At 39.2% G+C, this 144,179-nt stretch overlaps 2 protein-coding genes across 2 annotated transcripts; one reads left to right on the top strand and one right to left on the bottom strand.

The window, feature by feature from the left end:
• The first annotated feature begins 35,383 nt into the window (after positions 1-35,383).
• SNRK (SNF related kinase) lies at positions 35,384-60,329 on the top strand. Its single transcript, XM_054384745.1, has 6 exons — positions 35,384-35,413; positions 36,733-37,423; positions 50,538-50,679; positions 53,263-53,475; positions 54,822-54,956; positions 58,507-60,329. Exons 2-6 carry the CDS (start codon positions 36,835-36,837, stop codon positions 59,723-59,725), a joined length of 2,298 nt encoding a protein of 765 aa, XP_054240720.1. The 5' UTR covers positions 35,384-35,413; positions 36,733-36,834; the 3' UTR covers positions 59,726-60,329.
• Positions 60,330-66,332: 6,003 nt separating this feature from the next.
• On the bottom strand, positions 66,333-139,072 carry ANO10 (anoctamin 10). The gene is made up of 12 exons (XM_054384811.1): positions 138,931-139,072; positions 138,432-138,614; positions 136,423-136,557; positions 134,723-134,842; positions 132,656-133,225; positions 129,820-129,875; positions 128,232-128,306; positions 127,146-127,328; positions 125,070-125,261; positions 122,525-122,653; positions 90,273-90,389; positions 66,333-66,611 (listed from the first exon to the last, which is right to left on the bottom strand). The coding sequence occupies exons 1-12, from the start codon at positions 139,067-139,069 to the stop codon at positions 66,576-66,578; spliced, it is 1,935 nt and encodes a 644-aa protein (XP_054240786.1). The 5' UTR covers positions 139,070-139,072; the 3' UTR covers positions 66,333-66,575.
• Between the last annotated feature and the right edge of the window lie 5,107 nt (positions 139,073-144,179).

Here is a 144,179-nt window from a genome sequence, read left to right as displayed (position 1 = left end):
ACTGAGAGGAGGCACAGCAGTGAGATTTGCCCAGGGCTTTCCTGCAAACCTGCACTGCGAACGCATGGATTACTCAGCCCTGGGCTCCAGCCAGTCAGCTCAAACTACCTCCAGTGCTCATCACTGGAAACCACTGACAAAAGCATAAGTGCATCAGCACTGGGTCAAGCCAGGATCCTGTTTCCCCATGTGTATTATCTCTGGCAAAGGGTGTGCACTGGCTGAAAAACTATGCCAATCAACAGGGCTGGTATGGAACATCACCATACTAGTATGCCTTGAAACACAAGTAATTTCTTTCTATCTCCATCACCTCTCATAATTATTAAAGCATTGAATCATACTTTTTGGCTTGCACAGCTTGCATTGTGCAGGTCTGTTTGAACGGAAGAAAGGAAACACTTTGATGATCTTAATCAGAACTTCCCTCTAAAGACACATTTCCGTCCCTGCCACGGCTGGAGCAAACACAGAATTCTGCTACCTGAGAATTCATGTCCAAAATGCACTTCCAACCCCAAAGGTCACCAGAAACAGAGGAAAAAATATAACCCTGCTCTCAAAACGTTAGCCAGACTAAATAACAGATTCCTCTCCATTTCCAGGAGCAAGGTCTCTGGTAGGTGGTAGAGCATCAATAGGAGATCAATGAATTTCAGCACGGTTCCAAAGCCCCTGAGGTCATGAGGAGCTTTTCTGTGAGGCCCAGATCAGGTCCTCAGGGACCACAGCAAGCTCAGCCATGTGGATCCAAGATCAAAACCATGTCACAAGAACATATGTCAATGCTTCGAGCAGGCACTGAAGAGAGAATTATTCACCATATCCTATTGATCCTCCTTTCCATTTTGTGAAGATGTTTTATGCACCTTGCATCAGAGGTAAAATTTACCTAAGGAATGTAATAAACACTATTGCCACAGAGACAGAACACAAACTTTATACCACTGGCAGATTGAGAAGTCATCTGCTCTCTAGAGATTTCCTCCTGCACGTACCAAAGTAGTCCAAGTGTGAATAAATTTAACACAGATGATTCTAATTTTTTGCTTCTGGAAAATATTGTCCTGGCACATCTGAGAGTCAAGCTATACATCTGTCACTCCCTCCAGTTAAGACCTTGGGAATTTATATTTATAGTCCTAGGCTTTGTACGGTTAAAGCCTGTGCCAAAGCTTGCTTTAGTGAATGGAAATCTTGGGGGGAAAAAAAAGCATTAAAAAAGGCTTAGAAATATAAAAAAAGAGTTTTGAATAGAGTACATCAAAATGTTAGAATATTTTGGAAAAAGAAGTGAGTTAAAAAAAAATAAAGAACTTTTTGAAGAAAACCATGTCTAGCCATAGGCTTTATAAGAATAAATTCTGAAATCAGCTGTGGATGTGTTCTCCAAAAATGGTCAGAGCAGTGAGATTACCTGGGCAAAATATATCACCTGCCATGCACAGCATCCTGCAACCCTCTAGCATTTCAGCCTCTGAGCTGGGTCAGAGGGGGTTTTGCATAGCTGATTCAGGTGAACTCTGATCCTACTTTAGCTCACCTTTCTGTTAAACAAATGCCATTCTGCAACCTCACTATATGCTGTTATTGAGGAACAGGGTGAGTACATTAATTGAAGCAGGGAGATTTTTTTTCTTCCTTTTTGTACCAAACACCATTATTTCCTGAAATAGTTTTTGGATGAACGCGTTGTCTGCAAAATACACCAGGATTCCACAAGCACTGCCCAGCCAGCTCTGCTAGGAACCCAGGTGGCTACCTCTGAGCAACACAGTTTGCCTGGTGCTGCATAGCTAAGGACACTGGGGCCAGAGGTCCAAAATTAGGGACTCCTCTGCCCAGGGCATCTGTTAAGCCCCATTTAGAAAGTGTTCTCCCCATGCATGTATCAAATTCATTCCCTTGCTCAAAAACATTAAATACATAGAACAATACAACTCTCACTCTGCTTCTCCACCCCTTTTACAATAAGAAGCTTCATCCGTAACTTGGGAATCCCAGGCATAATTTCCTCTTCTGAGAGAGTAATATGTGTGTCCTAGATACATGCTGTAACTAACAACTCTCAGCTTTTATCCCAAGGAGGTGCTTCATGCCCAAATTAAAGCAGGGGCACTTGGCAAGAGACACAATATTTGATGGGAGAACCATAAACTGTCAAAGGAAGTTATGCTGCAACAGCTGTGAAGAGCAGGAGAGTGTAGGGTGATGGAGGCTATGGAGCAAGGCCACTGCTAGCTTCATCAGTCAAGGTCAGAGTCCAAAGTCTTAGCTTCCCATCTCACCTGAATACTGGATTGTTAGAAATTTCCTTATAATTTTTATGTTAACATCTCTTCCTCTTCATGAGGCTGATGTGTACCTGCTCCTTTTACATGCCATGATGCTATAAGATCTGTTTAATGCATTTCACAGAGTCTGATGCTAGCAAGTGGCTTTTATATGCTTCATACAGTCATCTTGCTACAGGCTTGGGCAGACTCATGCCCCAGGACTCCAGGAATGCCTGTTTCCAGCACATACCTGTTGGGTTTTATAACACAAAAATGTTTGTTCACTGTTTTGGTAACTTCATGAAGTTATGAACCAGTGAAATTGAAAGCAAATAGCTTTACACTGCACAAATCCAAAGCGTGCTTCCAATGTGTGTAAATCAGTGTAGCTCCACTGACTCAGGTGGAGTTGGGTCTGTTTATGCTGGGTGAGGAGCTGGTGTAACTGGAGGCATAACCCCAAAATGGCCTGTAATAAGACACCATCCTGTTTTTTCTCTTTGCAAGTGTACTAGCATTGCATCTTTGCAGATGATTGCATGTTTTGTTGTGTGCTGGAACTCTACACGTAGCAACTAGTACTGATGTTCACCAAAAGCATTGTGTGAGGCCAGCAGGAGAAAACCATGGCAATGACAACAAGAATTTGTCACTTTGGTCCCATGTGAGCTCTGTTTTGGCACTGGGGATGTTCCAGAGGCTGTGACTGGCCACTCTCTGCAAGCAGCCATTGATTCCTGGGTGGCAGGAATGGCTCTGGCCCTTTCCTGAGGCTTTAAGACACAAGTGTATTGTAAGTGCCTGGCTGCAGTTCTTCATACCTTGTACTGTGGGCTCTTAGAGCAGCTGCATCCTTATCCCCAGCCACTGAAAACCACTTGCATTGCTGAAGTGGCAGATTTCACAACTGGCATTTCCCCACAACCATAGGCATTTAAAATATTTAGCAAAATAAGATGGCATGCCGGAGTGGTTCTTACAGGTTCCATGTAGTGCTTAGACAGGAGACAAAAAAAACCCCCACCAGACTGGCTTTGTGCCACATGAGCAGTTGATGCAGTTCCTTCCTTCTCTCAGGCAGGATGCAGCCACTACACTCACAAATCCATGATTCTTCCTTAAGCATTGTTCTTGAAACTTTTCCTGTCCTTATGCACGAAACAGTGCAAGACTCATCACCTACTTAAGGCTGGTAATGCAAAGAGGGAAATAATCGTCCCCAGGAAGTGGGTGGCTGCTGAAAGTTCCACTGGTGTGAATAACCAGCAGGATTACAGGGACAGGCAGCCGTCTTCAATGAGCTGGTAATGGGACACTGAGCTTTCAACTGTTAGATCAAAGTGTGAATGTGTCCCAGAGCAGCGCTGACTCACGTTATTTGATGTCCTACAGGAAACATGTTGGTTAGGTTTATCCTAGCTCCCTAACTCATCAGAACCATTGAAGCTGAGCGAGCTGGAGCCTCTGACACACTGAGAATTGGATCTACACCTTTGGAAACTTGACCTTGCTTGCCTCCACCACAAGAGCCACCACTGCCACTCATGAAGGCTGTCTCAGTTTTTGACCAAGGAGAGAAACAGCCTTAAAGTGAGGATTTTGTATTAGCACTCATGTCAAATTTTTATTCATGAATGCTGATTTATTCATCAAGATGTCTGCCTTCAGCTGTGATTTAACAGCTTTGCTAAACATGAGTTTCATTTAAGTAACAAGGAACTTCACTCTGGTCCTTCATCTATCTAATAAGGACCAGCAGGGGTCCTTATTAAATAAAGACTGCAAATGGACTGATCTGAATTCGGGCTTTAACAGGCAATATTAATAGCAAAGATTAATTTCCTCCATTGCAGGAATGAGCATTAGGATGAGCATTATGAGGAAGTCAGGCTAAATGATTGTCATCTCTAAGCCTTAATATCTCTTTAGCTAGTTATTTTACAATAATAAAGAATTTGATCTGTACAAAAGGCAGCTAACACACAGCAAAAGTGAATGCTCTGTGGACCTTTCTGTCACTGGTTGCCCAAGACTGTGTGGAACTAGTGACAAAGAGCTCAAGCGGCCTTCCCACTTCGATATTTGTACTGAACATAAAGTAATTTATTCAGTGGCCAGAGAAATCTATTACAGGTGTCTCCAATTTAGATGAAAATTAAAAGCCTTTCTGCAGTCAGCCAACCATGACACAGTGATAGCCACATGCTGGAGAGAACTTGATACAGCAAGTCTGAATTGAGATAGGAATTCTTAGTCTGAGCAAATTCACTCTGTAAGATGAGAAGTTTCTATACAAAGTTGCCCTTTTACATCTGACAGGGTCACACTGTAATCCTGGATATTTAATAAAAATGGAGTAGGCTGGGGTCAATGTACCTAGAAAGTGGCTAAAGACCCCAAACCACATACTACTCTATTTTCTTCCCTTTGGATGTTGTTTACTAATTAATCTTTCAGTAATCTGGGGGAATGACACTGGGTTGAAACATAGTATGTATTGGCAATGAGTATGCACCATGGTTTGCTATATGCTTTGCCAGTTTTGTTTTTTTTTTTTATACCAGTGGTTTTCTTCTTATTTTCATTTTTTTCCTTTTTTTTTTTTTTTCTCAAAGCCTGGCATGTTACCATGACAGCTTTACAGTGAGACACCAGTCCAACATGCTGACATCAAGTGAAAAGGCACAGCAACCACTCAGCCCTTTCACTTGCTTTACAAGTATGGTGTGTTAGTGTTAAGCAGTGTTAGAAGAAATACTAGGCAAAATAGCTCCCAGAAAGACCTGGATTCTACTTTATGCAGGCAAAAAAATGTATGACAGAGAGATAAATCCTAATGACATTGCTCATCTAGTCAGACTGTGAGATTGAAGTGTAAGAAACGGCCCATGAAAGAGTGTCCTCTCTACTCTTTTCAGTTCATTTGCTCTACTTCTATGCTGGCAAGACATGTTTGGTAACAGTAAGTAGCCTAATAGGGTAAGAGATTTGCTTATTTGGCATCCAGTGAAGATAGAGAAGAAAAAGCTGTGCCAATAATGACTTGCTACAAAGGGCTGAGGTGGACAGTAAACTCTGCTGGAGCCACACTGAAGTCCAAAAGCAATGGCATGTTTGCAATATCAAAGGTCTGCACATCTCACAAAGAAAATGGTGCTTAATCTGTGTTCAACTTGGTCTCTACTGCCATACAGTCCTTCCTCACTACTTTACAATGTCCAATATGCAATTCACTCAGCTTCCCCCTGTCTGCCCCCATCCCCTGCCTTGCCTTCTTCAGAGATGGAAATATTCTGCTGGCTTGTCTGCTGTAGCAGCTGCTCCTCTTGACATTTCACCACAGGCAGGGACAGAGACCCTGAGCATAAGTTCTAATGAAATAGCTAATATAACTCTTCCTCTTCTTTCCCAATATTTCATGTGAAATAGATATTCTAATTTAGGCAATCATTCCTCTGAGAAGTCTTCCACGTTTAGTGGACATTCAAAACCGCTTCGAAATAGCAACAAACAAATCAAGAGTGCTTCAGCCTTTCCCCCCCACCCCCCCCCAACAATTTATACTGCTTATTAGAAGAAGGTAAATGTGTTTGTTTTTTTTTACCAGGTATCCTGCAAAGAACTTCAATCTATTAGTTATTTATATATTAGTGATGCCACTCTTGATAGGTGGCCAGGTAAATAGAGAAAGATACAGAAAGCTGAATTCTGGTGCTGTGAGTAGGGCTGTGTCTATGTAAGACAAATCACAACTACAGAGCATGGTTTGGGCCCACTGAATGCATTTGTAACTCAAAAAGTCCCAGGGAAAAAGTGTCTTTACAGAAATTATTAATACTGCTTTTCTATGATAGAACATCCAAGCTGAGGCTTCAGATATCTGTTGGAAGGAGAACTAAAGAGCTGTTTTCTGGCTAGGTAAATTAACAGAGTGATTGCAACACGAAAAAGTGACTCACTCTTGGCAGGACACTTCTCTGAGCTGCTCATTGGGAGTGTTTGAATCGCAACCAGTGACCACTGAAAGCTCTGTGAGGGCATCCTCCACCAGTTCCCACCACCCTGCAAATACACAACGCTTGCACACATTTGGGTCTTTTCAACCTCCACTGAGACCACAGGCTAGCAAAACTACCATCATCACACTAGGCAAATTCAACAAAATAAAAAGAAAGCTGAGTGTTAAGCAATGAGACCTTGGAACAGAGATTTCCATCTCCAACTATAATTTTTGTGCTTCTGTCCATCACCTGAAGAAATGTGGGAAATACAGGAAGCAGGAATTGCAAATGCAGTCAGCTACCCTCTCACCTGTGACAGATCAAATCTGAGTCCTGGTTGCATCGCTCAATAATTTCTTTAGGGAATGGTATGTCACAGTAAGAGTTAATTGAAAAAAGGGAGTTAATTGACACACACACACTCCATTTCAGACACTAGGAAATGTTTGTTCCCATCACTGGAAAGAGACAACAGTATCCTCATCCCAGGTCATTTTACAGCTCTATTTAATTACCTGGATTTTCTCCAATAGAAAGCATACCTCCTGCATCTGCTTTGTCTCATGCTTGCATACAGTTTCATACCCTGGTTCTGGCATAGCCTCCAGGAAACTCCATCAGTGCAAGCAAGTTACATCATGCAGTTCACAGAGGCACAAACCAACACTGCTTGGCCAGCTCAATTAATATCATCATGCAGCATGCTGATACTGCTTTTTATGCATGCTTGTTTGTCATATTGCAGGAACAGCTTTACCATCGTTAGCTAACTACACAGAATATGGATGGGATGCAAGATTTAACTCATCAGTTTAATCATCTGCTTAGCCAAATCCTGTGAGAGAGCTGAGGTGGAGGAGTATGATCAGAATTCAGCATACATGGAGGGAAGAGAGGTGCATATCTGCCTTATTCTGAACGTCTCTACTATCCCACTGCAGAGGATGGAGCCATGGAGATACCATTATGATTATGGGCTAAAGTTGAGAGATCAATTCTAACAGCAGCAGGGTATGTCATGACCATGTAGTCACACTGACCATGAAGTCACTAGCTCACCTGAACAATTTTGTTGTCCTCTTTAAATGTCAGGTTTCGTTTTGTTGTACACTAAACATTATATGATCCACAAGTTAGTCACATTTTGGAATACCAAACATATGGTACAATGCTGCATCAGGGGAAGTTCAGATTGCTCACTAGGAAAATGTCCTTCACTGAAAGGGTCAATGGAACAGGCTCTCCAGGGAAGTCATAGTACCAAGTCAGAGTTTAAGGAGTGTCTGGACAAATGCTCACATGGTTTTATTTTAGTTAGTTAGGTGAGGAGCAGGGAGTTGGACTCAATAATTCTTATGGTTCCCTTCCAACTTGAGATATTCTATGATTCTATATCAGACAGTCAACAACTATGGTCTTGCCAGCAGTTTTAGAGGTGGAAGAAACTTAAAAAATTGGAAGAGGGTAAATGAAGTCATGAAACATAATATCTATTTCTGTCATATCAGATTTGGTGTTTGTGAGACTTCCCATGAAAGCAAAGACATGAAGGTTACATGTTAGTAAAATCTTGTAATCTAAGAAAGTTGTTGGGTTTTTGTTTTTGCTTTTTTTTAATAAATGGAAAATAAAGATGTTTTGTGCTTTGAGAATCTGGAAATATAATATTCTATGAACCAACTACAGAATATGAACATAATTTGTAATCATATTCTTTCCATAAATGTGTTTGTCCATCCTATTTCAACTCTGTCTGTGAAGGATTTTTTTCTTGTTGTTGTTCATAGTAATCAAAACATTGTGCTTATATGTTAGCAGAACACTTCTTGATTTTACAATGAATTTTCAATAGTTTGGACAAAAGTCTGAATTTGTAACTGCTGGTAGTGAGTGCCTGATTTTGACACATATCTCTTTCTTAGTCAGCAAATCAATCATCATGGAATGAGAAATTCATTGTAGAACAAGGTATTGTACACTGTGACTAACAAAGGATAATTTGTTTAATCTGATTATGTTTTTTCCCCTCTAAGTGACTTTTCATTTCTTCTTTTAGATTCAGGAATGGACATTTTATTGGAGTGCATATCTCCTGTGTGTACCACCTGAAATTGTATAGACACTTGTCTGTGGAGACCAAAACCAAAGGTCAGTTTGCCTAACAGTGGAATATGTGCCAGGTCTTGTCTATGCTTTTCTCTCTCTCCTGATATTATTCTCATGTTGGTGCCAGGAATTAGGATATTCATCTGCTGTAGGCAAACATCAGTTTATAAAAAAGAAAATGTAATTGCACAGATGAAGCTATGATATGTCTTGGGAGTAGGGAATGCCTCTTAATTGAGCTTTAGTGAAAGCGGCAGTTGTGGCATTATTTTTATTCACCTTGTGGAAAATTATTTGACTATATTTCACATAATTAGGAACAAGAGTGGATTTGGCATCACTTCCAGCAAATGCTCCTGAACACTAATCTGCTTTACTTGGCATCATTGCTGAAGCTTCTCTTGTGAAGGGTACAATGACAACAATTAACTTGGCATTACAGAACAGAAATGGGAAATTGTCTTGGCTTTCATATACATACAGTGAGAAGTGTGACCTTAGTTAGCAACAAAGCAGCAGTATCTTAAATTTATTGGTTTTCCATCTTGAGGTGTCCTAACTAATCTATTATTTTCCCATGTATCTCAAAACTCCACTCTTTTTTTTCATGCTGTCTAAGAAGACCTCAACAAAGAGGCACAGGGACTCTATTTAAAGCATTTGTAGCTAAATATATTGGATTTAACTGGACATTGTTGAATAACAAAAAAGATCCTTTCCCTTTCCAGAACTAGACCAATATTGACTTTCAACAGGTGTCAGTTCAGAATCAAGAGGGGCAAGGTCTTTAGGTTACTGCACTAGGAAGTACATTTCTTTTTATTTCCAGTAATTTCCTATGATCCATACAAACTCTAGTTTCTGGGTTCTGTTAATTCTTTTTCACTGAGTGTTCTGGAAACACACCAAAATCCCTTCCCACTACCTTTATCCACTTGTTAGAAATGCAGCACTCACAATGCATTTTAAGATTGCTAGGCCAGGTGCAGTGACAATTCATCCATCTGTAGCTTTCTTGGATCTAGTCATCAAGCTAGGTGGTGGTGTAGTGAGAGTTGGGAAAACCAGTCCTGCAAGGAAGACATCTGAAAGAGGAGACTTCTACTAGAAGCAGAAAGAGATTAAGTATTAACCTGGGATCTTAAATACTGCAGACCTTTAGAGTCCTGGAGAGATTTACAGAGATGTGAGGGAACTTGACAGGGAAGAGTAAGAGCAGAGAGATTTGGTTTAGCTGCTGAACTAGCTGAGAAAGAGATTAAAAACTCTGCAAGGAGGAGTGAGTGAGGAGGATCCCATGTACTCTGGCACCCTTAGACTTAAATCCAAAGAACACTACCAAGTGTTAAAGAAATTTAAAGGAGAAATGCTTATGGGCATTATGTGGGGGTTGTTTGTTGGTTTGGTTTTGTGTTTTATTGTTCTGGTTTGGTTTTGGTTTTTGTTTAATAGAGCCATATATTTCTTAGGCCAGATGTAGGACCTAAGAACACAAAAAATGCCTTGCACAAACTCACGTTCTGTCCTTAACTATTCCTGGCAGTGGGAAACAAATTTGCTCATTAAATTTTGGAACAGTCTGTTTCCTGCATCCTTGGCGGTTGGAGTGGTGAGCTAGGAACCTTCAAGCACTTGCAGCACTGGAGCTCGAGGCAGACATTTGCTTGGGCCACTCAGTAGTCCAAGGAGGGCAGCTGTGAGCCTGGGGTGTATGACTTCTACACAAAGTCCCTTTTCTTCTTGGGGAAAGAAAGTGAGAGCCTGCAGCCAAGCAATGTGTGAGAGAGGCTGAGAAAAAGGCAATGTTGTGGCATGCTAGGTGTAAGTAGAGCACCTGAAGAGCCTCCTGTAGTGTAGTGGGAACAAGGCATAAAATCTTGGTGAAAGCCATGCTAGTGTTTATGATGAACACCTGGAGATCACAGGATTGTATTTCAGTCATATTAAAAAGCTTTTCAAACACAACACCTTTTAGAATGCTGTTAAGTCTGGCCCCATTCTTTGTGAAATCCTGGGAAAACAGAAGCGGCTCACAGGCTGTCCTGATCATTAACACCCCCCCTCCCCACAGCCCCCAAACAGCCTGGAGCAAATACAAGGCTTCTCATAGAAACTATCCTTCCATTATCTTGAGCTCCAATCTGTGCTCTATCCTTTTCTTCAACAGCAGAAAAGGGATGTGGTAAGTAAATCCCATGCAAGCTGTTCATATCAAAACGAACAGCTGATCTCCTAAGATTGCTGCTCGTGATTAAATATCTTGTATAGTAAGAGTAACTGCCTGCAGCTCCTGAATTGACTGCAGATGCAGCCCAAAGACAAGCAGGTTGCAGCAATATAGCTGTGAAGCAAGAGGTAAGTGACTTGCAATAGCAAGGCCGCTATGGGGAACAAACGCTGTCGCAACCTTCCAGCCAGATAAAAATGAAACATTTCCTAGAAACTGCTGATCTGTGATTGTACCACAGGAAATCACCGAAGCTTCCATGTGCACACCAGCAAATGGCAGGCACACATCTTCTATGAGGAGTGGAAAAGACTACTCTACCTAAGCAAATAAGTCACTTTTGCCAGACATAACTTCTGCGAAGTCATCACAAACCTGGTTCTTCATTAGCAGTCTGTGAGGTTTTCAACAGCACCAGCCTTGTCAGTTGGACCACAGAAAGGGGACTGGTTATTGTCAACACAGCTACAGTATCACCCAGTCTTCCTCTTCTGTCCCCAACCCCCCTCATTTACAAAGCTGAGAGGAGCAAAGGGCAGGTCAAATGGTACTGCACCCAGGAGGATATGACCCTCGCTCTGGAAATGCCTGATGTGGAAGTAGTGGCAAAACTAATGCCAGTCCTTCCCACTACTGCCATCAGCAGGGAACTGAGCAGTGCCCTGCGGCGGCGGCTGGTCCCTGTCCCATGTTGTGTTCCACTCCTTCAGTTGTATTCATGCTGCTGCACCTTGCCCACTTCACCATCTGCACTTGGAAGGTGATACAGGCCACAACGCTGATTCTCACCCAGCCCTGTGCAGGACATTTCAGCTCATTTTCCAGCAGTATTTGATAAATTAAACATTTTTATGCACACATGCAATTGTATCCTACTTTTAAACTCAGAGGGCCTGGAATTCATCTTTGGCTCAAGAAATTTGAATACTCACCTTCTGGCAACTAAGTTAAAAAGAATATGGCCTCATTCTTTAATGTCTTCTCTTGTGTCAGACATTGCACAGCCTTCTGAAAAGTGACAGTTAATATTTTGCATATGCTGCAATATAAATTTTGTGAGCAGAAAATGAGGTGTCACCCTTAAACATGAATTTCCTTCTCTTTCTCCAAAAATCTGTGCAAAAACAGCTAGCACAGCTTAAACATATACCTTACACTTGTACCAGTTTCAACCACAAATATTTTTACCTCTCCTTGTACCTGAAGTAGAAAAATAGCAATGTTCTTCCACAAAGTGAAAGACAATAAATCACTGACTTGTAAACTGCACCCAAGCATCAATGAAATGTAAATGGCTACAAAACAGAAGGTAGAAATACATTAAACATTAATAAGAAAGAGGAACAACACTGAAAAATGGTAAGACTGTATTTAATTCCATGAGATAGAAGTGATGGAGGATGGTTCTGTCTTGGTAAAGGGAAAGAAGTTCTTGACAAACGAAATAGTATCTGACCACCTAACCCTGTCCTCTAATGGTGCTCTAATGGAGATAGAATATATCAAGTGAGTGTCAACAACATTTAGGAACTTCAGACATCGCTGATTACAGATGAAAATGCAATGTAGTCTACATATGTTCTAGCTCTTATCTCTCCTCTGAAGGAAAGCAATAATGCCTCAGCCTGCCATGGAAAACGTAGTATTCAGACATCTGTGACCAGTGTGTGTAGAGAAGATGCATATCAAGCCTACATCTGTGCCAGGGGTCTTGGAGTCTCCAGAGACAGATGAATGAATGCATATGAAGACTGACTGAAAATCTTTTAATTAAATCTTTGCTTTCCCCAGCAGTATTCTACACTCTACAGAGCATTTTCTGTTTTGAAGGAAAAGTTCATCCAAAAGATTTTAGCCAATGTCCTCAATATCCAGTGCTTTTTCTCCACTTTTCTTTTGCTTTAGGAAATAAATAGCCTATTCTTGAGCAAAGATACTGTGTATACAATAAAGACTCCCTGGAGAAAGTTCAGTCTGCTGGCCTACAGTGAAAGGCAAGAGGCAAGCCATTAATGGTTGCAGGATGACATCAGAAATATGGGCTGTGTGAGAGATTTGCATCTTTGAAAAATAACTAGTCCTGAACACCAGTAGATAAATAAATCAGAGCAAAGCCCAGGTAGCTGCTTGGATGAACTCCGTCCTGGCAGTCAATACAATAAGGAAAACAGCAGTACCAATCAGGAACCCATACTGGCACTGTAGGTGAAACAAATAAAGCAGAGTTTCAACTTCAAACTTTTGAGCATGCCTCCTGAGCTTTACAGCTAGTAGTACCATCAGCATTGTGCCATCAGCAATTCGTGTCACTGCTTTAGACTATAAAATGCAAATGCACGTTTGACGTGTTGATTACTTCGGGATGTACAAAATCATGAACAGTGGTGGTAAGGAAACGTCTTATGAGTGTCTTGGAACATCACAGGAGGACTCAGAAAAGGTCCCCTAGGAAACCAGAGATGCACTCCAAAGCATGTGTAAACTTGGCCAGCTGACAGCCACTCAGTTGTGCTCTGAACGTTGCTGCCAGAAGGTCTGTGATTCAAGTCCGGAGTGTAGTTGATAGGACCCATTGTGGAAAGCCTGAAGGAGGTTGGGACAGATTTGTTCCTGGTTGAATAAATGTTCAGACCTATAAAAGAAAGAGAAGACTCATTTTGAGTTACCCAAAATCACAGGGAGAGAGGGGTGAATATCATCTTCAAATTCTATTCAATTCTAAAAATTGATTATAATTCCAGATTCTGCTGGTCCAAACCCCACCTAATCCTTCTGCCTACTGTTTTCCATTGACTGGCACCCCAGCGTTTTCAGCATAATTATTCCTGAGATGTAAGAAAGGCTCAGAGCACAGAGCCATCAGTGGTCAACACTAAGTAGTTAGATTTATGCTGAATCTAGTCCAGACAAAATTGGGCCTTGTGATTAGACTGTGCTTCCAAGGGGCTTAGGAAAGAAGATGCCTGCAGACCCAGTGCTTGGCCTTGCCTCTGAATTTTAGACAAAATAAAACATTTAGCATCTCCTGGGAAATACAGTTTAGCATCTCTCCTAAACTTCACACCTAGCACCTTGAATCTCTCAATGGTTTTGCTCAGGAGACAGCTAAGACCCACAAAGGGAATGTGAAGAAAAGAAAACAACTACTTTGGCTTTCCTTGACAGTGATTCCTAACCCTCTGCAGACACTTTACCTCTCACCACAAGAAGTGAAGGCCCTTTCAATAAGGGCAGAATAGAGGAATTGCCCTTCCAGCTATGGGAGACACCACATGATGCATTTTTTTCTGACTCCCTTAGAACAAGCCCCTGCATCCATTGAAGCCTGAAAAGCAGTCATAGAGATTTCAAAATGTTGTCTATGACTCAGCAGTGAGTGATCTGTGGATCAAATATAAAGGTCGAATGTTTGAGGAGTGGGATGTTTGGATTGGAAAGGGCCTGCCATATATGAACTTTCTTAAAGAGTTTTCCATGGATTGAAGAAGCACTGTTGCTCCTGAAGTCCCATGGCTTGGTATGAGATAGAGCAGACAGGTGTGGCTGTAACTCCAGCTCAAGTAATAAATGCATTTAGCAGCCAGATTAGCATAATTGCTTGCCTAGTCACCTAGCATGCAAAGTGCACAAACAAGTACCATAATAGTTTTATTACATGTACATGCTTGTGTTTCTCTGAGATGTGATAAACAGATCAGTAATTTTAAAACAAGCAATAAAAGACTAAAAAATGCAAGAAGTAATATAACATATGCATTAAGAAAATGTTGTCTTTAAGAAATCTTCTCCTAGCTGCATCCCAATTACATTTTATCAATGTGAAAGAAGAGAGATGATGAACAAAGGTACTACCAGTCACAGAAGTTTACATTTAAGTCTCTCTTGCTTTGCTCCATTATGAAATACACTTCACTGCAGTAATCCATACTTTTCAATGTAAAACTACCAGGTGTGATTCCACCTGGAAACACTTTAAAAGGATGATTGATTGAGAAATGTCCCCACCCTTCTTCATTCAAACAACAGAGTAAGTAGTGTGCCTCTTATTTCTTAAGTAGAGTATTTAGTTCTTGCTGATAAGATTGCCTTTTGAAGAGCTTAAGTATAAGGGAATTATAAATGTTTTAAATACTTTTTCTAAACAATCTGCTATAATTTCACAGATATTACATGAGCTAGCTAGACAGCCAGTTTGTTAGGAAAAAAAAAATTATAAAACATCTTTGATGTTACACCAAGATGTGCTCAGCTCTTAAATGAAGTACAATCATCTGTTGGAGTCTGTTCGGTTTAGAAATGGTACATTGTGTATGTTAGAGGGAACAATGGAAGCAGGGAGAAAATGGGACTGAAGTAATCTGACAAATCCTCAGTTTGACTTGTAATAATGCAGCTGCACTGACATGAGAGTAAAACAGAGCAAAGCATATATTCACTGTAATATGGACTCATTTATACACTATAGTAATATTAAATAAAGTCTTGAGAATTTAAAAAACAGTCCTACAACTAATGTGGTTATAGTGCCATGGGACAAATGCTGCTTCACAGGCAGTGATCAAACAGAGGGAAAGAAAGAAAAAAACCCACCTTTTTTTTATTGCTCTTAGTTTCCAGTCCTTGGACTGGTGAAGGGAGTTGAAATAGGGTACATTTTCCTGTTGTATGTCTGAAGAAAGACTAATCCTGGTCTTTCTCTGGAAAAGAGAGCAAACACAACAGTGACTTCATGACATGCTCAGTTTCAGTCCTCAAAGGATCTGGTCCCTTTGATTCTCAGTCAGACTTTTTGCAGGAAAGGGTGAGCCTAGGACTTCAAGAAAATGCCGACACTTGCAGAGATGCCAGTGACTAATATAGCTCAGCTATATAACAGCTACTGTAGGAACACAGAGAAATCCATGCATTTGTTTTGAAGACTGACAACCCTTCCACAGGATTGTTCCAATTTCATGAACATTCTAGACTATTTTTCTAATATCCTACTTGTAATTGGACAACAAACGTTATTTACCAGTGGCTGAGCAAGAGAATGTCATTGTTTAAACACAGAAACAGAAGTTAAAGTTCTGTATTCAGTTATGTTTGATGCTGCCTTTTATTTGGAGTTAAACCTGGAGATTTAAAAAGAAAAAAAAAAAAGTGGCTTCAATATTGTTTCTTTTTGTAAAATATTAGGGAACATATCCACACTGTCTGTTAACAACATAAAGAGTGTCTAAAACATAGTAAATCTCTTAGCTGTTTGAATAATCATGCATTGTATAAGCACAGTTATTTTGCAGTTTGGGTTTCCAACCACTACATTATGTGACCAGAAGTTTAAGAAGACACATTTCTATTTCTTCTCTTTCCTTTTTCTAAGATACATTTTCTGTGAATAACAGTTCTTTCTTTATCTGTCCCAGAGACCTCCATTTCTGGAGTGTCAGAAGCAAAGTCATTTTCTTTCTTTCCAGCCTCAACTGAGAAATTCTATGCATTCTATACTAGTAACTTTGTAAATCAGAAATCTGATAAACTAAACACATAGCATTCCTTTTAGGCCACCTAAAGAAAAGGAAGACTGAGTACAAAAAGGAAGACTGAATGAAAGTGAAAAAATGCCCAGCAAAATAGAAGGATTATAGCCTGGTCCTTAAGGCACAGGCCAGACTGAAGATGAGATGTAGGTGCATACAATCTCTGCAGCCCTGGTATGGAGCCGTGGGCCAGGGCTGGAGCTGTGAATTCTTGGGAATGCACAACTTAAATCTGTTAATCCTGGAAAGCTGCTCTGCCCTTTCCTTTTCATTCCAGAGGGTGAGTTTAACTATACCACTTTAACAATTTGCTTTTACTGCACTGAAGAGGTAATTTTGACTGCATTTGCTGTTATGAGTAGATGTGCAAGTATTTAGTATGGTATTCATCATCATCATAATTTAAAAATCAAACAAAAGAAACCCTGCCCCCAACCCACTAGCTGACATTTCAAAACTAAAATGTTGCACTTGTAAAAATGACAACACTTAAATTCTTTTGGGTAAAAATCAGTTGTTCCAAGGAAACACATTTTGATATGTATAACATGATTACTGCTGTTCCATGACTACAATTGCCCTCAAAGGTGCAATTTTCAAGCTTTCCTTCTAAAAAATTCCTAATTTTTAAATCCATGGCATCACATCATTGAGATGTGGTTTTACAGGTCTCCACATTGTATCTTGTTAGTTCCTTCCATGTACAGAATGCAATTAAATATTCTTATAAGTTCCTGAAAGTAACTATAAGTATGTACTCCTAAGGGTGCTTCACCAGTTAATAAATTTCTTGAACATATCTAAAAAATAACTAACAATGATAAAACTATAACAGACTTTTAAACATTTGCTTTTCAGGCCATGATGATCTTATTTCATCTATTAGAGTGGCACAGTGGAATATAGGTCATACCCTAGCCATTAGCACTTACGCTTCAGTTGCAGAACACTAGGGCTGAATGATTTGATTTTAATGTAAATGAATTGTGTACTTCTTTCCTGTAGCAGCAAACATATGACTGATTTTCTACACTTCCTACCATTTTGTGAATTCAAATCCTGTGTTTCATAGAGAAATTGGAAGAACCCTTTCTGCCATTTATTTTCAGAGAATCCCTTCCTACAGATTTGTTTTTCAGAAAGACAACTTTTTCTAAACCCTGCTTTCCCTTCTTCATCCTGGCAGCCTTGGCTGCCTTATTTACTCTTCTACCCTGGCAAGGTGATGGGGGAATTTGAGAATCTGGTTCAAGCAAAAACTCTTCCTCAGCCAGTGTGACACCTGCATGAGTAAACTTTGTCTCCCACAAAGGTCTCCTAACCTTTCCCAGAACAGAGAAACGCAGAGTACTTCTGAGTTAAACTCCTGACTGCTATAAAGTAACATATTAGCAGTAAGGAATTTTTTTTTTTTTTTTTTTTTTTGGTCTGAAACTGACTCACTTTCTCCTATCCCAGCTCTCCTGGAAGAGTTACTGGGAATCCCTAAATAATTTGGGCCAAGCCCAAAACCATAAGTGAAAAGGAATGCAATTACTAACCTTACAACCACTCCCAACTTTGCTATGTTTAATTAGTTTATCACCTAAAACTCTAATGGCATGTCCACAGACCTCCTGCCTCTACCTTCCTGTACAGATTCAGGCATTTTTATCCTTTTGAACTGAGGCACTAGGAGGCCACATCATTCACTATTCCTGCACCTGATGTTCTTTCAATGTTCTCTTCCTTTCCGAGGGAAGGTGGAGATTGTGAACTGTGTTGTCAGCTCACCAGAACTAGACGTGGGACAAGGGTATCATACAAAAGCTGAAATTTCTGCACTACTGTGTTAACCAGGACTTGGAGAGGCTGGACACTGGGTCCCCCATCTTGTCCGAGGTAATTCAGGGTGCACTACATCCCAGGTTTTGTGTCAGTACAAGGGTTCTCTGTCCTTTGCATTGCTGAATCTGCTATTTATGTCACGAGCTGGATTGATTGCTTTGACTAAAATCAAGTGAGGAGTTTGGGGATGTGATACGTGCTTCCTTCACAGTGGGCAGCAGCTCTCTAATTATCTTTTGCACTGACTGGAAACGCTGCTCTCCACCCATAGCAGGAAGCACACACCTTCTTCCTCTGCAGCACTCAAGCACCCCTGGCCTTGCTTTGTGTCTCTCCTTCTCCAGTGCAGGCTATGGGTGGGTGTTTGTGTCCCTCTCTCCTTCCTGGAGGGAGGACAGACCCTTTGGAAATACCTGCAGCACAGGGAAACAACTATGTGGTGGTAGAAAAACATAGAATTCCAGACGTGGTCCGAGCGCCAAGTAAGTGATGGTAATCACTTCTCCATCTCCTGGCTCTGCTGCTGCTGACACAGCCCAGCATGCTGGGAGCCTGCACTGCTGGCTTGGGCTTATGCAGCTGTCCCCATGGGCCCTTCTCTGCAGAGCTGCTCCCCCCCGCCCCCAGTATGGTGTTAGTCTGTCCAACATATAATTTGTCCTGCTTGAATTTCACGAAGCTCTTGTTATCCTGTTTCTCCAGCCCTGAGTCCCTCTGAGTGGCAGCTCTGAATGGCAGCCCTTGACAATATTGGCTAGTCCCACCAGTTCGCCCGCTCAAGTTGCAACTTGATGAGAGGGCACTCTGTCATCTCCTCTAGGCATTGAACATTAAACATATCAGGTCCCAGGATAGAGCCCTATAGTGATCTGCCTCTCACTGTACTCCAGATACAGCACAGCCTGTTAACTGCTGTCCTCCAAGCCCTATCAACCAAATAGTATTTTACTTATCTGGCTGTCCACCCATCCAGACCATAAATGCCTTAATTTGGATACAAGATTGTAGCAGATGGTGTCCAAAGCTTTGCAAAAGTCAAGGTAAATGATCTTCATCTGCAAATCCAACTGCATTACAGAAGGCAAGCAGGTTGGTGAGGCATAATTCACCCTTGGTAAATGCATGCTGGCTGTTCCAAATCACCTTCTCCTTCCTGTGCCCTGAAATGTGTTCCAAGAAGACATGGATTTCCACATGGACTATAGTGAGGCTGAGCAGCCAACAGTTTACCTTGGAGCTTTATTTTCAAGGTGGGCCAACAATTGCCTTTCTTTAGTCATTGGGGACCTCTCCCAGTCTCCATGACCTTTTGAAGATAAAAGTGTGTCTTAAAGTGACATCAGCCAGCTCGCCCAGCACCCTTGGATGCAGTTCAGTTGATCCCATGTATGCTTACATGTCAAGTTCTCCCACATTCTCCCTGACTTGATCCTTACCCAGCGCTGGTGGTTGTCCTTGAATCCTAAGCACAGAGAGCTGTAGGACCCTGAGCCAAAGATGGCTCTGGGTACCACAGCCTTATCTGTTCCCCTTGTTACTAGATTTGCCCCATTTGGAAACAAGCCCACATTTTGCTTTTTCAATCTTTTACTCTTGGACTTGTAGTAGAAGCTCTTCTTGTTGCCCTTGAGATCCCTTGCAAATCTTAACTCTAGTTGAGCTTTGACAGTGTCAGGGAAGAGACTGTATGTGATTTCTTTGGACGTTTGCAGATGGTGAAAATGTACAGAACGTTCAAATGCAAGCACTTAGGCTATTAAGGAATGTAATGTCTGAATGTCCTGCATAAGCTTCAGTTTAAATTGTACCCTTCTATATCTGTCCAAAGGCAGCTGCATTGTTCTGCTTTGTCAGGGAAACTGTTAATAATTTAATAATGAAAGGGAACTAATGAGGCCTACAGATTCCAGCCTCATGTTCAGATTATCCAGTATCTAATGAAGTGTGAATTTTGACTGAAGCTTTTTCCACCCTGAGGGGAAAAAACCACTCTCGTCCATGCAGATTCTCCTGTGACTAATAAAGGGTGAGTTCACACTGCAGCTTTTGCTGTACAGGGAATACAGGTAAGGTTACTCTCCAGTACTGAGCCCTAGTTTCACAATACTTACGAAAACATGTCATTCAAGAGATATCTACCCCTTTAATTCTGATTAGACCAGAAGTTGTGGGAATTAGTAGGGAGAACAGACAGACTGACAAAAGCTGGTCTAAAGTCATTATTTAAGCTTCATGTATTTTGAAACATCCCAAGATTTTCTCTACTTAGCACTTCGAACACATCTCATTGGAAAGGTGCAAGGTGTTAAGCACTAGCCTAATTTATGAAACAGGTGATCCATAATGATTCATTTGAAAGACATATCCCTTCTCAAATATTGTGAACTAACAATTTCACAAACATTTATATACTCCATGCTTTTCACAGATGGCTTACGTGTTCAGAATCTTATATAAAATAAGGTTGTTTCTAATGTAAGCCAGTAAGATTTCTGTAAAAACAAATGTTATTTACCCTTCTGTTTTTAAGCTTGGCTTTAGCAAAGAGGAATGTCATCTGGTCTGATTAGCATGCACTGTGCCATGAGCAACCTCTCAAATAGGTGCCTGAGAGAGCTGATGTCACCTTTCTTAGACAAATACAGTCAAGATAATGACTGACAGATGAGGTGTATTTTGCTGTAGCATAGCTAATGTGAATTAGCAATCTTGTTTTAATTAGCAATCTTGTTTTAAAAGTGATGTGAGGACAAGGCATGGCATTTTTACTGCAAGGTAAGCCAGGTGAGGCTAAACAAAAGTAGCAGCACAGTGCTGACCTCCCCTAGAGCCTAGCTGCATCTTGTTTGGTTTTAAAGGCATGTAGCTACCACATTAATTAAGATTTCACAATGAAAAACCTCACAAAACCAAAACAAGACCCCATGGTACTGAAGACAAATCCCAATGTAAGTGACTGCATACATGACAGGGAATTTACATTAGCCTGGTGCAGGAATGGTATCAGTCTCACCCCAGCAAGTCAGCTAGTGTAAGCAGCAATAAAACTGCCTGAAACAAGGCAAAACAGCCTGTACTGAACTCCAGCCCACTGTGATTGCTAGACTCCTGCCAGTCCTTGTTGTCTCCCCTTAAGTGCTGCATCTCTCCTTGACCCTCTTCTTCTTTTTAATCTCATACATAGTCATCTACAAAGACCCATCACACTCAGTAAAGGAACTGCTGTATTATGCAGACAACCCAAAGTATAGTATCTCATAGCAGTCTATTACAGGTGAGAATACTAACACTTTTTTTTTAACTGTGATATACCCTTGTTCTGGTTTGAGCTTCCAGCTCAGAACGTAGAATTTACCCCAAAGAAGTAAAGAAAAACACGTGCACAGAATTGGAAGTTAACAACAGTAATATTTACAGAAGTAAACAAAGTACAAAAGGTATTAAGGCAAAAGAAATGTATATATACAAAACCAGAACTGGCAATGGAGTAGGCCCCACTACGCAGCAAGAAAACAGCTCCCACCAGCAAAGCCTCCCGCCCACACAGCCAAAACGAAAGCAGGAGTCCAGAGAGCCAAGAGCGCCCCGAGCCAAGAGAGCTAACTCCGGAAGCTCTGTCCCTTAAATAGGGATTATACAGGACAAGGGATGGAATAACATATTACGATATCCGATACCTCCCTCTCGGGATAAACTTTCTACCCCCCCAGGAGGAGTTCCACTCTATGTTATAACAGTTAATCCTTAACCTACAACAATCGTTTTCAACCCACTTGTTGTATCACGTAAGCAAGCATACACACAAATACATTGAATGGCTGAGTGTGCCTGAGTGTGATATCCTTTGTGCAACAGGCAATACAATTTCTATAATGTAAAATATAAAAACATCCTTCAGGCCAAAATATTTTGCAAAGGGAAACTTAGTAACATTGAGCTGAAGCATCATTACAACTTTCATACATATATGGTCTTTGTGAGATGTGCCTTCTCCAACATGCAAATGAAACACCAGGAAAACAAGTGGAATTCATAGCTATTATTAACTAGAAAGAGACAAAATGTAGGCAAACTTTACAGCACAATAAATATTAGGTGTCATCTGATTGTAATAGGATCAGAAATCCCAGTGGTACATGCTGCACACTGGTGCAAACTCAGACTTGAGAAAACAGCAATGATCAGCCAGTCAGAAGTGATGGGCTGGTTTTTGCAGCATCTTACATTAGATTCATAGTGCAAATTCAGTGATCAGTTGTATTTTATTGGTGTCGAAATAGTGTAGAGGTGGAGGATCAGGCCTCCTGAATGGTCCAAATAACATAAAAATTCTCGTACTTGTTAGGCAGCAGTGAACAGAATTAACATAGCCTGAAATCCTGGTGTATTTATTTCTATTTCACTTTTGAAACCTTAAAACATGAAATATCAGAGTCCTTTTTATTACATACGATCACATGATTTCACTTTAGTCATTCTCTGAGCTGTATTTACTAGTTTAGTTTATTAAAAAATGATTGGTTTCAACCTAAGAAATTCCATATTAATTCAATACCCCCTCATACATATATCTATATCTGTATCTATAGATATATGTATTTCCTATTCATGAAGGAATGATATTCAACTGTTGTCAAAAGCATAGGGCAAGCCAAAGAGCATTTTATCAAGCTTTTTCTTAAAACTGGGCTTCACTTTAATGAGGTTTTGTATTCTCTCTTATCTGGCTTGGCCATTTCTAGTTCAAACGAAAGCATGCTTTTCAAAGTGCCAGTTAAAAATCCTTCATTACCCTGGCTCTTCAAAGATTTTTATTTCCTTGATTTTTGGAGGAAAGTTTTGCATTATTTCTGTTGCTCCAATTAACCATTTTGCTCATACCCCTTAGCATGTACGAGCTCTCCTGTGTTACAGGTACAGCCATTTCCTTCCAAAGCACCTGCCAGGCTCATTCCCTGGCCTTTTTCCTTCTGCTAGCTTAAATGTCATCCTTTCCTTTCACTGCCCCTACTTCCAGCCGACATCCACCATCTATCTCGATCCTGTCCTCTTCACCACAGGGGAATTCCATGGCAGTGTGTCTTGCTGCTCACACACCATCGCCAGCACGGCGAGCAGCCCAAGACACAATGAGCACCATCTCTGTAATCTCACTAATACGCTATTATTTCTAACCTCCCTGCTTGCGGTGGGATCAGTCAGGAATTACGGGTGGCTATTTCACTTAGACCCAGTATATGGGTCAATATGCCCTCCAAAAAGGGGCAGCGAACTCGTAGCTGAGCGGCCACCACCCAGGCAGCGAGACAGAGGACTTTGCCCTCTGCTCAGTCCTTCAACGATTCGGCCTTCTCCTCCTTCTTATTTTTGACATTTCCAGGGGAAATTGCCCGGGACGTTTAGGAAGCCGCAGCCTACGGCAGGCACAAATAGCAAAACACCCTGCACGTCGAGTGCCGCCGATCGACCCATCCCCTTAACTGCCCCGTCCTGCCCTCCCCTCGAGCGGCCTCTCCCCTTCTTCCCTCATTGGCCCGCCGTGACGGCAATGGCGTGGCCTCCCCGCCGCGCAGGCGTAGCGCTGCCTGCCTCGCGGGATCGCCTGGGTGTTCGTTGCCCCGCCTCGTACCGCCTCTTTCTGCCCCTCGTACTCCCCTCCTTCTCCGCAGCCGCCGAGGCCGTTGTTGTCAGTTGCGTCTCGGAGTTGCCGCAGCGGCTGGGCCCGGCGGAGTGTAAGCCAACCAACCGGCTAGCCAGCCAGGCGAGAGGCAGGAGTCTCCCTAGCCGTCGCCCCCGACCCCCCACGGTCCAGACGAGGTTCCCTGCTGCTCCCGCTGGAGTCATCGGCCCTTTCCCTCCCTTCCCGCCTCGCTCCCCGTCCCCTCTGCCGCTCCCGAGGGCAGTCGTGGGTACTGCCCATGCAGGGGGCGGCGCGGGGCGCGGCGGCCCGAGGAGACGCCACTGCTGCAGGCAGTAAGTTGCCGGCGGGGTTGGGTCGGGTTCAGCGCAGGCTGGATACGCTGGGTCGGGGAGGACGGGAGACGGCCCGGTGGGGTGTGGTGGGCTCCATTTCTCCCTTTTTTCCTCCTCGTTTCTCCCGGAGCCGGCCTCGCCCGCTGAGCTCCTCCCGACCGGCCCAATGGCGGCTTCGGCCCAGGAGGAGGCGGTGGGGGACGTTTCTTGGCCGACGAAGGTCGGTGTGTTTATGCCGCCCGGGGCTGGAAAGAATGGATTTGGAGGCGGGGGAGGGAGAACGGGTGGAAGTGAGTGTTTCTGCGGGATCGGCGGGCTCCCGGCGGGAGCTTCCTGCGCTCCTCGGCGCGCCCCACGCTCTGCCGCTCCGAGGCGGTGGCGTGCGACACGTCCCCGCGGCAGGTGCGCGCGTGGCGGAGCGTGCGTGTGACCGGCCGCGCGACTGCCATCTGACCCCGCGCGTGTCTGTGCCCGCTCGTGTCCACTCGCTTTGCGCGCCCTCGGCGCCGCCCTGGGCCAGTGTGTGTACACCGCGGGGTCACTGCCCGCGGAGTCACCTCGCAGGCTCCGCCGCGTGTTCTCTGTCGCCAGGAAAAGCAGATAAACAAGCGAGGCGAAAGCCCGCCCGGTAGAGAGTCGGTGCGGTCACGGCGCGTGTTGGGAAAATGACGGTGCCTCCTCTCGCCCCTCGCAGCCAGGTGCACAGCCAACAGGTCTGGTCGGAAGGCACGCTGGCGCCTTCGGGCTCGCAGAGCTGGAGCTGACAGAGGCTGGGAGCTCGGGTATCTCTTGTTCTTTGTCAGTCGTGGCTTGCTTTGAATTTACTGCCTGTAGATTACTATAGAAATGGGTCGGATGAGTAGGTAAGTCCGGGTAGAGGCCTTTGTTCTTTTTGCTAGGTACATTTTTGGCACATAGGTAGTGTTCTACTTCTTAAATGTACGGAAGATGGCTTTTAAAAATGTTTGTGGTTGATACACGGTCATGGTAATAGCTGAAGGACAGATGTGTGGTTGGTTTTGGTAGGTTGTTTTGGTTTGGTTTGGTTTGTCGTCGGTGCTTTTTTTAATACCTAGACTGAATAAAGCTTTGGAAAACATCCACTAGGGAAAAAGTCTGTGTTGGCCAGAGGATGCTTGGCAACAAATGTGACCTATTTTCAGATTGGATATTTTTATTGGTGAGGGAGGCTAGAACACCTGTGAAGGAGAAAGCTTTACATGGCATGTAGGTGTATAAAAAGCTTTGGGTTTTTGCTTGGGCATAGATTGTTTCTCACTGATCATCTTACTTTTGAGAGCTTGTTAAAAAGAGTATGCAAAGAAGTGGTTTCCTCAATGGCACCACCGCAGTTCAGTAGAAGTATATTGTATGATTTACAGCCATCTAGCATGAATGAGTTGTCTGCACATCTGGTTACACCTACCCTCTGTAGTGCAGTCACTACTTGGTCATATAGGCAGCTTTCTGGGGTTTATGACAGATATTTTTTGATCTTCAGGCTGTGGGGAAGGACCAGTTTAATGAATCTCAGCAGAATGAAATCTATGTAAAGTGTTTACAAGCTTATTATGTTAGAATTAAGTAGTTCTTGCAAGGCATGCACTGTTAGGAACTGGATTAGTAAATGGTTGTATGTGTGTGGGGGGGTTGCTAGCATATCACAGACAGTGGGCATTTGCCTGGTAGTTATTTTTTGTACAACTGCTGATCCTTAGAAGGGATCTGAAAAACTTGACTAACGGTCGTTGCTACCTAAACCAATCGAATTGTACATTTTGGAACACCTCGAAGTTTTAACTGAAATAGACCAATATTTACTGTGTGGGGGAAAAAAAATCCAGATTTGAGGTTTTAATGAAGTCTAAGGAAGAGAAAGTCCAGTCTAGTCTCGTATTTCCCCTGAATATTCTAAATGACCAAAAAATATTGAAATGGTGGCATGATCTTTCAAGTGATTAGCAAGAGAGGTGACCCTGAATGCTGGAGTAGTGCCTGTTAGGCAGAGTATTGTTTAAGATGCCATGTTCATGTGGTTATTTTAAAAGGATCTGTGTGATCCATACCTGAGGCTTGCAACAAAAACAAGGAAAGGAGAAGGTAACATCTTAAGTGAATGTAGTGATTAACTGTGCTACTTTTTTTTTTTTCTTTTAACATGGTTGAGAAGCAAAAAACTGCAGAGTGAGTTTTGGATACTGGAATTTCTGTACAGGTTACTGTTGTTTCTTGAATCATCCTGCTATGTGAACTAATATTTCTGTGTGGGGTGTTTGCACTGTAGATACATAGTCTGCTTTCTGATTGCTTTAAACAAATAGCATATTAAGACAGTACTGCAGATATGCTTGTCCTTTTGTGTGGTTCTGACCAACCTGGTCTTTTCTAAGGCTCTAACTGTCTGCCTTTGATAATATATTCGAGTAGTTCTTTCACAGTCTAGACTTTGAGTGTGTCATTGTCCTTTTTAATCCCACTAGCAACTGTAATGTCAAACTAGCACCTTTGTTTTGCTTTGTTGCCTCCCTTGCTTTCAAGAGCACAGTGTCCTGGTACAGTGAGCTGGTTTTCCTCAGAATGTGTGTCTCATGGTAAAAATGCACTTTACTTGGATTCTGTCTGTTTTCAAAACTCTGCTGAAATGCTGTAGCTGTAAAACTTCTTGATGAACTTCTTCCCATTCCTACTTAATAGTGCTTTCTAATTCTCTCTCAAAGAAACCAATGACAAGGACAGTGTCTTTTGTATACAGGGCTGAATTGCAGTTTGTGATGACTATTCTGATACTAAATTGCATAATTAACTTTAGTAGGCTTATTGCACTATTTTCAAGCACTTGAGGGGAATGCTACACCTCCTCTAATAATGTAAAGCAGCTTTTGTTTTAATACACATAACAATATAATGTAAGAGCTTAAGAGGATTTGAAAAACTGTATGTTCACAGTTACAGGATAAGTTACCCTGGCAGAGTTCTAGTACATGTGAGTTAAGTCACTGGTCTTAAGAACTTAATGAGGAAAAAGTGCTATATAGTTTTTATTCTTGCGAGGTACAAACCAAAGCATGTTCAATTTCTGAAATGCTGAATCTCTCAGTTGTGCACTGATCTTCTACAACAGTGTTAGGGCATGAATGTTGCACTGAATTTGACAGACTGTTTTTCACTCTTTAGGTAACGTTCAGTGCTTTCTGCAGCAGTCTCCGATCTAGTTGCTGGTTGGATGTAAACCATCTTTACTTGAGAGAAGATAGCCTAGACTTCCACAATTTTAGTTCATGTTGAAGCACAGTGAATTTCAGGTGTCTGCCAGTTCCTAAATAATTTAGGGTATTATAAATGATAAAATACTGAAAATGAGTAACTCTAGGTTGGGGTAGGTGCTGTTTTTTTAAGGTATAAGTAATTTGTATTCTAGATAGAAAATCTCAGAAGCAGCGTGTCATAAAGCTTAAGTACTGAATTGATTTATCAGAAAAGATTGCTAAACAAATAAAGCTAGCTAAAATTTGAACTCAGGTGATTCTTCAGAAGTTTAGTAGAATTTATTATTGCTCATAACAAGCACTGTGTGCATACATTTGCATCTAAATACTCACACCTGAGCATTTGATGCTTTCACCTCCCTTGATACAGAAGTGGGGCCAGCATGTTGAGGGAGGTGATTCTGCCACTCCACTGTGGTGAGACTTCATCTGGAGTACCATGTTCAGCTCTGGAATCCTCAGCACAAGGAGGACATGACCCTGTTGGTGTGGCTTCAGAGGAGGGCCACAAAAATTGCCATAGAGCTGGAATACCTCTGCCATGAATACAGACTGAGAAGGTTGGGATTGTTCAGTCTGGAGGGAAGAAGGCTCCAAGGAGACCTTATTATGGCCTTTCTGTACATAAAGGGAACCTGTAAGAAACATCAGGATGTCCTTTTTGGAAGAGCCTATTGCAGTAGGACAACAGGTGATGCTTTTAAACTAAAGGAGGGGAGATTTAGAGTAGATGGAAGATTTTTTTTTATTAAAAAAAAAATGGTGGTGACACACTACCACAAGTTACTCAGGGAGGTGGTACCAGCCCTGTCCCTGGAAACATACAAGGTCAGGTTGGAGAGGACTCTGAGCAACCTGATCTAGTTGAAGATGTCCCTGCTCACTGCAGGGGAGGTAGACTAGATGACCTTTAAAGGTTCCTTCCAGCCCAAAGCATTCTGTGCTTCTTTCAATAAAAATCATGTTTGTGTGTGATTTTTGCATTTACAAAACAAAGATGATGTTAGGTGCTACAAAAGTGGTAACTTACTAAAATGCTAAACCAGGCTGAATCAGTGATGGAATGTTTAGAGCTCCTGTTAGAAGTCTTTGCTATACTGTATGGTATGAGAAAATTGTGTGGTAATATTAATAAACAGACACTTGAAAAAGGTGAAGCAATTCTGAGAATCCATGAACATGGAGTAGGTGAGGTGATTCCTCTAAAAGAGAGAGTCCAGATTGATGTAATAGAAATCTGAGTCGTCTGTTTCCTGCAGGAAAGTTTCTGGAGTAGGTTTTCTGGAAATGAAAATGTAGTGTCCTGTCTAAAACAGAGTTATGCCATCATGAATTGCAATAATATGACTTCTGTCTGATGTGCAAAGTGTTTCGTCATCCATTTCATGTTTTTAGGTATTTTGAAGGGGGTGGAGGGAATGAAGTAGCTCCTTAAGCTTGGAAAAGTATGGTTTTGGATTAGGGAGTCCCAACTACTGTGAGTCATCTCCATTGCTTATAAGATGACTGAAAAGCTGGTTGGTTTCTGTGATCTTCAGACTTCTTTGATACCAGATCTTGACTGGCTAGATTTATGAATGTCTGCAACTAAGATACCCATGGTAATTCCCTGTAGCTGAGGACAAATTTTTCCTTTAGTGGGAAATGCAATCATTTCAATTGAAACTATTTTTCTTTTAATACAATGACATCACAGGGTCTAAACAAAGTTTTGTAACTGGTTTACAGGTACAAAAAGAAAGTACTAGCAGATAGAAAATTTGGATCAAGTGCTTTTTAAAAGATGTTATCGTATACTACTTTGTACAAGATGATTTAGAGGATGTGTCCATTTGGGAAGGTCTGGTACTCTTTTCTTCCTCTGTGAAGCTAATGTTAAGAGCAGCTTTCAGTTTTAAGTGGTGTATTGCTGAAGCATCTGTGAACAGGGTGGTGGTGTCTCTTTGTATTACTTTTTTTGTTTAGCTGCATACTGGACTTTTGAGAGTAGGCCCAAAAAGAAAACAAACATGAAATTAATTGCTTTTAGAACTGTGATTGGTGTGGGGACTTCAAATGGTGTAAAGCTTTTGCTGAGCTTTTAAACCCATAAGGCAGATTGCATTTCTCTTGTGTAATACCTCTTATAAACAGATAGTGCCTGGTGAACTACAGCAGTGATCAGCATGGCTGTGAAAGTATCTTGGGCTTCAAATGTGTTCCACAACTAGAGACAGCTGGAACTAGTGCCAGTGATTACTAATGATGGGTTTGGCAATGGATCATAGTTCAATCACTCAGCACATCTGTCCTCTTAATAGCTTTGGTGTCTAGTCTGTAATCATAATCTTGCTATTAGTATTGCTTTACAATATATGTTGTCTGTATCAGTTTTTTCCCCCCTTATCTATTTTTTTTTGTGGAAGAAAAAGGAAATAAACATTCTTGACTTTTAAAGTGGGGAGCCTTGAAGGACCCATTCAGATCCAGTGGCTTTTACACTTGTCTTTACTGAAGATGGTTCTCACAAAGATGTCAACTATCTAGTGGAGTTTTGGGGATAGTTCTCAAATCCCAGCTTGCTCTTTAGTAGTGTTCTGCAAACCACTTACCACAACTTTGCAAACCTGTATGAAAGAGGAAAGCTTAAGCTTTCTGTGCTTGACATGACTGTACTATCCTTCATGAAAACAGGTTGGTAGACAGCAATCTGTAGATTTAAAAGCTTAGGAAATTTCCTTCCTAATATGAATTCTTTAGTTGGTGACACCCTAAATCGTGCATCCTGGTGTTTTTAAGATTATTTTTTCTTATAAGTTGGAGCTGCCTTGAAGTCTTGCCCTTAGATCTCAGGTGATGTGGTCTGTCATAATATTCTGTTACAAAATAATGTTAGTAACTTTTCTTCTCAAATCTGTAATGCTACCCCTCCTTGTCCAACCATGTTTTTAATAGGTCCAGCAATAATGTTTTAAGTTTATTTGCCTGTCAAAGTTCTGCATCTAGCTGTTGACTGAATAATGGACCTTAGAGTTAAGTGTTCTTGTTAACAGTTTGGTTTTTGTTTCTGGATTCTAAGGAGCTGTAAAACTATGTATCAGTAGCTCTGGTGCCTGCATTACATGACAAAATAATGCAACACTAATATTTCACTATGGGCTTCCCACAATGTTTAATGGCAAAACTTAATCAGCAATTGGCAGCTCTCATTTTGCAGCAAAATTTTGAAGACTGTTTAAAACCAGGGCATACCATTAAGTTGTGCAGGTTAATTCTTCTGTTTGCTTGGAATGTAGAACAACTTGTTAACTCTTCATCTTAGGTGTAGTGATTGCTGAATGGTACAGAGATTTGCTGGTACATGTTGACATTTTAGTAAAACAGTATGAGGTGGATATGCTGTGGGAGATGACAAGAAGGCCCCAATATGAAAATAAAAATGCATGTGTACCTTGAAAAATCCACTGTAGCGCTTTATTTACTGTGGAACTTGCCAGAGGTGGGACTCTCTATGGGGTTTGCCATCAGTGAGGGGGAAAATTGTGTGTATGCTGTGGTGCTGTCAAGCAAAGGGCAAAACAAAGCATTAGATGCCATTGTGTATAATGTCTGAGTTGTAACACTGCTACCCCCTCTTGATTCTTCCTTTCCTGCCTCCCCCAAATGCTGCACCTGCAAAATGCTTTGCTGTAGGGCAAGTGAAAATCACCATCATTTGCGTAATTTGGATGGTAGTTGTGAGACTTAGGTGAGGGAGGAAGGGCTTTGCTGGACTCTGGCACATGTCTGTGGAAAGTTAAGGAGAATATAGATCCTTGGGATCTTAAGTCTCATTGTGTCTTGACTGTTAGGTAAGTGGTATCAGGCTTTAAAAGCTTCAGATGTTCTGGAGGAGTGAGTCATGACTAGTTTTTAGAGCATGTGGTATGCATTAAGTGTGTCTGTTCTTCACACTTCCCTCTTGCAATGCTTTACTGACTCTAGATGGTTTGCTCTCCCTTATAAAAGGAAAGGTGATTGTAAACACTGTAGGGGAAAGCAGATTGACACAGTGGCTCATAGTAACACAGATTGTTCTTAAAGGCTCATGGATTAGACTATGATGATATTTTACAGTCAGTATTATAGCAGATAAATTGGTAAGGAAAAAATGTGGGAAATTATATTTATATACTGAGTTGATAACTCCTTCACTTTGTTTTTGGTTTCTAATGATTTGTGCAAACTGTTTTCAGAGTAAAAAGCTTGCTTCTGGATCTTTGATCATTTTGTGTCAAATTCTGGTTTACTGTTTCTAGGAAGAATAGCAGTGTAGGTTGTACTCTCAACATACAATTACATAGTAAATAAGTAATTGGTATAGATGCTGTTACTCATGTTAGACTAAGGAAAGCAAAAGGAGAAAAAGGGTGAACTTGTTTAATCTATTTATCTATCTTGTGGATGTGTGTAATATGTACATCCACTGAAACAGTTATCCTAAACTCCTGTAACAGAAAATGAAAATGTGTGCCTTTGGGAAATTATTCATTTGTTCTATGTAGCTATCTGCTTTAGGGTGCAATTTGTTTTATCATAGACTCTTAGGTGTTGACTGGATCTCAGTTTATTGTGAAGGGAGTTGTGAATGGCTATCTATCTGTGGACAGATGAGTCCCAGTGAAGATTATTTCAGTTTTATATGTCTTTTAGCCTGATGATGCAGGAAAGTGTTGTGATGGTTTGTGGGGTTGGTTTGTTTGTTTTTTTAATTGATAATACCATTGCAATTTTTTTTTTTAAAATGGAACTTTGAATCTTAATTTTCTGAGTAAGAAGCTAATACGTGCATTCAAGTAAGATGAACTAGGCTGGTCATGCAAGTAATGCATAATATAATGAAATTTTTTGAACAGGATTAATTGCTTGAAGAAAAACTAGTGCCTCTGAAGCATGCTGTTTTTCTAAACAGCTCTATTAATCCATCTTCTAGAGATGACTAAATCACCATATTGTGGTTAAGCCTCTTAATAGGCTGCATGTGTTATTAGTAAACGGCTTCTGTAGATCTCTGCTACAGAGACTGTTAGCAATATTTTGTGAGGTAGGAAATGAGCATTCTCTGGAAGGATGGATCTGTTCTGAGTATTTACTGGTAAATGTCTACATTCCATAAGATGAGTATTGGGAGTGTTATTCTGGTATAATTTGGGAAAATGGCATTAAACTTTTTTTTAACCATAATTAGCCACATGGATTAAGTGCTGCTAATGAATAGTAAGCTCATCAGTTAGAAAACTTAAGCACTCTAATACTGAAAAATGAACTTGTACAGGACTTGAAATAATGTGAATTACAAGAAAGACAGATAAATACTTTCTGTGGTATAACTGTCTCTTAAATATTGTTCCTCAGGCTGTAGTTTGGCTTGCTGGCAAAGCATCCCTGGTTGAAATTTTGATTGTTGCAGGCTGCGGTTTGCATCTGCTTCATTTGGTAAAAATGTTCAAGAGGTCACATTGTAAACTGGATTCTGCAATGATCTGTCATTAATGCTGACTCTCTTTAGAGCATGCTGGTAGTAAGTGTGTTAAATCTGGAAGTTTTGGGTGATTCCATTTATAGTTAGTCCCAAGTGTTCCATTTATAGTTAGTCCCAAGTGTTTTTCACTGATGTGACTAGGGAGACAATGGCAAAGACGAGGTCGCAAAGAGGCTTCAGTCAGAAAGCTGGTACTTTGTTAAATTGCACCCTTAGTTGATCTTGAAGTACTTACAAAATTTTCCTTTCTTACTTTAGAGAGAAACTGAGAAAAAAACCCTACTTCTCTGAAATGCATTGGTGTAGCAACTGCAATCCTTTCGGTAGCATATTTAATTTATTATTGAAGCATGTATCTATATGCACAATGACCGTTTTGCATCCATTTCCTACTACTGAACAACTCTTAATTCTGGTATGTTCACTTCAAACCTTGTGTGCATCTACAATTCTTGTGTTTAGCTGTGAGGGTGTTCTTCTCTGGAGATTTATTTTAAAACCACAGAACTAAAATTAGTTGGTCTGTTACTCTAATTTTATTTCAGCTAATGGAGCTGCAGCATTAGTAAGTGTAGCTTATCTTCCATTTCTGTAAGCTTTTTTTTTTTTTCCCTGTTGATTACTGTCTATTTCTCTGTGGCTTAGACATAACTGATTTTTGCTGGAATTTTGTTGACAGGTTGATGTTTGTGTATTCTGTTATTGAGAGAGAAATTACTCCTGATTTTATACAAAGATAGCTGAGAATATGCCAAGTGAGCAAAATAATTGGTATAAATCTTCTCTTACTGCTGAGTGCTGTAGTTACTTAAATTCAGACAAGTTATAGTCTGTTACATCTGCCTAGGTTTTCTCTCTCCCTTTTGCTCTTGAATGTAAGAAAGAAGAGCTAAGTCAAAATTGCCTGGAAAAAATGTTTTACCCTGTATCTTCCAATAACAAAACTTTGGTTTTATAATGCATTACAAAAGGTCTGCCGTATCTGCAAGTGTTGTTTTTGAATGTAGGCCACATTTCCTGAGTAAAGGTGTTTAGTGATCTGGCCAGATTTGTAGCATGTGATGAATTTGTGTCAATACAGTTGTAAATCTTGAGGTTTGACTTAATGTTCAAGAAAGAAATGGTCCTTGAGCACTGGAGTTTGTGATGTTGGTAACTTCAATTATATGGGGAATGACTTGTTGGGGCTTTTTGGCACAACTTTTATGTTGTGTTTTGCGTGTGTTTTATTTATTTAAGGGTTCTCAAACTGTTAAGTAGTTTAGCATAAGGCAGTGATTAGAGGGTGGGTTATGGATAAAACAGATTTGTAAGGAGGGCTAATATCCTGGCAGCAGTTGTATGCCAAACTATTTTCCCTTTGTGCTCTTTTCTTACTGCTTTCATCTAGAAGCAGTGAAGAGTCTGATTTAGGGTGCTGTGGAAGGAGCAGTTCTGTAAAGCATGTTTATATGTTGTTTGTTTTTGTTGTTTTTTTTTTTTTAAATGCTTGCAGTCCTTTTAGGATTGAGACTGGAGTCACACATGGGCAGAGTTAGTATCTCCATACAGGTTAAGGTTAGGTGGTTTGTGTGTGTACATGAACTATCCTGCATTTTTGGCAGTTAGGTCAATATGCTGGGACAAGTATACTGAAGCATTGCATACAAAAATGTCAGTGCTTTATAGAAGTAAAATCCCCCAAACTGGCCTAAGTAGTACATAAGAAGCCAGAAAGTGTGTAGAGAAAGGTAAGAAGCATTCTAAAGGCATGCTTCTAATAGGAGTGGCGGACTAGGACTTGAACAGGATTGAACTGAAGCTAGAAAGGGAGGAAACTAAAACTGAGTTGCTTGAGGCAAGGTAAATAGAGTGTGGTGGTTTTTGTTTTGGAACAGATGGTGAATGAGAAGATGCACAAATTATCAGGCGATTAAAAACAAACAAGAGGAAGTGGTTCTCACAGCATATAGTTAAGCCACTGAACCCCTTGTTGCAGGGTGTTCTTGATACTAAAAATTTCACATCCTTTAATAAAACACCTTCCTAGTTTCACAGGGAGGGTTGGAATAAAGCAGCATTAAACAGAAAGCCACTACCCTCTGATGTAAAGAAGTTTTAAGATATTTTAAAGATAAGGAGAGTTTCATTACTTAGTGTTACATTTGCTTTTTGTACTGTGTTCCTCCATATGCATCTTCTGCTGTGTCCTTACAGGTAGGTGGGTGATTGACATGGGAATTAGATTTAACGTAGCATTCACTAATCTAGTTTTGTGCTTTCTGGAATACGGATTGGATGGTATTACCTGGTTAATCAGGAGTGTTAGGGGAAACTTTGTAAGATGAGCAGTAGGGCATGTGTTGGGAAGCAGCTATACCAACACAGTTTTGGTGCTATGATGTCTTCTAGTGAAGTGGAGTCAGTTTTGGAAGAGCATCTGAAGCATAGTGCTTAGTAGCAAAACAAAAAGGTACAGTAACAAAAAGTCCAATGAAGTTTTTAAAAACTCGATTATCATCTTTGAGGAAAAACGAAACCTCAAACCCCAATATTTATATGGTGGTTATGCTTAACCTGTTCCTTGTCTGAGTTGTGAGGTTTGACAAGTTGATTGATTTAATTCAAATTTTACAGAGGTGGAGGTCTCAAACTGAATTCCCATGGGATTCGTTGAAGTGGACAGCTGGATACGGAAGAGGCTATACCATGGCTCCAGCAGAGAGATGCAGTAAGGTGAGCTTGTTAAACATAAGAGAATCCTCATAGGACCCCCAACCTTGTAATTGAATCCATATGAAACCAGATTTATTAGTTTCACTGCCTGTGAAATAACTTGTTTAGCAGGGAGTGTTTTTAATCTAATGCTTACATTTCAACTTCAGAAAAAAAACGAGCTGTTTGTTTGCCAGCTTCCTTTTCAAAGATTCTTTTTGAAGTTCAGTTTTGAACCTGTGAATATATATATTCTAAAGTGCTATGTTTTCACTATTTTGTTGAGTTGGCAATAAACCATCTAATTTTCATATTTCTAGCTACTTTGCACATATAGTGGGGAAAATGCTTAGCTTTTTGATAGCTACAGATTTTTATTTAAACCTCAATCTAAGTCAAAGATGCAGTAAAATGTTTTGCCCACACAAAGCTTCCCAAAGACTATGTCAATGGGACATAAGACCTTCAAAACCAGGCTTGAATATGAAACATTTTGTATGCTGGATCTTGTTTGCTTAAATGCCACTTTAACTGGTAAGCAGGAGTTCAGCACAAGTAAATTGAACTCTTGAATTCACTCCCCTTCCCATTCTTCTTCCCCTTCTTGTGACTCATTTGCAGGACTGTTGAGCATACAGAGCCTACATCCAAACTTTTTATCACCAGTTTAACAAGACATTTTATTTATCAGTAAGAATACATCCAACCCAAATGTTTAATTTCAGCCTATAAAGCTGTGTTCATTTGTTGTAATTACAGTATTGATTCATAATGTTCAACCTAATTAGAGGAACAAAATTAAGTCTTGTATGTCAGTTTGGGTTTCCTTGAACAGGAAGCTGTTAAAAGGGAGAATGTAAAAATCCAATATCATTCTATTAGAACTTTGTATTAGAGTTGTATCATGCTGCAACATGAAGGAATATGCTAAAATCAAGAAAAATGAGGCATGTTCCTTTTTGTCAATATGCTGTGCTACTCAGCTGATTCCTAGTGTAGCTGGAAAAGTTACAGATTTCAGCTTTGTTAGTCCTCAAAAGACTGACTTCTTCAAGTATTTCTTGCAAGGTTTCTATCTTTGAGAACATGAATGCCACTGATTTTTCAGAGAAATTTTCATGATTACACTGTTGAAATTCACTTTCTTCAACCCTACTGATAGTGTGATTTCAGAAATGGGTTTGTTACCTACAGCATGGTTTATCAAACCCTTTGCAGAAAACTCTAAAGAATTTCACAAGTAATATGTAGTAATATGCCAATGTAACTTCAGGAGCATTTGAGGATAATAATTTTGCTTGTTTTTATACAAATACCTAATCTTGTCTCTTTGTTTTTAGGTACCCTTGGCAATGACAATGGACTATTTATTTGCATCAGATACTCTTATATGAAAGGATCACGTTTCCAAAGAGCTTAAATACTCTGTCTTCTGAAACAGAATGGCAGGCTTCAAACGAGGATATGATGGAAAAATTGCAGGATTATATGACTTGGATAAGACTTTGGGCAGAGGCCATTTTGCTGTGGTCAAACTTGCTCGGCATGTCTTTACAGGTGAAAAAGTAGCAGTAAAAGTAATTGACAAGACCAAATTGGACACTTTAGCCACTGGACATCTTTTCCAAGAAGTTAGATGCATGAAATTAGTGCAGCATCCCAATATAGTACGACTGTATGAAGTGATTGACACCCAGACTAAGCTGTACCTTATCTTAGAGCTAGGTGATGGTGGAGATATGTTTGATTACATCATGAAACACGAAGAAGGTCTGAATGAAGATCTGGCAAAAAAGTATTTTGCTCAAATAGTTCATGCTATATCATACTGCCATAAGCTGCATGTAGTTCACAGAGACTTAAAACCAGAGAATGTTGTCTTCTTTGAAAAACAAGGCCTCGTGAAATTGACTGATTTTGGCTTCAGTAATAAATTTCAGCCTGGAAAGAAGCTCACCACAAGCTGTGGATCTCTTGCGTATTCTGCTCCTGAAATTTTACTTGGGGATGAGTATGATGCACCAGCAGTGGGTATGTCCTCTTTAAATTCAACTAGTAACCTAAACTTAAATACCATGATGCTGTGTACCACTGTTTTTTTGTTTTAAGGAAGCCAGCTAACTGACAGAAAATAAAATGATAACCTGCATGAGTTAATGTTAGAGCAGTTCTGTTTGAATGAGATTCTCAGAATTGCTTTAAAATACTTTTTCTATGAAACAATGCAGTAGTACACATTGTAATTTTTCTGTTCACACACATGTGGATGCAATGTGTGTATTTGTCCTTGTATGGTCTTTGCTTAAATATTTCTCATTTTATGGCTTTAACTTTGAATAGTTACTTCACTGTTGGTTTTCTGGATTTGAAAGTACTTTTTAAAGTGCTCTAATTAGGAATTTTAGCTCTCTATGCTATGTGTGATTTTGCAAATCCATGTTGATACAGTGATGCTTGACAAAATGATTTGGTATCAGGTGAAATGTTTTCAATGAGTTGGTTCTGGTTTTATTAGTGGCAAACTAGAGATTCAGACTCCTGAGTTCTTCTGTGTGCTTCTATATATTTTGAGAATTTCCTGAAGTGTGTGTAAGTGATTGCAACAGCCTTTGAACCTAGATAGAAAAGTTAATTTGTTAAATATTCTATACAGTGCCTTAGGTGAATTATTTCTTGAAAACTGGAGTAGTAGTCAAATTTTGGAGAATGAGCAAAAAAATGATGTTTTGATATTGCTGTGCAATCAAACTGAAGATGCTTAGATAAAAGAAGGTTTATGGGGATTAATGGGGAGGGGGCATGGGGGCATTAAGAACATTATGACCAGATGGTCTGAATTGAATTATATAGTTAACAAAGTGCACTTTGGATCTCTTAATGATGAATATAAGAATGGTGGCATCATATAAAATGCTTCTTAGAGGACTTTAAGTGATTAGGTAGGTAAATTTCTGAAGAGTACTAGAAGAAAATGGTTAAGTGAATTGACAGAGAAGGAGATCTGGCTAATACAGAGTAGACTGAACAGGACAAACACTAGAAAAATGCTTTAAAATGCCAGTGAAGTTCTATTTCTGAAAATATTTAATACCACTTCAGTGGTCTCAATTACTGGATGCTAGAACTTCTCCTGTCCTAGCTGACAGATTGCAGTGCTTGTATTCTAATTTTTTTTTAGTGGCACAATTTTCCTAGCTTCAGAGATTTTTGTGGTGCATTACAAAGTACTGTCAATGCAATAGGTAGAGTGAAAGTATCAACATTTACTACGAGTAGCCAATAAGACAATGACCTTGAAGAGTCTGGATTTTCTAAACTGGGTAAAAAAAAGTAAAATGCACTATATAAATTCTCTAAATATGATTCGTGTATTTTAAATGCCAAGATTGGGGAGAGAAAAAAAAAATCAGTAAAAATTAAGGAGTTCTGTAAAACCCTCCTTCCCTCAAATGGAGCCTTGAATATGACACCTCAAAAGTATGTGTAGGAAATTTAATTATGCAGCTGAGAAATCAGCTTGTGCAAACTTTTCTTACCCTTTAGAAGTAAAATTTCATGCTAAGATGAGGTCAGACTTGTGGATTAAGAAGGGTGTAAATTCAAACGTTTTCAAGAGAGAAATTACAGTCACGTTTTGATGCTAGTAACGTGCAGGGTGTAGCTTGAAATAGTGGTGAAATGCTCTGAACTCATTTAGCTGTTGGGCAAATAGATCTATTAATATTGCAATAATAATGACTGACAAAGGCAAAGAGTTTTATGTTATAGCTGAACCAATCTAAAAGCTACTTGCTTATGAGAAAGCAGGTCATGATTCCTCCAGTGCCAACTATATAGTCCTCCCACTTTGATTATCCAACCACTTGAAAACCAGCTCAATTTACTAAAATGACAAATTAAAAGGATTCCCTTGTTTATAGTCTGTGCACATTAAGGTACTTGTACCTTGTAATATTTTTAAAACCCTATGCATGTTTTTGTATATCCTTTTTTAGTATTTGCAAAAATTATTGCAAGATAAATTATTTGATCAGGCTATATGATGGGTTTCTTTTTTTTTGGTAAAAAGCTTTGCCACAAACATGGCTTTTATGTGTCTTATGAATCATGGGTATATAAAAGACTTTGCATTTTCATGCTACAAAGAGGTTAAATATTCAGGGCAAGCCTTCCATTAAGTTATATGTTTAAGTAATTGAAAAGCTTGCATTATGAAAATATAACTGTTCCAGCTGGTTAAGGGATTCATCTTCCCTTTCTGATGCTACTTAAAAGTTTTTTCACTTGAAAAGATCCTAGTTAGTTTAGGTCTCCCATTTCCTGTTTTTGTTTACATCTGTAGTTACAATGATGCAAGAGGACTATTGGGTGGTGATCATACATGATATTTTCCCAGGGCTTTTAAAAAAACTGGATGAGTTAGACAGTAAGTTTTGTTGCTTGTCTTTTCCCATGAGATTTTTTTCATACTTTATTAAAATCTATTATTGTCACAGCAAAGTGAGAAGACTGTTGTTGCACATCAAGTTAATTTCATAAATGGGCATATCATTTTAAATCAGGTGGTTCAGTCTAGAGCAGTGGTGTAATTCAGCAGACTCCAGCAGTATTCAAATGTGGGTAACTACAGCTGAGAAAGAATGAAGCATGCTTCTGGTAATACTTTGTTAGTCTGCAAGCTTCAGTAGAGATTGGATCACTAAATAAATAGAAATCGCCTCTTTCCAGGTGAAAAGTTTAATTGCACTTTTTTAGACTAGTTGATTTTTTTTTTTTTTTTTCTTCTTCAGAGGAGAGCAAGTTCTATTTTAACTGCCTGGCATCTCTACAAAGTTATGTGCTGTGTAGGCTACAGTGATTCTGGAGAACATTGACACTTCTGATAGCTTTTTGATTATTGTACCTGGATATTCTCTATGTGATTTTTGTAGATGCATGGAAACATTTGCAGAGTGAATTCATCCTTGAGGGAGTAAGAAATGGCAAAATTGGATTGTAAGATTGGTATTGGTGTATTTAACACAATTGAGCACAGGCTCAATAGGTGCTATCACAGTTGTTTAGCATTGCAGTCTGTTGTCACAGCAATACCAAGAGTGGCAAGATGTTCCTCATAGAAGATGTGACTAACAAGAATATCCCAGTTACTGTGGCACAGTGCTACTCAAATCCAAATCCAGCTTGCTGCCTTCTTGGAAGTTACAGAGACCAGCCACTTGGAAAACATCCAATGCTTTAGTAGTTAAGATGCTGGTTTTCTTGCACAGCTGAGACCTGGGTATTTTCTGTCAATATAGTAAGATAGTAATGAATGTATGTGTGAATTATCTAGTCACTTTTTTTTTTTTTTAATTTAAAGGAAATGGAGGATTTGTCTTGCATCCCTTTCACTTGCCTAAGATGATGATGCTGCTTTTAGACTCACTTTGTCTCTGTTGGGGTGATCCCAAATTTTGTTTTGTTCTTGCATCAAGCATTTGCAAGGGCTTCTTACTTGCGTATGGTGTTGCTGGACTGTGTTTGGTCTTTCAAAGCTTCAGCCATGTTTACTTGGTGCTTGTGCATAGAGCTAAGTAGTCCCAATGACACTATCTGGCCTGTGTGGAGCTAGTTTTGATGTTTCTGCATGTGTAGAGCACTTAATTCACAAACGATGAGTAATGTGAGCATAATGGCCCATGGGTATGTACATAACCTTTTACCCTGTAAAAATGCTGAATATAAGATTTGACAGATTTGAGCTTTAAAAAAAGTGGTAAGATACTTGCAAACCATACATAGTATTGAACCTGACAGCTATTTGGAGTTTCAGTATGCTCAAAATCAGATTATAGACAAATGTGGAAGAAATGAAGAGCAAGAAGTCCTACAAAAGCTTTTCACTGTTTTGTTTTGAAAGTCTCCCTTTCTAATGTTGTACTGCAACGCTTTAGAAGATTTAGGATTAGATGAATGAGCTTGAAGATCTAAAGGTGAAGAAAGCCCAGGTGTGTAATATTTAGCTGCTCTGGCAGTCTTTTGTTTCATTTGCATTGGTGCAGAGGTACCCTTCTCAAGTGCTGCACTGTGTTGCATGGCTGACCATTTTATCAGCTCACTTGACAGAACTGTAATCTCTTCTGCAGGCTGCTGCCAGGATAGCAGAGCTGTTTGTTCTGTTAGCATTGAGCTGAAGAGCTTGTTAAAGGAGGTGAAGGGAGGATACAGCTTGGACTAGAGTTGTGGAGGAAGATTGTTTGACCTGCCCCTCTTTCAAGTTAGTAACTTTGGGTTAGATCAGCTCAGTCTAGCTCACTTGTCTTCACCTTCATGTATGAGATAAATTGATTTGACTGAAATTCATCAAGTATCATTGCTAGTTCGTTTTTAGGAGAATATTATGCTCTGCATTTCAGATTTAAATGCTTTAAGTGAAACAGAAGGAATGCTGCCAAGTACCTTGGGTATTTCTGTGCTGCACTCCCCTGTGTAGTGCCTTCTTCCTGCTGTGTTATCTTACACTGCTAGAAAAACTGAGTCAGATTTGAAAAATTATCATAAATGAGGTTTTTTTACACTTTTAGAAGTGACAAATGTAATGAATCAGTTGTAGAATGCTTTTAGAAAGTTTCAGCCTTGAGAATATCCGTGCCACATTAAAAAAAAAAAATTATGTTCCATAGCAATTTGTATGCAGGAAGTAAAATTTATTTTTAATGAGTCCAATTTTTACATAGTGTGCTATCCTTTGATTCTGTTCTTTTCCCCTCAGTCTAATTACTGACAAGAAAATACTTCTAATTCCTCAAACTGAGGGTGTGAAGTCTTGATACAACAGGGCTGTTGTAATGAAGTTGTATTAAGGTGGGGGTCAGGCCCTTCTCCCAGGCGACTTGAGACAAAACAGAAGGGTATGGCCTGAAGCTGCACCAGAGAAGGTTTAGGTTGGATGTTAGGAAGCACTTCCTCACGGAAAGGGTAATTAGACACTGGAATGGACTGCCCAGGGGGGTGGTGGAGTCCCTGCTCCTGGAGGTGTTTAAGGAAAGATTGCATGTGGCACTTAGTGACATGGTCCTAGTCAGTGTGGTGGTGTTAGGTCATAGGGTGGGCTTGATGATCTCAGAGGTGTATTCCAGCCTCAATAATTCTGTGATTCTGTGATCCTGATGATTTCTCAGTAATTGTGTGCTGGCAGATATGTTCTGGAACTTATGTTCCCTTCTGGATCACTTTACATACAAGTCTAACGCATTCAGTAGTAAACTGCTGGGTGAAGCAAAGAGTGATTTATGCAAGTGAAATTGCAGAGGAGAAGCTGTCAAGGTACTTTTCAGTTACTACTGTATCAGCTAAACTGGAACTTCTCTAAGTACAGGGATGTTTCTTAGTCATCTGGCTGTGTTCATGGGAGAACTGTTTTCATAATATTTCTAATTGCTGTTGTGGAGCAAGATTTCATTATGATAAAAACATCTCCACAGCCAGGAATATTAATTCCATGTATCTTGCAAACAAAGACTCAGATTTCTTGTGTTCAGCTCATGGCTGACTAATTTGGCAATGCAGATCTGGTGGGACCTAATTGAGTGGTGTGCCACTTTGTTAAAAAACAATGCTCAGGTTTTGCATTCATGTGTAAAGCTGTATTAAGCTTTGTATGCAAATTATACATTCTACAACTAAAACCTTTAGGGAAAGACAATTTACCAGAAAATAGGAAGGATTTCTTAGATAGTAGGAGCAAATGGCCTGTAGGATTGATACACAGCAAAGGACCAAAAGCCTGCAGTGAAACATGTACATAAACTATGTGCTGTAGACTTTGTCCAATGATTTTTGAGAACATGTGTTAGAGAACTTCTGCATATAGCTAATAGTGGTTTTCATCCTGGTTAATTATGTTCTGGAGTAGTAGTATTGGAATTCACACAGAAAAAGTGTAGTTTATTTGTGGTTTTAACCTAGATTCAGTAACTTTTGAATTGATGAAGCAGAGTAAACCAGGCTATTCTGGAATAAAGGGCTTTGTTCAGCAAGACTTTTCCATGGTGGTGTGTTCTGTTAAATATCCTTACTGGAATTTGAGATGCAAGAGTTCCTGAAAAAATTAAGAACAGCAAGTACTAGTTGCCAGATGGAATGAAAATAGCAATTGCTTCTGAAGGTATGACTAGGTACTGATGACCTTGTCTGAGTCAAATTAACACATACAGAACAGACTGTTTCATCACAGATAAGCTAATTATGACAATAATTCAGTAAATGCTATTTGCTATTTATGCTCTTTTTTTTTAGAAAGGGATGGAAGAAAGAAGAGATTTATCCTAACAAAAAGATGTTCTAGTAGCAATTCTAGTAGATTTGTAGTGCTTTAAAACAAGGAGAAAGCTCAATTCCACCTGTTAATTTTGAAAATGTTGGCATTCATTGTGGATGATCTCTTCCTCAGCCTTCTGCAAGGGAAAAATAAATCCCAAAAAGCAAACAGAAAACAATAAAAAAAAAAAATCAACCCTGAGTTAACAGACAGTAGCTATCTGAAAACTAGAGAGTTCAGTACACAAATATATTCATAGCCTTTTTCGTTAAAAAATTTTAAATGGAATAATAGTTCAATCAGCTAAAAATCAAGTATCTATGGAAAGTAATCTTTAGTCTTTACCTACAGTCCAGTTTGAGCATCTTCTAGACTTGCCAGCAGTCTGTGCACATGGTAGCTCAAAAATACTTGTGACACCTGGAAGTGCTGGAATCATTCAATACTCACTACTGACGTTTTATGCAATGGTTGCAGCCTTAAGCTTTTTAGCTTATACAGGCCTGTAAATACTTGTCTTGCTCTCATTTTGAAGCACAAGTGTAACAACAATATGAAAGGCACCATCCAAACAATTTGGTAGTATACCAGCTTTTATTTTATACTGTGGTATGCAATTTTTCATCACTGTTTCTAACAGAAGTCTGTTGGACTTGTCATGTAGATTTTTACTCTTAAACTGTTTCGTTTCTTCAGACAACTGTTTGAAGCTATGCTATAAGTGTGAGTGTTCCTTCTGTTTTCCTTAGCCTAGGCTGTGATTAGGATCTTAAATTTCATCAGGTAGCAAGCATGCTGTCATGTGTTATTGGCCTGAGCTCAATGGAGGTTCAATCTCAAAATTCCAATCCAAGTAAAGTAATTTGTGATGGGGTTTTGTGTCTAAGCTTAAAACAACTGTCTTCAAGTATTACCCAGGTGCTGCCAAACATTGAACAAGGCCAGCATGCAGAGATGTTGATATTTAAGTTAGATTTCCTACTTACCTCTTCACAGAATTTGATATTGAAGTGCTGATGGATTGAGCCTCTTTCAAAGCTTGTATTCAACAGGTTTCTATGGGTTGGGCTTTATTCTAGAAGTCTGCCCTGAAGAGGTCTAGCAGCATCACAGTGGTGATGCCATTCTCTTTAATGTCTTAAGCTGGCATTTAGAGTAATTGCCCATTATGCTGGAAACTGAGGTCCATTTTCATCCTTCATTTATCTACGGTCTGTGATGACCTCTGCAATGGCAGAATCACAGATAATATGTAAACATTTTACAGAGGTAACAGGAAGTTTGTGTTGTGAGTGGCTTGCATTACAAGGTAACTAATGCTCAGCTGTTAAACATTGCTGTGAGAAATGTTAAAACCTGTCTGAATTTGCTCACATCGCAAAATCACTTCAAAATCAGCAGACTTGCTGTAGAAAGATGTGCTTATCAGCAGAGCAATATACGCTGTAAAGTTACACAGCTCTACAATTGAGGGGGAAAAAATTCCAACTTTTCCCCCACCAAGGCCTAAATTAAATGAATTTAATAAGCAGTCTCAAATTACATGATGTAGTTAAATGCAAATATGTCTATTCCAAAACAAGCATGGATTTTAGCTGCCTGAAATCACAAATTCCCATAGCATATGTAAAATGTGTCATGGGCCTGAATCCTGAGGAATGGTAGAAATCAGAGCAAAACTTGAGCTATAAGGATCCCCAGTGTCACAGAAATAGCAGCTTTCTGAAACTTGTAGTGCTTATTTTAGGAGTAAACTGGGAACTTTTAGAAAAGAAATTAATGGCTCCTGAAATGCTGAAGCCCAGCTCAGTGGTTAAGCAGATGAATATGGATATCCTTTGTGCAGTGTACAAACTTGAACATAACAGATGTTTGCCTGCCCTGTTTTTAAGGCAGGCATAGCATCCACAGCTAGTGACGTAGTTTGGTTTCTATGGCAGTGACTTCATGTTATGTAAGGAAGTTGCATATACACAGCCCTGGTTGTCATGGTTCTGGGAATCCTGCCTGAACAGCCCTTTCCTGATCAACACTATTTAATGGCTATAAAAATAATAAAATATTCTCTGCTAGTGCTTTTAGAAGTCCTAATGTCTTTTATTCTTGTTAGAGCAGTGACAATTTGAAATTACTAGTACCCAATTTAAAGGCTAAATTGCATCATCATCCTCACTGTGCTTTTGAAAAAGGCTTTGGTTTTGGCTACTGCAGTATACAGATGTACCTTTCTTTACTGTAATCATTTGAAATTGGACAGGTAATAAGCATGCTAAATGCATGAAGCATGCTAAGCCTAAACTCTACTTTATCGTCTGTTTTCTGAAGAAAGCAAATTATGTGACCCTTGGGAAGGAAGGAGAGAAGTAAGCAGTTTCCATAAAGCCATCAACTGCTAACTACTAAAAGTGGTAAAAAACTTGAAATTGTGAAAAATAAGTTGTTTAAAGGTGGGTTTGTGCAAGCCTTGTCTTCCCTTTGTTCCCTCAGTCAGGAATTTCAGATCTAGAATTGGCACTGGCACCTGAGCTCTGAGCTTAAGGGGGAACGCAGCTGAAAACGTGTGCTCAGTCATTGCTCCAAGCCAAGGAGTTTTGCTTACAAAACCCACTTCTTTATCTGATTAAACCATCCAGTAGTAAATCAATTACAATATCTACAAGTTTTGTCTAAAACTTGAGTTTGGATGTGCTTGTTGCTTTTTTTGTTTGTTTTGGGGTTTTTGAGCATTAACGCAGCTAATATATTATTAACATAGCTAATGTATTATCTTAAAATGAGGTATTCCAGAAGGGTGAAGATGGAGCAAAGTTCTTTACTGTGCATGTTCTGTGTCAAATCATATTTGCATTGAACTGAAGGTGAGATTCATTTGTTTTGTAGGGGTTTGTGTTGTGTTATTTTGTTTTGTTTTTTCATAGCATAGCCTATTTAACAGGTCTCACATAAAGCAGTCTTGCTTTGCTTTCTGATCCTGTCCATGCAGTTCTGCATTCTTCTTTGTGGTTTGTTTTTTGTTGTTGGCTTGGGTTTGGTTTTTTTTTTACTCTGGAACTTGTGCAACCCTTTAGTGAATCAGTTAGTGAATGGGTTAAAAATGTAAATAGATACTGTCTTTGCTTTTAATAATATGTGAAAACAGAAAACTGTCTCAGGTTCTATTTCTCCTGAGCTGACATAAGGTATACCAAATTTAAAACATACTATAAGGGCTGCCTTTGTTTAAGAAGAAAAGAAAAAGTATGGTTTTGTAAGTGTGTGGAGATCTAAAGAAAAACTTCTCCTTTAAACTTTCAAGTTATTCTTCTTCTCCCTTTCTCGATTTATTAGCTTGTCTAATAAGAGATGCTACTTCTATCTAGAAACTTGGCTTTGATGAAGTATCAGGTGCTTATTTTATTGCAGTTCCAGCATCTATCTTTGTTTTGTCAAAGTTAATGCTTTTGACCAAGTCAGGTCACTAGACCTTGACTGAGGCCTTTTCTGTTTGAGTGAAACCCATTTTTATAACAGGATAAGAGCACTCTTCAGGATTTAGAAATGAATGATCAATGTGCTCTGCTTTTTAAAGTCATCTTCCCAGCAGAAGCAGTTATCCCCCTTTTTGCTACACCTTGTATGTGAGCAGAACTTTGCTGTGGGAGGGTAGCAGCTGAGTGGGCAGCACTCAGTACAAGAGTGCTGGGCAGCATGTACTGACTGAAGCACTTGATCCAGAGGAAAGATGACTTTCCACGTTATTAATAGGAAAGAATAACAGAGCAGCACTGATTCTGGCAGCACAAACCAGTATGGTAAGGAACATTCCTGTGTGTGGCTTTGTGTATTGCTCAGGCAAATTAAAATCTGGTAAATAAGTACTATAGTAAAATAACCTGATTCTTCACTAATTTTCCAAAGAGAGCCATGCTTACCTCTGTCAGTCAGATGTGACACTATTTTGGAAAGCAAGCCTTTTCCAAAATGAGCCATGGTTATTGCATTAAATGACTGAACAAAAATGTATCTTTAAAGGAAAGAAAGCATTTTTATTTCTAATTGTTTTGCAGCATGTTTTCTGAATTTAACTGCACAATATGCAGCTATGAATCTCCAATAGAGAAGAGTGGAAAGTGCAGATATAGGATTGATTTTTTTTTTTTTTTTAATGTATAAAAAAAAGGCTTAAAATTAATAAATTAGGTACGTGCATTAACGTTGCTTATATATGTACTCCAGTGTCATTTAACTAATATTTTAAATGTTTCAAAATATGTGGGTATTAACTCATTGTTTTGGAATATCTGCTCTGAAGACTTCAGATTCTAAACTTTGGGATTTGGGTTATGTTGAAGGCTTACAAACCAAAATGCTTAAATTTACTTGCATGTTGGGAGTGTAGGCTACCTGTTTAAGTTTAAAAGAGAGATGTACAAATAAGTAGAGGGGGTGATATCCTCTCACATAGGTAATATTTCCTAAGTCAAGCTATAAGTGGCTTCAAAACATGCAAAATTTTATAATGAAAAGCCCACAGGATTTGCTCTGAAATGACTGCTTTTTAGAGAGAGATCTGTCAGCAAGATCCTAATTTTTATTACGTACAGTGTTGTTTGTGTGTTAGAAATGTGCCAGTGTGAGACGGGGAAGGGCAAGATACTGTTGGCAATTGCTGTTCTTATGTTGTTGAGGATTTCATACAGCTGTTGGCTGAATAATTGCAGTGGTTTGAAATACCAGTGAATAATCCAGTTCTGACACAGCTAGTTCCATTTTTCCATTATTCTTTCAGGTTTTGTGTATTTCAGATGAAGTTACTTTGAAAGTTTGTTTAAAGCTTCCTGTTTTCCGTTAGCTTTTTTTATCACTTCCTTCACACTTACCATCCTTGACACTGTTTGGTGTGGGTAAAAAATAATTGTGGTTTATAGCTGAGTGGTTTAAACCTTGTGCTGGTCTGAATAGAGCATTCAAGTTCTGTGTGTTTACACTATCAATGTTATTTTAATTCTTGCTGTGCTGCATCATGCTTTACTTTTCCAGAATACCTACAATGTGCTGTTATATGAACTCATCTAAAATAATTCATACTGAAAGGGTGCATGAAGCATTTTATTTTGGGGGGAGTATCAACTAGAATACTAGGGTAGATCGTACCACAAATTAAATTGTAGGCAAAGGTGAAACTCTAGGAGGCCATTAATATCCAAAAGATCACTTAATATGAGTACATAAGTTCACATGTTTTTATGTGCTTGCAAAAACTCAGCTTTTGCAATCTGTTGCGTGGTGGGAGAGAAAATGCACCAAAGGTTTTGGTCACTTTCAGAATAAACAGTAGGGCAAAGATGCAAGTATGTTTACAAAATTGAAGCTCTACCTCTCAGGTGAAATTACCTCTGAGTTGTGTGAGATTCTTTTAAATCCTGTGCTCCAGAACATTCGACTTTCTGGCATTAGGCTATCAAAGTGTTAATGCACTTACTTGAATCTTAAACATGTGAATAATCATGTTGCATTTGCAGGTATGCCTGATGCGGTGTACTGACCTCTAACTGCTCAGCACTTTCAGGGTTGAGGGTGAGCATAACAGAAATCAGATAACTGTCCAAGTTAACAGCATGTATTTACTGCAAATTAGAGCTCTGCAGGAAATTACCCTGTAGTGTTCCTCTTCCTCTGTCAGCTAAACCATATGACCAAGAGGTTGTAACTGGCAGAACGAGTAATGGTTATAGAGATGAATGTGTGTGATTTACACTATTAAATAAAATTGTAGCCATCCTTCAGCTTTAAATATACATCAGATATTTTGAGTAGGCCGCAGAAACCACTTGGTGTGGTTCCTTTTCACAACCACTTCCAGGACACACTTGGTGTGCTCTACTTCTTACAGGAGCTGACAACTGCTCTCCCCTCTTCCATTATTTCCCACTGTTCAGCTGTTTGGTTTTGCTGTGTACAGATCTGTGAAGTGCTGGAGTGCAGAACTCCACATTGTCACTGTAATTTTCAAAGCATGGCCTTTTCTCTAACTGCATATTGGAGTTACTTATTTAATTTTATTCAATCTGAAGTATTGCTCAATATTCAAGCATCCTGCATTGCATGCAGTGAGACTGAAACAGTTTGCCTAGAAAAGTTTTGAACTAAGTATTACCTTTTACAGGAAGTAGGAACCAACAAAAGGGCTCCATGTCCAGCAGTACTGATTTTTACTCTTTTGGTATATCATTTCATTGGGAAATAAGCAAGTGTGCAGTAGAGATCATTGCCAATTGTTGTGTTTGAATGTTTCTTAAAAAAGCTAAACCACTTCACAGTTCATAGTATGATTGGTGTAAGAAGGTGTTTTTACCTGAATGACTTATTATTTACTGTTAGAAGTAGCAAAGAATTTTTTTTAAAGCAACACTACTGAATATCTAGTTCAGCCTCACAGAATTAAGGGTCTTTGTAATTTCTCTGCTTCATGGAGCAACATATAAACAATATTGTGGAATGTGCTCTTAATACAAATCCCTTCGATCATCTTTGTCTAGCAGTGAAGAAAACGATACTGAATTCTGAGTGACCAGCTTATCTTCAGCTTTATCTAACAGTTTGAAACGCGTGACATCTTCGACAGCAAATTGTTACGCATCCTTGAAGTCATGAATTCTGATTATTTTTTTCCTCTAAAACAACAAAAGCTGTCAAGCAATGGAACCTACAATATTTTGTACCTCAGCACAATTGCAAATTCCATAAGTAAAACTCAAGAGTGCAGCAATTACTCCTGTATCTATCTCAAGTGTATTGCACAGTTTTGATGGTGAAGATGTCCATTTCCTCTGCAGTTATTTTAACCTATATACTATATATTTTCAGATATCTGGAGTTTAGGGGTCATCCTCTTCATGTTGGTTTGTGGACAACCACCATTTCAAGAAGCAAATGACAGTGAAACTCTGACTATGATAATGGACTGCAAATACACAGTGCCACCTCATGTGTCAAAAGAATGTAAAGAGTAAGTAGAGTACTAAAGAACTGGGAAGTGTTTGCAGAAGTGGATTCTCAGTACCTTGGGGGAAGGGTTGCCTATACCATATGAACAGCCTGAGAAATTCTCCTTGCCTGTTAATACGATGTTATGCCTACTGCTTTTGCTTAGTTCTTTTAGCTTAGTTAAACTTAGCTGTTTCTTCACATCCATGGAGTAGTTTCTTGGGCAGTAGTATTACTTGCCTTTTTTTTTTTTTCCCTTTATAAAATTTTATTCTGTCTCTTCTTACTAAAGATTAATCCCATAATTTTTTTGCCAGTACGTTTTTTTTTTTCCTCCACACTTCTGTGAAACTTTTGATTTTTATATAATGCATCTTTTTGTGTCTCAGTTGTCACACATTTCATAAACTATTGAAGAAGCTGCTTACTACTGACTTGGCTTTGGCTACCAGTCTTGCAGGACAAATTGTTGCTTAGAGTATTGTTTGGCAAGAGTTTATAAATTTAGTGATTCCTGTCGATTTCTGATCAAAATTCAAGTTGTCAAAACCTATCACAGCAAGTTTTGCTCACCTCATGCTGCAACTGCAACTCCAAATCAACATTCTAGGCAGTCCAGGGGAAAAAAAATATCCTGTTTGCAATTACCATATATCACATGGGAATCATGACTCATTTTGATGTGTTGTTTTTCTGCAGTCTTCACTGCAGCTTTTTTTTTTTCCCCTTAATCCAGTATTTCTCTATTGGTTAATGACCTCTTCAGTCCTTTTAATGAATCACTTAGACCATTTTACAGAGCTTGGCCAAATTTCTGAATCTGCAACAGAGTATCTTTTAATTTTCAGGATTGAAAGTTCAGATGCCTTGTATGGATGTTTAAAAAATGCATTTGGTCCAGTCAAAAACACTAGAGCAGCATCTAAGATTCTGTTATTTGACACAGAATGAAATTTTTTAATGCTGTGGTCATAATGATCATTCCTTTCTTCACCTGCCATGCATATAGTCCAGGAATCTAATGCATAGCAGGATGCCATAGCTGGTTTTCTTGTCATTAATATCTAGCATTCCCAGTAACATGGAAAAACTGCTATCAGTGCTCTTAAACACTTGAAGAGCTTTACATACAGGAAAAGGTTTAAAATACAAATACAGGAAGAGGTTTAAAAGAGAGCTCTTATCAGGGAATTGCATCAAATCTCTTGAGATGCTGCATGCTGGTCTAAAATCAGAAACCTTTTTTGCAGCCTTTCACTTAATATGTTGGCTAATTCTCATTTGTTGTCGACTTTCTCTACATGATGCATCAACAATCTATGATCAGTTACCAAGTTCTCTACAGGTTAGATTTGCTTAGGGAGAAAGCTCTGGGAATGTTTAAACTTCCTGCTTGGGATGCATAAGTAAGTGTAAAGTAGGAGGCACATATGGTACATTTGTGTATATATAGTTAGTTGCTGTCCTGTTGTAGTATTAAAAGTAAATAAAATCAGGGCTCCAGCTTCTCACTCTGCTTTTCCTTTTAGCAAAGGCAGAGATCACAGCTACTAAGTACATGTGTAACAATCTTTTAAGCTCTGTTTCTAATTCCATACATCGTCTCACAGTCAAATAATAAACAAAAAAAAGCTGTGTTTCCATTTGTGTGGCCTTGCAGTTTGCAGTGGCACAGTGTAGTACAGTTAGTGCAGTTGTGTGAGAACTGCAGAACTTCCATCCCACATGTTGGAGCAATATGCTGTGCTAATTCGGTCTTCTTTCTCTGTTTACTTCAGGGAATTTATGCACTTCCTTTCCAGCACTTGTAAACACTCAGTAACATCCCAGGGATACTGAAGAATCAAATCTCTAATAGCTATTTAAAAATAAAATATTTCTGCTTATCTTGCCATTCCATGTTGCTGTTGACAACAGCACTAACGGAAAACTATATTTCTGTTATTTTGCAGACTAGCCTGTAGGCCATCTGTGACCCTGTCCTATGTGGTGGGTTGAAATTATCCTCCCCCACCCCTAATTTGGAGAACTAGCCCCAAAATAAAATGGCCAGACTATAGTTCAGGTTGGGATGGAAGCTATATTTACAAGCAAACGAAACTCTAGAAATATAAAATGCAACAAGTATGTACAAAATATATTTTTTTTATATATATATTTACAATTTATAAACAGCACAAACTCCTCAGACTCTCCTGGGTGGCTCCAGGGGGACCAGATAATTCACCTCCTCCCTCACTCCCTCCTTCTTCCCCATTACCTCACACAGTAGTCAAAACAGAGATACTCTGGCAAGGCCATGGATGAGAGAGAGAAGAAGAAAAGAGGAAAAACTGTTTGTGCCTCTACTCTATATCCCCATTAGTAAGCCAATTAATTATGTAGACTTTATCATTACTTTTCTTTTGTATCCAATGGTAATTTATTTTACTTTCAGTCTTTGCAGCGGTATTTGGAATGTGTTTGAAAAGAAATAATTCTTTCCTGTAGAGACTTGTAAAGATCTCTGTGGGCTGATGGCTGAACATTTCTTCCTGCTGTTGCTCTCAGCGTGGCTGGTTTTAAACAGGAGTGCGTTTTGTTCAGGTTTGGTTTTCATTTACAGCCTCATTACACGGATGTTGCAGAGAGACCCAAAGCGAAGGGCATCTTTGGAAGAGATTGAAAACCATGCCTGGCTCCAAGGAGTCGACCCATCTCCTGCAACAAAGTATAATATTCCTCTTGTATCATACAAGAATCTGTCTGAGGAGGAACACAACAGCATAATACAGCGAATGGTTCTCGGCGATATTGCAGACCGAGATACGATAGTGGAGTAAGTTGTCCATTTGCTATGTGCAGGTTTTTTGTGCGTTGTATCACGGAATATAGCTGGGTGGAAGGGCCCTCCAACATCATCCAGTCCAACCCTTGACCCAGTGCTGAAGGGTCAACACTAAACTGTGTCCCTGAGCACCATGTCTGCAGGCTGCTTGGACACCTTGTTGGTGTTCGTTGAAGAATGTTACAAGAACCTGGCTGGAAAGCAGCCCTGAGGAGAGGGACTTGGGGGTGCTGGTGGAGGAGAAACTCAACATGAGCTGTCAGTGTGCACTTGCAGCCCAGAAAGCCAACCAGAGCCTGGGCTGCATCAGAAATGTGGCCAGCAGGTCAAGGGAGGTGATTCTCCCCCTCTGCTCAGCTCTGGTGAGACCCCACCTGCAGTACTGCATCCAGTTCTGGAGCCCCTCTTACAAGAGGGATATGGACATGCTGGAAGGTGTCCAGAGAAGGGCCACCAGGATGATCAGAGGGCTGGAGCTCCTCTCCTATGAGGACAGACTGAAAGAGTTGGGGCTGTTCAGTCTGGAGCCGAGAAGGCTCTGAGGTGATCTTATTGTGGCCTTCCAGTATCTGAAGGGGACCTACAAGAAAGCTGGGGAGGGACTTTTTAGGCTATCAGGGAGTGATAGGACTAGGGGGAATGGAATGAAGCTGGAAGTGGGGAGATTCAGACTGGACGTGAGGAAGAAGTTCTTCCCCATGAGAGTGGTGAGAGCCTGGAATGGGTTGTCCAGGGAGGTGGTTGAGGCCCCATCCCTGGAGGTGTTTAAGGCCAGGCTGGATGAGGCTCTGGCCAGCCTGATGTAGTGTGAGGTGTCCCTGCCCATGGTCCCCCCACCATGGGGGGGTTGGAACTGGATGATCCTTGTGGTCCCTTCCAACCCTGACTGATTCTATGATTCTAACCTGAGTACCCTGGTGTGTAAACGCCAAGCCATTCAGTTAACAAACAAAATACTGCAATCATGCTCTGAGATAAGATATTCTAGGATGAGAAATAAAGTAGATGCAACCTTGGGAAAAACTTAACGAAAATGTGTTGGAACAGCGTTTGATTCCTGCAGTAAGTTGCCATTTTGAGTAAAATTAAACAGCTTTTTGAAATCCGTGCTGCTGCTTCTACTAAGAGGATGTCCTCGTCCAGCTGTAGCTGAAATTTTACCAGACCTGCTGGCTTTTTAATAAAACCAAGACATGTTTGTCAAAACATCAAAAGTAAGCAGTTCAGCTTTAGGCTCTCTTCCTGCTAGGAGAAGTACTGCAAATTGTGAGAGATGCATGTCCAGCTTTTAGGGCCTGTTGATGTATGGTTTATTTCATGTTTTGTGCTTTCCTCAGGGCACTGGAAACTAACAAGTACAACCACATCACGGCTACTTACTTCTTACTAGCTGAAAGGATTCTGCGAGAAAAACAAGAGAAAGAGATTCAGACCAGATCTGCAAGCCCTAGCAACATCAAAGCTCAGTTCAGGTGAGAATTTTAGAATGTAAATTTTTAACCTGGCTTATGAGAATTGCTTAAGCACTTGGGTGTTTTTGAACAAAACAACTTACTCATTTCAAATTTGAAATGTCTTTGAAGTGCTGCAGACCCTTCAGAAGCTGTTCAGAAATCAGCTACTTACAATGTTTTTCAATTCCTGCCATTTTCAGGAAATGCCATATCAGTTTGAAATCTGTATCTGAAGCAGTAAGTTTTTATATCTGCTAGGATAGGGCATGCTCATTGACCTTCAGTTCCTCATACAGATTGTGTGTGGGGGGGGGAAAAAATTAGTTGCATAATCCATAAACATGTTCATGGAGAATTAGTTACAAATAAGAAAACACTCTGAATTTGATGTTCTGCTGTTAGCTTTGATCTTTAATGGGCCAAACATCCCCTAATTCAAGCTTAGAGCAAATGTCTGTAGGTTATGTTCTTTTAATGTCAGTTGATATGCCTCTTGTCTAGGGGAAACAGTTTAATTGCTTTAATTGCTCATTTAAAGACTGCAGTGGTTGGGTTGGTTTTTTTTTTTGTATTTATTTATTTATTTATGTATGTATGTATGTATGTATGTATTTATTTCCCCCCCAGTTTGACAAAAACATGATTGAGGAAAACCCCACATGTTGTAGTAAGGTTCCTTGAGAGCTTTCAAAGCTTTAGCTCGTGACACAGTAAAACAAAAGGGGGGAAGTGGGCTTCTGGCATCTGGTGGTAGTGGTATGTTCACCAAGTCTATTTGCTCTGCACCCAGTTAGCTAAGCATCCCATATTTTCAGGTGGCATAGGCTTTAAAAAAACCAAAGCAAACAGAAGGTGACAAGTGTAGTTTCTACCTGCATGCTGATACTGGAGGGAGGATATACATTTTGAAAAGTTACTTTTCTTAAACATTTTGGTTTTAATTTCCTAAGTGTTAGACTCTTTACAAGAGATCTGCTAGTATTGAAAAAAATCTTTATTGACCCAACTCGATAACCTTTCCAGTGAAGATGGACATTGTGCTGAGGCACTGCCATTCTTTTTTTTTTTTTTTTTTTTTTTGCTTAACCTCTAGAGTCTTTAAAAGTTGCCTTTCAGGTTTTGGTAAAATATTATTGGTAACTGTTAGCAATACTGACAATTGATAGTAGCTAATCTCTTTAATGAGAGAAGAATATTAAGTACTTGTGCTGATATTTAGAGTTGCTGCCTACCTTAAGTGCTGTTAATGTGTCTGCAGGATGCAGAAAGTAGTTTGTTCATTCCAAGGTCCCATGTGAAATCCTTTCATAGGAATTATAATAGGCACATATTGTCCCTTCTGGCCTACTGAGAAGAATGGGAGAGGGAGAAGAGAAGTGTGGCAAACATGGGCTGCTATGAGAGACAAACATGCTAGAGTGAGGAGGCTTATTGCCTGGAAACTACAGTCTTGTATTTACCCTTTGTTGTGACAGCCACAGAACTCACCTTTATGGGTTTTTTTTTGCTGACAAACCAGTCTGTTCTTAAAGCATAGTAAGTTCTTGAAAGCTTTAGCTCTTCATTTCCTGTCACTTCTGTCGTTATGTTTCTAATTTATTTAAGTCCTATTTGTTAATCACAGATGGTGGCTTGTGTTTAAAATACCCAGCATAGCACAAGTCATCAGAGAACTAGGTCAGCAGTTCCCAATGTTGCTGGAGTCAGCTAGGGCCTAAGGGAGGATGCCAGTGTCAAACTAAGGAGAACCACAGCCTAAGCTTCACTTCTTGTGTGGACAGCTTGAGTTTGAGCTGTTGGTTGTGTGACTTCCCTCCAGGCAGAGCTGTTCACTAGTGGTAGGGCACCAGCAGCTCCCAACAACATAGGAAGGAGCCTGTGTGGCTCCTCTTAGAGAAACAGACTATACAAGGTCACATGAGTGTGTTAACAGCCAGGTCCTGCTGTTAGGGGACCCTGGTGGATTTTTGTGTCGCTGGTTTGTTAAGCAAAACTGAAGCTAGCACTTCCAAACCAAGTCTGCAGTTAGGCTTGGTGAGTTTAATGTTGACTTCTTTAGAGCTGATACAGTTGGGAAGGTAGCTGTCAGGTGTTCCCTGTGAAGACAGGCATCTCAGGCTTCAGGGTCCTTTTCTCTCCAGCCTATCCAGGGGGAGCCCTGAGCAAATGCTGCCTTAGCACAGGTGCTTCTATTAACTGTAAACGCTTAACATCTTCAAAATAAGAATAGCAAAGAGGTTTCTGACCTCTTCTTGTTTATTCAGCTTGACCTCTTAACACAGCAGAGATCAGGAGGCTAGTACGATCCTCCTGTCTTCATATTCAGGCTGTCCAAACATATCTAGGGTCACACTTGGTGTGAAATGCCCTCTGCTTCCTCTCCCACTTTCCTCCTATACCTTGCTTCTAAACTGGTCCACACAGTCTTGTAGCCCTTTCTTTTGGCACACCCAAAGTATTGTTGGGAATATGCTAGCCCTGTATGAACAGAGGTCTCTGCTACAGCCTTTCAAGCATATGCTAGAGTATTTAAGGTAAATGATGAGAAAACTTTTGAAAATTAAAGGTAACTCTTTGTGAGGTCAGAAACAGTTCCTTCTTTCCCACAAGACAATGGTTCTTATGCTGAGTGAAGCAATTGAAGAATTACTTAGTGTTAAGGTCTTAGTCCATAGATATTTTGGATTAGGCTATCAAAATAGACTGGTAATTTTTTTGTTCATTTACCCTGTGTGCATTATGGGGAAATTGCAATATATATTAGAATTTAAAGCACAAATCAGGAGATACCAGCTTAGAGAGTATACAGGACAGCAGCTGCTGTTAAACTGATTGACTCTCAAGTGTTTCTTCCATTTTAATTTGAGCTGATGCTAGGATGTGGTCAGGCATTTCGAACTTGAATTTACAGTTTAGTCAAGTGTTGGAGTCTTAACCAGCTCAAGTCCTGAATTCATGCAGCTGTTTTATTTCAGTTGCTTAGCTAAGGACAAATAAATGTGTGTACTTAAAATTAAAAGGTCTGAGTGAGACTTACTGAAAATGAAAGAGTGCTTCTTCTGACTCAGCTTTTTGGTCTCACTCATGCTAATTCTGGCCTAATTTTTATATTAAGAATACTGAGTAAAAAAAAGAATAACAGAAGCTTCAGATTAAAAGTTGTTTGCAATACTGTCTTAAGTTGTGTTTGAAGCAGCTTGTGTCTTCCTCTAGGTATTGGTGGTGCTGTACCTACTCCAGATTATCTTTGAGACGCAATTAGAGTTTTTTATTGCTTCGTTTTCTGAGAGCATTGAAATCTTTAAGATTTCATTTGACAATAACCAACATAGTTTCTAAGCTCTGCTTTTGTATAGAACGTTCCTGTCCAATAACAGTGTCTGTAAAGCAAGGCAGATTCTGTTTCCTTTCCTTCAGTTACTCCATGCCATTATTTACAAACATATCACTCAGCAGCTAATCTGTGTGGCAGCACATGTGCTTCTCTCATGCAGATTTTACCTCTTCTTATGTGTTCTGAAATGCTTGTCATGATCTCACTTTTTTTTTTGTATAACTGTTTATGTAGGCAATCGTGGCCAACAAAAATTGACGTACCCCAAGATCTGGAGGATGACCTCACAGCTTCTCCTCTCTCCCATGCAACTGTTCCTCAGTCACCAGCTCGCACAGCTGAGAACGTTCTCAATGGCCACAGAAGCAAGGCCCTTGGTGAGTCAGCAAAGAAAGAAGACATCCCTGAATTAGCTGGACCAGCACTTTCAGCAGTCCCATCGGTGAGCTTAAAACCCACTACAAGTGGCCGGAAGTGCTTGTTCAGAGTAGAAGAAGATGAGGAGGAAGATGAAGAAGATAAGAAACCCATTTCTCTTTCCACTCAAGTTGTTCTGCGCCGTAAGCCTTCAGTTACAAACCGTCTTACTTCAAGAAAGAGTGCACCGGTCCTCAATCAGATCTTTGAAGAGGGTGAGTCAGATGATGAGTTTGACATGGATGAGAACTTACCCCCAAAGCTCAGCAGGTTAAAAATGAATATTGCTTCACCTAGCACCGTGCACAAACGTTATCACCGGAGGAAAAGCCAGGGACGAGGCTCTAGTTGCAGTAGCTCAGAAACAAGCGATGATGACTCGGAAAGTAGGAGACGCCTGGACAAAGACAGTGGCTTCACATACTCCTGGCACAGGAGGGATAGCAGTGAAGGGCCACCTGGCAGCCAAGGAGATGGCGGCGGGCAAAGCAAACCAAGTAACGGAAATGGAGGGGTAGACAAAACGAGCCCAAGTGACAACAACAAAAGTGGGGGGAGTCCCTCTGGTAGCTCTGGCGGTGGCACCAACACCACTTCAGGCTCTACTCGGAGATGCGCTGGATCTGGAAACTCAACGCAGTTATCGTCTAGAAGTGCAGGGGATGTAGTTGAAAGCCTAAAGTTAATGAGCCTTTGCCTAGGTTCGCAGATTCATGGCAGCACTAAATACATTATTGATCCTCAAAACAGTCTGTCCTTTTCCAGTGTAAAAGTACAGGAGAAGTCAACATGGAAAATGTGTATAAGCTCCAGCGGCAACACAAACCAGGCCTCTTCGCTGGGCAACCTAAAGCTTTTTTCTGAGCGGATGTCAGACACAGCAAACGAGCTGGAGCGGATAAAGAGCAGGAACTTAAAGAACAGTGTGCTACAACTACCTCTCTGTGAAAAGACGATATCTGTGAACATCCAGCGGAACCCAAAGGAGGGGCTGCTGTGTACCTCCAGCCAAACCAGCTGTTGTCATGTCATTTGACAACCATCTACCTGACTTTAATAGCTCAATCTACTTGACAATGTCATTCTTCCTGTTCAGAGCTGTGAACACCTTGTCATGGACCCCCTTTTGTTGTCTTAAGGTTTTTAAGTGGGCTTTGAGCAGTTATTTATTACACTTTTATTTTGTGTTTGCTTGACAATGCATGGTCTTTGCATGCTGCTAGCCAATATGTCTTTCTTTTTCAACAAAACAGAATATTTTATTGTGTAATTTTTACATTTATAATTTTACTATGGAAGATCTGGATTGAGTTAAAATAAATATCTGGATCCTAATGTAAATGGAGCACTTAGAAGTTTCCTGTTCTGCACTTGAACTAGAGAGAAGCTTTTGTTTGCTTGTGAAATGTTAATTCCTGTTCTGACCTTCTGTGATAACTAACAAAAATACGTGATAATGTGCTATACTTCTGTGTGTCTGAAACAGAACCAAAGCAATAATGTTTTGATGCTGAAAACTCTTCAGGGAGCTTTCAGATGTTCCAAGGCTTGTACAAAGCAAAGATGCACTGAAAATTAGTGATCTTGAAACAGGATTTTAAACCTACGCCTGTTTGTCTTAAGCTATGATGTGGATGAAGTTGTGTCACAAAAGTCAAACTGAAAAGATCTTGTTTTGTTTTGCTAAGGGCAGGTTACTTTTTTTTCTCCCTTTTCTTTTTCCCTTATGAAAAAAAAAGACAAGTAGGATTGTAAGGCAGCTTTCCTCCATAGAGAGATGTTAATATTACAAGCAGACAATCTTTTTTTAATATAACAAACTATTAAGTCTACTTCTGAGTTTTTACATGGTAAGTGAAAACAAAGTGTTTGTATGAATTACTTTTGTGATTAGTATGTCATGACACTTAATGTTTTACAGTTCTACCTTCTAGACCACCTCCCCTATCCTCTCCTCGCCTCCCTGAGATTTCTAAAGGCAATAAGGAACAGAAATCCTTTAGGTAATTGGATTCAAACTGAAATTCTTGTCATTTACATTTCTCAAATGGTTACTACTTTCTTAAGACTTAAAATACTGCTGTTCCCCCCATGTACACCACTTATTTTCTCTCAGCAATCATGCTTTTTCATAAAGTCAATTTAGAGTAGCATATAGGAAAGTATTTATTTTACAGCTCTTAGCCTTACTGTGGGGTTTCCCATTGCCATGGCAAGGTCTTGATTTAGAGTATTTCTGTACAAAAGGATACTTTTGACCAGGTGAAATAACTGTGTGGAATTTTATTATCTAGAATAAAATATATTGCAGATTCCTAGTTTTGGGAAGGGGAAGAATGTTTTTATTTTTTCATGTTGTGCACTGGGTCTTCTAAGCAATGCCAGTGAAACTGGTGGTATTATGTAGCAGCACCCTGGGCAGACATCAGATGTCTGAGAGGAGTTTCCACTGTTGAGCATCTTGTAACTTCTGCAGAGTGGTTCAACACGGAGCCTTGCACGTCTGCTGCAGAGAGAGCAGAGCACCAAAGAACGGCGTGACGCTTGGCTGTCGTTTCTACAGCTCATGGCAGCTCCTCTCGGTTAGTAGAGGACGTAACTAACAGAGTCCAGAGTGCGTGGGGTACTCTTACTGGCTGAACTAGCCAGGGATTTTACATTCTGCTTCGTAACAAGGCAGAGGATAAGCGTTTTCCTCCTCGAAGTTCTAAACTCTAGTTGCAGTTTAGTCAGCATTATATTTATAAACGAAAAGCTACAAGAATAGATGTGTGGGTGAAGCCATAGAACATATTATTTGCTTGAAATTTTTGAGCAGGGATCTTATCAAGGGCCAGAAACGTGATGTGTGCTTCACAAACAGTGAGCATAACATCCAAGTAGGAGACAAGTTTATAAGGGGCATTGGCAATAAACTTATTTGTTGCAGCTTTTTTTCCAAGTATTGTAAATACTTTCCTGATATTATGTACAGCCTTGGAATGGCACCTTTTGACTAACCCCAGGTGTATTTTGTTTCCAATGTTTTTATATACAACTGTATATATGGTGCTCACTTTAGAACAGCAGTGTTGACCATTTATGCTGCATAGTTGTATTATAGCCTTATAGTTGTGTGTGGTTGGTTGAACCTTTGGGCATACAAATGTTAGTCTGAGTGGTGTCCTTTTATCCATTTGTTGCTAGGTGAATGATTGTGCATGTGGTGTATGTTGTATTATGTTGTCACATAAAAGGAAGGGCGAGAATAACCACTACATTAAGGTAATATTGGACCAAACTATTTAGAGCAAAGTAAACAGTTTCTTGTACCCCTTAACGTGTCTTTAAAAGTTGCATTATAGTTCCAGTAGTGTATAAATTAAATATTGTGGGAAAACAATTAGTCTTGTATTTTTCTGTATGTGTGTATATAATTATATAAATATATACATATATATAAAATGTACCTCTAGCAACTTACTTAATCTGTATTTAAGATGGGACAATCTCAACACAGAATTTTAAGAGTAGCAGTATAAATAAGCAGAATTAACAAACAGAAATATAAAGATTTCTCACCAAGAAAGAATCTGTGTGTGTGTGCGTGTGTTAAGAGGGTACAGGTTGCTTCCAGCAATGTTGGGCTCTTTCATTGTATAAACATTCATGGTGTGTGACAGAAATGGAAAATGCAGTTAATAAAAGTGATGTCCTGATTGATGCATAACTGATGATTTGCATGTCAGTGCAGTTCATTACTCCTGGGGGGTCACTGTTCACAGGCCAGCACCAGCTCCCAGCTGAGTCCCCAGGCTGCAGCTCAGAGGAGGTCAGACCTGCACATGGTGGGATCACATTCTCAGTCTTGCAGACATTAAACAGCTCCTACTGAACAGTTCGCAGAACGGGTAATAAATTAAAACAGAAAGTAGTAGAAATGTAAGCTCACACTTTGTGTGTGGATGTATGGTAGTTTGCAAACTTGCAGTTCTCTTGCATAGATCAATCGTGGTTGGCATCTGCTAAAATAGCTTCAGAGTGATTTACATGATTTCATAAACTTTGCAACACTTTTGATACCCTTGTCCAGCTTACCATCTTACTAAACCTGGTGCTGTTCTGGCAGCTTGTGCCTGGCAGCTCTGTATTCCAACAGGCTTCAAAATGTCAGTGAAAATATTTTCTGTGCATGTGCCCAAGTCAGCCACGTGAGCCTTGGCTGGATGTGTCACCCATTCCTGCAGCAACCCCTGGGGAAGGTAAGGAGCTTTTACTTGTGTTGGGGTTTTTCTTTTTATGTGAGACATGATTGGTTGTTTGCATATTGGCTAGATTTGCCTAGGTGGTATGTAAACTAACAGTTGTTTTTTTCATGTGAAGATGTATGCTAGTTGATGTTTCACCAGTATGGATTGAATGTTTATAATCCAAACTACCTACTGCTATTCTTCTTCACAATGTAAAATGGGTAATAGCAAAAAAAAAAAAAAAAAAGGCAAAAAACCCCCAACAATGTGCTGGCCAGGTCTAGAAAAATCCCAACATGGAGGGCCAGGGATGAACTGGAATGTCCCAAACACTGGAGCCAACCAGGCCACCTGACTGCCTTTCCCACAATTAAACTTCGGTAGATGAATCAGAACGGATCTGTCACTAATTCCAAATTAATAGTTGCTTTTAGTAAAAGGTGTTTGAGTAATAATGCCTTGACATGACTGGGCTTGGGAAAGCATAACAGTAAGGCACTTGTTTAGTTGCCTGCTGACTGAAACCAGCCCTGTTCCCTTACAGAAATCATGCAGGTCCAGCCTTTGGAGAGACAACACGTTGTTGAAGCATTGTCTTTGCTGCTGCATGAACCTGCTCCCTACTTAAATAACTATCTAAGCCTATGCTTCAAATGTAAAATTCTAAGTGCTTCAACAAGCTGGCTCAGTTTGACCTACCTCTGTATATTACAAATGACATCAGTTTCTTCATCTGGGGAATCCTGAATTAGTGACAGGGTGAAAGTCTATTATATGGGGGTGGGAAATAATCTCTATTTACTGTCTTAGCTAGTAGAAGGATTATGTCATACAAAAAACACCATTATACTTGACAGAGGAGTTGTGGAGTTTTTGTAAGGCCTTCACTAGCCTCTCAGACATGCCATGTCAGATTTCCTTAGCAATTAATTTCAGCAAGCCCTTTTGTAACATCTCTGTTTCTTCCCTCTTGCTATCTCTCTCTTGAGAAATACAGTGGAGGCAGGAGGGAAAGATCTGTTTTTCACTCTAGGCTTATGCACCACAGGCACTCACCTTGAGTGCAGCCAGGCCTGGGAGCAGTTGGGCTTGGCACTGCAGCTGTGGATGCAGGCAGGAAAGGCTGATGAGTTCTCTTGCCCATGCCCAGGATCACCCTCATCACACCACTGGTGATAGATGCTATTACCACTGTTTTATATCAAGCAGCAGAGTGCAAAGAGATCCCCTCTTTCTAAGGACCACCAACCATCAGCTCCAGCCTGGTGCTGGCAATCACCCCTCAAACTCCTGGATGAGGTATGTGAGAGCTTTCCTGGAGAAAACACGGGATGGTCACAGGTATGGTCCTGTGACCTATGGCTTTGCTTATTTGAATAAGAGAGTCAATTCAACAGCTGCAACTATTCCTGAATGAGATTGATTCCCTCAGATCTCCATAGGCTAAAATGCCTGTCTACTTGCTTACAGAAGAACTTTCCTCATGTAACCATTCCAGTATTTTCCTCTCCTGCTCTCCCAAGTTCACAGAAGGTGCTACAGCTGGGCACATGCAGTAGAGACCTTGAGTCAGCAGCTGCCTCCAATCCCTACAAAACAAAGGATTTGCATACTCACAACTCTGGAAGGTCGTAATTCCTCCATACCTACTAGCTTTAGGTGAAGAGTCCACATAAAGAACAGTATTATCCCTATTAAGAGAAAAGGAAATGCAGCACAAGTAAAGGAGCTTGCCCAAGGCAAGGGTAAGAGCTTCTGTTACTTCTGTCACTGCCTACTTGGACATTTTCCTGCTAGTCCACAGAACACAGGAGAATGGAAAGACCATAAGGATAACTACTCAGTTTTACAGAAGCCTACTTATTTTTTTTTCATGGGCTTACAGTTGAGACAACTCAATTTTCCAACCCATCTTAGAAAGTTATTCCAGACACCTGATGCAATTGCCATCCGCAAAACACACCTGTTCTAGATCCCAAAGCACCTCAAATTATTAGACCAATGCAATCCCTTCAAAATGGCTACAACAAGCTCATAAGAATATAGTGCACCAGAAACCCATCCCATAGATTTTTCTTCTTTTGAACTGTTCACTCAACACATTGACTAGGCAGCAAGAGCATGACCTGAGCAAAGGGGAGCTGCTTCAGATCCAAGTGGGCAAGCAGCTGCAAAGCTGGGGAGCTTTCACAGAGAATAGGCTGGTCCCCTCCTCAATCTGGGGAATCACTATAGGGCTATAACAAGGGTGATGTATTTTCCTCAGAGATCACTTCTGAATGTTCAGGGCAGAGCTTGGGCAGCCACAGTCCTGCCATGACTTCAGGAGCAGGCTGTGAAACAGCAGCAGCCCATGAGATACCCCTGAAAGAGCAGTTGTGTGGGGGGACACAGTGGGAGAAGCAAAACCAGAAGCAGCTGTAGCACAGTTTTGCTCCTCTTCCCAAGGGAATGGAGTAATTACTTACTGGGTCACGATTGCAGCAGTTGCAGAAAAGCTAATTTTAAATTCCAGACAGAATACATTATTTTGGCTTAGTTATATTACTCTCCTGTGGGGGCCCTGTGGCAAAAGTCTGAAATGTGCAAAGTAGGCAAATACCTTAATTATTGTAGCAGCAGATTTTTCTAAACAAAATCCCAGCAAGTACTGCATATATCTTAAGTTATACCTACTGAAAATGAAGGTCAAAGCAGGAGAAAATAAACTGTCTCAAGGTTGCAGGATCAAAACCTGTAGACTTTGGTTCTTTTACTGTCAGAAAAGAATGAAACGTTACGAAAACTTCTTTGTGTGCATGTGAAATCCAAGAAAAATAAATTCACTACACACACAAGTGCTGGCATATCAAGGATCAAGTTTAATTGGTCTGTTACAGTCAGCTCATTTAACCACAAGGTCTGCTCATACAATACTGCAGTTCAAGAGCCAGGGAAGTGATAACAAAAATAATGTAAATTAAAAAATAAATACACTTCATAAATTACTGATCAGCAAACTGTTTCCTTATGAGTGCTTTTTACCTGGTTTTTAGCAAGCTTTTTAGCTGGGGCTTATTTAGCTAAGTAGCACACAGGAGTATATAATGCATACCTTATAACACTTATGTTCAACTGTATCTCAGATCCTGTATTTCATTACACAATCTATAAAGTATTTGAACTCATTTGCTATGCACAACCAGCAGCTAACAAGCAAGACTTACAGGATTGATTAGCTGTAGTAATAAAGGAACAAAAGGGGGGAAAAAACCCAAAGGAATGGTACACTGTGAATTAAATATTAAATACTAATACTAAAAGTCTAACCTCTTTCTTTTCTAACACAGTTGCATCTGAAAACTCCAGTTAGCTTCTGGAGGCCTGCTCACAGGATCTGCTTTCAATCACTTCAAGCACAGCGAGTCTGGCAGATCTCACAGCCTGACCTAGCATAAGCTGGAGTACTTTATTTGGTGTTAACTTCACAAACAGTTGCATAGAAGAAAAAGTGCAGGAGAAAATACCTTTGTTTATGGTGTCTGGCAGTATCATATAAGCAGGTGCCACCTACTGAATAGATGGTAGAGTGCAGAATCTGAGAGCTACACATCATAAACAGTCGAGGAGTGCTCGCCTTCACATGTGACTGCTTTAGTCATCCTTGTTCCTTTGTGTTTACTCCTTCAGTGACTCAGAGGCAAGCTTCATTTGCTGTGAGAGAAGGGGGGAAAAAAATCAAAACAAAAGGTATGCTAAGTACAGTGTTTTCATGACAAGTTACACAAAGCAGCAAAACCTGAAACCAGGACACTTCTGAATCTGAATAATAAAACTACAAGAAAAAAAAGAGAACTGGAGCTTTGGTAGTTATAAAAACAAAACCTTAAGTCTGTTATGTCTGACTTCTACTAATGACACAGTTTTAACAGAGGTGGTGTTTTTTCCCACCAAAAGATTTAGCAAATGATGATGCAATTTGTATGTTAAGGAATTCTTTTCATGATGAATAATGCCTTACGCTGAAACGACGGGGCCCAACAGAAGCCAAAACTCCTTATCCCTCAGGCTCATGCCCACGTTAGGCACCAAAAATAATGAATTGTAACAGTGTGAGAGCTGAAATCCCCCCACACCAACAATAACCAGGCTAAGGTCAGTCTGGAAGCAAATGAAAGCTGTGTTTACAAGCAAATTTACAATCTATGCTGAAATGCAATGAATATGTACAAATAGACACAATTCACAACATTGACAAATATGCACAATCAACAGAAAAGCACAACCAAGCTCCCTTTGCTTCCCCCAGGGGGCCTCCCCCCTCAGCCAGAAGGAGTTCCCCCAGACCCCCCTGGCAGAAGGCAAAGAGTCAAGAAGCAGAGAGGCTGTTAGACTTAGCTTGTCAAGGTCAGTGTGTTATCTTCAGCCAGAAAAGAAGAAGCAGACAGACAGAAAATCAAGCAAGCAAGCCAAGTCCCTGACTGCCCAACTCCCCAACCTTGTTTTGAGTTGTAGTTCTTATACATTTCTCTCTCTCCAATGGAAGTGTTTAGAACAATCATTATTTTGCTTTCTTACACCCAATAGTGATTTATTTCCATTCCTTCACCTTCTCTGCTTGAACTTTGTGAAGAAAAATTAAAAAGGCAGTCTTAAAACCATCACAATGTCACCAGAGATATTTCAATTTGAAATCAGGATAACAACTCCCAGCATCAAAAATACCTGCTGAGTAAGAGAAACAAGAGCCACTCTTGGAAGCTGCTTAATAGAGAGGATGTTTCATAACACAGAATTTACAGGCAGTGAGAGCAGAGTGTAAGCTGTGCCAAAAGTGTTTCTCACACATCACCTGGGGCTATCAGCTAAGAGTCTTGCAATGTCCGGAAAGATGGAAACCACCCTAATATAGTAAGAAACAATTACAGTGACTTACATCCCCCAAAACTGAGATGACAGTCAAAGGAAAGAGACTATAGAATCATAGAACATTCCCAGGCCAGAAGAGACCTCCAAAGGTCATCCAGTCCAACCTCCACACAGTCAGCAGGTACATCCTCGACTTGATCAGGTTGCCCAGAGCCTTATTAAGCCTCACCTTGACTATCTCCAGGGAAGGGGCCTCAACCACCTCCCTGGGCAACCTGTTCCACGTTCCACCACTCTCATAGTGAAGAATCTATACCTGTCCTTCTCTATCTGGAAGCCATTGCCCCTGGTCCTGTCACCACAGGCCCTTGTAAACAATCTCTCCCCATCCTTCCTGTAAGCCCCCTTTAGGTAGTGGAAGGCTGTCATTAGGTCTCCCCAGAGCCTCTTCCCCAGGCTGAACAACCCCAGCTCCCTGAGCCTGTCCTCATAGCAGAGGTGCTCCAACCCCCTGATTATTTTCGTGGCCCTCCTCTAGACCCTCTCCATCAGGTCCATGTCCTTTCTACATTGACCAGATGGAGATCAGCCCGAAGGACAGGGTTAGGAGCAAAAATGAAGAGATTCACAGAACTGCTGCAATTCAGGAAGCCATAAGGCTAATGTCCAGGACAACTGTCACCTTTAAGGCAATTTGGCATACAAGGAAAGAAAAAAGCTGGACATGAAAAAAATGTGAGCAATCACATGAAGAAATAATTTATGCAGCTTCCCACTTGTAAGCAGCTGCGAAGTTTCCACATCGCCCACCTAGTAGTGGATGGATGTGTGCTCCTAAAGGACTTTCTTTAGGTTCTTGTATGCTTGCATTTGATTTCATACCAAGAGCCCAGTACTGACAAGCTGTTGAACCACAAATACCCAATAATGCTATTAAAAATCATATTTGGAAACTGCAGATACAACAGATACTTTTCTTCAGTTTCTGTCTTGTAACATAAAGATGTTAGATTGCTCTAACAAAGCACTTTAGAACTAGTCTGTGCCTCAATCCATTCCAAAACATCACTCTGCATGATAAAACCCACCTACACTAACTCCCCTTTCCCATTTTTACCTGTATTTCCATGCCATCTATAAGGGAAGTAAAATTAGTTTGTGATACAAATATTTATATGCTTCTCCATAGCAACAGTGCAAAATAAAAGCCACGGCTAAATGCTGAAACGCAGATTCCTCTTCTGCATCCTGCTTCACTTATTTAAATGTCTGTATAAAAGTACAGCTTCTTCATTAAAGTGACTTCTACCCCTATTGTAAAAACAGTAAAATATACAGAAGACAGCAACTCAGTTCACCAGATTCATCAAATTCAAACTTATTCTCTTATTTTAAATGACCTTCCCTGTTGTGATCACACAGGGATTAATGAGGACTGTAGAGAACTGGAAAGGTATTTTTGTTCTCTGATTTCTTCAGGGCTTGCCAAAGCCTGGGAAAAGAAAACGGGCACATGACTATTAGTGATGACTTGATAGCAATCTGTACAAGTGCAGCTCCTGTCATTTATTTTTGAAGGCCCTCCTCATTTTAAATGAGCTAACCTTATGCCACTATTCTCTTATGCTGACAAATTTCCCAGCTCCTTCTGTGGGCCAGTGAGGAGAAAAACCTCTTAAAAAATAGCTTCACATACTGCCATGGCACACAGAGCTTGGGCAAAACCAGTGCAAATGCAGTCATTTATGTATTTCAGGAAATGAATCATAAGCAATGTGAGACCTCCAAGAGCTGCATATTTAATTTCCTTTTTATAATTTCTAATACCAAGATATATTTCACATGACCTGGCAAGCACCAGGCTTCCCTATGAGCTATCACTTTGAAAAGCAACATGTGGTGGCATCATTAGACAGTGAAAATTCTCTGCCAAGTTCAAGCTGAAGAATTTTTAATTTTTCTGTTCTTTTACTGTGAAAGGAAATGTTTCTTTTTACTGGAAAAATATTTCTCTAGGACAACAAAAAGGAAAGGGAGTGTGTTTTGTTTTTCCAAATGTACATTTTCAGACCACCTTCCCCTTGATGGCCCAAGCAAGCTCATTAACAAACCTGTGAGACTGAATTAACTACTCTTCCATCCATCTCTGGAGACTTTCAAAACCCTCCTGGATGCATTCCTGTGCAGACCACCCTAGGTGATCCTGCTTTGGCAGTGGGGGTTGGACCTGACCATCTCTGGAGGTCCCTTTCAACCTCTAACATTCTATGATTCTATGAAAAAGACATTTCTTTGCAAGCTTTAAGCAATATTCTTAAAATACAGGAAAAAAAGAGGTGTTAAGAACTTATCAATCTACTTTTCAAACATAATGGCAAATAAAAGCAATGCTCAGTTGAGGGCTGCTGAAAGCCTCTACACTAGCCAAAGCCATGGCTGGCAAATGACAGTTACTAGTGAAAGGCTTCTGTTTCTGTTTTGCAAAACAGGTGGCTGGTGCACTACAACTGACCACACAGTCCTGCTCCCTAGCAAGCTAGGCCTGGCTCTGTGAGGCACTTAGGATCATCTCTCTCTCTCTGTGGCTGGACCAACTTAACAGTCTGTTTGATGCAGCATGCTTAGCAAAAGCAGCCAATGCATGCAATGCATAACTGAAGAATGTGCTTAATATTTATTGCAGTGGGGCCATAGTGTAGTTAAACCTAAAATTCTACTCTTAGGAATTACTCTATTTCTATCTGCTGTAACGGAAGAGATTTGCTATTTCCATTTTATTAAGCTTAATTTCTTTGTAAATTATACATAATATAATTAGACAGTGCTTGCACTAAAAAACAGCAAAAATCCTTCACTGTGATTAAGAAATAGGTTTTACCTATTAATTAGATTTCACTATATTTCAACACTAAATTTTCTGACAGCACTTTAATAGAACATGAGAGATGCTTCATAACACAAATACAGTTGTGTACCAAGCCTGGGAATCAGGCTACTGCCTTTGTGTGCCAGAAACAAATTTTAGTACACAGGGTATGGACTGTAGTTATCAAGAAGAGGAACTCCACAGTTAGAGGGTCTACAGAAGTCTGATCTCACCATTTAGTGCTATGACCAATACTACTTAGTATATGCAAGTGAAAGAAACAGCTACAAACACAAGCTAACAGCAACACACAGCAACATCACAGAGCTCAACCAAAGCAAAATCAGTTCAGTTGCCAAGGGATTTACCCCTGTCAGTATTAGGGCTTTGTTCAAGCCACAGCCTTGCTGGAAATCCAGGACACTTCTCCACAGCATAAGGAGAACCATGGCCTATCTTCAGCCTCAATCCCTGTGCACAGAGCCCACAGAGGGTGAGATGCTTTGCATCTCGTTCTGCGCAGCAGTGCTGCGCTGAGCATTACATTGCATGCTCCAACATAAAGCTTCATTCCACCCCTGCTGAGAAGTGTGAGCTGCCTTGCACAAACCCTATCTTGCAAATCCATCTGTGACCTTCTTTCTGCATGACAGAATGACAGAGATAACCCAGCAATTCTGCTGTTAACAGTGCTCATTTCACACACACTCATAGCTCAATCAAACACCCTCAACTTTCCTGTATGGTTTCGATGGGACAGCCAACAGTTTATCAAGTGACTAACAGTCTCTGCATTCCTCACTTCTGGTTGTCTGTTTAATGTTGATTTCTTGCTCTTGATGAGCTCTGTGACATCTGCTTAAGAACACTGTTATTTTCCAGTTATGCTTGGTCTTGGCAAGCCAGCCTTTAACTACTCTTAATTTTACCACTGCATGCGTTAACACCAATTGACAATTCAACCACAACCTGAGGGAAACAAGTTTAAAAAAAATAAAATGCACCTAAAAGTGAAAATAAGTGAAACCAGGAGTTAATGACTCACTGGTGTGGTGCCTTTCTATATGCATGCTCAATGTACACCTATGTTTGTATGTATGGAGACATGTAAACAGCCATATAGTTAAATACAAGAAGATAAAATACTTCCAATTAGCCCCTCAAACCTTTTGCTTTCCCTGTAGTCACCCTGTAACAGATCATTAACACGTTACTGCTTAAAGAAAGCATAGTGTAACATGGTAACTTTCCCACTTTCTCTAATTTTAATATGACAACATGATGGATATGCATATAAAAATTATTCTTTCATAATGGTGTAGTCACAAAGGGCATTGAGCTCTATGTTGACAACTGCAAGAACTCAATCAAGTTAATCTCAATTAACTTTATGTGCAAGTACCAGCTGGTTACAGAGAAGCAAATTAACACCAACTCAAAAAAAAATCAACATCTAATATGTTATTCTGTTTAGAACTGTAAAAGCTTAAAATGAAATGGAAAATCGTTCTTGCAGATTATCATGGTGGAAGGTTGTGGTCACTTCATATCTAGAACCACAATGCTCCCCCTCAAGGCTTTCACATATGGCATTGAACATCCTCTGCAAGAGGACCAATGGCCCTGTGATGCTGCAGACCAGAGAAAACAGCTCTCTGTAAAGAAAAGCCAGACACGAGCACTAACCAGCCAAAACACTGATCTCTTGAGGACCTTCAGAATGGCAATGGCACCACTGACAGAACTGCTTCTTCCACCAAAGACACCTGTGAAAAGGCAAATTCCCCTTCTGGCCAGTACCCTACTCCTTAGGAAAACTATGCATGTATGGAAAGAGAGGCAATTTGCTTTCCCTTAGTTAAACACCAGGCTAAACCTAAGTGTTGATCAGTCACAGGCACTGATTTGCTTTTAAAAATGTGTTTAAGTTGATATCTATCTGATCAGATAAAGTCACATACCTACTCAGATAAAGTCAATTACTCACATCAGTTATGGTGGATTTATGGTTTGAGCTGCTTCAGGAAAGTCTTGAGCTAAGTGCAGGCAAGAAGGATGGGAAAATGTTATGGGGAAATAAACATTAGCCCTGCCTTTTGCTCGGTCCTAGGCATCTACTTATTGCTGCTCTGAGGCCTGGGCTAGAAAAACCCTTGATTTCACCAACCTTACACAGGCAACACACACACATAAGGCCTCACACAGCTTATGAAACATGCCACTTCCATTGAAGATGCACAACTGGATACGAAGCACTACTCTTAAAGAACTACAAAAGCTGTCAAATAAGCATGTAGGAGAGTCAGAAACATATTTGAATTAGCTTGTACAGATACTTTGAAAACTAAGAGAAGACTGATTTGCTGATTTATAACTCTGCATTTCTTCAAAATGAGTACAGTTATAACAGCTGACACAGTCCTAAATCATAACAATACTTATACATTACTCTGCAATGCCTATAGCAATTTTAAACAATCTAGTGAAAGATAAAGGTCTGGTTTCCTTGAAGGCAATGGCAAAGTTCTGATCTTATTCAGTCATGCCAGACTTTTCCTTTATGTGCTTCCCAGGTTACAAGTGAACAAAATTATTTCCTTTCCCCCCGCCCCCCCAAACAAATTAGCAGGAAAAACCCCTCTTTGCTTCATGTTCTTTACTGCATTTGCTCATAGTGTAGTGCTCATTTGGTAAAGCTCCTGTCTGTTTGCTTTTTCACTACAGCAATAAAATACTCTGTATGTTACATCAATGAGTACTGCCATGCAGTAAGTGCTCTTCCTCCACAGCCCCCTTCTCAGAGCCATTTGCATTGCTGTCAGGGACTCTTACAAATGATTGTGGTTTTCTGCCTCTAATACTATCTGCAAACTCTTTGCAAAGAGTTATGAAATTATTTAGTAATAGAGATAAAGCTATGGAAAACTAAAGCTGCCTAATAGCTACTATTTTCAGGCTGAAGAGATGTGATAGTTAAGCAGCTTTGTACCACGAGGATGAACAATGAGCTGTAGATATGCTAAACATTAGCACACACTCTCTTTCTGAGAGCTGCCTTAGAGTCTTGGAACACCCTACACTATATAACTGAGCAATTACAGAGAAAGATTTTAGATTTAGTTTGGAAAAAAAAAATAGGAATTATTTTTTTTTCGATCCCATAATCCCAGGTTATCTGTTAACTTTGTGAAAACAATACCACGTGAACATAAGGAAAACCTTCTTCACTGTGAGGGTGACAAAACACTGTAAAGGGATGCCCAGAGAGGTTGTGGAGTCTCCTTCTCTGGAGATATTTGAAACCTGCTTGGATGCATTCCTATGTGACCTACTCTAGGTGATCTGGCAGGGGGAGCTGGACTAGATGATCTTCTGAGGTCCCTTCCAACCCTTAATATTCTGTGATTCCAAAGGCATAAGCTGATCACTTGTATTATATAAAATACATATACATTTATAAGAATTTATTTAAAGAACATTCTAATTTTTAGGTTTAAAAGAAACCATATTAAAATAAAGCTGTTATCTTCCAAACAAAACTTGAATAATTGCAAAAAAGGGTAAGCATACTGAAATTATTCTTTCACTTCTTCATCATGAATTTTGTGTCCATGCAGCCTTTCCATGCACAGAAAAAGGAAATTCTTGTATGCCTTGGACACATTCCTCCTTACTATCTCTGCTTTCTGACTTCTGTCAAATATTTTTGCTGGCCTAATTAAAGCATTTATCTTCCTTTCCTTATTTATTTCTTGTTGCTTCCCTGTCCTATATTCTGCTGTCCTAATTGCACCCTCTGCCTTAAATTTTCAATTCCAGTTTCTTCAAACCAATTGCTCCCTTCTGCATCTAAATTCACTAGTTGGGGTAAGGGTCAAAATTGCTGGCAGAAAAACTGCCAAGAGGACTGGCCCTGGAGGCTTGCAGGTCCCCAGTGGGAAGAGAGCCACACTCCTCCTCCCACTCCCATCAGCTGCTCTGCTTTTCAGGAGCAGTGGGAAGGAAAGGAAGAACAAAGCACTACTAAGGCAGCCCCAGTTTGCTGCTCTGCTGTGAGGGACTGAATAAAGTCTGGCAACAAACTGAAGCCTAGAAATAAGTATGTTGAACAGATAGATACTGCTTCAGTTCAGCCAGTGTTCTAGACTGACCTTCTTCTTTTGCTTTGATGGAAATGAGAGCCAATGGTGCCAGCTTCAGCATGCACTGAGGGATTAACTATTGTGATTCCTGTAAAACTGCCATGCTAATTTAATTCTATCAGACCTCAGGGCTTTGCTTTGAAATGTTTCTTCAACATTGCAAAGTCCTTTTACTGGGTACCCAGGTTACCAGTACCACCACATTCCTATTTCTCAATTTTAATCTATCACAATAAATACCTTATCTAGCATGTGACCACAAATACCTACAATGATGTCTCTTCAACACATTATTAGCTGTAGCACATTACAACTTTGTCCTATTGCTACAGAAACACCATACCACATTACTACTTGTCATAAAATGTGCTGTCTTACAAATTTTACAGTAAGGCCTTTATAAAATAAGTTGTTGCATCTGTCAAACAGAGCAGATTCTAAAACAAATTAAATAAACAAACACAAACAAAAACAAATAAACAAAACCAACAAACAAAAACAAACCAAACAAAAACAAACCCAAAAAACACCACAGGCCTGTAAGTGCTGTGAAAGGACTTTAAATAAAAGTTTAATACATCATATGACTTTGCATCAGTACAGTGAGTTAAATTTATGTGATGGTATAAGATGGAAGGTGAACAAACTTCCACTGATCCTTCAGGGTGAATCAAATATGCAAGCTGGGGCAGGACAAATAATGACAAAACATGAAGAAGTTGCAGAAATCCATTTTCTGCACTCTGAATTTGATAACATGTCAGTGCTCATATGTTCATGTTTCCTTTTTGACACTGGAGACAATCAGAAAGCATGGAGTGAAAATTCCATATGCTGAGTCAGAACCAACAGAACTGCAAAACCTGTGCCAGTTACATCCTTTCATACAAGAAAATTATAACTGTAGCAAAAGATTTCTTCAGTAATCTAAGGCATGTGCCTCTCACATAGAGAGTGTTTCCTTTTCCAATAGTTACCAAATGTCTGTCCTTACCAAACTGTAACTAACCTCTCCATGACCCCAAAGATAACCAACTTCTTTTTTTCAAGAGACAGACTGATTAATTTGACATCTCTCAAATCAGAATCAGGAAGGACTGAGAGCCTCAAGGAATGTATCTATTTAGCAAGTTTACTACTCCTTTATATAATAGGGGTGCTCTTATCTTTTGAGGAAATCTTAAAAAGCTTTAAAAAGAAGAAATCTTTTGAAGAAATCTTTAAAAGCTTTTGCTGATAAGAAGCCTCATGCTTCCAGGGAAACAGAGTTCCTTTGGTTTTCAATTTATTTCAAACTAGTCAAGCTAAAAGGGCACCAATACAGAGCTTCTCTTCAACAAACGTCCAGCAATCCCTGTGTTGTTTCAGGCAGCCCTGCACTTCCAAGAGCATGAGAAATTGTCTTAAACATCTAGAGATGTGTTGCTGTCCAAGCTTTTTCAAATCATCTTTTGTCTTCCTAGGTCACCAAAAGCAGTTCACAGGTAGAACTGTGCAAGGCTTTTAGAACCTGCATGGCCAAGCAGACAGTGACCTGTTTATGTACCTCAGACATCCAAAAAGACCTCTGGGGCAGAAATTTAACATTTGCACATTTTTATAGAGAGATAAGGCAACAGAAGTTCTAATATGAGTAAGCACTCTAAGTGTTACAACTATATAAAGATTATGAGATATATATAGCTGCAAAACACACAATTCTTTTGTCCCTATGTCTGATCTGAACCTTAAAAACCTGAGTTTGCTGAGCCATTCTGGCAGGTGTACAATCTCCTGCATGAGAACTCCCAAAAGAGTTAGGAAGACTTTTTTAAAAGCTGCATTTTTTTCCTGTTTCTTTCAATCAAAAGCTGTGGAGTCAGTATGCATGCACATGTCTGCTAAACCTCCAAAATATTTTCTTTCCATTGAAATTTAAACTCCTCTTTACACATCTTTGAAGGAATTTTGATTGGTCAAATCTGTGAAGGTGTGATCACCCAATCTGGACATCATCAGAGCAATATTGCTGAAAATACATCACAGTTTTGCCCTATGCTATGCAGCCCTAACAAAACCTCAAGAACGAGAGCAATCTCATAGGACAAAAAAAAAAAAAAAAAAAAAAGGCAAGTGGAGACTGTAAATAAAAAAACAGAGCAACTAAATACTAAACTTTGGATTCTCCAAATGCTTCTCAGAAAAGCAAATCTTTTTCTTTTCAATGCATTTCACGGGACATACAGCCATAAGTAGTAGACATTACACCTATTACAAGAATATAATGCTCTGAAATGATTTCTGGGTTTACTTGCTATCAACAGAACCAAAAAATACTATAGCACCATAGTTTGTTAAATATTCTCTTTGTTTCGAGTCCTGTTTTTCCATTTAATCTTAATTTACTTTACTAAAACTTCAAAATACAATAAAGCTTTACGAAGTATCTGCCTGAACTTAGTTCTTTTCCAAGGCATTTTCCTCCTGGCTTTGCTAATCTGTTTTATATGAGCTGGCATCTTCAAAGCACGCTTTGGTATGCAGAGCTTAACAGTACCATTGAAACTCCCTGACAGCCTGCTTCTCAGAAGCAAAAAGGCATTATCTCACCAAAAACAGTGCTTGCTTTTGCAGATGAGCTACCTATCACTGCATGCCATGTTACTTGTGATTCACATGACTGCACCTCAGAGAGAACCAATGCTGAGAGTATATAAAGGTATTCAGCTGTTTATATAATGGTATGATGCTTTCCATGAACAGAAAGGAATTTGGTTGTAATGAAAATTCCCTCTGAATATTAGAGACTCCAGTCTCATTAACAGGGAGCAGAAAAATATTATTGCTTTGTAACACAGCCTAATACATAACTAAAGATGTATATATGCATGTCTGTAGAAAGCTACAGGACATGCCCCATAACTCTTAAAAGTTCCCAGCAGAATATTCTATTGAGTGGGCAAAAATACATTATGTCAGACTCTTCAATTTAATTCTTATTTCAGAAGAGAAGGTTAATGGAACTCCACTGCTGCCTACTTTCTAAGTTACCTCAGAGTACACTCTAGTACTTTATAACCTTCTATAACCCCACCTGCACGAATGATAAAAAAGGTTACCTAGATCTTGGCAGATTTTTCTTGGAGTTCTTACAGCACAGTTAAGTATACACAAGGCAATAAGAATCTAAACCAACTGAAAAGGATGCTGCTTACTAATGAAAGACTGACATGCTTTTTGACCCTGACTATCATTCTTTGAACAGAAACCCTCTCAAGTTTCCCAAATGTCAAATCTTGCTGCTTTCCATGGAAGCATATGGGACTTCAAATGCAGCAGAAATGCTGTGTTTATGAGAGGAAGAAGAGGCAATGCTTGTATGTTGACTGTTACAGACATGCAGGTTTAAAAAGCCAAACACCACTCGTTCCTCATGAACACATCAGGCCTCATTTGCTCCACTTAATGTGCTCCCTATTATGCCTACATATTGAAAAACCCTCATATTAACGTGGCTAACCTCCTTATATTAATTTTTCTTTGTTTAATCACTTCACAGTTCAGTAATTTCATAGTTCAGCTGTTATTTCAGTGAGATGGTCTGTAACAGACTCGCTGGCAGTCTGAACTACATGTAGGTTCTGCCCGAAGTGGCATTTTCCCCAACCTTGTGCTAGAAACAAATCTGATATAAAGAGAAAATGTGATGGTAACGAAAATATTTGATACATCCATTTCAAGTGCCTTGATGATGTAACATCCTGCTCTTGAGTTTCTCCTGTCACTAAATATTAGCTTTTCCCTCAGGTTTGGTTTTTAGCAGTTTCATATTCTGCACACACAGCAAATGTGCCCCTGCCCATGGAGGGGAGGTTGCACTAGATGATCACCAAGGCCCCTTCCAACCTAAGCCATTCTATGATATCTATGAAACTCAAGTGATCAAAGCACATCCATGCTTCCACATTGTAATAGGCATCTGGACAAGCAAGCAACAAAAATGACCATGCATCTTAAACTGACAGGATATATTACTACAGAATAATCATTAAATAGTTCTTCTTTAAAGTTTGTGCTAGTCACCGAATTTCAGTGGTGGCCAACGATTGTCACTTAAAATCTTCAACTTTCAGAGTGGCAGTATGCTTCTGGAAATTCTACTGAATCAGATGTCTAAAGATCCAGGACCATGAAGGAAGTAACCTTCCAGTTACCAGCCAATTTCAACAAAAGGTACCAATTTGCAGAGGTCTCAAGGACAATAAATGCTTCTTCATTTTATGAAAATTAGCAGCTTGATATGAAGGGAAACCCAAACTAACACCTAATTGTTGAAAACACAATTGCAACTCAGTTCCTACTACTGTCCAGCAAGTAGCTGCCAGTTGTTTAATTAGGACATGCACACAGCTGTATATAGGTTCAGGAAAGACAGAACAAAAATCCTGAGGACATCAAGCTTCATTAGTTCTTCTACTTGTAAGCAGACTGTGTGTAACGTGAGAACATACAAATGGAAAAGATCATTGTACAAGAAATCACCCCAAACTCCTTCATGGTATCTGCCCCTTAGGTATTTTTATTCTCTTCTCTGCTTACAACCTGTGCTTATCTGGAAAGTCTGCTATTTTCACTAATCTCTCAGCACACAGGTACTGGATTTTCTGATTTATTTTTATTTCTTTTATCTAAAAAAAGATGACAAGACTCTATAAGCAAAATACTTTTCCACTTTTTTGTCTCTTTAAATGAAAGTTATTGTTCTGTTTGAGAGAGAAAACAGGTAAAGAAGTTTTGGAACATATTTGAAAAGATTAAAATTAATGCAAGCATATGACAGAAGGAGACTGTCAGCAACAACAACAGTCAGTGACTACAGCTTACTGCTTTGATAAACACGAAAACACTCACAGTTTATAGAAATTTAGCTCTCCAAGGAGCCAGGAGAATAATATCTGCCATGGCAACCAAACAGAGCAGTCTTCTGGCACTTTCTGAATGAGCATTTAGGAGGAGATTAATTCAATACTCTGAATCATGAAAGGGCTCTTGAGATCCATAACTGTCTCCTACAAATTACCCTTATTGTACAACTGGATGTTTAGAACAGATTGCACATTATCTATATTGAACCAGAGCTTTCATAGCAAATTTATAGGAAACAGATTAAGCCCACATGATGTGTCACACTATTTTCACCCACTCCTTTCAGGGTGCTTACAAAAAAAATGGGTATTTTATTAAATGGATTGCTGAGGTTCAGCAGGGTTTCTTTTTAAGCTTATTTATATTTAGAAGCTCTGTAAGCCTTTTTACTATAGAACTTTGCAATTTCTGAAACACATGAAAACATTAAAAGCTACCAAAAAATTCACAGTATAGTATATAAGCAGATAGGAGAAAGATTATCACTTAAGAGAGCATTATAGTCTGTTATGCTGTTTTGAATTCATAGTAATTCAAGCAGTGACATACCTCAATAAATCATTGTGTGTCTTCCTCCTTGTAAGTATCATACCACTTTTCTTTTCCCCTCCATCAACTGCAGCATCTGATGTGCACCAAACAGCTCCATGAAGACAAATGTCTTATTTAAAGCATTTCAGAAGAGTTCTACTTGAGAGAGTCCAATGGAGAGGTACCAGGATGATTAAGGGACTGGAGTACTGCCCTATGAGGAGAGGCTGAGAGCCCTGGGGCTTTTTAGTCTGGAGAAGAGAAGACTGAGAGGGCTGGGTGTGAAGAGGGAGGGCACAGGTTCTTCTCAGTTGCACCCTGTGATAGGACAAAGGGTAATGGACATAAACTACAGCGCAGGAGGTTCCACCTCAACATGAGGAGGAACTTCTTCACTGTGAGGGTCACAGAGCACTGGAACAGGCTGCCCAGAGGCACTGTAGAGTCTCCTTCTCTGGAGACTTTCAAGACCCATCTGGATGCGTTCCTGCATGACCTCTGCTAGATTCTGTGGTCCTGCTCTGGCAGGGGGGTTGGACTCGATCTTTGGAGGTCCCTTCCAACCCCTAACATCCATTACCCCTTGTCCTATCACAGGGTGCAACGGAGAAGAGTCTGTCCGTTCCCTCTTGACACCCAGCCCTCAGATATTTATAAACACTTATTGAATTCCTTCTCAGCCTTCTGTTCTCCAAACCAAAAAGCCCCAGGTCTCTCAGCCTCTCCTCATAGGGTAGTGTTCCAGTCCCTTAATCATCCTGGTATTTCTGCAAAATCCCTACGTTCTTCACCCCAAAACCCACAAAAAGCGTACATTTCAACATTTAGATACTCTAACAGGAAAGTTACACAGGTTTTAATGCCTGTACTTCAGAAAACAACCAAAGCTTTCAAAACAATTGTAAAGATAGCTCCCAGAGAAGCATAACTGCTTTTTAATAAGCCTCCAAAACAAAACAATGTTTTCTGTATAAAGAGAATTAAGTAATTTACAATTTAATGTATTTCCATGGAATTAGAAACTGTAATTTGAGAAATCTGTCTCCAGGGATTTGCAGAAAAATAGCACTTACATTATTCAGTAAATCACTTCTCCACAATACAAAATAATTGTTTTCCAAACCTACTCTTCACAAGCAAGCTGGACAAATCTCCAGAATTTTAATCTGCACATTCATGAAATAAAATTTGTAACCAGAGATCAAAAGAACCATTCACAAATACGAAACCTGACCCAACACCAAATTCTTGTCTCTGTGTCAGCTGAATCGGAGTTTTTACCTCTCCCTCTCTCTTTTAACAATCATAAAATGTCACTGCCCAAAAGCCAATAAAAGTCAGCTAAAATAATCATTCCAGTTTGTCCCTTTGACTTTATCATCATCCTATTTAGCTTACCATTTGTTTGCACGAAACGAACTTCTTCTGACTTTCAGAGTTTTATAATCTCCTCCTCACTCAGTTGCCCCACTGTGATATGGCCACTTCTCACTGCTTTGTCAAGGAAATGCTGACAGTGTTTTCTTGCTAGCATGCTTCTCCTTGTTCTTTCATGTTGTCACATAAGTATGGAAAAGCTCTCCATGAGCATCCATAAAAAGTATGCTGAAAAGTAACTTCTGATGTATAAAGAACATTCCATACACTGATCAGACACTAATGAGTCATGCCTTCCCAGGGGGCTAACAGCTCTTCATTACATCTGTGATTAGATCTGCCAGAATACCCAATTTTTTCCCCCTCCCCACATCCTCCAGAGCCTAACTTTTGCTATCAATCTAATATAGTTTAATGTAACAGAAAGTATTGGATAATCTTAGCTATCGGTATCACAACTTGTCTCCTACAATAGTCACAGTGAGAAACAGTGACATACTTAGAACATACTGTTAGGAAGGGAGTGTGTATTTTGCAGGAGTGAGTTCTTGTCATGACTGAGTAAAGATGTATTGAGAGCTGTACTCCACATGGGGAAAGTTTTGTAGTTCCAGGTGTTCTGAACGAACATAAAACTCACTTATAAGTAAGACGTTCTCTGAAGCCAACCTTCTGTGTCCTTTGGGGACACACCTTCTGTGTCCTTAGGACCAGGCCTGATTGTGGCCTTGAAAATAAGCCAAAGTCACATTTCCAACTGCTAATTTTATACCTTGCATAGGTGCAAAAGTCCTTAAGATCAAACTAGAAACTGTTCTCTGACAGCAGTGTACCTCTTTTTGTTTTGTTTTTCCACTGTCCGTGGTGAACTACATCACTCTTCTGCAGGAAACTGAATTTTATACTTTCTCCCTGTATAAGAGGGCAATTATGATAATGGAGGAAATAAACATAAAAGTGAAAATGGAAAGACCTTTAGGCATAAACAAATAGGTGGACACAAAGAATTTTGGTCCTAGTGTTCTTTAAACTGATCTAAGATATTTATAAAAAAAAATAAACAGGATAAGCAAAACCACCCTTTGCTCAGTTTTTACGCATCGGGGTTTTTTATAGGTATCTATGCTTAGACAAAGTTATTTGTGAAAATGAAGACTATCAGACTATCACTTCAAAAGACATTCCACTCATCCATTTAAGTTGCATTGTTTAAATAAAGCTTAATGAATCACATGAGGGACAATACTCAATGTTTTCTGAAGCTCAAATTCAGCCTTGTGCTAATGAACCCCATTATTCACCCCCAAGTAAATGATGACATATCTAATTTTGTCCCTTGCTTGGACACTCTAAAAGCTTTCATTTTCAAGTAGGATTTACACTACAGACCCAGTTCTTTGCTGGCATTTATCCATGAGGATTATTCGTGCTTAACCCTAAGACGACCTGTCCAAAAATGTTCCATGTACAGTTAATGGAGTGAGGTAGGTACCTTCATAGGTTGCTCATAACTCAAATTTATGTTTCTGTTCTAAATTACCTTCCAGAGGAACCTCTTTTTTTTCCTTCTTTTCTTCAAGGAACAGGGAGACTAGCATATCTAAACCAAATTCTCATAGTATAGCTACATAATATTCAGTGCAGCTATTTTACCTTTAATTTTATTAGCTGTGTCAGCAAGATGCTAATGATATACAAACCTCCAATTAGATGTAGGAGCACAGAGCTCCTTGACTTCTATACCTATCCCACTGGCTTCAGTGATTTTAGGTCTATGGCAAGTATCTGTACATGTGAAGATACTAGGCATTAGGGTTGTCCTTAGTGCAGAGATGTCATCTTTTATTGGTTAGCCGAAGTAGCAAATATCTTGAGAGTATAAAAGTACACAAAGTTTATCCAGCAGTGTGCATCTTCTCAAAGCAATATGAATGTCAAGATCATTGCATTTGTTCAATGATGCTTTTCTTATTTTAATTGAGCCATGTTTGGAAAATAACATTCTCTCACACTGCTTACGGATGGACATTGCTAAGGTAATTCATTCTTAAGTCCACATTTCAGAAAGTGTGGTTTCCACGCAGCTATAAAAGGATCACTGGCTTGACCTTCTTAAATCTACATTCTTTATTTCCAGTTGGTGAAATTAAATCTGATTCTATTCCAGTGTACCAGGGATGAATACATCTAAAAGTTTCTCATGGCTAGCCTAGCCTTTCTAATCAAACTGCAGAACTTCTATCTCAAAAAGACACGTGAAAGTGAGGTGGAAGATAAATCTATTTCCACAAAATATGCAGCATCAGGGCTATAAGCTACACACATACTCGGGGCAGGGCAGGGGGTGGGAAATCACAGATCACAAACAAAGCATACAAAAATACCCCTTAGTGCACACACACACACACACACCCCCCCATCCCCAAAACAGAGTTAAATAAAGTAGTTACAGCACGATTCAGTATCACAATTACTGCTCAAAGTTGTCACTGACAAGCTGGTGGAGTATCACCAAAAAACAGCTCTAAAGAACATGGGTTATGTAGAGACCTATATGTACATGCAGCTGTACACAGCAGTTAGTGTATTAGGAAAATAAGGCTATACTTAAAGAGAAATGATCAAATTCACAGTTAACATACATTGCACCATGATGATAATGGAAGGATTCATTATTTTTTCTACTATAATTACAATGAAATTGCTTGATTTTGGTATCAATGTGAAATTAAAAATCAAATGAGGGAGTATCTTATGTGTGTGCCATATGCAACTGTCACTCCTCCACCTCCTCCCAACATCCAACTTCAGGTTTCAGCATTCAGTTTTGTTTGTAGTAGGCTTCTTTTCCCCAAATGAGAACATTCTGTTCTCATTGAAATGAAGGCCTTCAAGAACTGTGCATTTTGACTGTTACAACCAAACTGTGTGTATAATGAGGGTAAATTAAATGCAATTTAATCTAATTGAGAGGCTGGAAGATTTTGTTCAAAAGTGAATACTTTGATGAGTGAACATAATAATTCAGAATAGACTCTTTTTTTCCTTAGTTCATTCTTTGTGTCTTAATAAAATCCATGTAAACAAACTGCCTAGTGGAGCAAGGCCAGCAGGGGAACTTAAGTGACTTTTTTTTTCAGCTCCTTTCTTTTTCTGGATTAATTCTGTTGCCACTCCATAGTGGCAAATAAATGGGTATTTTCCCAATACTCACTGAACTGCAACAAGGCAAAGAGTACACTTATTAAATCAGGTTCATGAGGGACACTACATGCCAGCTAACATCATCTCTCCTGTGGACATTACAAACAATAGAGTAAAACAAAGAAATGAAAAACTGCTAGGATCAGAAAGGTCTACACACTAAGATGAATAATGACAAAAATTCTCAGAAAGAACAATGAAGAATAAGAAGAAAAGCAGGTATAAAATTTGAGAGAACAGAGCAGAAAGAGGAGAAACATTTTTATACTAAACAGTCCCCACAAACCACAATTATTTAACAGTCAGGGACTCTTTTTGTCAGATAAAGTAACAGTCTGGCTTCAGATTGAGGTACAAAACTGGAACACTGAGCTAACTCATTTATTTGCCCCTTCTTTACCTATAATTCAAATGTTAAAGAAACATTATTTTACTTTAACTGGTTCTTTAAGTTATATTATTGTATGGATTTTGCTAGTGATACATCTAACACCTGTGATCATTGTGGTCTGGCCACCCTGAAGCCCTCACTGGAGAAGAAACAACCAATTTCCCATTTTGTTATCAATGAGGAATCAGTAAGATATAAAACTCTTCTGAGGTAAAGAATTAGAGTGCAGCACAATGAGCATAGGGTATGCATGCTGAAGAACAACCTATTACTTACTACAACACATAAGTAATCATACTCCTTTAAAAAACTGTTCACAAATACCTCACTCCCAGTTACCAGCAGTGAGTTACCATACAGACAGGATGTGTGTGAAATATTCCTCTTAAACAGAAACAGAGACTCCAGGAGAGTTTTAGTCTTCCTAAGATGTGGGAAAACAGAACAGATATTTTGCTCAAAGAAGAGACACAAAACTCAGTTTGCCCTAACAAAGCAAAAAGCAATTGGTTACAAACTAGAGAATGAGATCCCAGCAATTGTGAGGTGACTTTTATGGAACTGAAGTAGAAAACCAGGATGCAGAAACTTCTGCCAAATGTTTCTTTACAGTTAATGGAAAGCTGCCATTGCTCTGTGACCAGCCAACAGGCTGAAGTAGCAGAAAGCTTTTTGCAGGAGGTTAGTGATCAACATTAGACTGCCAAGGGATGGAATTTCCTTCATTTTACTTAGCAAGTCAGTCCACACAATTTTATTATATGTTTCATGGAGAAAAAGATTCTGACCAGCAGCTGAAGAATGACAATAAATTGTATTAATCCTACTGTAACATGCCAGATGCAGCAATGCTGATTGTGAATGCAGATCCCAACTGCAGTTCTGGGAAGCATCATCAGGCAGAAAAGGTAACTATAGCCCTGGACTTGCATATTAGCAGAGTACCAGCACAATCTGCATCAGGCTAATGGAGCCCTAGGCAGATCCTCTTAAGATGTTCAAGACCAGTGTGATTACAGGACACAACATCCAAGACACTAATAAAAAATTGTGTTCAGTTTAGTTAGATGTTTGACAGATACAGAGGCTTCAACCTAACGGCGAATATCCCAAGTCCAAAGCAGAGTGTTTCTGGACAGAGTGGAACTGATACTGCTCCTGGTTTGCTTGGACAGTGAGCTCTATCAGCACTTGGCCTATGGAGCCTGTGGAGAGGGTGTTACCTGTGTTCCAGAACACCTACATGAAAAGAAGTTCCTTGCAAAGACCTCATGCCATCAGCATGAAAGTATTTCTGCCAGCTCACCATCTCTGAGTTTTTGAGAGCAGGCTAAGGGATGAAAGAAAGTACTCCTTCACAAACCTGAATTCAATCTTACCAATAACTTAGGGAGAAAATAATGTCTTGTAGAGCTCTCGTGTTACTTGTTACAGTTACTAAATACAGTGATTTCAACCATTTAACCTGTAATGTAAAATTAAATCTGGCACACTGGCAAGAGGATGGTGCAGCTATCTGACCAAAGCATGAAGAGTTGAGCTCTTACTGCTACCACTAAAATGTTCTGCAGAGTGTAAAAAGGTTAAACACCTTTAGGTCTTGATCTTAAACTGGTGGATTAGAGGCCTCAGCAGATTTCCCCCCACCTTTTTATCTTTTTAGAGAAATACCCACACTTCTGTTTGCAGGGGAACTTTTTTTTTCCTAGTGGAAAGAAATGGTTATTCAGGTGCTATATAAACAACAGGTCCTTCCTGCTGTTAAGAAAGACTGTTTGTTTAGCTTAAAGTTTTAAATAGAACAAATCACTTCAAGATACAATGTTGTGTGCTTTAGTATGCTTAGTATTTCCTAGCATCAGGAGCTGGTTTTGCTGAAGCCTTAGGCCACAAGCTGTAAATTTCTGCTAAAGTTTACCAACCTGTACCTACATAGTCAAAACAAAGTCTCCACAGTGTAAATCAAAAGATAAGGAGGCTTCAAGGCTACAACCATTAATTGCTGCTGTAAAGATAACAGCCTGAAAACAGTGGAGAACTCCAATAAGGAGTCAGAAGGTACCAGATGATCTCAGACCTAAGGGCTCATGACATGTGCATGAAGGGTGTGTGCGTAGGCTGTAAGGGTGTAAAAGTCCAGGGATTTCTTTGTTCAGGGTCCCTCTCCAGTTGCACCCAGGTCAAGCTGACCCTGTTGCTGCACCATTCTAAATATTCATTTTCATCAGCTTCTATGCCTGATACTCTGCTTCGGGAAACCCAGGGTTCTGACTACACTTCTTGAACACCGTCAGACTTAAAAACTCCCCACCAGTGCACAGTACTGAAACATACTCCACAGCAATGCAGGCTTGTGTATGCGACCTGCTCTTTTACAATGATAACTCAGTCAAAATAAAATTCAATTCATTTCTTAAGGGCATAAGATTTTGTTCTTATTACTTTTGAATATACTCATAGGTATATCCCATGCAAACATGTTGCCACTGCTTTGAAAATAATTTTAGATTAAAATAAATTTAGGCAGCACACCATTTTCTGAGTGTGCTGCCTGTGCTCTTGGTCTGGTTTTAGGAGGGCAGTGGTGAGTTTTGGAAAAGCAGCCAGTGCCCTGGAACACAGGGGAGCACTTATGTAACAAGCTAATACACCTTATGTAACTTTCATTTACTGTGACAGCCAGAACATCTCTCAGATATTTGACTAGCTGACAGCTCTTCCTCTCTTAACTCTCTCACTATCCAGCTTTCAAGGGGATATTAAAAACAAAACTAGCAAGCCTCCCTCCCTCCCTGCACCCCTCAAGCTCCCCAGATGACAGGCACTAAGGGCATCATGCTAGCTACTACCAGCAGAAACAGACAAGGTCTCTGCTTTTTGGACATTTTCACATATATTTCCTGCCAGCAAACCTAACTTTAGAAAAATCACATTGTGCATACATTAGAGACACTGTTTCACAGCAGGAGATACCTATGTTTTTAGATATGCTTCTTTTCACTCCTCAATAATCCAGTCTTTATCTGAATAGATGACAAACATTCACTGAGGAGGAAAGGGAAAGAAAGTTTGGTGTTCAGGACTCACCTATTTAATAAAGCTGCAACTTCTGTAAATATTTTGGGGAAAAAACCCAAACCAAACCAAAACATCCAGTTCTTATCAACTACGTTCTTTCTTGGCTGTTGGCAATGCAAAACCCAAGGTATTTTACTCTTCAGAGCATTAGCTCTATTTGTCTTCTAACATAAAGCTTTTTTTAAAACCCCAAACCATACACACACATTTGCTTATAGTCATTTATAACTTGCAGAAAACAGTATTTGTGAAATAAAGTCTAAATTACTAGAAGTCTAGAAGTCTAAATTACTTGAACTTACATATTATGCTCAACAAACATTTTAACTCCTCGCGACATGCTGGGAACATCCTTATTTTGCACAAGTATTACTATATTGACACTGGTAGAATACAGAAGTTAATACAACTACTCAGCCTTCTTAAGTGCCAGCTGTAAGAAAGCAGAACTAGTGCTTTGTTCTTGCTGTTGAAGTTGGACCCTTAATTGTGAGATACCCTCTCTTTAACCTTGTCAACAGAACTACAACACAGAATTTGAACTACAAAAGTAGCATTTAGCAGCAGCATGCCTAGAAACACAGTCAGAGGATACAAGATAATTTGACCTAAAAAAGCTAAGAAGCTTTGGGCATTACAGCTGACTCTCAAATATTTATCTTAGTGCAACAGTTTTGCCCTTAAAGCCACTCAGTATGATTGTTTACTGGAAAAACATTGTGCACACAATACCTGAGTACAAAGACAGTAACTTTTAAATGCATCTACTCCAGGAAAGCAGCCACCTATATTCAGCTGAACTTCTAAAAAACCAGCCTATTGTGACTATAAAGATGCTTTTAAGAAAATAAATGAAGGCATACAGTAGTTACAAAGAAAAGATGTAACTCAGCTGTTAGGCAGAAAGCACAGGCTCCTAACATGTAAAACCAAGCACTGCAGTATAAAGACATCTGAGCTAAAATACTTAGGTGAACTGGTCTCTGCACCTCTCTGCTGGAGTCAGGTTTTTCCTAATATATAAACCAGTTTAGAAATCCTGTTTAGCACAGTACAGTCAACAACTCCTAAGAATGCTATCATTCAAAACCAGATCTGTACAATCACTGTAAATAATCCCACACAATTCCTCATCTCTTGCAATCTCCACCACACTCTCTATGGAATAACTTGTTAAAACAGATATTTTCAGTAGAAAAATCTTGATCTTTTTTAAATTGCTTTGGAATGCTTAAGTATATTGTAAATACCATTTTATTTATGCAATAAGTGACAATATTGTATGAACAGTAGAACAAAGCAACATTACCTTTCCTTCAGCGTTAGCTATCAACACAATTATTTCAAACATGTTCTTCCTGTTTACAATTTCTGTTTATGCTAGATTCAAGATAACTGGGGGGGTTTTGTCACAGTATTTCAGCAAAGAAATAAGTTTTGCAACAACAAACACCTCCAGGAGAAAAAAAAAAGGAAGTTTCATAGAGCTCAATGTCCTTTAAAAGTGACAAAATAAACACACACCACAAGTTGCTACATTATAGGTCAGACCAGGAATTTCAAGCTGTCAGAAAAAAAACAAAAATAAAAAAAAATTCCAGGTGTTGACATGTGTTGTTTTGAAAGGACAGATCAATCTTAAAACTTCCAGCTTGCTGATCCACTTCTTATGCAGTGATGGATTATCAGAAAAATGAAGCAGTATCTGAAATGCTACAGTTTACAACCCAAGGTGTAGAAGTAAACCAATGCTGTTTTCTATGTAATACTCTGTGCTGCACACTGTACTACCAATGACTGTTCCACACTCCTCTCAGCTATGTCAGTTCTGCCACCACAAACTGTGAGGCAGAGCTGAAACAGCTTTAGCTAGTTAATCTTAATCCATTGTAAAAAGGAATTTCAAACCACCAGGATTTACATATTTATCCAAAAATCAGTACCTCCCCAGTTAATTTTTTTTCTTCATAACACCAATTCTTTTCACTGTTCTACATGTCAGTTGCTCTTACCTGTTGTTTGAGAGCCTCTAGAGATTCAAATTCCAATTTTGCTAGTTTCATCTGGATGTCTCTTGGTTTATCCGGAATTACAAATGCCATGATAAACTTTATTGCAAGTAGCAAGTGCTGGGTGGGGTAAAGAAAAAAAAGGGAAAAAGAAAAATATTGTTTTATGGAGTTGGAAGCACAGAGAGAACAGCATAATACTATTTCCAAATTCTAGTAATAGAGGTATACTTTTTTCTTCTTATGACCTGTACAACACAGGTAGCATACTACAACCACACGAAGCCTCTGCTACCCCATATTTTTCTACTTATAGCAATTCATTATTTGAATATAAACACATAGTTTGGCTTATTTTCTTAATAAGCCTATTTTCATTCTGTACTCTAAATTTCTAATTCAGTTTTGTACTTGTGATTCCATAAAAAAGGAATAGCTCTGAAAACGTATTATTGGTGCCTAAAAATTGAATTATGGCACCCAGCATACGTAGTTTCACAGTGAAATTTTTACATATATATGCACACAAAGAAACACAATTATAATTAGAAGCAATTACAACAACCTACATACATGCATTCACACATGTATATGTCATGATGCCAATGAAACAAGCACATTGCAAAATACATGAACATAAACACAGAGAATTTCTGCATTAGAGCAGCTGTTGAAACCTAAAAGAACTTCTGAGAAAGCATCTGAGAAACAAAATATGAGCAGAATAATTCCAGAAAATGGAGAAGCATTCCATATGTAAAATGCCAAATTAGTCATAATTTATCCCAGAATATTTTAATCTTAATATTACTTAAGATCACAGTATATCAGAGGCTGGAAGGGACCTCCAGAGATCAGCAGGTCCAACCCCCCTGCCAGAGCAGAATCACTTAAGGTAGTCCACACAGGAACTCATCCAGGTGGGTTTTGAAAGTCTCCAGAGAAGGAGACTCCACAACCCCCCTGGGCAGCCTGTTCCAGTGCTCTGTCACCCTCACTGTCAAGAAGTTTCTCCTCGTGTTGAGGTGAACTCTTCTATTCAAGTTTGAACCCATTGTTCCTTGTCTTATCACTGTGAACCACCAAAAAGAGCCTGGCCCCCTCCACTTGACACCCACCCCTCAGATACTTCTAGACCTTGATCAGATCCCCTCTCAATCTTCTCTTCTCCAGACTAAACAGCCCCAGGGCTCTCAGTCTCTCTTCACAGGGGAGATGCTCAAGTCCCCTAAGCATCCTCGTGGCTCTCTGTTGGATTTTCTCTAGCAGTTCTCTGTCTCTCCCTTTCCCCTCATCTCACTAAAAACAAGTGCCAAACTGTCAAGATGGTTGTTTTGTTTCTTCCTTTATGTCAACACTAAATATATCCTAAAAATCTAAACAATAATCATCAAATCTTCTTTTATTAATGGCTGAGTATGTTGCATGTTTGCAAGCAGGAACTTGTTCCTAGCTGAGAAAACACTGACCAGTACAAGGCAACACTTAAATACACATGCTTAACTTTAAGAACATGCCTAGTTCCACAGACACAATGATACTTACAGACTTGTTTAAATTTAGAATGCATGTCCAAGATAACTATCAAATTTCTGTTTCGTAAAGTGCTCCTTTCTGAAATGCATTTTGCTGAACTATATGAATAACAGATCAAAAAAAACCCACTGACATTCTGGAACCGGGTGGGCAAGAGGCTAGCAAACACACTGCTGACTTTACAGGAGTGGAGGTGAAACTCTAAATAAGCCAATTCCAGTAAGAGTTAAAGGAGGAAATCAGATAATAGTAACGAGTAACAAGAAAGAATTATACACCAAATTATTTTTTTAATGTGTTACAGAAAAAAATAGTAAGTCTAGGAAACAAACTGTTCAAGGAATAATACTTTAAAGAAGTAAAAGGAAAGAGGAAAATGAATGCAATGCTAATACAGCATTAGTGAAAACCTGAACACAGATTGAGAGGCTAATGAAGTAATTAGCGTGTCCACTGTGTAATGCAACAGGTAATACTGCATTATTAAAAACATAATTAGGTCAACAGTAAAAAACAAAACATTCTCCCATTCATGCAAAGTTTTTTCCCACTCAACTTAGCATCTGCTACTAAGGAATTCTTCCTGCCAAAGAGCGGGAAAAAAAAAAAAAATCAAGGCAGCTATAGCAAAGAATATTTGCTTAGAATTGGAGGAATCTTTTAAACAGAAAAAGATAAATGTTGAAGACAGTAATAAAAACAAGGAAAACAATACTCTTATGCAGAACACAGTCCTAAGGAATCACAGGTTGAAGAGGGGAATAAAAAATTTTTTTTTAATTATTATTATGGATTTTTGTGGGAGAGAGAGGGATTGGTTTGTTTGGGGTTTTTTTTGTTGGTTTGTGGATTTTGTTTTGTTTTTCTTTGGGGGGCTTGGGGTGGGGGTTTTTTGAGGGTTTGTGGGGTTGTTTTTTGTGGCTTTTTGTGTTGGGGTTTTTTTGTTCTTGTTAAATCAGGTTACAAACCCAACCACTATTTCTAGCTGCAACCATTAAAAAGTGGTGTTGCTTCCAAGAACTTGCCCTTCATGATTAAAAGAGGACTATTTCACTTCAAGTAAAACCCAGGACAATATTCCCACAAGCTGTGAGCTCTCCAATGCCAACAGCAAAGTCCTCTCCTATTGTGCAATCTGCCAAGCAGGCACAGAGAGAAACAGCAATGAGTCTCTCCCCCCTTGATAAATGCAGTGCCATCAAACTCTGCAGTCTTGTGCCAGGTGCTTCGAGAGCCAGAACAACTCTTTTGTTCTGCAAAGCCAGCAACAAGAGTAGAAGCAGCAGCTGTGTTTTACAGCAGTGGGTCCCCAAACTCATCTCTTCTAAAACAAATTATACAAATCAGGGTTAAATTAATGGAATTTTGAACACCTAATTTGATTACTATAGTGGTCTTACAGCAGCGATTCCTGTCAAAGTCTACTCCACTTGGGGGGGAGGAGGGAAGGAGAAAAAAAAGAACATTAGCAGTTGCTGTGTTGCTGATTAGATGATAAAGTGCATGCCAGCTGTCAGCTTGGAGAGACTTGACTAAAATGTTGTATCAAAAGCTTATTTTAGAATATTTATGACAACTTTCAATTAGAATTAGAAACCTGGATATAGTCCAGCCTGGAACCAGTACACACTACGAAGCAAGACAGTCACTGTTTACTAAGTCTACGTTGGTTAGGAACCCTACACACTGGCCAGGACCTCAGCACCTGGGTAGAGCACATGGCTTTGAACTTCTGTTCTCTACTTGTATGTGCAAAACACCTTTGCAAATGTAAAGGAAAAGAGCACTGCAAGATCATGTTGTTGTCAGAGCAGAAGGCAGGGGGACTATTAATAGCAGAATGCTGAGATCCAGAGTCTAAACTAAGCTATGGTCAAGCGTTAAGAACCGACCAAGGGAGCAACGCAAGCAAAAGAAGAATTTCTGTAGAAAGCTCAGGAAGTTCAACTAAATTAATTTAAATTATCTCCAATAGACAACAATAAATATATGAGCAAATACTACTGTAATGTACATAGAAAGAAAGCACACCACCACCTTCTTTACCACTTTTAGACAGATCTGACTTCATTACAGTCTTGGTAATAGAGCAGAATCATCACAGCTGAGGGACTTTAAAAAGGGTCTTTCTTCTGTTACTCCAACAAAGGCTGCTTTTAGAACCTCATATCCCATATATTATCATGGTACTTTTCTAAAATAGGATTGGAATCTGCCTTAGTGAAAACCTCTGGTATTTCTTTCAAAATTTCATTTTATCCACAGATGTCTAAAATCCTTGGGGCAGCAGGGAGCCATTAAACAAGAAAGGTTATTTTTGTTAGTCCTATTTCAAACCCTATTCACATTTCCAGTTCCAGCTTTGGACTCTGTTTTCTCTTCCCACAGGCAGATGCATGCACATGCTTGCAGTCCAGATGCCTGCCACAGTCCACATGCTCCATCCATCTCATTTATCCCCAAACCAGCACAACCCATCCCTCCCTTATTTCAGCCAGAAGGAGCTTTCTCCTCCCTGTCAAAAACTCCAGGAAACCAATAGAACCAAAACATAGCCTTCCTGCCTCAGATTCAATGCCTCTTGCCACAATGAAGTCTGTCTCAACTGGAATGTGCTCAGTACAGGTGAAATGTTCATGAACTTTTATCTGCTGTACTTCTTTAAGTCTCTACAAGACACATAAACCAAACACATTTAGGAGACATCTTTGCCATGTTTGGGCAGTTTTCTAATAGGAGCACCATAACACACATTCTTTAGATCAGAGTGAGCTTTCTATCAGCCTTCTCATTGCTAATTCAGAGCACAAGGAGACTTTGCAATACAACGGTAATCCTATTTTTTAGTATTTATAAATATTCTGTATTTATATAAGTTTTGTGGGTTTAGATTATCTCCTGAAAAGGAAGAAGGCATTTATGTAAAAATGCAAGACTTCCAAACTCCAAACTGAAAAAAACCTCATCCAGTGGAAAGAGTTTCAGGTTGTTGCATTAAAATGCACCTAAAATAGATTAAAAAAAAAAAAAAAAAAAAAAAGGTTTCAGAAAGCAAAAGCAAAGGTGGCATTAGCCAGTCCATTTATAATTTGTAACAGAACATCCCTTTCTTCCTCTTGGATGTTGACACATGCACTCACAAACCTGAAAAGGCTGTCCAAGGAAAACTGGTAGCTACATTTCTGACAGGACACCTTGCAGACCATCTGAAGGGTAAGAGCAGATTATGAATCTCCTATTGACCATACCAGCATGTTGGTGAAACGTAGCCCCACTCAGAGTATTTAACCTTGTTTTGGTTTTAAGCATATCTATAAATATATTTATGTTCAGAAAAACATTTAAACCCAGGATTAAAAGTAGATTAAAAAACCATGCTCAGGTCGTTTTGTTGAATTAGGTTTTAAAATTCAGTGGCTAAATCACAATATGTATTTTCATTTCCTGGGGGTGGTAGGATCTGACTGGTACCAAATGCACCTGTCTGAAGAGGTGAATGCCAGCTTGCTGAGTTTCCTTATAGTTACACTTCAGAAATGGTCTTAATTAGTTCAGAAATCCTGGTGTCTATTTTTATTACCAATCCACTATAGAACCTGATGAGTATAAATCTATGCTGTAAAAGATGCCAGGCTTTAATATGCAGTTCTGAGGTCTATTTCAATCATGAAAACAAGTATTATGCTACAGCATGAGAACAGGGGTTTGTTCCACACAAATTAGCAGTACTGGCCTCTAGTAGCACTAATGTGTTCCTCTTTCTGTTAATTCTTGGCCTTATGCCTCGACTATTGAACTGGTTTCAGAAGTAAATTTATTCTGAATAGTGCAATTGCTTCTACTGTGCACTACTGAGAGAAGAAAAGAGAGGGGGGGGGAAAAAAAAAAGGAGTGGAGTGTGGGGGGGGAAAGTCTCTAAGGATGCAGATTCTGTGCTCATGTTTCCAGAAAGTAACTTCAAAAGCAATGAGTTAGGCAAAGACAAAAACACGCCAACAAATCACATCAAAATCCAAAGCCATAACCAAATACAAATAAACAAAACAAAACAAAAAAAAACAATCACAAAACCCCACCACACACAAAACCCAAACCAAACAAACACAAAACCCAAACAAACATCACCTCCTAGTGAGGAAGCTGGTTATTTATGCTTTATACTTTTCTGTACTTCTCTGTTCACACAAAAGCTCTACAAGGCTGGTTGGGAAGCAAGGAAAGCATGCCAGTCCTACTTCTGAAACTTAGTCCTGAAGATACAACTTCAAATATAAAAGTCACTAGGAGCAATCTGTTACATAAATATTCTACCAATGTATGTGCTACATTTGAAAGCACAAGTAATCTGATCGAGTGCATAGTCATGACAATTTTTGTCATCTTACAGCACCATTTTACTTTCTAGTAAGTCAGTATTGTTTTAAACTGAATGTTACAATTATTTATAGATTATTTCTTCCCAATGTTTAAACCACAGCTGTCATGTATCACATTCTGTCAATAATGAACTGAAGCATTATGTGGGTTTATTAGTCTTTCTGAAAAGATTTAGATGCCTGACTGGTCTCCATAATTTTCTCCAACAGTAACAATCAAGTTGTGAGGCAGCCTAGAAATCCAATCTGCCACCAGCTTACACAGTGCTGGACAAAAAGCCACTAGTTCTATATTTCTTATTATTTACATACCTGTTAGAGCCTTTTTATGGATCTTTTACACTGGAATTTTTAAGCCTGCTTTCAGATTACATTTTCAAGACTGAAGTATGACAAAAGAGGAGCAAGGGCTGGTAAGGTAGGGTGCTTTATTTACACACCTAAGTGACACTTTGCTCCCTCTCCAGGCAAACTGCCTCTGTTGCTAGTTCCAGAAACACCTGCTGAACAAAAAAGCCCTAAACAAGTCCTGATATTAATCTGTATACAGATTCCAACTGCAGCTTGGAAAAAAACCCAGCTACTCAAATAATCTTGTTTTGTAAACCCAGCACATTCTATGACCCAAAATATTTTCTGATACAGCACACTTGCAAACTGTCTCTGTAAATGCCTCTCTAAAACTACAATATACACAACTGAGTGTTTCAGAAATTTTACAAGACATGATTTTTCTTGTGTTTGTTTCAGCTTGTAGTCAATTCAAAAGACACACCACAAAAAAAAATTGTATCAGATATAAATTTCCTGTTGGAGCTTCTAAGTATTTGCCAATGGTTAATTTTGCAGTAGCCCAACAGTTTTGGAAGTAGCAGGATCATGTGCCCATCTCTATGCTACCATTTGATAATCCTGAAATGTTTTGGCACAACTCTTATCTCAATTTATGGCTATCGTTTAATAGGAGCTGTGATAAGAGCTGCCAAAAGTTAAATTAGCTAATGGTGAATGTAATGAACAGCAGAGCTCTGAACTTGCTCTGAAATAAAGTCTAAGTGAAAAGTGTTCAGAAGGATCTCCATGGAATTAAAATTGACAGCATGATTAATACCAAACCATATGAAGTGCCTCTTAGCTGATTGCTCACATTACATATTGGCTCCCATTCTGACACGTAGTTTATTGTCAAAATGCCCTAATGTTCCACATAAAGGAAGGGGGGAAAGTTTGCTTATGAAATTTTTACTTCTTTCCACCTTTAAGCCATACATTTTTCTCTACTTAAAAAAAAATTAAATTAAGTAAATCACAGCACATGTTATTGTAATTATGTATTGTAAGGTATTCTGTCAGAACTCAGAAACTGGTTATGTGACTGGATGAACAGGAATTGGTATGGAGAAATGAATCATTGTTTCTGGTAGGGGTGTGAAAACACTCTAAGTCAGTTCAGCAATACAAAGAAATTGTCTCCTACTGTAGGCATCACAGGTTTTGAGACCTCTTTGCTCCTGCCTCCATCAAGCCTCACTTGTCCTAGTGCAAGCCAAAGTGGACAGGTATAAAGCTGCCCATTGAGTTCTGGACAGCCTCAAAGATAACAAAAGGTACATGTACAAAACCAAGCCTGCTTAATAAGCCTTATAGATGGCTTTCCCCAAAATGTATCTTGACTCTGAAGATTGAGAGACAATTAGACTTGTCAATCTGACATTTTTCTTCAGTTTATGCTAGGAAAAGTTGCTGTTGCATCTATATTCGAATTTAAGCTATTTTAAACATTGAAATTTACCGTTTTGTCTGTTGCCTTGACAGCAAGTAACACAAAATGTAGCTGGTGTTTAAAGAGTGAGGTCTCAGCCAGTTACTCCTCAAAAAATAATCCACATCTAAGATTTTACCTTTGACTATGAATAACCAGGTCCCCAGCCAGCTGCATTGCATTGTAGTTACAGGTGCTTGTGTATTTCTCTCACAGCTGCCTGGCTTTACTTTCAGCTGTCTGAAGACCTTTTCAAAGCTGATTCACAAGAACATTTTTCCTGCTGAAAAAGCTGTTCACCTCACAAAACTAAGTAAAGAACAATACCTGAATCAACACATTTAAAACAAAACACATGACTGAAAATTGTAGTGAAATGCACAGCTTTCTTCTCTGTATTCATTGCAATGTAAGTGGCATGCTTCTATTTGAAGCTGTAAGTAAATGCTGTAGGCCAAGTCTTTTTTTTTTTTTTTAACCTGGACCAAAAGGTGAATCATGCACTGTTAAAGTAATCAACAAAATGTCACAGCCATGACTCAGAGAAAGATAATGGTATTGAAATATATCATGCCATGAGATACAGATTAATTGTTGTTTCAATTACTGTGCAACTAATTTTATAAAAAAATAATTAAAATGGGTACAATAAATGAGCAAGTCTGAAACATCTTTATAGGGAAAAATTAAGTTAATGGTGTGCATACTGGAAACTCATCACCTGCATTTTTCCTGTAAAAACTACAGGCCTCTGTTCACCAGAACTACGCAAATTCAAATAATACTTTGCCTTTCAATAAAGGTCAACTTTCCATTCAGCTGGAGTATTTTAATTAAACATTGCAGCATGTGTTTGGATATGCTGCCAACTCCTGAAAAGCTTGCATAAAAACTGTGTGTTAAAATTATATAGAAAGACCTGTACATCCTTCACACCCTCTTTATCTGTCTTTTCTGTGAATGGGTATTCACAATACTACATAGTTCTTTCTGATTTGGAACATCAGTATCTACCCTTGCTATAAAAGAGTTCTTCATCAAAGCTGTTGGAAGATAGCCTTGCAATTCTTGTGTCAACTTTGATGGCCACAGTAATGAAACACAGCCCAGAGTTTAGCTGATAAAAACAGAGCCAAATTAACCTTTGAGACAGAACACTGCAGTTAATGCAGCAGCTTTTGTATATCATACACATGCAATCAAGTTTTTCTGCAACGATACACCTCCCAGCTTCAGCTCTCCAGGCACTCACAGAAAAGTGGCCCCACAAAACACTTCAGGAACTGCTTATGTTCTTAAGGAATGCAAAGTCCATCAAAAGGTGAAGACTCCAGGGAGAGATGTGGGAGGAAACAGAGTGAAAGAGTTCCACAGTGGTGGTCAGTGACTCTATCAAGTCATTCTATCAGCTGAGAACATGAATCTGAACCCCCAAATAAAGACCCCCCCAAATAGAAAAGCAGTAACTCTACTATACATTGAGGTAGACACAGCTGCATCAGTTTGCAGTTTCTTCAGAACTGTACTTCTCCCCACATAATCCCAAGTTTAATACATTGGGCACCTGGAACATCTCAAATACCATCAAGTTTGAACTAGGAAGAAGTTCTCAGATAAATTCTGATCTATGAGGAAAAAGGAATACCAGCAAAAATGGTAACACAGTAACAGAAACTGTTTTCCACTTCGTTTGTTTTTTTTTCTGAGACTCAGTAGTTTGGCTTTTGGAGCTACAAGCAGAGCAGAAACCCAACTGTTTAATCTCAGCAGTGCAACAGCTTTGGCAACATGCAGTGAGCACAACTAATCATCTTCCTGCAAATAGCAAGGCTGAAATTAAAAAAAAAAAAAAAAAAGAACCAAAAAATGCACTACTTATGGATTCAATTAGAATTTTAAGACCATTTTAGAGTCAACTTGCAGCAAGGGCTCAGCATCATTTTGTTGCTATGAAACATTATCACAGAATAACCAGCCATAAAAACCTGCAGCTGACTCATTCTTGGTCTGTAACAATCTCAGGAGGGAAGGCCACTTTCAATTTTAAGTAGCAGTTTTGAATATGGCTCTGAAAGATGCCTCAAGCATCTCAAATGGGTAATGTCAGACAAGATCTTGGACCAGTGAGGAAATCTGAGCAGGTCCTCGAGTAACTATAATATAACATGCAAGCAGAGACAGGTGGGAAGCTGAGACCTTTCACATATGAATCTCAACAGTTCTGAGACTGAAGCTGGGTGAAGGGAGAGCAGTGGATGTTGGCTACCTCAACTTCAGCAAGGCTTTTTACCCTGTCCCCCATAACACCCTCAGAGCTAAGCTTAGAAAGTGTATTAGATGAATGGACAGTGAGGTGGATTGAGCAGCTGGCTGGATGACAGAGCACAGAGGGTTGTGTTCAACAGTGAACCATCTAGTCAGAGGCTTGTGGCTAGAGGTATTCCCCAGGGGTCAGTACTGACCTGGATGAAGGAGAAGAGCATACTCTCAGCAAGTTTTCTGGTGGTACAAAACTGGAGGAGGGGCTGACATACCAGAAGGCTGTGCTGCCATTCAGCAAGACCTGGATGGGTTGGCAAGATGCGCAGAGGAGAACCTCATGAAATTCAGCAAGGGCAAACGGAGTCCTGCATCTGGGGAGGAAGAACCTCATGTACCAGTACAGATTAGTGGTTGACCTGCTGGAAAGAAGCTCTGCAGAGAAGGACCTGGGAGTGCTAGTAAACAAGCTTACCATGAGCCAGCAAAGTGTCCTTGAGGCCAAGAATGGCGTCCTGGGGGTGTATTAAGAAGCGTGTGGCCAACAGGTCAAGAGAGGTTCCCTTCCCTGCCACTCTGCCCTACTGAGACCACATCTGGAGTACTGAATCCAGCTGTGGGCTCCCCAGTTCAAACAGGCAGGGGACTACCAGAGAAGAGTCCAGGGGAGGCTACAAAGATGCTGACAGGACTGGAATATCTCTTTTATGAGAAGAAAGCTGAGAGAGCTGGGGCTGTTTAGCCTGAAGAAGAGCAGACTGAGAGGGAATCTTCTCAATGCTGATCAATACCTAAAGGGTAGAGGTCATGAGGATGGGGCTGGGCTCTTTGAAGTGGTGCCCAGTGATGGGACAATAAACCAGCACTGCCAGCTTCACTGCCTCCAGATAGCAATGTAAGCCAGCTTACCATCTCCAAGACCTGCTGCCTACAAAAGCAACAAGATGTAAACTCCTCCTGGAGTTTAGAGACAGGTGATCAGCTCTAAAAATAGGCAATCCTGAGAAATTAATACAATTTCTGTCTTATAAAGAGACATTTATGAAAGTGAGATTGCTTAAGAACATTGTACTTCAAATCTCTTATCCAGACACCCTCAACAGTCACATAAATCTTAACTAGCAACAAACTAGCACAATGAATAGGCAAAATATAAAAAATCCTTTTAAAAGCTCTTACTTGAGAGAAGAAATGCCTAAAACCTCTTGGCATAGATTTATTTTATATATATATATATATATATATATATATAATTTACCAGGTTTTCTTTGATAATCCAGATACTCATATCCTTATGTATAAAAGAAATATTCCCCAAATATTCAAGAAGGTTAATAAAAATACAGTGGGAGAACTTGTCCTAGAATATTTGAGAGACCTGGCAGTACTTGAAGTTGTATGGGTTTTTCTGACATAACAATTACTACGTTAGAAGATAATTCTTTAAATTGTCATGAAAATAATCTTAAAAGGTCAGTCATGTCAGATAGACTCAAACTAGTTTTGCTACTTCCCACACTTCTCCCAGCATCTTATGTAGTATTTTTACTAGAAGAAGAAACATCAGTATGTTTCAAAAATAGGAAAGCAATTTCTCATTCAAACAGTATTCAAAAGCAAGGCTATCCAGCATGACAGAAAAAGCATTATGAGAAAAAAATTGAGTATATTTTTCTTTCATCTCAGAAGAATGTTACCTTTCCTCGATAGTACTGAACGGTCCTAGTTTGGACAAAATGATTTTGCTGCACATAGCAATTTAAAATCCATTTGTGCAATTTAGTGTCACAGGTCACAGAACTGATTCGGTTGGAAGAGACCTTCAAGATCATTAAGCCCAACCATTAGCCCCATACAGCCAGGTCACCCCTAAACCATGTATCTCAGTACCACATTGACACAGATGGACTCACCAGGAATGGTGACTCTGCTTCCCTGGGCAGCCTGTTCCAGGGCTCAACAGGCCTGACAGTGAAGAAGTTTTTCTTAATGCCCAACTTAACTCCCCCCCAGCACAACTTGAGGCCATTTCCTCTTGTCCTGTTGCTCATTTCTTAGGAGACCAACCCCCACCTTGCCAGAACCTCCTTTCGGGTAGTTGTAGAGTGACGAAGTTTTCCCTCAGCCTCCCTTTCTCCAGATTAATCAATTCCAGTTCCCTCCATTGCTCCTTATAGGTTCCCTCCATTGCTCCTTTCCTTTATAGCAAAAAGATTTTCTAGACCCTTTACCTGCTATTGCCCTTCTTGGGCCATGCCCAGCACCTTGGTGTCCTTGGAGTGAAGGGCCCAGAACTGAACAGTCAATGTGTGCCCTCAGCAGTGCAAAGCACAGGGGGACAATCCCTGCCCTACTCCTGCTGGCCACACTGTTTCCAAGACAGCCAGGATGCTGTTGGCCACCTTGGGCAAACTGCTGGCTCATATTCAGCCAGCTGTTGACCAACACCCCCAACACCGTCTTTTCTTGCTGAAAAATGAACTTTTATCACACTAGTGTGAGGCTCCCATCAGCATTTCATCTTGGTTTTACTGATTTAGCAGCCCCTCAATTACATGGCCAAAGAAAATTCACTGAAATTACAGAAAAACAAACACACAACAGTCTGCTATCCTAGGAACAAGGTCTGGATTACAAGAACTTAATTCTAATTAAAAGAATCTGGAGTAAAAGTAGTAGTATGAAATTGCTGAGTAGTTGCTCAAAGAATTTTCTTGTCAGACATGAATTCCATGATTAAAATACTCAAACTGCAGTATCCACACAAACTGCCACCTAACCTCCCTTTAGCCTACCTACACTGTGAACTCCCAGTGCAGACTAGTGCAGTCAAATGTGCTTAACTGACACATAAAATTAGGAGTCTCATACCTTTACAGAACATTTAGATCACTTTACCAGTAAAGCCCCTTTGGCACTGATATTTCCATTTCAGTATTTCCCATCAATATGTCAAATGCAAACATTAAAAGCTTCATTAGCCTTGAGCAATCCCAAATGCCAGTTTCTTGATTACCTACTAGCTTGTTGCATACTATCCATCTCTTAAGCTGGAAGAGGGATTATGGTATTATAAAATTGCTTAGAACTTGCATCATAAACTATTCATACCATCTGCTTTAACAGAGAATTGTTCTCCCTACTCCATTGCTTAAAAAAAAGAAAAAATTGAGGTTAATCCACTTCCACAGTGCTGTGCAGCAAATCAGAAGAGCAGACTAAATTAAAATGCAGAAACCTAAGGTTCTCCATTTCATGACAACCCTGTATGATCTTTCCATGAACCTAGATGCTCAACTGCTCCAGCACATTACTCTCACATCCTAAGAATTCAAGGACTCCTCTTCTACTATTATGAAAACCACTTCAAATAAAATAAATAAGCAAATTACATAGTCTATTATTAATGACACCATTATTACTTCAGTGCCCAGGTAGTTAAGATGAAGAATGCAGCCTCTGCATGAGATGTTTGAGGCAGTTATTTCAAGTACTTCAGGTCAATAAGCCAGTATTACTGTACCCTTGCAAATGAGGCCAGGAGTTCTCATGAGGTTTTACTAATAAATTCTGAAATATTAACCTCTTCCTCTTTTGTCTTACCTAACACTGCAGATCCCATGATAGAAGTTTTTGGTTGGTTGTTTGTTTGTTTTTTTCCATTCTAAGAGACTCTGCACAAATAATACATACCCTGATGGAAAATGAAACTTCTTCTACATTGCCATCTTATTTATTGCTTGCAGAATGCAACAATTAGAATTTAGAATTAATATTAATATCAAAATTAAAATCAGCAATTTTACTACACAAGCAGTAAATTGGTTTTAAATGGGCATGTTATGTTCTCATTTTATTATTTTCTTATGCAAATATTTTGACAGCCTGTTTAAGGCCAAAATCCCTCTCTCTCCCCTCAACACCTCAATTTCTGATAATGAGCACTGAGGTAATGAACATTGGATTAGAATGCCACAGCAGGACCTTTCTTACAAGAATGTGCTGTATCTAAGCTTGCACAAAAATACATAAAAATAAAAAATAAATATGGAAGAAAAGGATAACAGGAAAAATGTTGCCTATATTAATCTTAAATACAGAGTGAAAAATCCACCTCTGAGCAGTTCCACTTGGATGTTCTGGTGGACAGATACTATGATGAAGGAGGCAAAGAAGGCTCTTGCAGTCAAAGCAAAGATTTATTCTGGGCTGAAGCCCACGCATCCATTACCACAAAATCTGTAAATGTTACAGATACTCTACTTCTGTAAATGGAGCTCTTAGCTAGTTCGTAAATAAGAGGGAAAAAATGAAAAATAACATGGTCCAGAAAAGTTCAAAGGAACATAAATAAATAATTAAAAAAAAATCTACAATTCTGCATGAAACTATCAGAGGAAAAAGAAATTACAGCTTTCAAGAAATGATTGAAGAATTCTAGTTGCTTTAACACTTCAGTATACATTTTTGGTGTGGTGAAAAATAAGATCTAATAAGAATATTTAAGTATTCAACTAAAGGCACAGGGGGGGGAGGGAAAGACAAAGCTTACAGAAGCACACATCTCATTCTCTCATCCATATATTGTCCTCAACAGGTATTTTAAGATCTACTGATCCTACCATAAGAAGACCAAATGTTAACCACAGCCTTTCCCATGTCACTGCTGCATGCACACCAAGTCTGACAGATACATACAAGCAACTCTATGTGACTTCAGTGTAAGCTTCAAGAATGGAATATCCAGAAGGCATCTCCCCCTTAAAAAGTACACAGCCACTTTAAAATCTTCATCTTTATTCTGGCTGCATATTCAGCTTGCCTACCACAGCTCTCAGCTGCCTAAGCACACCAACCAGGTAATGATAAAATCCAGAGCTATAACACTGTTTACAGTGACTATATATGAATCAAACAATGGCTTTTTCCAAGTGTGACAGAATTCCTATGAGACAGAAGGAGCTCACTGAACCATCTCACACATCTAATGAGTAAACACCTTTCTGTCTATATTAGTCTCTACAACAAACACCAGCCAGTAATTCTAAGCTCTCTTCACACAGTAATACCCAAAAGAGAACTGTGATTCTTCTGATACAAAGATGACACAAAACAAACAGCCAATATCAGCCAGAATGCTCCCATATTGCCAATTAAAGCTTTTTTCCCCAGTCTAAACACACAACTGGCTATATAATCAAACCTCTAACATATAAACTCTACCTGGAAAAATATTTTTGTTTTTCATCCACTACACTTACCTAGCGTTGAACACACACCACTCAAGAATAAGAAGTATATTATCCAGGTATATACAAATACAGACTGAACCTATGCAGATTTAACACACATGAACCTGCTGGTTTACCAGAACTATAGCAACGTGCAGCATTGTCTTATTCACTGTGCTGCCTATCAAGTGTTTTAATAAGGAGGTTCCACGTTTTAGAACACAGAGTACTTTTTACTTTAAAATATAATAATGCTCTCAAACTTTCTGTACTGTACTGCCTGCTTTAACATCATCAAAATGCCCCTTGCTTGTTAAACCTGTGTTGTAGTGTGGTGGGCTGAAATTCCCCTCCCACATTAACACCACCAGACTAGCTCAGTTCGGAAGCAAATATAGCTGTATTCACAAGCAAAAACTACAGTCAACAATGGAATGCAATAAATACGTACAAATATACAGTATTTACAAATACGGAGAATTCACAGAAACAGCACAAAACCCTCCTGGCCAAAGCCAGGAAAGCTGCCCCCACCTGCCTCCCCCCTTCCCTGCCTTCTCCAGACCCCCCCTGGTGAAAAGAAGAAAAAACAAGAAGCAGAGAGGTTGTTAGAACTTAGCTTTCAAGGTCAGCATGCAAGTATGTTGTCTTTGAAGCTAAATGCAGAAGAACTCTGTCAGACTGCCCAGCAGAAAAACACCAGACAGACTTTGAGTACTGACTCTTAAACATTGCCATCTCCCCAATGGAAGTGTTTAGAACCATCATTATTTTGCTTTCTTACACCCAATCGTGACTTATTCACATTCTTCTACTTTTCTGCTCGAACTCTGTGAGGAGAAATTAAAGGCATAGCCTTAAAACCACGACAACCTGTAAGACAATGTTGATGAGTGTATGAAGTACATATCTAATAAATCTTATCACAGACCTCAATAACAATGCACCAATCACATTACAACCATGAACAAGATATAACTTGATGACAGCCATTCTTTCCTATAAATTTTGGTAGAAATCAACTGTATCCTATGGCAACAGCTACTAAGAGCTTTAAATAAAGATGAAAAAAAAAGAAAAGCAACCATACAGTCACAGTAAACAGAACGATATTACTTTAGACATTTACTACCTTGATAAACGTAACTTGAGCTCTCACAAAATTTTTGAGGCATTAACTTATGATTAGAATTTAACCATTTCCAGATCTTTCAGACTTAACATTTAATGGTAAACAAGCAGCTCAAAGATTTTGTTATTTGGTACATTCCCTCTAATGATAAAGATAAACATGTTCCCTCAGAAGTGACAAATCTTAAGAAAACTATCTTAGGACAGCAAAGCAACTTCTGAACCCCTCCACTGCATTTTGTTTGATACTCTATTGCCATCCCAAACTGTATCTGAAGGTTTCATGTTACACGTGATCCTTGAAATTAGTAACAACTGTATGGTATGTAGCAGTACACTGACATTTTTGGTAGCAGAATCAAAACCTTCACCTTTGATGAAATCAAGCCAGAATTAATAGATTTTCAAAGTGAAACCATACAAAAGAACTATTGAAGCCATAAAAGTATGACCCTCTCTTCATAAAGGAGACTTTTTCCTTTTTTTTTTTTTTTTAAACCAGTTTAACAATGAGACAATCTCCTTAAATTATCTTAGTTGAAATCAGGGGTCTGGGCTTTGTTCAGAGAAGATGCAAGGAAAAGGAGCTTTTATTCCAGTGAAGAACTGCATTTGCAATCATTATCATGTGGTTTATCAGCAAACCAAAATACTCCTCATATTAGCATCTACTACCTCCTTTTACTTAAGTCTTTTTTTTATAGAAGATGTAAGTATACATACTAGAGCTTTCTGAAAATAAATTCATGACATGCCATCAACAGATGGCATTTATCAACAGATTATCAACAGATGCCTTTAGCAATTCTTACATAGAGTATTACATATTATTAAGTGCTACAAAAGCTTCACAACAAGTCTTGTAACATTAAATAGAGGGGAACAAACAACTATAGCAACACATGCATGTGATGTAATTTATCTATGCATACAGGTTTCAGTCACATGAAGTGATTTTAGAAGCTCACATTTCAAATTGTTTCAGTTTTAATTCCCCTCACTATGAATGGTAATGCTACTGGAACTGATTTTTTTTTTTTTTAAGTGTTTTAGACTGGCATCAGAAGGTACTTCAAATTTATACAAGTGCTTCCTGAGCATCCATGTCTAGCATGTCTAAGAGGAAATACTGTCAATCAAGTCTGACTAGCAGTCGTCTAGGTCGTGAAAGGAGCTGCATAACCAAACAAAGTGGATAGAGCTAATGCATTTAGAAAATACAGTATATTAGGTTTTAAAGCAACAAAAGAAGGAGGGGTGTGTAAAATCTTAAGAGAAAATATACCACATCTATATACTTTAATTTGGGAAAAACTCCAAAGATCCCATTCCTCCTTTTACAAAGACAAAAGAAATCCAGTGCAATAGGGAAAGTCTGCTTGTTTTGTTGTGCTGCTCTGGTAGTTATAAACACCATTTCTAAGGCACTGCTTCTCCTCCTTTGTTGTCATGAAGTGACAGCTGAGAAAAATTATGATGTTAGAGATATGTGTTATGAATATACGAACAGGTGGGAGCCAACTGATCCCATGGACAAGCAAGTCCACACGTTTCATTTAATGAGTGCTTCTCTTCCCCCCCTTTTCCTTAAATTCAGCAACCCACCAAAGTGTTTTACCAATGTAAGCACAGAATGTGCTTCTGGAATTCTTTTGGTATAATAATGTTTTGTACAGACATTATTATAGCCTAAATACACCCAGCAACTTTAACAGCAACATTGATCTTACTGTCATAGAAGACACTAATCCAAGGTTTGTGAGCCCATTGCAACACTGAATAGTCACCTCCAGAGAGTCCTGCTTTGTGTGCACAGAGTAAACAACTACTGATCTAATATTTGTTATCTTTTTAACAAGAAACTGGTAGTGAAGAAATGTAGTGAAAGTTATAGCAAACAGAGCTACCATACAATATATAAAGAGTAACTCTCTTGAGATGTTGCCCATTAAAGTAGCTTTAAGATTTTTAGAAGCTTTAAAATACTATAGAAAAGCTTCTGAACCATGTTGAAATACCTATTGCATTTCTAGGAATCTGATTATGTCGACACATATACCTACCTGCTAGAACAACAACAACAAAAAAAATCCATCATGCAAAGGAAAAGGGCTTAAGAAATTTCTTCTAAGAAACAGAAAAAAAAAATTCCTTTCCCCCCTTTTTCTAAACATGAGTCAGGAGACCAATTACCTGTGTATGATTCCTAATTCATACTCAAAGGATATGGTTTCATATCCGTAAAGAGCATGTTCTTCTAGTGTGTTGACACTGACAAAAAATTTAACATGTGATAGAAAGAGTATCAAAACTGTGAGCATTCTGGTAGCTAGATAGTGGTAAATATGTTGCTATATAATAAACGCTCAGGTGCACCCTAAAGTCATTTTCATGAGCAAAGGGATCTGACACATCCCAATGTTCTTCTGAACTTCTGTTAGTAAAACATGCAATAAAGAATGTTTTCAAGGAGGAGGAAAATATGAGTGGATAAGGCCGTAGAATGCTTTAAAAATCATAAGATGAACAAAGCATTGTTTCTTTTGTCAGTTCACAAACTAAGGGAAATTCTATACTCCCATTCTGGGATTAACTTGCAAGCAGGTCAAGCTAGCTGCTTGAGAGACCTGAAAAGCAACACAGAAGAAAGGAAGCTAGCATTTCCATTAACTGGTTACATCCCTCCACTTTGGAATGAGAGCACCTTGTGAGACAGAGAAGTGTGTCTCAATATGCAATCACAGAGGAAAAAAAAAAAAAAACAGTGAAAAGGCTGAACTCCCTACCAGAATTCAGGTGGTATTACATGCAGCTATAATTGGCAAAGGTATTTTATTTTTAACTTGAAAAATGAGACTCTTTTGTCATAGATGAATTGAAGAACCTGACAGCAATCAAGAATAGGAAATAGAGCATCTGTGAATGAAAATTATAAATTGCAAATGCTGCCTCCATCAAAGTTTCTATCCTGCAGAGAGAAACTTTTTCACAGAATCACAGAATGTTAGGGGCTGGAAGGGACCTCGAAAGATCATCCAGTCCAACCCCCCTGCCAGAGCAGGATCACCTGTACCTGATCACACAGGAATGCATCCAGGTGGTTTTGAATATCTCCAGAGAGGGAGACTCCACAACCTCCCTGGGCAGCCTGTTCCAGTGTTCTGTTAGCCTCACAGTGAAAAGATCTTTTTTTTTTCCTCATGTTTACATGGAACTTCCTATGCCTCAGCTTCCACCCACTGCCCCTTGTCCTGTCATTGGGCATCACTGAGAAGAGCCTGACTCCATCCTCTTGGCACTCACCCTTTACATATTCATAAACAGTGATGAAGTCACCCCTTAGTGTCCTCCAAGCTCTCCCAGATCCCTCACAGTCTCTCCTCACAAGGAAGATGTTCCACTCCCTTAATCATTTTTCTGGCTCTGAGCTGAACTCTCAAGAACTGTTCCCCGTCCTTCATTGAACTGAGGGGCCCAGAACTGGACCCAATATTTGAGATGCAGCCTCACCAGGGCAGAGTAGAGGGGAAGGAGAACCTCTCTTGACCTACTAACCACTCCCTTCCTAATACAACCCAGAATGGCATCGGCCTTCTTGGCCACAAGAGCACGTTGCTGGCTCACGGTCATCCTTCCATCCACCAGGACCCCTGGTGCACTCCAACAGGCCAGCCCCCAACCTATACTGATACATGGAGTTGCTCTTTCCCAGGTGCAAGACTCTGCCCTTGCCCTTGTGGAAGTTCATTCAATTTCTCCCTGCCTAACTCTCCAGCCTAAGTCTTAATGAATGGCAGCACAACCCTCAGGTGTGTCAGCCACCTCACCCAGTTCTGTCATCAGCAAACTTGCTGACAGACTCCATTCCATCATCCAGGTTGTTGATGAACATGTTGATGAACTCCACTAGATACAGACCTCCAACTAGACTCCATCCCACTGACCACAACTCTCTGTCTTCTTTCCTTCAACCAGTTCACAATCCATTTCACTACCTGATCATCCAGACCACACTTCCTCAGTTTAGCTGTGAGGATGCTGTGGGAGATGGGGTCAAATGATTCCCTGAAATCAAGATAAACCACATCCACCGCTCCACCATCATCTATCCACCTGGATATGTCCTCATAAAAGGCTATCAGGTTGGTCAAACATTACTTCCCCTTGGTAAAAGCATGTTGACTCATGAAAGACTTATAATACTCATGAGGCTATCGAGGACCCTCCTCCAAATGCCTGTGGGAAACCAAGCTATCTTTTCCTTTTGAAAGTAGGTGGTAAGTTTGAGTCATGCATTCTGTTCTATATTAAAAGTGGCGTTACACAACCACAAAAGGCTTCCCATGTTTACTTTGAGAACAGGAAAAGTAACCAGCAAAAGCCTTCATAGGAGCAAATAATAAACACAATAATAGCTTTAGCTTTTCTCTTCCATTCTCCTTGGCTTAGTGGAAGGAGGATCATTCAAACATCTTAACAGTATTTGATGTATGGTTGTGTCACTATCTCTATGAGGCAAGCAAAGAATTACCCAGTAAAAAAAAAAAAAAAAATTAAGCCATAGGGCTACCAGGACTCTCATCCTAGTCAAGCTGGAACTTTCAGGTTCATGTCATTCTCCACTATTCCCTGTCTATATTTCTCTCAGAAGTAAAGAACAGGTTTGTGGAATAAATCAGTCAGGGAAATGACAATGTAACAGGAGATATGCACAAAATTATTTAACATCCAGAACTGTTCAATCCTTTGGACATACTTTTATTGCAAATTTTCAGAGGTTAGCCCAGGTAATCACTATGCTATTTCAACAGACTAGTATTATTACTTTTCCACCTGGATGAGAACTCATTCTCATTTTTTTATAGAGCTATAAGAACCAAAAACCCATCCACTGGAAATTCACATATATACAAAGAGCTTTTAAGAAGCACTCTGAAGCACTCTTTTAAGAAGTACTCTGAATTATTTCACACTTGTAAATAGATAATGTGGAAAATCTGTAAAACAGTCATATACTTGCTGATAAAAGTAATTAATGCACTCTAAAGGAATAAATTATGTCCCTTTATAGGATCCTGTTTGGTTTTGCTATTCACCAGGAACTGTATGAGCTACCACTCCAAAAGCTCTTTGTCAGCAGATGCTCAGGCAACATTACAGGCAAGACAGGGCAATGGACAGAACAAGGTAATGTTTTGCAATATTTACACCAAGCAGCATTTTTTGTTGTTCCGTTTTTGTTTCTAAATTGAGAAGGTCATCACACACCACTATAACTGATTATATTTTTTTATTACTGGATATTGCTTCAGACAGTCAAGTGGGAGAGACCACCAGAGGTCTTCCAAACAGTCACTTCTAACTTCAAATCATTATTTGCATGTCCATTACATTTTTTAGGTGTATAAATATACCTGAGAAAGCAGCCAATGCATAGCAGACAACCACAAAAGTTTGTCACTCAAAAAAAAAAAAAAAAAAAAAAAAAAAAAAAAAAAAAAAAAGCAGCAAACCAGCAGCAGAGCTGCTTCAACAAAATTCAACAAAATTCCAAAAATTGTGAGGACACCAGCAGCAAAGAAAATGGCTTGAACACCATGTCAGGAAGAACCTCAGGCATTTTTAGGAATTCATAAGCATATGAAAATGCATAAGCATATGAAAATGCAAACAAACTTCACACCTTTGCAGGACTCCTAACCACCACTTCTTATATGCTATCCTACTGAGATCCTACAAGCTACACCTCAGCCCTTCCTCGAAGGGCCTAAATTAACTTTTGTCCTCAGATGCATGTCACAGTGTACATCACCTTTCTCCCCTTGCCATCGTGCACTTTGCACCCAGTGCTCAGCTCTCCTCAATCCCATAGCGCCCAGTGGCACTGCCTGGGGAACAGCAGTCGCTCCTGCAGAAGCATGGCAGCCATTCCCAAAGGTTATTGTCCTTCACTCCAAGTTCATTCCTCATTTGATTCTGTTTCTGCCCACTGAAAGGTGTGTAACTTTTCAGTTCTGTCTGCACAGCTCTCCATGAAAAAAAAAAAACAACCAAATCATCTGCCATGCCTACAACAATACTCTCTGAAAAAGTTAGTGCTGACAGCAGTGTCTGACTCCAGATTACCCAAAAAACATGTGGTAAAGCTTTATCTTTGCCCTCACCTCAAACCAGACCATTTTCCTTTGCCCTACTCATTTGACAGTGGTTTTAAAACTGAGAAATGTGGAAGCTGCATTTAGAAGGTTATGAAAATAAATGCAATGGTGTTACTTTGGTAAAGAACATGCAAAAATCCAACATTCTGTCCCTGAAAGAAAGCTGAGAATAAAAGACAAACGGATAATGGTAGCTTTCTACAGTGTACCTCTAAGAAAACTGCTGCTTCAGGTCTCTTTGGTTTAGTCCTGTTGTTCTACAAAACATTCCAGAAAATGTAATTGAAAACACAACAAATCTTTCTTGCAGCCTGATCACTGCGCAGCACTGCTGCAGGAAAACAGATCAAATAAGCTGTTTCTACCAAAAGGCTTTTTTTCACCCTAAAATTAACTCCATACATGGATGAAGCACATCTCTGACCACAGGATCTATCCAAACAGCATTAAAAAAAAAAAAAAAGTATTAACTTCAAGCATCTATTGGAAAACAACTGAGAGCACTGACCACAGCTACTGTTCCTGCTTCTTCAGCTTCCTTTAAAAAGAAATGGACTTGCACAACAATGATTTTGTTCTCCAAGTATCTTCTAGATGTTAAGATAAGAAGACTAATCTGTCTTTGATAAATAAATACACCAACTCTAAACAGCAGAGGAAGAGAGCAGCTAAAGTGACCTCACTGGCGTTCCTGGCTCTGCTGTTTTGCCCGTTTTGTTTTTGTTTGCTTGTGTGGGATATAAATATTGAAACATTTAGCTCAAAATACTCCCAAGTATACACAGGAGATTTGCAGAGCCAATTCAGTGTCAAGCAGAGGAAAAGGAGAGCAAATGACACCCTGCCTGCTTATGCAATATTTTCCCCAAGGTTTACTTCCCACAGTCAAGATTTAAACCACCGTAATAGCTGCATTACAGAAGCAGAGTTGAAAGTTCACAACAACCTTATCATTTACCAATAAATGTGTATCAGATAATTAGGAGTTAATTGCCCTGTACCAGATTCTACATCCATCATTACATATTTTCTATATGCTTTAAACACTTTAAAACATGTCTGCAAGTGGAAAATGTAACAGAACGCTGGTCTTTGTCAGACCATTTATTTGCACTTAAGCAACTTTCCCAACAGCTAATACAGTAATGCACACAGGATTACTACCTACACTGACCCAGGATTAAAACATTTTTCTTCACTTAAGGAGTGTTTTGGTTCAAAGGACCAGCAGTCTATTTTTACTGTATTACAAAGCAGTGTCTATATAACAATGAAACAGGTTTTGTTCCACAGGCACAATTCAAAAAGCTTTCAATATTGAGTGAAAAAAACTGCTTAAGTGCTCAGATGACTCATTTCAAGTTATTTCTTCTCCATCAAGCAACATCATTATTTTGCTTATTCTGGCATCTGTTAAAACTATTTTAAGTCAACTTTGCTTTGTTTATTTTCCATAGACCAAATGGCCAATCACTAGGGAGATATCTGCAGGCAGGAATGCAATGTATCAATTATATCTGGGAAAGTATAAAAGAGAAAAAATAATTTGCCTTTATTTTTCAAAAAGCACACAATTAAAACATTTCTGAAAACTGGTTCCACAGGTCTGCTAGACCGAAACAGTTTTTGAGTTGTTGCTTTGTGGTTTTGGGGGGTTTTTGGTTGTTGCTTTGTTTTGTTTTGGATGGTTGGGGTTTCTTTTCTTTGTTTTGTGTGTGGGAGGTTGTTTGGTTCCCCCTCTCCATTTAGCGTGTCCCACAAAACACACCAAAAATTATCCTTTATCAGAACTGAAATACATTTTCAAGTTTACTGCTGACCTGGACTAAAATACCCACCCCCTCAAACAATACTAAGGAATTTCTAAAATCCATCTAGTCTGTGAACATGGTTAAAATGCTAACACAGAGAATTTAAAGCTCTAAGACTGAACAAGCAGAAACCGTTTTGAGTTCTGAGTAACTTGGGAAATGAATAGGGAGAAAGGGCACCTCCCAAAACAACAGAATTCATATCATGAATGTTCAGAGCTTGCCTAATCAAGAAGTGACATCAATATGATATAACACATACAATCATACCACTGGTTATGTCAGTACAGTTTCTTACAGATACTTTTATTCTGGTACAAGAACAGCTTATGTCACTTCAGAGGCCTGTCAGAATTTTAGTTCATGCAATATACTGGTATAATTATTTGGTGCATCAATTATATTTGTACCATTTAAACTTCCTTAGTCTAAAACTCGGGAAACAAAACGTCATCGAAAAGAAAAATTAAATAGCTGCCTAAATTTGAGGTAACAGTATTTTCCCAGTCAAACTCTCTCTCTTGCATTTTAATTTGAAGCTACAGATATAAACAACATTTGCATTTATTCAATATGAGAAGCTATTAAAAAAAAAAAAAAGGCAGCAGCATTTTCACAAACTCATCCGGTTTTACCTGACAATTTATTTTCCTGCTTGAGAAATTCACACATTGTAAATGAAGGTACCAGTTTACCTGGTCTCTGCATGATATTTTTCTTTCCTGGTAAGCTGCCATATTGCTTGGTAAAAGTGGTTTATTTTAGAATATTGGGTGCAGACACCTTGAATCAAATTGAGTGTAACTGGGGGGGGGGGCAATGTAATAAACACTTTGCAAATTTAATAATCTCAAAATTGATAATTAATTACAATATTCTTTGTTGTGTTCATCCAGAGCAGAATGTTCACTATGAAAATTTATCTACTTTTTTAATGCAAAAATAATCAATTTAGAGATGATATCTATTCTTAAAATTGATTTAAACTCAAATTACATTTTGTTTTGTGAGTTAGAAAGCAGGATTTGATGTGTTGTTTTTTGGCTTGTTGGGTTCTTGTGGGTTTTTTGGGGGGGGTTGTTTGTTTTTCTTTTTAATTTGTTTTTATTTTACATTAAAAATAGATCATTATCAACTTGGGGATTATTGAATTTGCACATAGCCAGGACAGCTTTAAGATCACTGACCAAAAAACTCCAAAAAAAACCCATAGATGCACAGAGTGGCAGCAGTTACAGAAAGTTAAGAAATCATACATTAAGTAGTTGCCAGCTTACTGGTAGACAGCCAGAGGCAATAACACAAGGGTGAAAAAAAAAAAAAACCAAAAACCAAACAAATACAAGACAATCTTTTAAGTGAAGCAACATTTGAACTGATCTAGTTAAGGATTCCCCTGCTCATTGCAGGGAGGTTGGGACTAGATGACCTTTAGAGGTCCCTTCCAACCCAGGTGATTCTGATTCCCCTCATATCACAGGTGCAAGAGAAGTCAAAGAATTCCCAGCATTCATGGTATCCAATATTAAAAAAGCCTCTCCTATTCAAAACAAAGGCACTGATCTGTTACGTGTCTTGATAAAGCTAAAACCTAGATTCAAACATGCATCCACAGAGATTCAAAACCTGAAACCACATTAAAACATTTCCAGAAGTCAAAGAATGAAGATTTAAGCTATTAAGGGAATAGATGGATCTGGAGGTGGGTCTGGACAGAATTTTAATTTAGGAACTGGCTAATAAAAAGAAAATTATCAATGTTAGAAATTAACACTCAAGGGTCTCACAAAACTATATACTCATTAAGAGACAAGTCAGTAACACTAAATCAGTTCTGGATTTACTAAGTACATAGAGTAAACTCTTGGTGTTCACATGGACAATATTAAATTTACTCATTTTTGTTACTAATGCTTACACTGTAAATGGTAAAAAATAAAAAGTGGCTACAGCATGGAACTAATTTACTCATGTAAACCACAGTGCATGTTTCTGGAGATATTTAGAAAGCTAACAGATGGCTTATGAATTATGGCAAATTATTAAATTATATGCAAATATGCTTTAATAATTCCAAACAGAAGGGCTTTGATCTAGTTCTTTCTCTCTCCTACCCTTTGCACAGTTATGCACCTTATATTCTCCACCTACAAAAAGTTCCTAAGTATTGAAATGACTCAAACATATTTAATTTTGAACTTCTTTTTTTTGCAATTTCCACTCTCCCCAAAAAGCTGAGGTTGTAAGCACAAGCAGCTCCTCTCTCCAGTTCATGAAAGCAAGGAGTGGTAGCTCAGTATACAGTAGAGCCAGGGACTGATGGGAGAATGAAAACCCCAACTCAAGAGATTTCTGCAAACGATTTGGTTTGGATTCTTACCCAATTCCACAGTTCTGCATTTTCTCCTGCAAGCCACTACGGCACTGTTCTGCTACTTTTTTTTCCTCTCAAACAAATAGGAGAGTTGTCACATATCTCAACTCCATGGTTAAGACACCCAGTCTTAAACCCACAACAGTAACACATTCAGTACTTGGTGGTCTTCAAATTATAAGCATGCCTCTTAAAAGTTAATTTCAACCATGTCTTGGACATACTTGCTGCTTACAAAATTGCTGAAGTATTCCATACAATGGAAGTACTATCATTCTCCTTATCCAGAAAGCTAGCACCAAACTAATCTATCAGGGATGGAGGATTACTGTTATTTATAGTCAGATCAGTTATATTTCCTAATAATGAGAATCAAACACTTTCTTATTTACAGTAAGAAACTTTTAAAATTAAGCAAATATTTGTAATCACAGCCATTTGAGAGTTTTAAAGAATTCTCACTCTTAGTGTATCATACAGACAATTCTCACTGAGCTAAGAGAAGTGGCATCACCAAAAATAAAGCAGAATCCAAAGGAGCTAGCTTTGCATAAATTAGCTCCAGAGACAATTCCACAGCTGCCACAGCAACAAGCAAAGGCCCAAGCCAAGAGACCAGAAAAGAAGCCAAATTAGAGGTCTAAGGCTTGGGAGCCAGAACTTGGCATCTGGGTCTTACAGCTGTCAGGGACACTCATGAGAGAAGTCACTGTTGTGCACAAGGTTTTGGAAACGGGAAAAACAAAACAAAAACAAACCCAAAACAACAAACAACCACAACAACAACAAAGCAACAACCCCAAATCTTTATGTACAACTATTAAGAGCAGAAAGGCCACACATACCACCGTTTGTTTTGTCACTGCATTGAGAGATCAAGACACTACACCAAATGAGAAAAGTATTATCTGCACAGAAGGATAGTTCTGTACTAGTGTGGAAATTCCAAAGGAATAGTTTCTTTTGCAAAAGAAATATCAGTGATCAAGAATGGAAATAAAAACTAAACAGCTACTGATTTTTTGTGTTTCGAAATACAACATTTTCCTTTAAAATTTTATTATTTAAAAGGGACAGTCTGTCAACTTACCTTTCAGCTCCTCATCATGTAATTACTACCAGCAGGAACTCTGCAAAACTGTTGATTACATACCACAGTTGTATGCACTTTTTACTAAGAACAACAAAATCAAACCAAACTAACAACAAAAAACAACCTACCAAACAAAACAAAAAACCCACACCAGCCAAAACAAACCCCCACATATTTAGAGACTGAGAAAATATGAAGCTGCACTGTCTACATTAGAGATTCCATAGCTGCTAATGACAAGACAGGAAACGCAGCATGACAGCTCCAATACACATTTTAGCACTTACTAAACAGAACTTGCAGGATCCCTAAACAAAAGCAGAGAATCAACAGCAGAGACCAACAACTCCAGTTCTGCAAAAATTAATTTTAAGTGCATATGCACACAAAACCCCAAAGCTAGTAGCAGTTTTCAGGAAAGCTATGCTACAGATTCTGCAGTGATGAGCCAAGCAACTGCTAAACGTTTCAAAACAAAAAGAGAGGCTCTTGGAAAGTGCCAAAAGAGATGTTACATTCTGTCATCACCACTCAGGCTTTTACCAACAGTAAAGAGAGGATACTTGTACCAGGATTCTCATTAGCACTGTGATGGAGCCACATTCCATACTAAGTGGATTCCCAAGGAAATAGCTTTCATGGCTAGTGTGCATTGCCAAAGTGAAGAAATGTTTACCTCTGATGGAAAGCAAACTAAAAGTAGATGTTAAAAGATGCATGGCTCTGTTAAAGAGGTGCTTCAGGCATAGGTCAAATAAACCTCTCCCTGGAGAATTTTAAGGGCAGACTGGATGGGGTTCTGAGCAACCTGATCTAGTGTGAGGTGTCCCTGCCCATGTCAGGGGGCTTGGAACTAGATGATCCTTGAGGTCCCTTCCAACTCTAACAACTCTATGATTCTATCAAACGGCAAAGCTCTTGAAAAGCATAATTTAATCAGCTATTTTACATTTATTTTCTGTAATCTTTTCTTACTCCTATCAGCCTCTATGTCTCACATTGTAGACTGAGATGCAATCACCCACTCCATCTTCTGAATTACAAAGAAACAGTTGATAATATTCTGAACTTTGTAATCTGGTATCCACCTCCTCAATGTCACACTTGCATATGTGGAGCTTTTTCTCTATTTCTCTTGGACAGCCTGAAGCACCAGAAAGCTGTCTCAAGGAAAATTTCTCAAGCAAACTTTTCACTGTTATACAAGTAAGCCCTCTACTGGTACAATAACCATATTCAGACTTTCTCTCTCTCTCTTTTTTTTTTTTTTTTAAATCCTCTCCAGGAAAAAAATCCTATTCTTGTAATATCTTTTACTGAAGTTGAGTCACTAATGGCCCACCTACAACCTCATTTGAAAGCTCTTCATTGAGGATAACCAATCTTTCTTTATCTTAAGCATAAGTGCGTGGCTTGGTTATTAAATCCAGGGGTAAAACCATAATAATCAAAGAATAGAACTGTCAACAAAGGTATAAAACCAGTTTAGCATAATGTCACAGATCTCCAGATTTTACAGATTTTTATGTATACCAATACCTAAACACACTAGCACTTAATTGAATTGACTACCAGAATTGAGTGAATACTTGTATTCTTTCCAAGCTACTCCATTTCCTTTCCTTCAGGATATTTATTATCAACTTTTAAATGCTAGTCAGGGAAATGAAAACAGAAATATTACCAACCCTGATCTACATTTGTGGCAGTGACTTGCATTTTGATTGGCAAAATCTTGCCAATTCATCAGGTATTTTAGTTGTAGTAACTCAGCTCCAAACGCTGCCAGACTCAACACTGTCAAATATTCCTAAATATTATGTTGCCATTTCTTAACAGAAGACTACCATGCTATCTGGTTTTAAAATAAAATAACTGTATTTTAGATTAGTAGGTATGGGTAAAAAGCTCCCATCCTCACCACTTGTCCTCTTCATCAGGAACAAAATTTTTAATCCAAAATTTTCAAAGAAAAAAATAGAAAAGCACTGCAGAATTAAGGTTACACATTGTTTTAACCCACTTCCCCAACTGCACACCAAGTGTCTTCAGAGTACTTTCTTCTTTTTTTCTTCAACTCTGTGTAAGAAGTCAGATTTGAAACAGTTTTCATATAACTACAGATGCTTGCTTGTAATGACCTGCTTTCCACCCATGCTTCATATCCAAAGTGTTCATTATAAAGCCTGAATAACTAAACACACTACGGGATATAACTATCAAAATTATGTTAATAAGAGCTTATAATTTCCTGCTTTAAGGGCATTCATCTACTTCCCTGAAAACTGCACTTGCATTCAGTTAGCATACATCCATTAAGAGGGGGGTTTCGTGAATCTGCTCCTGGTTCAAATCACGTTGCCATGGAAGCAGATGAAAATAGGTCAACTGTTCAGAAAAATAAATTACTGATTTAATACATAAAAATCATTCTTAAATATAATTTTATTGCTTACTGTTGATTATTAAATGCTTAAATATTTTATTCTCTTTAATTAGCACTTACTTTGCTTACACAATACAAAATCCCATCAGAAGTGTAGACAGTAGTAGAGTTATCATTAAAAAAATTACTATTTTGCATAAATTCATAGAGGCTGGATACAGAATGCTTATAAGAATATTGCACACAGTTCTTCATTACACCTATACTGAGTGATGTCAAATATTGCCATATAGACATACTTCTATTTAAAGAGTATTAGTATTATTCCTAAAAAGTACTAAAATTTTTAAAATAAAATAAATAAATGCCAGGACATTCATAATACTGGTGCTTGGCTTTGGTAAAAACAGTGATTTTTCTGTTGAGTTTTGTATCAAAAAGACAAAAATACCCAACTGGAGTCTCAGTTTCTTAAGTCTGATAAAAATACCTTAATGTCAGGTAAGATTTAAGTAGGTTACCCTATCAATTTAACATATTAAAGAATAGGCTACTAAAGGAAATTTCACATGTTCCTTAACATTGTCACACTGCCTACCAAGCTGCTGTCAAAACATCATAAACACAACAACACACTGTAAAACAAAACACACTGTAAAATTCTCATCTTCACCTGCAGCAAACACCAGAAAGTAAAATAATTTCCCTGCACCATGTGTTTCTGCATTCCTACTGGCTGATCTAAAATGTTTTTCTATCAATACCCTGACACCTCTGACAGAATTTTTTCCTGCCTTGACACTAATGTACTTAAGATGCACTATGTGTGTCCTGGAGGTTTAATGAGATATATTCTGTTCCTGAATTTTACCTTGTAACTGAAATGCACAATTTAATCATTAATAATTACAGTAAACACACACAGTATGTAAGATTTGTGCTCCCATAGATTAGGGATCTTCCTCTAGATGAAGTAATACTGACAGAGGAAAGGCTCAGTGGTGCAGAAGTCCCACAGATTTAATCCGGCACAATCCCACAACACTATTGTTCATCTTCCACACAACTACCTCTGCCCTGCTCCCTTTCACCAGTGAACTGGGTCAGACAGCTTCTCCCAGATCAATTCCCTAATCTGATTCATCATGCACCAGATAAAAGAAAGGGCCAGTGTAACAGATAAGATAGGAATAAATAACCAGGAAGCGAAAGAAAAAAATAACTTCATCTCTTTTATCTATCATAAATCCAAACTGCTGCTGTTAATAGCCCCACAGCATCCAGGAACCCTTCTCTTCTTTCCACTTTTTGTAATCAATGTTTTAACCTGAAATACGCACAGCTATCAATTAAAACCCCAAAACAACTAGCTTCTGTAACTGAGAATGTTTAACTGTCAACACAATGGAAACTGCCTTCAACAGAAGTGAAAAAAAATCCATCTTTGTGCTCTTTTTCATACAGTTTTTTAAAACATTATTTATAAAATGCGTTTCAGTCTGGAGAACTCTTTCAGACTCCAGCCAGTCGGTAACTTGTGGTACAAAACTTCTGGCAAGATAGTTCCACCTCATCTATAAAGGCAAAGTGCTACAATCTCATTTATTACATAAAATGCCCCTAGACATCCCTCTTTGTCTGACAAAGAATGACACTCAAGAGTGTACCACACAGAATTAGGAAAAAAGAGGAAACCCAAATGCTGTGTTAGGCAGTAGTATTTATAATCATCATACATACTTGCTTCAGATAAGCCTTGCAGGAAACATCCATAAAGATCATGTAGGAGGTCTTTATAAGATGTATTAGGGCCACAAACCAAGTAGAGAAATACAGAGGCCACAAAAATGTAATTGCTTTGCTTCTTGAAATGCCACTATTGAACTACTGAAATACATGAAGCAACAAACACTCTTCCATACATTCCCAAGATTCTGTGTATGACAACAAAATTTACAGTATGTGAAAACACAGAAAAATCAAATAGCAAGATTTTGAAATACTTTGACAGAGAAATATTAATTACCTTTTAATATAAGGGGGATGGGAGGGTGGGGGTGTCTACTTCCTGGTATCACTTCCACTTACATTCATGTTATTTGTTACTAAAACACATGCATTTTTGAAGGCAGGCTTACCTCTACCAATGCCACAGTCAGAACAAGGTCCATCTTTGAGTCTGGGAAAAGCGCATTCACTTGTGGAGACATTCCAATCAGTATACAATTAGTTACAACTGATATTACACTCATGGTTTCAAAAGCCAGCTAAAATGGAACACAAATATATTTATGGTTATTAATATTATCTCTCCTTTGCCAGCTCCCACATAGCTCTGGGCAATATCTCTCTGTTAAATCCTCAGAAGACCCAGCATTTTAACTTTGTATTTTCCTTCACCTTTTGAATTCTGTGACATAAGACTTGTTTGGCAAGCAGTCCAGTCTTCATCAGCTTTAAGAACATGCATGGACAAGACCACAAGAAGACTGCCTGGCAATTCTGAATTTTTCTCCAATTTGATTTCTCTATGTGCACTTATCTGTGTTTGCTCTAAAGAAGTTAACTGGTATTCTTCCACAATTCCTTAGCGTTGCAAAGACCTTGAAAGGTTATTTAGAGACCACTAACATTCTAGATGGTGATTGGGCATTACCTGCTTCTGGAAAAGTTGGAATAATCCTAAAGGAAAAAAGTGGACAAGAAAGTAACCTTATCCCTGCTATCTTCATGACTCATTTTGAACACAAAGGATTATGCACTCATCTGCAGTTGTACTCCCAAACAAATTTCTTTCAAGATAATGGGAAAAAAAAAAAGGCAAAATTCTTAGAGAACTAATAGTCTGGCTTTGGAGGTTTTGTCTGCATGTTAAATAATAGGAAAATGTAAGGATGGTTGAGAATGCCTTTTTTAAATCACAACTAGTTATACAAGGTGAAATTTGCTCAAAAAGATTTGTTTTTAAATAAATGTACACAGCTGCACAAATCTAAGAAGCTCTTGACCACTGAGCTCCCACTAAATGTCTGAAAATATTACTATAGTCTAACAATTACTTCTGAAATATAATAGTTAATTATCCTAAGATCCTCCCTGGAACAAGATACCAATTTGTAGCAATTGTCACAATGAATTAGCAGACATAGCTTCCTCCTTGACAACAAGCTTGTGCATCAGCTCACCTGATAAAATAATTATGGAACTCCTTTAACAGAAGTCTTTCATCCAATGCTCTACCTTCCTATGTGAAACAGGTAACTAAATTTAAGTCATTATTTTTAATGCACAAAGAAAATGCCTTTCTACTCTTAGTTAAAAACCTACACTAAAAAAAAAACAAAACAAACAAACAAACAAAAAAAAACCCAAAAAACAAACACCCACCCTTAGCACGACTGCCCCATTAGTGTTAGAGGTTTTCAGCCTACTTCCTAGATTGAAATGAACTATTCTAGTAAAACTCTAAATGCTATTAATGCACCTGCAGCTATGTTTGGGGATTTATGAGCACTTAAGACATAATTTATCTGGTAGCCACTCCACTGTTCAAAGCAGCTGTTGCCAATGCAGAACTTGGCAGCACAGATTTGGACTGAGAAAACACATCCAATGTTAAAATGCAGTTAAGATTATCATTTACACATTTTAATGACTTAATATTAAAAAGACTTCTCCTGTAAGTCTACTTCATCAACACCTATGCACATGTTGAATGACCTTTGCTCAGAATTCTTGGTTTGCACCTTCTCTCCGTATGGTTCATTTGAGGTTTCTCAATTTCTCATCTCCTATTTGCTTCACATGGTACCAACATTTACAGTTTCTCCAAATTAAACAATCCACAAGTTTATTGTGTCTTTTGTCTCTACTGCATCTTACTAGAAAACTTTTAAAATAAGGCTAGAATATGGATCACCCCTACAAATTTCCTCCAACATACTTCACAGTCCTTACGAGGCCGCTGCTGTTACAGAATGCTCAAGTCTCTTGGATGCAACTTCATAGCCCTCTTTCTCTTCAGAAAAACCTTTTTTTTTTTTTTGGAATAGTTTTACAAGGTTATTTTTAGTCAGAATAAGTTCACTGATGCAATGTATTCAGCAGGCTCCACACTAGCTGGTTCTAGCATGATTGCACAAGCAAATGACCGACTAGATAGAAAATCTGTAACCCAGTACTACTAGCATGAAATTGTTTAGATAGACTACTATGCTCCTGCCCACAGATCCAGTTTATACTAAAATTAGTCAGCTTGACTTTCAGTAATGACAAGTGCACACAACTAAGCCTGGCTTAGGAATCCAAGTACTCACCTATCATTTTTCCATTTTTCTGAAGCCCCTGCTGCTCTTCATGCTTCTGAGACTGCACCAGATGTTACCATTTCTAAAATACCTTGTCTGAAGTGTACCAGGTAGTATCTAGTATCTTTGCTTTATTGCAGTTGCAAGAGGACTACATTACTATATATGCAAGGACTACAGAAGGATTTGTTTTCTTGTCAAAGGCAGCTGAAAGACACTTGGATATACAGATATACTTGGATATACAGATACTATCCTAAGGCGTTGAAGAGAACAAAGAACCTACTAAAGTGGCTACTGGGTCAAACATACAGTTTAAATACATTTTTTGAAACCACTTTTAAAACAAATTAATAGAAAAAGACAGAAAAATTACCTGCCAAACACCAATATTTGCTGTGGGTTCTGCAAATGGACGCTTGTAAACTCTACACATCTTTAAGGCATCAGAATAGATCTCTGTGATGTTATTTAACACTGCAAAGACAGCTGCCAGTGGATAAACACATGAGAAAAGACTCACATAGCCAAACTGTAAGAACAACTCCAGGTAATCATCAAAAGTACCCTGAAAAACAGCAAAAATAAAAACAACTTTAACCCACCAAAAAAACAAAACAAAGCAACAAAACCAACCAACCAAACAAAACCCACACCGTAAAACAGAATTAACAATACAAAGACACTTCCTCATCCCAAATCAGTTGTTTGGGAATGGCTGGTGATAGAAAAAAAAGCACAACCCAAAAAAAACCCTATTTAATTAATCTGGAATTATTTAATTACTCAAAACTTCTTAATGAGGGAAGGCTGCTATGTTAATGAAATCTCAGTGTGTCAGGTTAAGGGCTGAAGACTCAAAAAGTAAGAGAAAAAGAGGGCAAACAAAAAAATAGAATTAAATGTTAGAGTAAATGAAGGAACAAAAACATAAGAGACTGAAACAGAATTCTGCTGAAACACCTGCCACATTCCCCAGTTACTAAACATAGTCAAATGCTTCCCTCTTGTGACAGATTTAATTTTAGAAATACTCTTGCCTGCTAACATCACACTGCTTGCAAAGAATTCAGTGGTCTAACATTGTGCATTCACAAGCACAGCACAACAAAAATATTTTCACTGAAAATAAAATTAAGGCCTTGAATACACAGTACCTTGAACTGAAACCGAATCCATCAGTGGATATCTCCAAAGTCAAGTCATAACTCTGCAACTAACCTGTTCAGTCCCCATGGAAAATTATTCAGGGCAGAAGAGTACAACAGGTGCAGACAGATTTTATCCAGCTCTGCACAGGAAGCACCAGCCAATTTGACTTAGACACCATACTAGCTTTGGATGTGCCAGCTGAGAATCAAAAGGCAGCTCAGTTCTAAGAGATACAGCTCATCTGGTGGGGTGTATCAATGCTTTTTGGAGCTATGCTGGCCTAGCTGCAGGGACAGTGCTGGATTGTGCTGATTTACAACTTCAGACACTAGCTCTGGGATCTCTGCTGTATTTTCCATTGTAAGATAGACATGCTCCTAAAACTATATCCCTCTGTATAACAACCTTCCCAGACGAACCCAAGTATTAACCTTTGTATAGTTTGTCAACTGCGAAGGTAGTATTTCTTCTTCCTATTCCCATTTCATGGCACTTAAAGCAGAAAGAGAGGATTCTGATCCAGTCTTAATATGGAATTTCACACTGCTATCCTCTAGCTTTTATTTAAAAGGTACACTACATATAATAATTACTCTGCAAAAGTATAAACCATACAGTATTAAGACTCTTGTGACTATACTTCACCTGATAAAGCATGTGATCAAGCAACTTATCAGTCAGTCTGTATGGCCTTAACACACACATTGATGTCTACTTCAACTTCCTTAGAACTGCAGGTAATAAATTGTACAGGGTTGAAGGTGGTCGGGAACAGAAGCAGGATGACAGCAAATGCCAAAGTTAGTTTCAAGAAGAAAGAGCAGTGCTGGTTTGAAAAGCTGGTCACTTCTGCCCTCTCTATTTCTGGTCCCATCCAGACATTAGTGCACTCTCCCAAGCTATAGTTTCACTGATAGTTTAAGCTACTACCACTGCAAAAGTGAAATGAACTAGAAAAAGCCTCCCACTGTCCTATGCCAGGCTACTCATCCTAATCAGGCTACCCTTGGAGATTAAAGGCATATTACACAAATACTTCCTCCAGCGATATGGGGGACTAGGTAGATCCATATTCAGCTGTTCATTACCATCCAGTCATTCCAGTGTATCTGGGATCCTGCACTGTATCAGTTTTATAACCCAGTGCACTGTACATCTGTATAAACAACACTACTAGCAAAAATTGATGAAGGTGGAAATAAACTGCCAAGCCAGACAATCAGAAATATTTCTGGCATCACCAGTTGATGTCTCTGTCAACTACAACACAGAACAGGGTTTTTACAGTAGTAAAACATACTAAATAGGTGCCCATTTCTTTCTCCAGATTAACTTGTTCAACTAATGACAAGTCTGTGTCTGTTTTCAGAGAGCACATGTGTTTCTTCATCCTCTTCTTATGTCTCTTCTGGAGCCAGTAAGGAAGCAAGGATTCTGCAAATTGATTAAGGATTTGCGAAGTTATCAGCAAAGTGGCCAAGCTCTGCAGTTTAAAAAAAAAAAAAAAGAGATCTGTGATAAACTAATGACCATTTCCAATTTTATACATTTTAGTAACCCTCTGTTATGCTATGACAAAAGAAGGCTAGCCTAACAAAACTTGCAACAGCACATGAAAAGTGCTCTACTTCCTGTTCTTCGCAAGTGATGAAAAAGGACAAAATAGGAGTTAGATATCTAAATATTTTGTGAATCTGGATGGATCTCAAAGGCTTTACAGAAAGTCCAATGAAGGGTGGCGATAGCCATTTAATATGCCAAGGACAACTGCAGACTTATACAAAGAAAATTTTTTTCCTATTTTTCTTCCTCTGGCTTTTTACCTTTAAGTATAGGAGATGTCACATGTGGCACGAAGTTCTTGTTGTTTTCTTCATTATATTTAGAGAAAAGATATTTTCTTTATACCAGATTTTCATGCATTTGAGTGTGAAAGATGTTAGCAAGAGAAAGATGATTTAAAATACCAACTACAAATTATTTTCAATTTATTTATTCACAACTCCTCATTGTAGTTGTAAACTTAATCATACCCTATCCTCAAGAGCCTCTTATTATGAACTCTACACAGAACACCATTTTCTAACATAAAGAAAGAAGAAATAAAAATTTTCCAGAATTATCTGGGTGGAAAGCAGTACCCAGAGAAAGAACAGCTCTACTCTGTTATGATTTGGCAACTGTGCTAGAGGAACTGAAATACAGGAGTTTGATTTCTAAGAAAATATATACGAAAGACATTAATTATGAAATTAGTATTTTTGAAATCAAAAATAACAACAAACAAACTACAAAATGTGAAATCACAGTTAAAAACTGAAGTCTTCCTTCAATCAACCCCTTATTTCCCTAGATTCATCAATATTAAGATATTCTTGGAACTCACCTGCCTCAAAAGCTTCATATCAAACAACACAAAGGCAATGTAGAAGAGAGATGCAAAGCAATTTAAGAAGTTGAACTGCAAATTAAAACAGATGTTATTAGCACTCAAGCAAAAGTTCAAATGCAGAGTTATCTAACTTAACAGTTACATTGACTGAATAGCTTCCATGCAGATGTAAACTGTTCATTAAAGTTTTCTGTACCATTTTTAAAACTTCAGTCAGAAAACTCTCATATTCAATATTGTTCTTAATCAGATTTTCATCTGACAAGCTTAATGCTTTCCAAAAGCACGGTATACAAAGAGAATTGCAACTCACTTATGAAATGTGGACATGAAGAACACATCACCATCTACTAAACTTTGATCTTCTGGCAGCTAAAAGGGACATACTGACCTTAATTGGTTCTGATTTTGTTTTTTTTCTAAATATTTCATAAAAATACACACATTGGATAAAGTATCTCTCAATATGTACAACTGTTCCTTGATATACATTAGTTGAGCTTTATGTTTAATCACTTCAAGTAGTTTTAAGACCAAGAGAATGGGATTATAATGGGAAATAATCAGATTACTGTATCTCTGCTTTGAAGCTCTGAAGTTTTCTACATCATTTGCTATCAGTGCTGGAGTTCCCTTTTCAGAGCTCATGGGTAATATAAATAGCATTGGGCGTGCAGAGAGCCACTCATAAGGGTGAAAGTGAAAACTTTCACTTATATTTGGCAACTGAGAATATTTCCTTTTTTAAAGTAAATTTCCTATGGGGAAGAGGTGGTGATATATTTCGAGAAAGGTAGAGAAAACTAAGTGCCTTAGCTCTAGGGGCTACCAGTAACAGAAGGATAACAAGGAGGTTTAAAAAAAAAAAAACCACACATCAAAAAAAGCATGGTGAGGTAAAAAAAAAAGAAAGTCTAGATGATGTTTAATCTTCTCAAAAAGGAAACAAGAAATCTCAAAATCAGACAATCTTTATAACTGCTTTTGCTAAATGTCTTATATAAGAATTCAAGTTTTACAGTGCAGTTCATTAGAATCAGTGTTGTGTCTGGATGGAAACCTGAAAGAGCAACCAAACATATATACACACATACAGAAAACCTGCTTGTTCAGGGCCAGACAGTAAATAGATGAGCATGTACTATACACTGCATAAGAGCAGACTGATGGAGATGTATCTCCAGCCTCCTCTGACTGGCTGTCTAAATGGTAGAACAGGAAGAAGCTAATACACAAACTTTTAAAACCAGTTTACCATGAAGTCTTGCAAAAAGTGAAAGGAATATTTGCAAGCTGAAGACAAGACACCAATTAACAGAAAACCATATACGTACAAAATCCTAATGAAGAACAAACGGATACAAATAAAGCTTCTACTCTCCACTAGAAAAAGAGCCATCTAAAACAGTCTAGCAGCTACTGCAACCACAACAGCAATACTGTTTACTCTGATATTTGTGCTAGTATTTGGCCTTGAATAAAACTGTAGGGTTAATGAGGCAACACTAGGAAAGCTCTAACAAAACACATGACAAGTTCTCTTCCTAAATAAACTTAAAAGCTGCTTATACTACATACTTACCACTAAAACCTTCAGAATTAAATGATTCTGATAAGAAGATTCCAGCCTGTGATTTTCTGAAATATCAATAAAACATTTATTCATAAATAGCAGAAGCACTTAATATACCAGACATTGTTATACAAAGAGTACACAGACATTTTTCCTCCATTTAAAAATTGCTAGTAGTTGACGGGCAACAGTTTCTCCATGATTTTATGGCAGAAAATTTATGCTGTATCACTATTCATGCATAATACAGATCTATGCATTTTTAGCTACAACTCTGGTATTTTTCCTACTGCAAAGATTTTTCCTTATACATCTTTCTTAGAAGAGCTGTTTCATAACAGAAAAATCATTCATCATCCTTAGGACTTAATAAAACGTGCCTAGTCTTTGATTATTCAAATTACATTTTTCATTACATTATGAAGAGTAACAATAGCACATTTTACTCAAACCCAGTAAGTGCTCACAGAAACATTCCCACCCATCTCCAAGGAATTTAGATCAAATCCTAAAATCTAAAGCAAGATGAGATTACATGAAGCACTACTCATTCTAAAATTAAGATTTTCAGTTCATTCAAGACCAACTGTCAGAAGTTGATGTTTGAGGAACCATGGTTATTAATGGAGAGGAAAGTGAAGAGCGTTTCCCATTTCTTTTTTGTTTTGTCAGATGGTACCTTTGGCTAAGCAATAACTGAGAAAGCAGCATGCTAGCTGTGTCAACAAGGCTGAAAAGAAACACTATTGCCTACTAGACTTCCTCAGGACAAAACAGCATTGTTCTGCTCCAACAAGGGTGTGAATTTGGGTTACCTTATAAAGACATTTTAGTCTACCTAATCAATACAACGTGGCATTTTGCATAAAAGTTTTTTCTTGCAGTATAATGTAAAACAAAAGGGGAAAATTGAAACCTAGTTAATAATTTAAAACTCATTATTTTCATTAAATCTTTGGACAGTCACAAAAAAAAATTACTTGCTTTTACTATTGCTGCTGTCAAATTAAATTTGCTGGCAAAATATTTTTGGCACGCATCATCAATCCCCATTTTCAACACCCCTTCTTATTCTGTCTTCTGCATCAATCTCCCTTTTGCTTAATCTTTCTTAGGCTAATTTTCTAGGTCTCCAGCTTTAGCAGCCTGGATTCTGTCCTGTAAATGTATGCCAAATTGAAGTTACACAAACCAGTTAACTCTCCATTAGTTTCATCTACTGGCTTTGTCTGAAAGTGACTGTGTACCTGTAGGAGTGCTAAAATTAAATATAAACACTAACATTTCACTACTGTTACCTTAGGTTACAGAATGTAAGGCCAAATTTGTTAAATAAGTCACACGCATAAGGGGCAAAAGGCAACCTATTATAACATATCACAGAATCAGTCAGGGTTGGAAGGGACCACAAGCATCATCCAGTTCCAACCCCTCTGCCATGGGCAGGGACACCTCACACTACATCAGGCTGGCCAGAGCCTCATCCAGCCTGGCCTTAAACACCTCCAGGGATGGGGCCTCAACCACCTCCCTGCACAACCCATTCCAGGCTCTCACCACTCTCATGGGGAAGAACTTCTTCCTCATGTCCAGTCTGAATCTCCCCACTTCCAGCTTTATTCCATTCCCCCTAGTCCTATCACTACCTGATAGCCTAAAAAGTCCCTCCCCAGCTTTCTTGTAGCCCCCTTCAGATACTGGAAGGCCACAAGAAGGTCACCTCGGAGCCTTCTCTTCTGCAGACTGAACAGCCCCAACTCTTTCAGTCTGTCCTCATAGGAGAGGTGCTCCAGCCCTCTGATCATCCTGGTGGCCCTTCTCTGGACACCTTCCAGCATGTCCATATCCCTCTTGTAATAGGGGCTCCAGAACTGGATGCAGTACTCCAGGTGTTGTCTCACCAGAGCTGAGTAGAGGAGGAGAATCACCTCCCTTGACCTGCTGGCCACACTCCTCTTGATGCAGCCCAGGCTCTGGTTGGCTTTCTGGGCTGCAAGTGCACACTGACAGCTCATATTAAGCTTCTCATCCACCAGCACCCCCAAGTCCCTCTCCTCAGGGCTGCTCTCCAGCCAGTGCCTGCCCAGCCTAGATTTGTGCTTGGGATTGCCTCAACCCAGATGCAGGACCTTGCACTTGGTCTTGTTGAACCTCATGAGGTTGGCTTGTGCCCACCTCTCCAGCCTGTCCAGGTCCCTCTTCTGAGAGTGCCCAAAGGAAAATATTTTGACAGGAATGTGAAATCTCAGTCATTGTTATATATATAAAACATACACATTCCCTCACATGACATTTGGTTGGTGTTTTTAGATTTTGTTCCATTATTTCAGTGCCCCCTATCTCTGCAGAGATACCAACAGACTAAGATGTAGTCAGCAAACCCATGTTGTGAGAGCAACCTGCCATCCACCTCTAGCCTCCCATCTTCATGTTTTCACTTTGTCTGTTTTGCCAAATCTACAGCTGATACAACCAAAGAGCTAAAGAAAGGAAAGAGGACTTTGGCACCAAAGGCAAGAGATAGGATGAGGCTGAAGTCAGTGTCACCCTTTCTGATGGCATACTAGATTCAGACCAAATTAAACCCTACATGAAACTGCAGTCTCAGAACCTTCAAAACAAACAAAAGTTGAAATGGCCACCACTTTTACCCTACAGTAAAAACCACTTAAGGAAATTTCTTTAGCGTTCCATTAAAGAACTACTTACAGTATCGTATTCTAAGAATAAATAAATAAATAGAAACCAAAACAAAGCACAAAAACCCCACACATCCCTCAGCAAAACCAAATTCTAATCAGCTGGAATTTTAACTTCAAGGAATAAGATTAAACAGCTTTCTTACCCCACGATGTCAAGAATTCAGCTGCGTACCGATAGATACGGTTCATAATTTCAATCACCACAGCATATATGATACTGGGCACAAACAGCATCAAGCTGCTGAAGTTTGAGCCATTCTCTTCGTGATAATCCAGAGCCCACTGTTCCAAGTCAAAGTAAATCATCATCACATACAGGGAGAAGTAGAGGCAAAGGCACACAAATGGTAAAGACACCAGATAAATGCGTAACTGTCTCTTAATACTGGAGTACACTGGTTCTTCCCTCCCAGTGACAGGATTGACACCCAGGACACCATGGAAACCTGGTCTTGGTTCTTCAAACTGTCGTTTCATCAACAGTGTTCCCCAGTGGTATGTCATGATGGCGCAGATCCGCTTCCAAACTTCCAATATCACCGTGGACCAGAGCAGATTGAATGTGGCAAACATCACGTATTTGTCATAATCTTCCCATGCAAACACATAATAAGGAATCCCAATGACGGCCATTGGAATCAAAGCAAAGGTGAAGTACTCCAAGAAGCCGAAGTAAAGCGCAATGGTTTCACCAAAGTAGGAGCGGATCTCATCTGCAGAGAAAAATGAATCAATTCAGACTAGTCTTAATAGGTATCAGTATAATATAAAACTTGACTTCACATGAATCCCTTGGTCCAACTCTTTTTTCTAAATAAGAAAATAAATATTATTGGTTTTTTGTTCCTCCTTCTCCCATGTTCCAAGAACTCAAAACGTTATTAAAAAAAAACACCAACAAAAAAATTAATGTTATATATGTACACACACAAAGTCAAATATCTTCACACTTTCCATGTCAATATTAGATATGGGTGCTCAGAGTTCCAAACAACCTGACGTGGAATGATTTCAGGGATGGGGAATCTACCACCACTCTGGGCAACCTGGGTCGGCATCTCACCACTCTCACTGTCAACATTTCTTTCCTCCTACCTAGTTTGAATCTCCCTCTTTTAGTTTCAAACTCCTTGTACTGTCACAACAGAACCTGCTAAAAATCTGTTCCCAGCTTTCTGACAGGCCCTTTAAGTACTGAGAGGCCAACAAGAGGGTCTCCCTAGAGCCTTCTCTTCTCCAGGCCAAACAACCCCAACTCTCTCAGCCTGCTGTCACAGCCCTTGCATCATGTTTGGGGCCTGCCTATGGACACACTCTCTTCTTGTGCTGTCCTTAACTCTTACCTCATCTTTCTTGGTGTCATCATCCTGGTAGCACTTAGGGCACTCCAAGGAGTTGGGGAGATCACTGTTGATCAGCCCTTCCCCATCCAACTCCTAAATGTTTCTTCCCATTTTAAGCTTACTCAGTACATAAAATATACTCAAGTGTTGCTGGCATGCAACAACACCTTGAGCATGGAAGCTTGAAAACACTGAATCTGCAGGCTGAGCCACCAATTTCAGAAGTCTTTTACCGTTTCAGGAGGTTACACAGGAAATGATGAAAGAAGAAAAACTTGCCTAACTGGTAAAAGACCAATGGTCTAATTTCAAAACTGGTAAATAATCACAGTGCAAAGGCTGAGCCTTTGAACTTGCCCCCAGCTCCAACTTGGAAACCATGGCCAAAGGCCTATCTACAGAGCTCCTGCAGCCAGGAAGAAGGAAAATCAAGAGGCAGCGGCCTGCACATCCAGCACTTCTCTCCAGAACAATTGTAATGCAAGTCATTGTGAAAGATAATTTGATGAAGAGATCTTAACTGTACATATAAACAAGTTTGGAAACAGATCCTAAGCCACCTTGTTGATTCCAAGACCAGTAAAACCACAACTGGGTAAAACAAGGACATGAGTTCACCGTGGCCAAAAAAAACAACTTGGATGAAAGGTAGTGTTAGAGGAAGTGGACTGCAATGTTTAATTTGGAGTGTGAAAAGATAAACTCTTAGTGAACCAACAGACTTCTACTTACCCTCTGCACAGGGGATTCACTTCTACTGAGGCTAAATGCTGGAGGAGAAGTTAGAAAGCACCCTTGGATTTCTCACATGAACTGAAGAAAAAACTTCTCCAGAAGAAACCTGGAGTCAGGTAAGTGTTCACCTACCTAAAGGTTGATAGCCAACTTTCACTCGGCCATACCAGGTATAACGGAGCTTTTTCAACTCTTCTCTGTCATGCAGTGGGAAAATCTGAACTAGAATACCACTGGTCAATAATCTTCTCACTAGAAGGAAAAGTGGAAAAAGGTACCTTGTACTTCTTCAGATAACTGTGAAATTGATATAAGCAAACAGGTTACATTATGTACTTTGTAAGCCTAAGGTTCCTTCGAAATAAATCTAGCGCTTAAATCCTAGGAAAAAAAGTGTCTGATTGTTAGTTACAAATTATTAGTTATATTCGTACAAAGACTGTGTTGTCCACTGGAAGGGAAAGAGCAACCTGTTTTTATCTACTAACTGTTCCATAGGTTTTCAATATAATCAGTTGCAGCTGATAAAATTCTTAGAAGTGCTACAGGTCAGAACTGAACCTGTGGGGAAGGGTCTGGCTCTTGCATTTCAGCAAAAGAAAGGCATAACAAATGAAACTGACATAGTAGAAACAAGAAAAAAACCACTACATTGTTGTCTTAATTATGGTAAAGATAATAAAACATTTTAAAATTACCAGTTTATACTGATTCATAGATTACACCACCTTCATTTCAAAAAAAAAAAATCAAATCTTCCAAAATTTCTGGAATAACTTTGTTACAGAAAGAAATAATACCTGTGTGGATAAATGATGAAACTGATCTGGGAGTATCAATGATAGAAATATTAAAAAAGCAAACTCAGAAGGGAGGCACTGGAAGTTGTATGATGGCTTTTTACCGTTTCCCATCTGCATCTGCTTGGCATAACTAGAAGAATACCTTAGCTATATGAAAAATTACCAGTGTAAACTCATCTGACATCTACATTTATTTACATTTCATCAATCACTGATATGCACAGCTCTCTCTTTGATGACCAACACTAACAAATAAAGACACTGTTATTAAAAGGACATATATCTATATTAAGAAGATTTCTCCTAAGAAACTGCAGCATCTCTTCCAGTAGACTAGTTCCAGATACCATAAAAATAGCATTAGCTCTCATTGCCTTTTTCTTCCATGCAAAGGAACAGCTCTTGAATCAAAGAAAATAAATTAAAGCAAATAAATTAAATAAAAGCTACTTACTTCACATTATGAAGTTTATAGCCCTGGAACACTCATTCATTCCAGTATGTTTATACAGAGAATCCAAGTATATCATTATGTAAATTTTTTAAAGCAAATATTTTTGGTACTAACTATGAAAATAATGAATGACATAAATATATGTGAAAATTAACCAACTGTAAGGCCAAGCCTTACAGAAAGACTCAGGATGGAAGACCCTCTGGAAGTCCAGCGTCCTGCTCAAAGTAAGTCCCAGTTAAATTAGACTGCTCAGGGCCTTGTTCAGTGAGGATTTAAAAGTCTCCTGGCATAGTCACCACAATCTCTCTAAAACCCTGTTACCCTGTTCCAGTGTTTGATTGTGAAAAACATTTTCTCATTATCTATTCAGAATTTTCTCTGTTTGCACTGTACATCCATTGCCTCTTGTAGTATCAACATGGAGCAGTAAGGGGGGAAAAAAATGTTGATTAGAAATAGCGAGGCATTTGTCTGAAGGATTTCTCTTTATTGTGGGAAAATTAAGGGTTTTTTCACCATAACATTATTGTTTGATGCAGGATGAGTCACAGACAACAAACTATATTGCTTACCAATAGATTTTCCTGGATACAGCTTTGCCTGAGGATATCCAGGGATCATTTTTTCATCTTTAGCTCTCAAATTTTCGAGTTCATGTTTGATGATATACTGACATTCTGCCACTGTCAGGAAATTGTGATTGTCCTCTAAATCAAAAACAAGGTAGTATGAAATTCTGCAGCATAGAAAGAAAACCCTAACAGCAAATAACTATCAAAAACAACCAGAATGACACAAAAAAATAAAAAAAGAAAAATAAATAAATAATGTGCCGATTACTGACAACCAACATCAGCTTTTCAAAATAAACACCTTGGGAAGACATTTTCTCTTACTGGCCGCTTCGTTTTTGACTACCCACGTGAAATAAGAGAACAAATCCCTCAAGAGACAAAGAAATCCCTGAAGTACTAATCATTGGAGGCTGGGATAGTACACCAGCAAGTACTCTTGCCCTTTCTGACATACAGTTCCTGCAGTAAGACATCAGGGCCAATCACCTTCTCAGTAATCATTTCACACCAAATATCACAGCATCTTGCTCTTTATTTTCCATACAACTTAATGATAAGCCATTGAGACAATAAGCTCTGGTAAAAATATAGAAACAAGATAAAACAATAAGAAGCTTTTAAAAATACCCCACATTAAGAGTGAAAGGAACAAACCTACTGCCAGCCCCATAAATTTATCATCAAGGAAACAGAGTAATTTCCTTGAGACAAGAACAAATTGATTTTTTTTTCTTCTCATGCAGGGACAAGAAAATGCAGGGACAAGAAAATGCAGGGACGGCCCTAAATACACTGAGAAGATGAAACAGCAACAAAGCTCCAATACAAAGAATAGGAATATATTCCTATATATATATTCCTATACATATATCAGTTAAACTGGGGAATTAGAAATATTAAAAAGACAACACAGGCTGCAGGGTTTGTTTTGTTAATGACATTTTTCACCTCATCTAGGCTCATCTAAGTCAGCTAGTTTATTCTTTAATTGGATCTGACAAAACTAAAATTATATTAGTGTTTTTAAAGAGAAAAAAAAAGATCAGAAGATAAGGCAAAACAATTATTTTAGATTTACACTACTTGGGAGTTCTAGCTGCTACTAGGAAGTCTGTAAGCAATGACAGATTTAGCATTAAGAATGTAAACACATGAAAGACACAGAAATGGCACTTCTGCAACTGACAACTCTTCTCAGCCTCCTAATTTCAAGATAGCAAGGTCACAAAAGAAAACACTGCAACAGCTAGTGCTCACAGCAGCAGTGTTGAATAAACTGGCATTAAACAAAATAAAAAACCCTCAGCTTCATTATTGTTTCAGGCAGGCACAAGAACTTTTATATTGAAACTGGGGTGAAAGGCATCACCTATACAGGCACACAAAAAGTATCAGCAAGATTTAGCTGGAATTCCCACATTTACTTGGAGAGCAAAATAAGTTCTGCCACAGTAGGGGATTAAATACTTTACAGATAGTACATTACTGTGTTAGTATCTCCTCAAAATAAAAAAAGGGAAACAAATTATTTTTCTAATCATGCCAAATTCCATTGAATGTCTTTAGAGTGTTATTTAATTTCATTGGATGCATAAATATAATAGAGCAAAATGTTTCCATTTTCTCCAGCTGATTATAAGATAATTAACCTCAAAGCCGGCTCATAGAAATTGAATTGCGGCACTCACGTTTATCACCTACTTTTTCATGTCTTATTTTCAACATTTTTAATTCAACACATTTTTAATACAAATAAGAGACTATTTGGAGCACAGAAAAGCACAAGCAAAAAGTGAAAGCCATGTCAAAGAAAAATAATTTAATTTCATTACCTGATCTCAACTTCCATAGGTAAAAATGACTATTTTTTTCATGGCTTGGTCTGCCTATTTCTGGTCACTGTTACCATTCCAAGGAATGGAAAGACTGTGAAAGATTGAGCAGTGTAATTGCTTATAAGCGTTAGCAACAGCTTTACAATGACAAAGACCTCTCAAACTGCTTACCTGCAAAATCTTTGAAAGTTTTTCTACTGCTATAGGTAAAAGTCCTCATTGAGTTATCACTGCATTCCTTCACCAAACCCACAGTTTCAGCTCCCAGCAACAGCCTTAAGTGAGAAGCTCCAACTAGATAAATAGTTTCATCTCCATTTTCCATGGCCAATGGTTTAACCAGCAGTTGTGCACCTTTAATGTAAAGAAAGGCAAACTAAGGAAGAAAACTTACTGTAAAAATGGAAGGATTCTAAGGTTCAACAGACATGTGACTGTACACCAATATTTTCACTAATAACTGGGTTAACAGGCTTCTGTTATTACATTTTTATGACACCAGTGTGAAGCTCTTACATAAAATTAAGCAACTTCAAAAAAACAAAAATGGGGTGGGATTGGCTACACAATAATTAAATCACAAATTACCTGAAAACTAATGTTCTGTCTTCAAATTATGACGACAGCCAATTTGATTTCAAAGTTTTACAGAAGGTCATACAGTACTCACCTCCATTTGCTTTTTTGTCCACAATTCGTTTAGTGAACCATTCCACAGTTTCCTTTTTGGTGCCTTTTGCAAGCTCTATTACTACAAGAGGCCTGAAGTTAGGCTCAGAAGCATCCAAAAAGGACCAGCTTTCTGCCATCTTTTGAGAGCTCACTAAACACAAAAACAAAGAAACAAGTTAATCTTAAAAGAAAATATTTAATATCAATTTAAAAAAAAAAAATCACAAAACCTTACTATAGTGAATTACATATGTCTATGCTTAACAAAGCAGCAGGTGCCCATTTCTGTGGTCCTACTGATGAAAGCAGTTTGAGTAACCTCTCCAGTTGTGACTTGGAAAGACACTACCAGTCTTTAGTGGCATGTAAGTAGGAAGATTGTTGCTAAATATAGCAAAGATGAGAAAACAAATAAAGTAACAGAGAGAAACTATCATCAAAAACCAACAGCTTACAACTTCCTACAGTGCATTTGTCAACAAATGAAAACACTAACAGAAGAGAATGTCTGTCAGATAGATTATCCCAAACAAATAAGCTTCACCTGTTGGGAGTCTGCAAACACAGCGTATGTTTAAGGAAGAATGCTCTCAGTTAGCCTTGTGAAACTTTAACCATACCAAGGAAACTTATACCCCCTTAGGTAGGTGAGCAGGAGACCTATCATGTAGATAGGCAAAGTAGACACAAAGCACTGAAATGATTTGTTGAAAGATATAAACCAAGTGTTCTGTGACAAAGTCCAAATGCACAGCATTGAGCATCAACATAGTTCTATATGCCAATAAACCAAATTATCTAAGTGCACTTTTACAGAGTTGTTTAGGTCAGAAAAGACCTTTAAGAGCAGAGTCCAACTGCAAACCCAGCATTGCCAAGTCCACCACTAAACCATGTCCCTAAGTACCACATCTACACATCTTTTAAACAACTCTAGAGACAGTGACTCAATCACTTCCCTGGGCAGTCTGTTCCATGGCTTGAGAACACTTTCAATGAAGAAATTTTTCCTTATATTCAACCTAAACTTTCCCTAATGCAACTTGAGGCTATTTCCTCTTGTCCTATCACTTGCTGGGAAAAGAAATGGTCTTGCTACAGCCTCCTTTCAGGCAGCTGTAAAGAGTAACAAGACCTTCCCTCAGCCTCCTTTTCTGCAGGCTAAATAGCCCCAGTGCCCTCTTCAGCTCCTGATGTCTTATGGACACTGTGCCTACAACTTTCACAATTCTACAGAGATCACTGTATCATGCTTCATAAAGCAACTTAGAGGTGCTGATACAAAAAGATACATCTAATAGCTAACTTACTCAGTTTAAAAAAAAAAAATTCAATCAAAAAGCCTATCACAGACTGAATTTACAACCGAGGGGAAAGTTTGGTGGTTTGGGGTTTTTTTTGCTATTAACTTCACTACAGAAAGTAAGCAGTTTCCCCCCTCTTCTGTTCAAAGACTGAAATTATTTCATTTTTAAGTTGCTCTAAGGATGCAGTTCAGCTTTTGAGACAGTTGTATGATTCACAGAGCAATTATAATCGCCACTATTTCATATCAATTATCCTACAAAATAAAGTAATACCACAAACATATGCTTTTGATTGGGAGAGGGAAAAAAAGTAGCTTTCAAGCTAAATTTCAACACATCTTTCAGTTAGTTTTCACTTGCCAATTCACATGCATACAATTCAGCAGCATTTGGTTTTACAACTCCAAAGCCCAGTATATACGCCTTTAAAAGAAATGCACTAAACACTAAACATTTCAGACGCAAATCTGCCCAAGCAGGATGAATCAAAGAAAAACATAATCAAGGAAATGGCACGGTAACTGTGATTGTCTATGACTGACTGTGGTGCTTGGATGAGTCGTTGCACCTTAGCACATCACTTTCCATAATCAGTTTTATTTCTTTAAAAAGACAATGCTTGCCACGTTGTATGCCTTGCATATTACTAAAGAATTTTTAAAATTAAAATAATTAGTACTTAGGGGTGATCTAGTCAACAGCATCATTTCCCACAACAGTTACCTTCTGAAAACAAACTTTGTATAAACAGCACGCTACTCAGTAATATGGGCTCCTATAATTTTTTCGTTGTGTTTTGTGTGGTGGCTAAGATACCTTATTTTTAGTCTTGCTACTGCTGAAAACCGGAACGAGGTTAAAGCACAATTCCAACTTTAGTTTGTGATTTCCTATACTGGTAGGATTTCCTAGTGGGGTAGGTAGTTCAGTGCCTAGCACAGCCCTTACGGCCTTAGCCACCTCTGTAACAAATCATACACAGTATAATTTACTACGGACCCCAAAGGGTGGGGAACAGAGTCAAAAGGACTTCTAACCCCCACAGTTCTGTTCCCAGTCAGGAAGCCGAAGCGTGGCCGCCCAGGGCGGTGTCCCGGCTAGCGTACTCCAGAGCAAAGCTGCCTCGCGGTGCCCGGCTGCCCCGCAGCCCTGCCGCCAAGCCCGACGGCCCCCGGCAGCCTGAAGCGCAATGCCCCTCTCCGTGACCCCTCTGAGGCCACCCATAGCCCTACAGCTGTCTGGCGCTCCTCTCACAGGAACCGAGGGACCTGGAGGAGGAGAGGTTCGGTGACTCACTCACTCTCTCCCTCCGCCGGCCAGCGCCGCCTCTCCCCTGCGCCGCCGCCTGGAGCCCATGGCCACCGAGGCACGCGAACCGGGCAGGAGCCTGCGGGAGGGAAGGTTGCGCAGAGCTGTGACGGGCACCGCGCCAGAACGGGCAGGCTCCCGCAGCTGAACTGCTTCCAGGGTTAGCCCAGAGCCCCCCAGGCAAGCATCCCCCAATTCGCACGAACGCCGCCACACCAGCATGCCTAGGCGCTGGGGGGCGGCCCAGCGGTGGCTACACGCCACGACAGGGTGGGCGGGCAGGGGGGAGACTCCTCCTCCTCCTCGCGGCAGCGGTCCGTGGCACAAGCAGCGAGAGCCCCTTCCCGCTGGGTAACGGCCGCCCACACCCCACTCACCGCCAGCTGCCGGTTCCACATCCGCAGGGCAGGGCGGACCGGGGCGGGGGGACAGGAGGCGGGCAACTGGCGAAGGCAGCCTGCGTTGGCAGAAGGGGCGCACGGGCGCAGCGTGCCACCGCCCAGCGGCTGCCCCTGTCCCCGCCTACCGCGGGTGGCTCCCGGGCTCCTCCCGACCGGAGGCGGCGCTGCCCGGCCTCGTTCGCAGCGGCCAAGCATGTGGCGGCCGAGGCAAGGCTGTGGCTGGGATGCGGGGCCCGTGGTTTAGGGCCCCGGTGACTGTCGTGTTTCCTGTTTTGTTTGTTTGTTGGTTTGGTGTTTTTTTTTTTTTACCTTTCCATTCCGTGTTGTTTTCGGTCAGGCCAAATCTCCTTCCGGAGCTCGGGCTAAAACCCTTGCACTTCAGGTTGGTCAGTTTTATTTCTAAACATATTTCTAAACATATTTCCACTGGCTAAGTAGGGCATTTTGATACCAAGACTTTGTTTTGTTTTGTTTTGGTGCCTTCAGTGTTTCTTGCAAATCCGGTCAATTTACAGATGTGAATAGTACATACACATTGATTACAATTACAGAAACTGTTCCTCACCGTTTGAAAAGCACCGGGTGGGAGCTGCATAATCTTTGTCTCTGCTTTGTGTAGAGTAGGCACACGCTGCATTGCTTAACAGCAAATGTGCTACTAAGAGTGGGTTTATAGTAGTCTAGTGGATAAAATGAGACTGGTGAAAACCAGTTGGCTGCAAGACAACTCCATTTTGGCTTATCCACTGGAACTGGGGCCTGATAGCAAGAAAAAACTCCCCAGGGTTAGAGGATTTTTTAGAGACAATGTGTAGACCTCCCACAGAATACAGCTGCCAGAGTTATCCTTCAGCATGTCTGTTATTCAACAGGCACCCTTAAGAATATTTGGAAATACATATGGATTTAATATTTGCAAATTTTACAGTGAAAAGTTTGATTTGTATACTGAAGGCAGTATAAAATACCAATTTTTGGTGAAGGTTTTCTGGTTTTATAGCAAATGAAGCAGTGAGGGACTAGGGCACCCAGGAAAATGAAGATGTCTGAATACTTGGAACTGGGGTACCTACAGACTGCAGTGGCAAGTAGCAGTCAGAGTTTGTATCAGATAGTTTGGGTAGAATGTATTAGTCAGACGTCATAAACCATGTCTTAGTTTTATCCAGCTCCCAGGTACCTAACCACCACTGAATATTGCTGTGAAAACTCTCACCTCCTGAAGAGCTAACATGGCAGTAACAAAGACACTCATTTAGACACATTTTATTCTTGTATTGAAGTCTCTAGTTATGATGCATGTTGTGAATGTCTGCTTCATGGGCTTTGGTCTCCGCTTCTAAGAGCCCTCTGACCCTCTTAGTCTGACTTCATTCTGCTAGCCGTTTACAAAAAATCCTTTTAAAACAATCTCTGACACCTTCTTCTGAGCTTTCAGTGGGACTTTCCATTACGGAAGCCCTGTGCAAAAAGTCCTAAAAGATCAATATTTTGATATCAATGCCATTGGTCTACTGGATAGGGTCATTTAATGTCAATATTACTTCATGGAGCTGCCACATTTCTGCAATGTCTTATCCACTAGGTGTCACATTCTCGCTAGGCAATGAATTCGTAACTGTTACACTCGCTTTTTTTCTGAAAGGTTGGCATTTTGCTAGCCATGCATAAATGTTAACACATAATCCCATGCTCATACAAGAAAAATAGGATTCATAAGCAGATGATGGTGGATATGTCTGTATACGCATACACTGCTGCTGCACCTGATGGCAAAAAGTAAATTTCTTTGTGCCTAGCACAGTGTTATATTGGATAGAAATTTTCCATTAGGATGATTAGCTAATTTAAAGGTGGATCAGGTATGCTTACCCTGAATTGCAAACTGCACTGTCACTATGGCTAAATATAAATCCCAAGTTGCATCTATTTGTGACTGTAGTCTAGTCTTGTGATTCTGTTAGCTGCTGATAGCATTTTCATGGTCTGTCTCTCAGTCACAATGCAGACTGCAGCCAGAGTATAATGGATGAGGCAGGAAAAAAAAAAAGACTAAAAAAAGAATCTTATAAAAATTTAAAGAGGAGGGTATTTTTATTCTGTGGTTAATCCTATTCTCCCTGGACTAATAACTACTATAGTTCTTAATTAGCAAACTAAGTGAAATTCTCTTTTATGCTTGCTTGAAATTCCACTCAAGTTTTGGATATAGTTTAATGACTAGCTGAGGC

The sequence above is a fragment of the Indicator indicator genome, chromosome 11 (assembly GCF_027791375.1).
Source record: "Indicator indicator isolate 239-I01 chromosome 11, UM_Iind_1.1, whole genome shotgun sequence".
In the NCBI taxonomy this organism is placed as follows: domain Eukaryota; kingdom Metazoa; phylum Chordata; class Aves; order Piciformes; family Indicatoridae; genus Indicator; species Indicator indicator.
Note: the sequence above shows the minus strand (reverse complement) of the source record. Positions and strands in the feature narration are given on the sequence as shown.

What these genes read in the sequence shown, in the direction of transcription:
- SNRK (XM_054384745.1), top strand. Translation starts at nt 36,835, where the DNA reads ATGGCAGGCTTCAAACGAGGATATGATGGAAAAATTGCAGGATTATAT. An exon ending in GTGTCAAAAGAATGTAAAGA is followed by an intron (nt 50,680 to 53,262) that starts GTAAGTAGAGTA and finishes TTTCATTTACAG; the next exon opens with CCTCATTACACGGATGTTGC. An exon ending in GACCGAGATACGATAGTGGA is followed by an intron (nt 53,476 to 54,821) that starts GTAAGTTGTCCA and finishes TGCTTTCCTCAG; the next exon opens with GGCACTGGAAACTAACAAGT.
- ANO10 (XM_054384811.1), bottom strand. Translation starts at nt 139,069, where the DNA reads ATGGCAGAAAGCTGGTCCTTTTTGGATGCTTCTGAGCCTAACTTCAGG. An exon ending in TGAATTCTTGACATCGTGGG is followed by an intron (nt 129,876 to 132,655) that starts GTAAGAAAGCTG and finishes TTGATATTTCAG; the next exon opens with AAAATCACAGGCTGGAATCT. An exon ending in TGACTGTGGCATTGGTAGAG is followed by an intron (nt 90,390 to 122,524) that starts GTAAGCCTGCCT and finishes TACCCCACCCAG; the next exon opens with CACTTGCTACTTGCAATAAA.